Source organism: Oncorhynchus tshawytscha, linkage group LG03, assembly GCF_018296145.1.
Source record: "Oncorhynchus tshawytscha isolate Ot180627B linkage group LG03, Otsh_v2.0, whole genome shotgun sequence".
NCBI lineage: Eukaryota > Metazoa > Chordata > Actinopteri > Salmoniformes > Salmonidae > Oncorhynchus > Oncorhynchus tshawytscha.
Window position 1 is genome coordinate 9,972,429 of NC_056431.1, and position 123,572 is coordinate 10,096,000.

General features: G+C 41.6%; 5 protein-coding genes across 9 annotated transcripts; 2 read left to right on the forward strand and 3 right to left on the reverse strand.

The window, feature by feature from the left end:
- Positions 1 to 7,137: 7,137 nt before the first annotated feature.
- LOC112227117 (phospholemman-like) lies at positions 7,138 to 21,445 on the reverse strand. 4 transcript variants are annotated; one of them, XM_024391989.2, is made up of 8 exons: positions 21,289 to 21,445; positions 13,422 to 13,473; positions 12,970 to 13,005; positions 12,716 to 12,742; positions 12,445 to 12,519; positions 12,282 to 12,318; positions 12,070 to 12,113; positions 7,138 to 8,141 (listed from the first exon to the last, which is right to left on the reverse strand). In XM_024391989.2, exons 2-8 carry the CDS (start codon positions 13,453 to 13,455, stop codon positions 8,122 to 8,124), a joined length of 273 nt encoding a protein of 90 aa, XP_024247757.1. In that variant the 5' UTR covers positions 13,456 to 13,473; positions 21,289 to 21,445; the 3' UTR covers positions 7,138 to 8,121. The 4 variants fall into 4 exon arrangements, with proteins under 4 accessions (XP_024247757.1, XP_024247748.1, XP_024247733.1 ...); XM_024391980.2 differs by having other exon boundaries at positions 12,970 to 13,008; XM_024391965.2 differs by lacking the exon at positions 21,289 to 21,445 and adding an exon at positions 16,852 to 16,999 and having other exon boundaries at positions 12,970 to 13,008.
- Positions 21,446 to 34,609: 13,164 nt separating this feature from the next.
- On the reverse strand, positions 34,610 to 58,159 carry LOC112227142 (serine protease hepsin-like). Its single transcript, XM_024392008.2, has 13 exons — positions 57,771 to 58,159; positions 57,165 to 57,290; positions 41,897 to 41,995; positions 41,398 to 41,439; positions 41,160 to 41,298; positions 40,452 to 40,571; positions 40,265 to 40,305; positions 39,806 to 39,971; positions 39,432 to 39,628; positions 38,616 to 38,711; positions 36,901 to 37,043; positions 36,265 to 36,429; positions 34,610 to 36,069 (listed from the first exon to the last, which is right to left on the reverse strand). The coding sequence occupies exons 2-13, from the start codon at positions 57,181 to 57,183 to the stop codon at positions 36,016 to 36,018; spliced, it is 1,281 nt and encodes a 426-aa protein (XP_024247776.1). The 5' UTR covers positions 57,184 to 57,290; positions 57,771 to 58,159; the 3' UTR covers positions 34,610 to 36,015.
- A 557-nt stretch (positions 58,160 to 58,716) lies between these two features.
- Positions 58,717 to 73,310, forward strand: LOC112227155 (sialoadhesin-like). Of its 2 annotated transcripts, none has more exons than XM_024392030.2 (6): positions 58,717 to 58,857; positions 58,974 to 59,351; positions 67,858 to 68,121; positions 68,302 to 68,571; positions 68,752 to 68,783; positions 73,111 to 73,310. In XM_024392030.2, exons 1-6 carry the CDS (start codon positions 58,800 to 58,802, stop codon positions 73,180 to 73,182), a joined length of 1,074 nt encoding a protein of 357 aa, XP_024247798.1. In that variant the 5' UTR covers positions 58,717 to 58,799; the 3' UTR covers positions 73,183 to 73,310. The 2 variants fall into 2 exon arrangements, with proteins under 2 accessions (XP_024247798.1, XP_024247789.1); XM_024392021.2 differs by lacking the exon at positions 73,111 to 73,310 and adding an exon at positions 69,141 to 70,070 and having other exon boundaries at positions 68,752 to 68,851.
- A 1,178-nt stretch (positions 73,311 to 74,488) lies between these two features.
- LOC112227168 (B-cell receptor CD22-like) lies at positions 74,489 to 82,738 on the reverse strand. The gene is made up of 9 exons (XM_024392042.1): positions 82,726 to 82,738; positions 82,378 to 82,449; positions 81,776 to 82,123; positions 81,457 to 81,687; positions 76,165 to 76,434; positions 75,955 to 76,042; positions 75,804 to 75,849; positions 75,224 to 75,585; positions 74,489 to 75,109 (listed from the first exon to the last, which is right to left on the reverse strand). Exons 2-9 carry the CDS (start codon positions 82,430 to 82,432, stop codon positions 75,043 to 75,045), a joined length of 1,467 nt encoding a protein of 488 aa, XP_024247810.1. The 5' UTR covers positions 82,433 to 82,449; positions 82,726 to 82,738; the 3' UTR covers positions 74,489 to 75,042.
- An 18,922-nt stretch (positions 82,739 to 101,660) lies between these two features.
- Positions 101,661 to 121,550, forward strand: LOC112227178 (annexin A11-like). The gene is made up of 2 exons (XM_042309643.1): positions 101,661 to 102,263; positions 115,693 to 121,550. The coding sequence occupies exons 1-2, from the start codon at positions 101,877 to 101,879 to the stop codon at positions 115,843 to 115,845; spliced, it is 540 nt and encodes a 179-aa protein (XP_042165577.1). The 5' UTR covers positions 101,661 to 101,876; the 3' UTR covers positions 115,846 to 121,550.
- The last annotated feature ends 2,022 nt before the right edge of the window (positions 121,551 to 123,572 follow it).

Below are 123,572 nucleotides of genomic sequence, written 5' to 3' on the forward strand. Positions count from 1 at the left end.
GATTGAATCATGCGTCATATACCAGAAGTCTGTGTGAGCTTTAGGCACATCCTGCTGCCAACAATAAACGATATGAAAAGAGAAAGAATGTGCTTAATGTTCAGAGCACATTGAAACAGGTGCAGATCAAATTGAAGCACTTGGGAGAAGAATGCCATTTGCAGACTTTCATTCCATAATCACTCACATGCCACCTCTCACAAACCAACTCACTCCATCCTTCTGCTATAATAAAGGACCCATGGGCATTGGTGTGCTTGTTCACACCCTACTGTACTGTGGATTGGTGTGGCATTCCAGTCCAGCACATTTTTCATGAGACTGAAGTATACTTGCTCACTTGTTTTTATACCTTATTATAATAAAGATAAATAAAAGGGCATGGTTTAGGCTAGTTGAAGTAGAGGGAGAGGATTAAGATTGTCAGGTGCATCTTCTCATGGAATAGCTCCCAATCAGAACATGGAACAACAAAGTCCTGACATGCTCTAACAGGTAGTTAAAAATAACAACAACAGTGAATTGGATTTATATAGCACCTTTCCACCAGGTGCTTGAAGCATTTTGGTCCTCGTGTTGGTAGAGCATGGCGCTTGCAATGCCAGGATAATGGGGTTGATTCCCAGGACCACCCATACAGTGCATTCGGAAAGTATTCAGACCCCCTGATTTTGTTAAGTTACAGCCTTATTCTAAAATTGATTAAGTCAGACTTAGGAGGCTTGCACATCACCCACCACTTACGAGTATATTACTTGCTAATGTCCAGTCCCTAGATAACAAAGTTGACGAGATCAGGGCAAGGGTTGTTTTCCAGAGAGACATTAGGGATTGTAACATACTCTGTTTCACGGATACATGGCTCTATTGGGATATACTGTCGCAGTCGGTACCGCCATGTGGATTCTCAGTGCATCACACAAACAAGAATAAACATCTCTCCGGGAAGAAGGGTGGGACAACGTCCGGTGAAACTGGAGGGCGCACAATTCAAATAAATAATCATAAATATTATGGATTTTAAACATATAAGCATCTTATATCGGCTGAAAGCTTAAATTCTTGTTAATCTAACTGCACTGTCCGATATACAGTAACTATTACAGCAAAAACATGCAATGCAATTGTTTGAGGACGGTGCCCCACACCAACAGATTTTCCCTCCGGCACAGGTTTCATACATTCACATATAACGATTAAATATTCACTTCATTTTTGAAAATCTTCCTCTGATTTGTCATCCAAAGGGTCCCAGCTATAACATGTAGTGTCGTTTTGTTAGATAAAATCCTAAAGTCAGTTTAGTAGGCGCCATCGATTTGAGTAATCCACTTGTTCAACTTGCAGAGAAAGGAATCCGGAAATCTACCCCTAACTTTGTTTCAACAAGTAAACATACATTTCTATTTACTCCTCAGATACCCTCAAATGTAATCAAGCTATAATATTTCTTTTGGAAAGAAGTATGTTCAATGGGAAACCGATTTTAGCAGGTGCGTAATGTGTTCATGGCGCTCGCAAACACAAATTTGTCCTTCTACTAAAACTAATATTTCTTATTAGTTTTTGAAGTTACAAGCCTGAAACCTTGAACATAGACTGCTGACACCCTGTGGAAGCCATATGAATTGCATCCAGGGAGCTAATTTTCAATATGACCTTTCTCTTGCATTTTTAAGAGGATGGTCGCTCTCAGAAAAAACATTCTGGTTGGTTTTTCTTTGGATTTTCTCCTACCATATCGATTGTGTTATATTTTCCTACATTATTTTAACATTTCTACAAACTTCAAAGTGTTTTCTTTCCAATGATACCAATTATATGCCACCAGTCTTTGGATGTGCCCCGTAGAAGAGTATTCATAGTTACCAACAACCCTTCATGTGTTAAAGGATGAAGAGCAAGAAATTCTTCATATTTCTCTAGATAGATCAAAGGATCTTCATCATCCTCCCGTCCTCCAAAGTTGGGAGACTTGACCTTCACTGGTAGTTTGTATCTGTGAACAGCAACGCCACTCTCTTCCCGGCGTGGGCCTCCAGATCCATTCTCTGTTGCCACAGTAGGCTCCCTTCCAGTCATCGGCCACACCGTGTATCTTCTCTGGACAAACTCAGCATCTCTTCTTGCTGCAGACCTGGCATCTCTCCTTGTCCCAGACACTGAGAAATGGACAGACGTAGCTTCATCACACAATGAGCTGCCACTTTCGTACTAAGGTCCTTGAGTTTTGTCCAACTGTCTGTCTCTCCACGCCAAACAATCAACCATTGACTGCCTGATTTCTGTTATAGCAGCATCAAAGGCATTTTGTGCGTTGGCATTTACGGTCAATATAGTACCGGAGAACATCTTGCCTTACAGCATTGTAATGGAATGCCTGAAAATCTCTTTGCACAGGCTGGGGCGGGGGCGGCAGGGTAGCCTAGTGGTTAGAGCGTTAGACTAGTAACCGGAAGGTAGTAACCAGAAGGTAGTACAAATCTGTCGTTCTGCCCCTGAACAGGCAGTTAACCCACTGTTCCTAGGCCGTCATTGAAAGTAAGAATTTGTTCTTAACTGACTTGTCTAGTTAAATAAAGGTAAAATTTAAGCGTTAAGTCAAACAATTGTATTTATCATCTTCCTCATCATCATTGTGGATCGGTTGCCTCAGGCCCGAGGCTGAGGCTACCTCAGAATGGACATGGCCAAGAGGTGGTTCATCAGTACTCCCTTCTTCATCCTGAGAATCTCCCACATACAGTCACTGTTAGATCGCTTGTTTAGTCACAAAGGCACCAGCCGTGAAATCTAAAAGAAGCCACCCTTCCTGCTCAAGGGGAGAATCCTCCCTCTCATGATGGATATCAACAAGAGTTGTAGAAGAAGCCATGGACAAGCAATCCTAAAACCCCAATTATCCTATCAACTCACAGAAAATTATATCTCTCACTGTCCCTTCGTGGTCGCCATTTTCTGTCACAAACTTGCATAAACCACACAACCTGGTCAGAAATAAAGATTAGGAAACCTATTCAGTGCAATGGTGTATTGATAGGAATAATATGGGTTTCTACATAAACAACACAAGCATAATACAATAATCAGCAATACATGAATAGACCTGTCAGAGCCAACAGTAACCATAAGAAAACCTTAGTCCTACCAGAACCTCCGGTTGATTCTTTCAGTCCTTGAATGGAAGTCCAAATCCAAGTCCATAGAAAGATGTGTAATCCAAAGGAAAGAACTCTAAAAAATGCAACTAAAAGCAAATCCCAACGGAATCTGGATGCAAAGTCACAATCCAGCTGAAAAAGGTAAAGGTCCAAGTGAAAAGAATGTCTCTGAACTATTCAGTGTCTATTATACCAAGAAACAGTTGTTTGGGTGAGAATAGAGGACTAATATCCCTCTGGCACACAGCAAAACAATGCCAGCTCACTCTCAAAATGGGCTTGCAGACAAATGGCACTTGTGGCGTGGCCACGCCTCTGACCTCACCCATACCTGCACCCTTCAATACCTACTGCTTTATAGGCAACTATATTCCCAATACAGTGTGATACTCTAGTCTTGGCCAAGTACATACAGCAATACATTATTTTCATAAATTCAGTTATTTCAAGGGCAGCATATTATGCTTTCATGTTGATAACGCATGTTACAACTGTATGACACCACACATACTGTACCTGTCTATAGCATTAAAATACATACAGTAAGTGTTAGTAGGGACACTTGTAAATTGGGATCGCATAGTCATTCTGGAGGAAATGCATCTCCCTGTAGCCTAACTGTTTGGTGTCTCATAATGACTGTTTTGTTTATCTCATGCTGCTATTTCTTTTGCATTGTGCTGAAATTAGTTGGGATCAGATAAAGTCTTGATTAGATAATGACTTAGCTGTTTGTCTGCGTTATATGTCATAATGACAATAGAATGACTAGATAGGGTAATTTTTCTGAAGAAAAACTGTACTGTTTATCATGATGACCTTTGTTTTTGTCATGATACTGTTTCTACTTTTGCCAGATCATTTACCAGCCATTGACTTATTGATAAATTAAAGCAGGGGTGTCAAACTCATTTTACCCAGGGGCCATAGTTGTTCTTTACCTCGGTTCGGAGGGCCACATCGCAGTTTTGTGAAAAGCTACAGGGGGAAAATTCCTTTGGCCATCGCTTTTTGCAATATCTTTCTAAAACTATGGCTTTTGTTTTGTCATCAAAATAAGTTATATTTCCATCATATTTTATTTGCATTTTCTATGCTCCCCGACAGTCTATCTTTAATTGCAGTGATTGTTAGCAGGCTAAGGTACTATTGTCATCTACACAGTTTATATCTGGTTCTAATAATTCTCTTAGCCTTTTTTCAAGATTGAAAAAATCTAGTCAACATGACAGACCACATTAAATTGACACATTTAGGCCTTGTGTTTAACACGTTAATTACAGCATTAAGATGTTGAAAGCAGTCGTGATCAGATAGTCTGGATCAGATAACGACTTAGGTGGTAAGTCATCTGCTTAATTTGGTGTGTCATGATGACATAAGAAGAACTACAAAGGGTAATTTACCTGAAGATTTACCTGTGTGCTTGATTAAGGTGTCCATCTAGCTTTATTGAAGTGTGACCCTGCTTCACGTTTTAACGTTTGAATGACGTTTCTATTGTAAACAGTTTGAGAAGTAGCGCTCTAACGTATTATAATTAGTCAGAAATACACTACATGACCAAAAAAGTATGTGGACGCCTAATCGTCAAAAATCTCATTCCAAAATCGTGGGCATTAACATAGAATTGGTACCCCCTCTGCTGCTTTAACAGCCTTTGCTTCTGTAACAGGCTGTCCACTAGATGTTGGAACATTGCTGATGTGACTTGCTTCCATTTAGCCATAAGATAATTTCGGCGTTCCAATTCATCCCAAAGGTGTTCGATGGGGTTGAGGTAAGGGCTCTGTGCAGGCCAGTCAAGTTCTTCCAAACTGATCTCGACCTACCATTTCTTTGTGCACAGGGCCATTGTCATGCTGAAACAGGAAAGGGCCTTCCCCAAACTGTTTCCATAAAGTTGGATGCACAGAATCGTCTAGAATGTCATTGTATGCTGTAGCGTTAAGATTTCCCTTCACTGGAACTAAGAGGCCTAGCCCAAATCATTAAAAACAGCCCCAGACCATGATTCCTAATCCACCAAACTTTACAGTTGGCACTATGCGTTGGTGCAGGTAGCGTTTTCCTGGCATCCGCCAAGCCCAGATTTGTCCGTTAGACTGCCAGATGGTGAAGCGTGATTCATCACTCCAGAAAACCCGTTTCCACTGCTCCAGAGTCCAATGGCTCCGAGCTTGACAACACTCCAGCCGATGCTTGGTATTGTACATGGTGATGTTAGGCTTGTGTGTGGCTGCTCGGCCATGGAAACACATTTCATGAAGTTCCCGACGAACAGTTCTTGCACAGACGTTGCTTCCAGAGGCAGTTTGGAACTCGGTACTGAGTTGCAACCAAGGACATTTTCAGCACTCGCCAGACCCGTTCTGTGAGCTCGTGTGGCCTACCACTTCGCAGCTGAGCCATTGTTTCTCCTAGACATTTCCACTTCACAATAACAATACTTACAGTTGACCGGGGCAGCTCTAGCAGGGCCGAAATCTGACAAACTGACTTGTTGGAAAGGTGGAATCCAATGACGGTGCAAGGTTGAAAGTCACTGAGCTCTTCAGTAAGGCCATTCTGCTGGCAATGTTTGTCTATGGAGATTGCATGGCTGTGTGCTTCATTTTACACACCTGTCAGGAACGGGTGTGGCTAAAATAGCCGAATCCACTAATTTAAAGGGGTGTCCATATACTTTTGTATATATAGTGTATGTGACTGTATTGACTCACTCTTGTCACATTGTTGGAAAAATGGAATTGAGCATTGGAAACACAAATAAATTAAGTCTACTTCTGGACTAAACAGCATGGTCAACTGAGTTTCCAAAGTGCGTATTCAGTCCAGGAGTATGCTCAATATGGGTCTGGATGAACTACTTTTGCTCAAAACTTTGTAGGTCTAATGCTCTTCTTCAGCTTGTTTCTTCTTGTCTAACTCACAAACCCTCTGTGACCTTCTGGTTGTATCATACAATGATACACTCTCAACAACTTTGTTTCCACAGCACGTATCATCTGACTCTCATATCTCAGTTACCATGGAAACACATGACCTGCCATGACCACTTTTGAATACACTGTAACCCATGGCCATACTCTATTCAAGGTAGAATGCCTGTGGGTAGAGTTTTGTTTGTTGCACGATGAAAGTGGATTTGGACTGTAGCTCAGAAACTGGCAAGGACATTCTTAATTATGCTAGAGGATATTTTATACCTTGACACACCTTCACTTTTAAAATAATGACATAAGCTGGTGTTCAAACCATAGACCGTATGGCTCATAGTGTAAAGGACTGTTTCCATGTGCAGTCCAGATGATCTTATAGTTTTTCTCAATCGCATACAAGCAATTTTGGGATCTGTGTTGAATCAGCAATGTAGCTACGCTGAGTGTACAAAACATTAAGAATACTTTCCTTATATTGAGTTGCACCCCCCACTCCCCTTTGCCCTCAGAACAGCCTCAATTCGTCATAGCGTGGACTCTAAAAGGTGTAGAAAGCATTCCACAAGAATGCTGGCCAATGTTGACTCCAATGCTTCCCACAGTTGTGTCAAGATGTCTGGGTGACAGCCTAGGAACAGTGTGTTAACTGCCTTATTCAGGGGCAGAATGCCAGCTCGAGGATTTGAATTTGCGACCTTTCAGTAACTAGTCCAACGATCTAACCACTAGGATACCTGCCGGCTGGAAAGAGCGGGTATTCCTAATGTTTTATACAGTCAGTGTAGTTTTGATGAATGTATTCATGTTTTGAGAAGGCAACTACATTTAAAAAATGCATTTACTGTTATTCAAAGGTCACAGAGTTTAGTATCTTGTGAAAAATACTGTTCCAAAAAATGCTTTTATGGGTTTGAGAAACACTGTACCAGAATTTTTGCAGTGTCTCATGCAATCCAGTAGATGGCGATGTATAAGTAGCTTTGAACCACTCAGGACATGGGCCTTACGTCAAAAAGAGAAAAGTATTTGCAGTATTTACATTTGAGGAGCCTATCAGAGACTTATTTTATTTTTGAGATCCAGCATCTATTAATATAATGTAATGTAACATTGGACACAGCCGTAAAAGGTAACTCTTTTCATTTGAATTACAAACATAGACACCATCTACTCATTTGGCAAGAGACATCTCAATTTAGACGTGACTCATTAAAAGCCAATTGGGGAGAAAACCCTCTTCAGGGACTGTAATTGTTTGAGTGGTATCTAGCAAACTAAAATAACATGCATTTTGTTTTGGTGGCAAACACTCTCAAACAAGACTATATCATCCGCTTATTGAAATAATTATAACATTCTGTATTATTAAAAAACATTGCATTTGTCATACAACATATTCTACTGCATAGACCAGTGCACTTTTCTACATTCAACTAAAAAGTTAATATAGGAATAATCAGGATAAAGGTGTGTGAATAGTTATTGACATTATAATAGTTTATGGCTACCGGTACCTATTTTACAGTAAAGTATATGCATGAAAGATTATTAGGAGACAGTATGGCAATTCAAAACGCACACCAACAGTCAAATCTACCACATCATTTCCACATACAGTTGGAGTCACTAAAGGTGAAAAGCATTGCAATGAAATAATGAGTGAATCGACACACAGCATCTTTTGGTTATTTGTTTAAATACAAAGAACATGGGGGAAAAATCGTGTCCTGCTTTGTCTGTCTGTGTGTGCTTGCTGGTGGCGAGTTACAGTGTGAATATTGGGCGGAGCAGAAACAGGAGTAATGGGCGGAAGGGAGAACAGCAACACAGGTAAAAGCAGCACACCTCTGATCTCCAATGGCACAGTACCACCTCCCTCTGGGGAAGACAGCACCACTCTCTAAAAAACAACCTCCATCAGACAAAAAACAGGCCAACTCCACCCATCAATTTTTATCTCTTGATTGATGCAGAACCAGGAAGTCGATTTGACCTGCTGCCAGGTGGGCATTTGGTTCCTAGCACTCACTGGCCCGAGCTGTGGACAGAAAGAAAGATTACTTCATATCTGGAATCATTAAAAGGCATTCATTACCAAGCCATGTGAGATAACACAGATAACACAGCTCTCCGTTGGGCAGCCATAATGATCATGTCCTCCATGTCCCCAGATCACAGGCAAAACAGTGACAGCCATGGCTATAGTTCTGGACTGGACAAGAGTCTTTGGACAGATTGAAAGCTTTTTGATGATAAGCACAATGAATATTAGCAGCACAGATGCGCAGTGCAGTTCTGTTCAGCAGTGGGAAGGATGTGCCCCACCCAGCCTACATCAGCTGGTGAGCTATCAAAGCTGGGACCGAGAGACTGAAAAACAGCTTCTATCTCAAGGCCATCAGACTGTTAAACAGCCACCACTAACATTGAGTGGCTACTGCCAACACACTGTCAATGACACTGACTCTACTCCAGCCACTTTAATCATGGGAATTGATGGGAAATTATGTAAATATATCACTAGCCACTTTAAACAATGCTACCTTATATAATGTTACTTACCCTACATTGTTCATCTCATATGCATACGTTGATACTGTACTCTATATCATCGACTGCATCCTTATGTAATACATGTATCACTAGCCACTTTAACTATGCCACTTGGTTTACATACTTATCTCATATGTATATACTGTACTCGATATCATCTACTGTATCTTGCCTATGCTGCTCTGTACCATCACTCATTCATATATCCTTATGTACATATTCTTTATCCCCTTACACTGTGTATAAGACAGTAGGTTTTTTTTTTGGAATTGTTAGTTAGATTACTTGCTCGTTATTACTGCATTGTCGGAACTAGAAGCACAAGCATTTCGCTACACTCGCATTAACATCTGCTAACCATGTGTATGTGACAAATAAAATTTGATTTGATTTGATTTGATTTACAGGGGAGCAAGCGATGAGTGCGGGCAGATAGGCAGACAAGCTCTGCTCCGGCTCCCCCTATACAAGTTTTTCAATGAATTGTAATATTTGTAGCTAATTTTTAAAGAAAATAGGGAGATAAAGGAGATTGCGTTCTTCATTTCACGTGTCATATTATTTTACATTGTGAAGCTTACCGTAGTCCACCAGAACGGTTGAGCCAGTCACATGTTTGTTTGTAAATAGCACAACAGGAGAAAGCGGGAGCAGGTGAGTCCAGCTGTGTATTTGGTTTAACTTGCTAGTTAGCTAAGTAACTGGCTGAATTTACAAGGAGACAGGGCATCATATAGTCCTAGCTTTCTACTGTGTTTGAGAAGTCAAAGTGCTTAGGATGAGTTATCTATACAGCTGTCACTGCTATCTTGATTTCCTAGCATGTGTTCTCCTCTCTGTTCTCGGCAGCCTCAGTCTGCTCCTCTGCCCTTTTCCCGAGCAGAGCAGGCAGACAGGCCGTGGCCCTAACGACTCCACACACACACACAGTGTGTACACATACTGCTCTAGAGCAAGCGGGAAAACTGAATTCATTTGCACAATTTCTCTCGTTGACATTTTCTTGTAAATGTCCAAACTCACCAAAAAGGACATTCGGTAGCTACTACCTATATAGGTGTAACTTTATGAACTGGATTGCATGTCTTTGCAGCTCTTTTGTTTTTTCTTGCACTCACTAGCATATTTAGCATATCAGCCTCCATGGAAATTACTTTTACTTGTGTATTTTTTGTTGTTGTTGCCTTTTAATGGACCCTTGTTTACTAAACCAGTAATACTGTAAATCCCGGGATGAGAGTAGGAACGGTTTGACGATATGAACATCTGGATACCGCTCAACCCTATAGGCAACTTTCTTGCTTCCCCATAGCTAGCCAGTCACCACGACTTCTAGTTAGCTACCCTTTGCCTGGTAAGAAACACAAGCTGCTTTACAAAATTAAAAACAATAGCAGAATTTAATTTAAGAGTAAAACAACAGTCTAGCTATGTTTTTCTATCCCTTGTGTATAGAAAAGTAGGCTGTCTTTGAATTTGTAGTCTCGCTCAACCCTCCCACTTTCCCCACTGCATTTCATAGCCAGGTTCTGTAACCAACGAAGCCAAATCTCCCTCTTTTCCTTAGAGAAACGGCTTGATTCTAACCCTTATCATTCAAAAGATAAGATATGACCCATAATCCCAGAGCTACGTTTTTTTCTTTCTGTCATGCATTGATGGACAATCTGGTGCGCATTCAGCAGGATGCAACATTTTGGAATGGTCAGATAGAAATATGCTATGTAGAACAAACATGCTTCGGACATGTTGAATAAGGAATAACGTCGACTGTATTCATGGAAGTTCTATCTGCAACGTCCGAGAACATTTTGCAACTGAACGTGGCACTGGTAACATTACAATTAGCCTATATGCAGACATTTGGTGGCACAGACAACAATTTATTGACTAAATTCCTTTTGCCACTACATTATATTTGATTGGGTAAATTACTTAATTTTGAGTTAATGTGGACCCAGGGACTCACTTGAGCACTTGGACTAGGACTCGAGCACTGGGACTAGGACTTCAGCCATAGGGACTTGTGACTCGACCATTGGTGACTTAGACTTGGACTAGGAAGTGAGCACAGGGGACTCGAGGTTTAGTGTCTCGACTACATCACCAGACAAAACAGTCATTAGCTCCCGTTCAAAGTCATTAGCCCCAGTTCTACTTTTGGACACCAATGTAGCTGCGGCATCTGTGGAACACTGATAACAATGGCAATGACGTGACTGAGTGATGAAGGTGCAACCAATACTATTTTGTCAATACCGTGCAGCACCATCTGGTGAATGTGCTACTCTCTCTCTCTCGCTACCTCTCTCTCTCTCTCTCTCTCTCTCTCGCTGAGCTTGTATGTGTCTGTTTGTTTTGTATGTAATGTATAATATCTATGTAGACTGAATTAGGAATTTACATGGCCAAATAATTATTATATATTCTTATATGCAGTACCAGTCAAAAGTTTGGACACACCTACGCATTCAAGGGTTTTCCTTTATTTTTTTACTATTTTCTACATTGTAGAATAATAATGAAGACATCAAAACGATGAAATAACACATATGGAATCATGTAGTAACCAAAAAAGTGTTAAACAAATCCAAATATATTTATATTTGAGATTCTTCAAAGTAGCCACACTATGCCTTGGTGACAGCTTTGCACACTCTTGGCATTCTCTCACCCAGCTTCCAAAATGTTGACTGGTACTGTATGTTTGTAATTTTTCTGCTGTTGGGAAGAGAATAGGATGCTATGCAGAAAGATAGGACAAGCTTGTGCACATGGAAGTCAGTGATTTATGTTTAACATAGGTTAATGAGGCAATATAAATGTGATGTGATGAAAAGGCATTTCGACTCAAATTGGCCACTGTTTTCGTAATTTTGACAATAACTAGACTAAATCCTTATTCAAATGACAAAATTGCGACTTAGTTATATTTTAGGTAAAAGGACTAAGACTAGACTAAATCTACAAAAAAGAGCGCCAAAATTAACACTGAGACAGAGGTGGCATGGAGGGAGTTAGTGAGTCATGGTGGAAAGTGCCAGTGTTTGGGTCTCTGTGCCACCTGTGTGATAGCACAGGTAGCCAGATAGCCAGGACTGGCATACAGCACAGCCAATGCCTGCTGACAGTGTTATCTATGCCAAGGCCTGGCAATAGGCAACTAACACTGAAACAGATGGAGAGCGTAATAACAAGATAACGCCCAAACCCACCCGTTGCTCCAACATGACAGCAGATTTCTAATTCTTTTTTTCTGAAGAGGATATTTTGTAATGATCACTCAAACATGCCAGTCAGTTATATATGTTAATTATATTCCTAGCAAAGACAATGCATCCAGGTGGCTAGGAATCATCCAGTGTACAGTGTGGGCCAATCAGAGAAGAGGTTGAGAGGTCAGGGGAACAGACCTTGGTCGTTGAGTGGCTGGGCAGCGTTGCTTCCTGATCTCCTCCTGCAGAGAGAGAACCAGCATGTCAACTCACACTACATTCCATTATACATTACGACACCTAGCTACATAACACACACACATACACCTACCTGAACATACAGTTTTACACAAAGGGTGTGCCCTGATCTGGACTGAACTGAGCATGCACTGATATGATAGATCATTTACCTTTTGTCCTGGTTGAACTTGCATCTGCAGTGTCCGCCTGTTATAAGAAGAAATGGTCACAAGTCAATCTGTGTCCTATGTTAATGTGAGCATGTGTAAATACATGCTATGACTGTGTCATCATGTGTGAGTATGTGTATGTGTTTATGTGATGGAGTCTTACTGAAGAGGATGGTGATGCCGATCAGACACAGAACTGCTGCCAGGATCAACCCCCCAACACGTAGCCTGTGATAATCTGAACAGAGAGAGAGAGAGCAGGAGAGAGAGCAGGAGAGAGTGCAGGTGAGAGAGTGCAGGAGAGAGAGAGAGAGAGAGAGCAGGAGAGAGAATAATGGGAGAGAGAGAGTGAAAGGAAAAAAGCATTAATCATACACAGTAAGCCAGGAATGTTGAATTGTTGAGTGTTCTAAAAGATGTATCTCTCTGCTCACCAAAGGTAAATGGATCCTCCTCCTCCACTGTAGGGACAAAAATATGACAAAGGTCAGTTTATACAGCATCTAGACACCTTTGAAAATAATACAAACAACTGGAACGCACCCAGCCTCAAATGGGCAAATAGCGAATGGCCTACTTTAATTTGTGAATCAATGATTTATCTGGAGACCATATTATTGCATGTCAAAAGATTTTGAGCAATAAAACTATGGAATGCTATTATGATAAACAATTGTCAGTTACATACTTTCTTTCTGCTCCTCTGCGAACACAAGGGACGCAACTGCTAACAGAAGAGACACAATGGTAAGCACACAGCATAATGCATTGACAACATGGCATCCCAACAATGTCCCAAACAAGTCAGCTTTCCGTCCCTGTGACAAGTGCACTCTCTAGTGGTCTCTCAACTGCTTTCACCTTGAATAGCACTGGAGAAGGTCAATGAATCTATCCTTTCTCTATTTAGTTCTAGATTGGTATACTATTCATAGCCATAACCATATGTATTTCATAAAATTACAAAAACATATTCTCTCTCTCACTCAAAACATACAGTAGTATCTACTGTGCTGAATACTGAGCCAGAGTTGTGAGTGAAGACTGGGCAAAACAAGATGAACAGAGATGGTAGCTTTGAGGAAACCTAAGCAGGAAGTGGTAGCTCTGTATGATTGGTCTTTAAGACCTGCCACTCACATGTCAATAAAAGCAAAGCAGAGATATTCGCCATCTTCAAACTCTCTTTCACCTGGGGAAGACAGAACATAAATAATTGCATAATAATATGATCATATTATAATATTAGACTGACTTTATATGATAAAGTAGCTGAGCATTATGACTGTAGTGCACCCTAGCAAATTGGCACTCATCCCCCCTGCCCTTTTCACACCCACATAAGCAAGAGTTCTGCTGCACAAAATTTTAAAAAATGTGCTCGCTTGATTGTCTGATCAAGGCTCCACTTTTTAGAATTAAATTACCCTTGTTCCATTACCTATTTGATTTGATTAGACCTTTTCAAACCTGGGAAGCTAATGGCAGCTCAAATAGTGCCCAAAACTGGCTCACACCAGTTCCAATGTCAACAGAGACCTGACACAAAGTTTAGCTTTCCCTGGAGTCCCATATCTGATTTAGATTTGTACAAAATGGCTTCTGAGCAGCATAACCCATGTGATCTTGAATGTTGTCCAGAGTGCTTTACTTCATCTCATGCCAAACCTTCAAACCCAATTATGTTTCAGCTTTTCCTTGTTCAATATATATTTTGGGATATAATGTCTTTATAATCATATAACTGTCAAATGCCATAAAGGAGTAGAAAATCCAGATGGTAAAAAATGCTGGATCATTGAGCATGGCTCCAGCGGCAAAACATAAAGTAACTAGACCCCAGTGATTGTCCATCACAACTTATGGATAAAAGACAGAGAGGAAATCACCTCACCAATCAGCAACCACACACTAGCAACAACCCAGCAGAGCAGAGCTCCAGGGGTTTGGCATTCTTCGATCATACTCTGCCTAACATGATGGTTCTGGAAGGGCTGGATACTGATTTGGACAGGAATGGAGTCTCGAGGAGATTTGGTAGCTAAATCCCTTATGTCACAACTGTCTCACGCTCCCCTTTGGTTTCTGCTCATGATAAGGCTACATTTATTTTCCGTCATGTGTTGTACGCCACCAGCCACATACTGGACAAGCACCAGATACAATCTTCAAGGATTCAGACTCCCTTCATTCTTCTCACTATATCCTATCCAGGTTCCAGGGTTTAAGAGGGTACACTACACTACTAGACCATGTGTGTTGTGGTTTTTCACAATGAGCTAAAAAGGGTTTAAGAGTGTAATAGGTCTACACTTTGCCATTGCATAGCGAGTAGATTACTATGTTTTAGGTCACTTGGTATTTTCCTGCCTTGGTAGTATAATGAAAAAACGACTATGGTAGTACTTTTGTCATTGTATTACCATGGTACATTTTTGTAAGGGCAGCTCCTATAACAAAACTACAGGTCCGATAACAACACTACAGCTCCTATAACAACACTACCTATTCTATAACAACACTACAGCTTCTATAACAACACTACAGCTTCTATAACAACACTACAGCTCCGATAACAACACTACAGCTCCTATAACAACACTACAGCTCCTATAACAACACTACAGCTCCTATAACAACACTACAGCTCCTATAACAACACTACAGCTCCTATAACAACACTACAGCTCCTATAACAACACTACAGCTCCTATAACAAACACTACAGCTCCTATAACAACACTACAGCTTCTACAGCTCCTAACAACACTACAGCTCCTATAACAAAACTCCTATAACAGCTCCTATAACAACACTACAGATAACAACACTACAGCTCCTATAACAACAGCTACAACTACAGCTTCTATAACAACACTACAGCTTCTATAACAACACTACAGCTCCTATAACAACACTACAGCTCTGATAACAACACTACAGCTCCTATAACAACACTACAGCTTCTATAACCTATATAACAACACTACAGCTTCTATAACAACACTACAGCTTTTATAACAACAGTACAGATCCTATAACAACACTACAGCTCCTATAACAACACTACAACTTCTATAACAACACTACAGCTTCTATAACAACACTACAGCTCCTATAACAACACTACAGCTCCTATAACAACACTACAGCTTCTATAACAACACTACAGCTCCAATAACAAAACTCCTATAACAGCTCCGATAACAACACTACAGCTTCTATAACAACAACAGATCCTATAACAACACTACAGCTCCTATAACAACACTAACTTCTATACAACACTACAGCTCCAATAACAAAACTACAGCTCCGATAACAACACTACAGCTTCTACAACAACACTACAGCTCCCATAACAACACCCCAGCGTTTACAACAACACTATAGCTTCTATAACAACACTGCAGCTCCTATGACAACACTACAGATCCTATAACAACATTACAGCTCCTAAAACAACACTACAGCTTCTACAACAACACTACAGCTCCCATAACAACACTACAGCTTCTACAACAACACTACATCTCCCATAACAACACCACAGCTTCTACAACAACACTACAGCTCCCATAACAACACCACAGCTTTTACAACAACACACAGTTCCAAAAACACTAGAGCTTCTACCAACATCTTATAGCAGATGTATAACACCACAGCTTCTACAACAACACTACAGCTCCCATAACAACACCACAGCTTTTACAACAACACACAGTTAAAACAGAGAGCCTCCCTCCATCTTATAGCAGTGTATGGCGACTCATACTATTTGGCATTTGGCAGCGACCAGGGGGAAAAAAACCTCCCTGGTTTATTTTAAAGCGCACCCTAACTCTATCCAGCAATGTTGGTGAAGGAGAGGGAACGCAACAAGCGGGAAGCCCTCCAAAAATCGGCCGTGGATGGTTTACGATCCAATTCAGGGAGAGAGAGGTAGACTTTCCTGGGGTTCTTTCTTTCCGCTTATTCAAGTTGGGAATCATATTGCAGAGTAAATGTTAGCAAAAGGTGGAGGTGTGGCCGATCTTGTGACATTCATGTATCAATGTTTAGGATTGTTGGTTGTCTGTTCAAGACAGTGCTAGGCAGCGCTGCGGATCGTGCTAAGCCATCCCCTCAATTCCCCACCAGGCAGATTCACCCTGGAGACCAGGCCTGGTCATAATGGGATTAGTGTTCTAACATGGGTCACGCTGGCCTCCCTGCCACTGAATGCCTGAAGCAAAGGAAGAATCAGCCGTTTGTGTGGTAACAGTACGACTCGGTTCACCCCTCTCTCTTCGCCTTGCCCTGCCCTCCTCCGCGCCTACTCATTAATTTATTAATTCACTCAATACTTTTTTCATAATTTCCACCTTTATGATCAGATCCTACATTTTATCCAACTTCACTCACTAACCTGCTCATTCACAATAGGGTCTTGCCTAAACTTACGATGAGTACACACCCACACCAGTACCATTCACATCTGTGCTTACTCCCTTATTCACATCCACTCCCTTTCTCTTTCCCTCACTCCCTGTCATTCCATCAGCCATCTCAGTCAGTCACGACTCACCCATTCCTTTACAGCGGGTCCAGATCCCTCCATCTGCAGTATCATTAAGAATCCCAGGAGATATATTCCAGAATGCTGGCCAGTCTGTCACATTGGTACAGTGCAGAACCCTGAATTCACAGTTATTTCGGAGGAAGCCCAGAAGCCTAAAAGGTTGGATCTGAGGGCTTCAAAGAGCCTGTGGTCATTTTTCTTCAAAGGGATAAAAGGAGTTAATGATGCAGCTACTCATAGGCTCCTGGCCATGCCTGAAAACCATTCATTTATGAGGTAAACATATTACCATGTTGTAGTTTTCACTGTAATGGTAGATCACTGGAAGCCTTATAATGAGATTCTCCCAATTGTAATGTGTGGTTTAATAACAAATGATTCAGAAGGTCATCCTAGGACTAACTACATTTATTAGGAGTAAGAATAATCACATAAGGGGGAAATTACTTGTGTGAAGTTAATTGTAAAGGTACTTGTGAAATTGATCAAATCTAGAATGGTTTGGTTTTCTTAGTGTTTGTGAAGTCTCTTCTATTACTATGTTCTCCCTCTATTCACTCTGCCTACCAACATGAGGAGGACTGGAGATCAAGTGTCTGCGGCCCCAACTACAGAGAGGCAGAGAGACATAATGCCAGTTGGGTAAAGGTTTGAGTAACAGCAGTGTCCACTGCCATATGACTAATCTAAGAGTTCCATGAGGCCTCGGAACAGGTAAGTGTGTCTTTCCATATCACACAATACGATCTCCCGAGTGGCGCAGCGGTCTAAGATCACTGCATCTCATTGCTAGAGGCATCATTACAGACTCTGGTTCGATTCCAGGCTGTATCACAACCGGCTGTGATTGGGAGTCCCATAGGGTGGCGCACAATTGGCCCAGCGTCGTCTGGTGTAGGGTTTGGCCGGGGTAGGCTGGCATTTTAAATAAGAATTTGTTGTTAACTGACTTGCCTAGTAAAAAAAATAATATTGCCTGCTAACATGAATTTATTTTAACTAGGAAATTGTGTCACTTCTCTTGTGTTCTGTGCAATAGAGTCAGGATATATGCAGCAGTTTGGGCCGCCTGGCTCGTTGCGAACTGTGTTAAGACCATTTCTTCCTAACAAAGACAGCCAACTTCGCCAAATGTGGGATTATTTAACAAAAGCACATTTGCGAAAAAAGCACAATCGTTGCACGAATGTACCTAACCATAAACATCAATGCCTTTCTTAAAATCAATACACAGAAGTATATATTTTTTTAAACCTGCATATTTAGTTAAAATAAATTCATGTTAGCAGGCAATATTAAACTAGGGAAATTGTGTCACTTCTCTTGCATTCATTGCACGCAGAGTCAGGGTATATGCAACAGTTTGGGCCGCTTGGCTCTTGCGAACTAATTTGCCAGAATTTTACGTAATTATGACATAACATTGAAGGTTGTGCAATGTAACAGGAATATTTAGACTGATGGATGCCACCCGTCAGATAAAATAAGGAACGGTTCCGTACTTCACTGAAAGAATAAAAGTTTAGTTTTCGAAATTATAGTTTCCGGATTTTACCATATTAATGACCTAAGACTTGTATTTCTGTGTGTTACTATATTATAATTAAGCCTATGATTTGATAGAGCAGTCTTACTCAGCGGTGGTAGGCAGCAGCAGGCTCGTAAGCATTCATTCAAACAGAACTTTACTGCGTTTGCCAGCAGCTCTTCGCGATTCTTCAAGCACTGCGCTGTTTATGACTTCAAGCCTATCAACTCCCGAGATTAGGCTGGCAATACTAAAGTACCTATTAGAAGGTATATGAAATACAAATGGTATAGAGAGAAACAGTCCTATAATAACTACAACCTAAAACTTCTTACCTGGGAATATTGAAGACTCATGTTAAAAGGAACCACCAGCTTTCATATGTTCTCATGTTCTGAGCAAGGAACTTAAACGTTAGCTGTTTTACATGGCATATATTGCACTTTTACTTTCTTCTCCAACACTTTGTTTTTGCATTATTTAAACCAAATTGAACATGTTTCATTATTTATTTGAGACTAAATTGATTTTATTGATGTATTATATTAAGTTAAAATAAAAGTGTTCATTGTTCATTCAGTATTGCTGTAATTGTCATTATTACAAATATATATATAACAATGGGCCGAATAATCGGTATCGGCTTTTGTTGGTCCTCCAATAATCGGAAAAAAAAATCATAATCGGCCGACCTCTAATTGAAGCCACTTCCTTGTTGCTAGTGTTTGATGAAGGAGTAGCTGCTGGAGCAAAGCAGGGTAATGTGTTCCTCTGGCTGCTCAATGGAGAGAGGGGACGTGGCATACTATAACCATGACTCATCCCTCCTACCCACAGCCACAAAGTTAGCAATAGCAGCAACAGCAGCTTCACTGTTGAAAGTAGTCATACGGCCCTCTCTTCAAGGGAAAGACCTTGCTGTCATTCTGAGGCAGGGAGGCCTTGAAATAAGCTTTTCAGATATCTGAAGTAAGGAGTGATGTTGTTGCTATGGTGAATGTGTGATGAACCCTAATTATCTGAATCTGAGTCAAATGAGCCATAAACTGAGGAAATATAGAACCATGGCTTGCATATCTTCTCTTGTGGTTTGTAATGTCTCACAGAATAAATGAGAGTCAAACTCTGTAATCACACTGAATCTCTCATTTTTAATGAGGCAGTCTCTCAAAGGGCCTCACTTTTGAACACTGCTCGTCCGTATTTAAGGTCTAGACAAACATTGTATATGATTAGAGCCGGCAGTAGGCGACCCACTGAAGGCGGTAGAATACGTTTAGCCTTTGAGTGTGCGATAAGATGTATATGTCAGTTATATGTCCGTCTGTCAGTATCAATCACCTTAGCAACAGCACTGTGCTGGAGAAACCACAGTGAATAAAGATCAGTCCAGGATAACAGCTCTATCAGGCTTCTTATCAGCTGAGCTGTTTGCACTGTACCAGAATCCCAGATCCCTGTTATCACAGATCCATAAGCATAGCCTACAGGAGACTTGGGACATGCAGTTTTTGTATCAGACTTGAAATAGAACAGCAATTTCATCATGACATGTCTGTCTACTGATCAATCATCCATACCATTTCAAAATGTCCATTAGCCTACCCATGTCACACTAGTGAGCAGAACATAACTGAGCCATGCTGTACTGTGTTGGCCTGGTTACGCATCACCATAGTTGCAGGAGCCATGCTGAAAAGGACAATGTGAAAATAAAATATCCAAGCCTGCAAGCCTACGGTTTGGGTTAGCACAATAGCGTGTGAAGGGTACCACCAAGATGTTGAATAGAAATGGTAATTCAAATGTAATTCCCCACACACCACGACATGTGCACTGATGATGCATTTTCCATTACAGAAGGCCAGCACACCAACTAGTCTACCAGTCCCAAATGTATTATCTTGCAACATTAATTTAACAAAATACTAAATATTCTGATCTAGTAAAAAAAAAATCAATAGGCTAATGGGAGAGGATATGTAAACTTATTATCCCATCATTAGGCCTGACCACCCCTCCACCCATCAAAGCACAGCTGGACCACAGCTGGATGATGAGCACAACAGACATTAACAATCTGGCTCTAGAAAAATTTATTGAATACAATAAAGGAAGGACCACATGTTATGTTGTTTTCCATGAGCGTAATGCCAGATAAAATACTGAATCTCAGCGGATTTAACTGGGTCCTCACTCTTTTATAAGACTGCCTGGACACCAGCGCTAAACAGAATAGAAAGGGGAAGAAAAGTTGCCGATGGCCGAAAGTTGCTTTAGGCCTATAGGTTACGGACTTTTTGTTTGGATATTACAAACAACATACAGAACTCTGTTATAGAACAGCGTGAGTAACGAACTGAATTCATAAAAGCAGGTTTTTACAAATACGTCTGCGTGACGAAGAAACAGTATTTATAATACTTGGACATGGCTCTGGCTCATATGCGCTCGTTCTGTCTGTCTCGCATAGGCCTATACTATAGGCTACAAACTGAAAACACATTACATGCAAGTTCGATCTTTGTTCTATAAACACAATTAATAGCCTAATAAAGATTGTACACTTTGGAGTATTTTAGTTAGGCTACTCAACGTTTCCCCAAATCTGAGAAACTCTTGTCAGGAAATATAACGATATGACTATAAAGAAAAGGATATGCCTATAAAGGAATTAAAGTTATTTTTAGGTCTTACTAGAGATAGGCTACTACAACTGGAAAATATAGAGTGATAAGTTTGTCTTGGTCAAAGATGCGCAAAGGAAACATTTTAGAAATTACTTAGACAAGATTAGCCTATTGTTTTCTTTAAGGATGATGTAATGAATATAATAAATAACGGTTAACATACTTTTGATGAAACTACAGCTGAGCATTCACTCGAACTCTAATTGTTAGAAAATGAATACTTACCTCCGACACGCGTTAAACCCAAATGGAGATGTGTGTAGGGGGAAAACCAGGAAATGTCGGGCATGGAGCGACACACAATAGACGAACGTACTCTTAAATCAGACAGACGCCAACACCCTTTTTTCACTGAGGCTCAACAGGTTTGCTCAGCTTGAAAATAGGCTGAGTTTAAATTGAAGTTGCATGCGTTGGATAGGAGGAGGATTTTATTCTTTGTTTGTCATTGGTTGCTTTCAATGACCTGTTGTTGCTATAACAAATCATTAGCCTATATCATTAGCCTATGTAAAATACCAAATCGAACAATATCACATCATTATATTCAAAATAGTTGTGTACAGTACCTGCTTTGGTTACATATTGTATCGTGAGAGCATGCACAGTGCACATCTCTGAACACAAACAGTTTAACATGTTGTTTATTTCTAACAATGGTATTCCATGGTATTTATTTGGCTTTTCATTAATAAGAATTTACACAAACAATTGAAGGCTAATCGTTTTAGCTCAATACAACTCTGTTTGACCATAATGCCTAGAGCCTATAGCTAAATGAAATGTATTTTCAGTTGTTCATTCATACATCTCACTACCAAAACACCTTAAAATAAATTTATTTATTTTTGCCAATAAAGGATCAAAACAGTAAATAGATGCATTGTGGTCCACCCTCCATCCACTTTCACATCCATTCAGGTGTCATTACATTGTCATGGCCAGAACCCTGCCCCATTCCCACCCCCGAATCTTCATCATTAGAACAACAGCAACCAGTTAGTCAGATTCCATCAGAGATGCTTAGAGTTCACTTGTGTCATCTTCAGATTTTCTTGAGTTGTTGGAGAAAGAAAATAAAAAATGGAGATTGGAACAAGATACATTTTTTTACACATACAGTACAACAGTACAATGTAACAATCATATGAAAGGACATTTCTTATACAGTATAAATTAGTTGTGAAGCGTCTATGTAGGCCTAGTAAAGGGTTTATAAACATATGGATAGAACAAAGGCTCTTACTTGTTCTTTCTAGTGCATTTGGGATCTGAAGAGAGAATAATGAGATGTTACTACAAACACTGACAGAGTCTGGGTCTATCCTCTTGAGTTACATTCATAATGTAAGAAAGTATTAGTAATTGGACTATGTGTACTTACTAAGTAGGACGAACAATCCACCTGCTACAAGCAAGCCTGCAATGATCAGGCCTCCAATTCGTAGTCTCTCATAGTCTGGGAAAGTCAACATTCAACAGCTCAGGGTCACACAGGTACAATGATTCATCCAATGACAGAAGCATATTTCTGATGTCATTTCATATCCAATAAGAATATGGTCACTTACATACCACTATGTTCATTTTGTTTGGTGTGGTGATTTATCAGTTCCATTTGAATGAGAGTAGAGGAATGAGCTACTTACTGTAAACAAATGGATCTGCAGAGGGGGGGGGGAGAACAGATAATGAACCTCAAGCAAATAAAACACATGTCGCTCTGACTGTCTGCACAGTGTGTGACTGGTTTAAGTGGCAGTGATCAAATCTGCTGAAAATAGTCAGTTCTCATTTACAGTCACATAAAAACAAAACCTCAAAACCTAACAAAGGGCAAGTTTTGACCAACCCGTCAGAAAACTAGAGAAAACACTAAATCACATTTTTCTTACTTGCTTCAATTTCCACGAAGAATGCACAGAGAACTAGGAGAGAAAAAGAAGAAACATTTTTTAAACATTTGGCATTTGGTGGATGGATCTAAGTTTATATGTAGTTTTGATCATGTTAAGGGTCAAGGTCAACAGTCATTTCTTGGAAGGTCACAAAAGGTCAATGTCAAGTGCATTAAAACAATCCTTCTAAGGCTAAGCAGAACTTGTCTGTTGTTTCACTGATTTGTAGTGCCTACTGTAGCTTTCCATACTAATGTCCATAAAATCTTTAATAATATTGATTTATTTTGAAGAATTCATCTGTTGCATTACCCCATACATCTTTATCGTGAAAATGTCTGATTTACCTGCCAGCATAACCAGAACTGAGAATTGGCTCATCTTGTACACAAGTTGACTGGGAGCAAAAGGAGAAAAGGTATCTGTTATAACAGAATAACATCTCACAAGTCTAGGTCCAAGAGGCTTCTAAACAGCGTCTACCCACAGGCCATAAGACTCCTGAACATCTAATCACATGGCTACCCAAACTGTTTGCATTGCCCCCTTGTTTTACACTGCTGCTCCTCTCTGTTATTATTGGGCCAATAGTCACTTTAATAAAACCGTTTCTTAAAACTGCATTGTTGGTTAGGGACTTGTAAGTAAGCATTTCACTGTTGTATTCGGCTCATTTGACAAATAATATTTGATTTGATTTGACATACCAGTAACCATTGTGGCCATTCCTAGAATTTAACACCATCTTGAATGAACCCTTGTTATTCCTAGTTGAAGAGGGATTATACTGTTTGATTATACTCGTATGATCAATAATGAACTAATATCATTAGAACCATTGTGTCTATGTTGCCCTCCTGCACAGTCCCATCCTTGTTCCCAAACACAGTGAGGATGAAGGGGTAAAATGTCCTTGTGGTGCGAGACAGACACCGAGACGCAGCAGGAGGGCATTGTGGGTGTTTGGAGAGAAAACAGCAGAGGGAGGAAATGTGGGGAGGACGCCACAGGCCTCAGGACACCCTTGGCTTGACCTTGGTCACTCACTGGAGTTTACACTGCAATGTTTTGGAAATATAGAAATAAGACACCCATCTCCTTCACTCTGGTAAAAACGAGTTTGTTTAACAATGGACAATTCCACCATTTGAAGACCGAGTCAAATCTAGTAATCCAACTTCTCCTACCAGAGTTTTTAGAATGAGTTTTCTACTTTTCTAATACCCCAACTCCAACTCACGATGTTGGGAATGAATCCTACATTTAAATACTAGTATGTGTATAGTTCACATCAGATGCACTATGGGTGACATTGTGAACTACAAATAGTTATTTATCAATTTTTTTGAGCATTCATATACTGAAACATAACACATACATTTGAATTTATAGAGGGAAACAGAATATTTCCGATCTTATTCTAATATTATATTCCAATATGCCCAGAATGCCATTTTCCCTGTTGCAGACTAATAGTAGTGAAGGTCACCATGCTGATCAGCATGTCTTCACTCAAGGTCAAGGATACGTATCCATATATTTACTACCTGACAAGTGCCTTTCGTAGGGAACACACCAACCTAGCTCATATAACAACACAGATGGTTGTAAAACAGGGCCTGGGAAAGCCAGTGAAGCCCCTTCTTACCTGAGAACGAGGTCTGTCTTGGCAAGGGGTCTGGGGATGTCTGCTGGGTAGCTCAGGTCGTCCTGCTGACTTCACACACCTAGTCTTTTCTCTTTCCTTTTACCTTGAGGAATAGCCCCTCCTTTTTGTTGTCACCTAAAACACACTATAGGACGATGAGATCCCGTGTGCAGAGCGTGTGTGGTGCGTCCAGGTGCACTGTTGTGACCCAAACACAGGCCTGTGCCCTTCTGTTTAGGGTTAAAAATACTGGGTGGGACGAGGTACTGAGTTGCAATACCAAGACCTACTGAGCTCTCATACTGATCACTCTTTCATTGAATGTCTTTCGGTGGATTCGCTTTATGGTCAGTTATATTAAACTTTGTGCATGTCCTACTGATAAGCAGAATGAATGCTAGAGAAGCATACGGTTTGAGCTGGAGAAAAATGGATTTGGGGCGTTCTTGAAATATTTGAATGCCTTACAATAAATCTCCATGATTACGCCACAGTGAGATTCATTAATCCAGGAAGTTTCCTTCCAGTCCAGTAACCATCCTGTCAGCCAAGAACCTTTTAATGTCATTCTGAGACATTCTAAGAGGACATTCTAAGATGTCATTCTAAGAAGACAATCTAAGAGGACACAGAGAGACATTATGTACAGTACAGAATCTTAGCTTTGATGCTGCCACCTCCATGCTTCACCGTAGGGATGGTATTGGCCAGGGGATGAGCGGTGCCTGGTTTCCTCCAGACGTGGCAGTTAGTATTCAGGCCAAAGTGTTCAATCTTCGTTACATCAGACCAGATAATCTTGTTTCTCATTGTCTGAGAGTCCTTTAGGTGCCTTTTGGCAAACTCCAAGCAGGCTGTCATGTGTATTTTACTGAGGAGTAGCTTCTGTCTGGCCACTCTACCATAAAGGCCTGATTGGTGGAGTGCTTCAGAGATGGCTTTTCCTTCTGGAAGGTTCTCCCATCTCCACAGAGGAACTCTGGAGCTCTGTCAGAATGACCATCGGGTTCTTGGTCACCTCCCTGACCAAGGCCCTTCTTCCTCAATTGCTCAGTTTGGCCAGGCTCCAGGAAGAATCTTGGTGATTCCAAACTTCTTCCATTTAAGAATTATGGAGGCCACTGTGTTTTTGGGGACCTTCAATGCTGCAGAAATGTTTTGGTACCCTTCCCCAGATCTGTGCCTCAACACAATCCTGTCTCGGAGCTCGCTCGACGGACAATTCCTTCCGCCTCATGGCTTGGTTTTTGCTCTGACATGCACGGTCAACTATGGGACCTTTATATAGACAGGTGCCTTTCCAAATCATGTCCAATCAATTGAATTTACCACAGGTGAATTCTAATCAAGTTGTAGAAACATCTCAAGGATGATTAATGGAAACAGGATGTACAGTATCTGAGCTCAATTTTGAGTCTTGTAACAAAGAGTTGGAATACTTATGTAAATAAGGTATTTCTGTATTTTTATTTTTGTATAAACATGTGGTATTGTGTGTAAATTGATGAGGAACATGTTTTATTTAATCCATTTTAGAATTAGGCTGTAATGTAACAACATGTGGAACAAGTGAAGGTGTCTGAATACATTCAGAATGCACTGTAGGCACACTGCTCTCAACATTTAAAATGTTAGGCAACAAGCAGAATTGAAATAGCACCAGAAAGAAATAGATTTTTGTATATAGTTTAGGCTTCCATTTGGACCTACTGTATATGAACCCTCCCTTTTGAAGCACATCTCATGAGTAGCAGACCCATTTCCTTTCTTCCTGTGCCAATCAAATATGCCTAAAATTACTGTCAAGTTAGCAGGTTGATAGCTAACTAGGTAACGTGCCCAACAATGTTGTTTGTTGTCAAACTAATAATTAGCAACCCGGGATTAGTTTGTTAAATTATATTTTTAAAAAGACAAGCTGTTTTCTTTGCTGTAAAGCTGCAAGCATGCCTGTCGCGTGCTCCATTTCCCCTCTCTGACACTTATAGGCTGCATGACAGTGAACTGGTCTGTGCCCTTGGTTATAACAGGCGATTAAATGATACAATGTATTAACATTGCTCGCTTTGTCCGCAGCTCCAATGTAACACATCTAACAGAACACTCATCAGTGTCTGGGTATGCAACCCCGCTGATATGCGCATGAAAATTATATGGATATTATTGGACCTACACATACAAGAGACTTGTGGCTGTTCCTTAAATTCAACTGAATTTATAAACAAAACTGACTTTATAAAAATGTTATAACAGGTGCCAGCAGGTTTTTATAGCGGTAGGTTTAAAAAGTCAGTTGTATCATATGAAACAGTACTACAGTATTCAAAAATGTTAGTATTATCATGACATCATGCTACCATATTATCATGGTACCAGTATATCGTGCAACACTACTTTGCTGTTATAACAGCCTCCACTCTTCTGGGAAGGCTTTCCACTAGATGTTGGAACATTGCTGCGGGTACTTGCTTCCATTCAGCCACAAGAGCATTAGTGAGGTTGGGCACTGATGTTAGGCGACTAGGCCTGGCTCGCAGTCGGCGTTCCAATTCATCCCAAAGGTGTTTGATAGAGTTGAGGTCAGGGCTCTGTGCAGGCCAGTCAAATTCTTCCACATCGATCTCGACAAACCATTACTGTATGGACCTCGCTTTGTGCACAGGGGCATTGTCATGGTGAAACAGGAAAGGGCCTTCCCCAAACTGCCACAAAGTTGGAAGCACAGAATCATCTAGAATGTCATTGTATGCTGTAGTGTTAAGATTTCCATTCACTGCAACAAAGGGGCCTAGCAGGAACCATGAAAAACAGCCCCAGACCGTTATTCCTCCTCCACCAAACTTTAAAGTTGGCACTATGCATTGGGGCAGGTAGCATTCTCCTGGCATCCGCCAAGCCCAGATTCGTCCGTCGGACTGCCAGATGGTGAAGCGTGATTATTCACGAGAACGATTACTCGTGAGAACGTGTTTACACTGCTCCAGAGACCAAAGGCTGCAAGCTTTACACCACTCCAACTGACGCTTGGCGATGCGCATGGTGATTTTAGGCTTGTGTGCGGCTGCTCAGCCATGGAAACTCATTTCAAGAAGCTCCCGAAGAAGTTATTGTGCTGATATTGCTTTGATAGGCAGTTTGGAACTTGGTAATGAGTGTTGCAACCAAGGCCAGACGATTTTTACAAGATTCAGCACTCGGCGGTCATGTTCTGTGAGCTTGTGTGACCTACCACTTCGAGGCTGAGCCGTTGTTGGTCCTAGACGTTTACATTTCGCAATAACAGCACTTATAGTTGACCACGGCAGCTCTAGCAGGGCAGAAATTTGACTAACTGACTTGTGGTAAAGGTGGCATCCTATGACGGTGCCACGCTAAAAGTCACTGACAAACCCAACTTTTATTACTGATGATAAGTGAACAACAAACAGTAAGACCATTCTACTGCCAATGTTTGTGTATGGAGGTTTTATACACCTGTGGCTGAAATAGCCAAATGCACAAATTTGTAGGGGTGTCCACGTACTTTAGTATATACAGGTATAGTGCATCTTGTCCAAATGGCTCTATTGTTATAAATAAACGATAACTGTATGGATAATCACATACAGATCTACAAGTGGAGATAAAAAAACTGTCCCTCCCAAGACAGTTTTGGAGTGAAGAGAAGCATGACAACCGTCAGATTGAGATCATGCTCACCTCACAGAGAGGGAGGGGCCTTGAATACAATATAATCTTTTGGAATATTCCACCTCTATTCCCAACTCACAGAGACAGCTATCTATCATAGCTCAGAGATCCGAACTCATGTCTGTCTGTCTGTCTGTCTGTCTGTCTGTCTGTCTGTCTGTCTGTCTGTCTGTCTGTCTGTCTGTCTGTCTGTCTGTCTGTCTGTCTGTCTGTCTGTCTGTCTGTCTGTCTGTCTGTCTGTCTGTCTGTCTGAAAACAAATACAATTCAAATGTATTTGTCACATGCTTCGTAAAAAACAGGTTTGTCTTCCTGCCTGCCTGTCTGTCTGTGTGATCATGTGCTTCTCATTTGGAGTAGTGTGGAAAGTAAATGAAAACACAAAGCCATGAAAAAGGCTAACACAGTGAATTGAACAACAGAGTCAAGAACCTAAGGCTCACACCATTATGTTGGCTCCTCAGAGGGGACACATGACTGAACCTCTGCACATTATTGGCATGGTGACGTGCTGCTATCTGGGACTATTTATATCCCCGCGGCATCTGTGGAGGAATACGTATCCAGTTCTTCACGAGTGATAATACAATAATGTGAGTGGTTATATACTAGTTTGAGGGACCATCAGTGACATATGAAGACCTGACATGAGAAAGAGGGGGTTACCACCATGAAGGACTGATAAAACTGTGAGATAAAGTCCATTCTGTGGTGTCCAAGTTTGTGTGTGTATTGGGGCCAACATACGTGTGTTCCATTGTTGTACTTAACAAGTACAACTGCATTCCATGAAACCAGAATAGTTTTAAGACATTTATTACTGATGATAAGTAAACAACAAACCCAACTTTTCCACAATGTTCAAAACTGACCATATAGCAGAGAGGAGGAAGGAAAAAGCTTTAGAACACAAACACATCTATCACTAATTGATTAGAAGACTGCATACCTACATACCCAGTGGTGTAAAATACTTTAAAGTACTACCTATATAGTTTTTTTGGGTATCTGTAATTCACTTGACTATTTATGCATATTTTTTTGCAATTTATGCTTTTACTTCACTTACATTCCTAAAGAAAATCATGTACTTTTTACTCCATACATTTTCCCTGACACCCAAAAGTACTCGTTACATTTTGAATGCTTAGCAGGACAGGAAAATGGCCCAAGTCACGCATTTATCAAGAGAGCATCCCTGGTCATCCTACTGCCACTGATCTGGTGGACTGACTAAACACAAATGCTTTGTTTGTAAATTACTATATCTGAGTGTAAGAGGGTGCTGCTGGCTACCCCCCACCCACCCCAAAAAAGGTTTTTGATGCCGTCTGGTTTGCTTTTTAAAATAAATGTGAAATGATTTATACTTTTACTTTTGATACTTAAGTACATTTTAGAGATTACATTGACTTTTGATACTTAAGTACATTTTAGAGATTACATTGACTTTTGATACTTAAGTATATTTAAAACCAAATAATTTTTGTCTTTTCCTCAAGTAGGATTTTACAGGGTGACTCACTTACTTGAGTCCTCTTCTATTATGGTATGTTTACTTTTTCTAAAGTATGACATTTGGGTACTTTTTACATCACTGTGCATACCTCAGCTACAAAGTCTACAGAACCAGTGGCCACAGGGAAAGGATTGTTGTATGCTCACACAAGAGACAGTCAGGGTGGGCTATCCAAAGGTTATAGGGTAAAGTAAACACGCAGGTACAACACAAACATAAGACATTCCCTCCACAAAAACCCTTCTCTCTTCTTAGCACAACAACCCTGAAACAGGTTCAGTCTTTTAAAAAAAGTATTCAGGCAGTGACACATTTTTTGTTGTTTTGGCTCTTTATTCCAGCATGTTGGATTTGAAATTATACTATGACTATGAGGGTGAAGTGCAGCTTTAATTTGAGGGTGAACCGTTTAGAAAAGTGCATAGTTCAATTCATCCCAAAGGTGTTTGATAGAGTTGAGGTCAGGGCTTCCCCATAGTTCCCCATTTTAAGGGACATTAAAGTAGTATTAAAGTTATTTACCATTCATTTCTATTGGGCACAAAATAATCTGAAACACAACCAAAACAAGCAGCAAAAGCATCTAACAAATGTGTAGAGTCACACGCTTGATGTAGTCATTACGTGCTGTGAATATGGGACCAAATACTTAACTTTCTACTACTTTAATACACATATACGTGGATTTGTCCAAATGGGGGGACTATGTACAAAAAGTGTTGTCATTTCTAAAGAGTTCACCTGATATGGATACACTCAAATTAAAGCTGACTTTAACCTCATAGTCATTGTATTGTTTAAAATCCAAAGTGCTGGAGTTCATACCCAAAACAACAACAACAGTTTTCATTGTCCCAATACATTTGGAGCTCACTGTATTCATATATGTCTGCATCATCACTGACACAACTATGGTGCATAGCTTAGACTTAAATAAAAGTGTGATATGTAGGCATTTATGCATGCACTGACACAAGCACGCTAGTGCTGGCACACTCAAAACGTACACTACTCTTACTTGTTAGGAGGCATATTTGTCACTTAACAAACCATCTAAGGGTCGTTGAGCATTTGACCATATCCTCTGACAAGCCATTCTGAAGATGGGGAGTATGCATAAAAATATAAATACATCTCAAAGAATGCATGTAATTCTAAACAAATTAGCAATGCATATTGTGGGATCTGGAGCGATGTGAGTTGTGTCTGTGTCAGAGTCATACCAGAGCATAGCAGGCCAGCTGAGTCAACATCGCACCACCTCTACTGATCCTCCACTGGAACACTTTAGACAGATACTCAGACGTCCTGCTCTCTATTGTTTATGCAGTGAAAACAGATGTTAGCTGGCTGCCAGCATAACGGTAAAACAATTAATGGAGCTATAAAACGCAGTATAAAAAAGGAACATAAACTTCAGTATTCCCGGAGTAGAGGAAAAGTCAGAGACGCACAATTATAGTACATTATTAAAACGCTTTAGTAGTATCCCGGCATCATTGAACTTCAGTTCCTGTACTGTCATGGCTGCTCTCTGCTGGACAAATAGTAGAACTGCGGCTGAACTAACGAAGGCAACAAAAAAAACTAAAATCTTAGGAGAGAGAATATGATATATGGTCTTTGGTAAGAAGTTTTCAAAATGCAACATTTAGTTTAACTTCCTACGTTAACTAAAAACACAGGAATCTGATGCTAGTATCAGATACTGCATACTGCTAGATAAGCAAATAATAAAAACAAAATAGAAATTACAATAACAATGTTGCATATGCTAAAACCCCCCACAAAGTGTCACCTTAAGAAGTTGAATAAGTAAATCCAACATTATTGAAAGGTGTGTGTTTAATCCTTTGTCACCATTGTGGTGATGTCATCCTCACGGTCTTTTCCCCCTGTTGACACAAACACAAGAAAAGAGATGAGAACCATAAGAACATCGCAGGGCATCATTCTCTGGTCCATCCTCTGTTAGGGCTGAAGGAGAGAGGTACTTACTGAAACAGAGCTGGAACCTCTCAGATCTCCTGAGCACAGTGTATGACAGACCAATGACGATGAGGATACCAAAGAAACCACCGATGACGCAGCCAATGAGGGTGGCAAAGTAACTGCCGTCCTCTGAAAATGTATCCGAAGAGGACAGACAGACAGACAAACAGGATAAAGAGACAGACCGACAGGATATGCAGACAGACAGACAGACAGACGGACAAACAGGATAGAGAGACAGACCGACAGGATATGCAGACAGACGGACAAACAGGATAGAGAGACAGACCGACAGGATATGCAGACAGACGGACAAACAGGATAGAGAGACAGACAAACAGGATATGCAGACAGACAGACAGGATATGCAGACAGACAGACAAACAGGATAGAAAGAAAGACAGACAGGATATGCAGACAGACAGACAGACAGACAGACAGGATAGAGAGACAGACAGACAGACAGGATATGCAGACAGACAGACAGACAAAGAAATTAGGGTTAGCTAATGATGACAATGTCCAATACCATGCTCAGGGAAGGTGTATTAGAGAGGTGTATTTACCGTACACCCCGAGGTATCCATCCACTAGTGGGTGCTCTGAGCTCTGACATACCACACGTGTGTTGTTGTCAGAGCGGGACGTCCCACTGATAAGCCATATTGCAAAGAGCTCCTTACCTGTGTTATCACAGTACCCTTTTATTGACTGAGACGGAGAGGGAGAGGGAGAAAGAGAGAGAGAGAGAGAGAGAGAGAGAGAGATTATATCTTATCTCATCTGGTGATGCATAAAGACTTCAATTAGCAAGTAATAAAGAGGCAATGAAAGTAATTGTTTTGCACTCCAACAGGCCTGCTGAATTGAGCTACTGTATGGATTTCTCAGTGATTTCAGCTGTACCAATGGTCATGCTAATTAGGTCACCTGCGTCATCCAGGCCTGTACAGAGCAAATACCTGTAACCTGGATGGTTGGTATAATATAAGCTAAGGCTGTGCCACTCACCTGGGCAGCAAGGTACTCAGTGTGGTCTCCTGGGCAGATAAGGGTTCTGTTTCCATGGCTACCATAGAGGGTGAAGTTGAGTTGTCTAGGAGGAGGGGACACACCACACTGGAAGGCAGCAGGCTTGCCAACAGTCACTGTTATGTTATTTGGTAGCGTAGTGTAGTTTTTCTGGGCTGGAGGATGGATGATGAGGGGGTATGAGGAAGAGATGGGTACAGTGAATGAGAGAAATGGGAGGGGAGAAGTGACAGCAAGGAGAGAAGCGCAACATAATCAGTCATAGCCTGTGACACAGCCTAGTCCTCATTTGCCTAGGAGGCAAAGCGCACTACTTCTCTTGGAAAGGGTTGTTTGACTGTTTGACTATTCCAATGTGAATTGGTCTGAGATTGTATTTTCCTAATATGAGGGACATCAGTGAAACCAAGGCACCACTGCAAATATTGCCGTCTGTCTACATTCTCAACCTGTATTGTAATATCATAACACAATTATCTAGGTCCGGATGGCTGCTCTTGAGCCCAACCAATATTGGCTAAAATAAACACAATATGGTAGTGTTACAGTAGCTACCTTTACATGTATTATTGGCAAGACAGAACCAAAGGTCAACCAAGTCAGTCCTACCTGACCATTGAAGATGAAGCAGAGCCAACAGGAACACAGACAGACCAAGCCCTGGTCCCGTCATCCCACATACAGACATTATTCTTCTCTTCATCAACAAAACAACTTTCTACCAACCCCTCCAAGACATCCGCTTCAGTGGACATTCATGTTCTGATCCTCTAGCTGCTGCCAATGATTCCAGCCTGAAAACGCAGAGAGAGAGAGGACATACAACTCTCCTTGAGCTACGACTAAAACAAATGAGCAAACAACATTATCTATGATGAAGGAACTCCCTGGACTGATTTGCAAGAAAGATTCCTGGGAAAGAAAATAATGTGAACAGGTTGAGCAGGGCTGGGCCGCATTTATCACAGGAAGCGATGAGGTTCTTTCACGTCCTCCTCCAGGTGATCCTGCCAATCCTTTCTCTCTCTCTCTGTGTGTCTCTCTCTCATTCCTTCTCAGAGCACATCCGTGATTTGAGTAAAGACATTTCACTTCCAAAGCAGACACCCAATATTGTCCTTTTTTTCCCAAGGGAAAAAGAGACGGTGTCTCACTATACCACACAGTATAAAGTTCATATACAAGTAATGCTAAAGCCTTTAGGTTGAAAATATGTTATGTACTTTAGGTACCCTTTAGGTTTACTATCAACAGATGTATTTGCATGGCCAGTGGACATAAGTCTATAACACATTTGGGTCTGGGAAAATACACAGGCTAATGGGGTTGCCTGGCAGGGGTCATTCGGGGCAGTCATGAGTTATCCAATGATACGTTAGATCACATTGACTGTAGAACTGATCATATAGTGAGCCATTTATAGTATCACCTTTCAGGATGTCTGAATAGTTCCGTTCCTGTAAACCAGGAATATTTAGATTCCATAAAACCAGTTTCACAAATGTTTCCAGATACAAGGTGTTATGTGTTACGGAAATGAAAGGCTTTTTACTGAGGCTTTAATCTTTAAAAAGGCTTCTGGATGTTTGTAATTTCCACTTGATTTTACATTACGGAAAATGTATCAACCCCTACAAAAATGTACATTAATTATAGTCCACATAATAATTCACATTTCCTGTTGCTGCAGGATTATTTTCCTTCTGTAGCAAACTGGCTCAAATGAAGATCCTACATCTGTAGATGACATTTGACATACTTCATCCAGTTTGTTAAATTAAATCTTTATTTCAATACAATATTCAATAGAACAATTTACATTTACATAAGGAACAGAGTTTAAATCAGTAATAATAACATCCTTACTAAGAATTTCATAATTTCTTCATAGAAAATATATATACATTCACATCTGTTGAAGTCATCTGCATAGAGACTAGACTTCAAACAATATAAAACGAGGAAATGAAAGCATAAAGACCATCAAATAAGCTTGATAAACTACATCACAATAAACTACAGCAAATTGAGTCATGATGATCAACAGACAATACAGAGTTTTTCTCCTGTTGCTGTGTAGCTAATTCTCTACCAATAAGGTAGTTGTGGTTCTCAGCAGGTAATAGGCCCTTAACTGACAACACACAGCTGAGTATGATCTCTGTAGTGTAGTGCATCATCTTGTGATGAATATGTTATATGACTTGGTGTTGCTAACCGTAATTCCTTAGTAACTTATGAAGCAGAAATGGTTAATAAGAACATCATTCTGGTTGTTATTGCACATTTGTGATTGAAATCCATAGATCACTTACAAATAAACATCCATTTTCAAAAAATCTGTTACTAATATTTACAATAAAGCCAAACAAATAAAACTCTGATTTAACTATGAATATCTCATACGTTCTAATGTCTAATCTATACATGTTATAGAAATATCCTTTACATTTCACCTGTTTACTTGTCCCTGAATTCATGTCCCCACCAAAAACCAAACTAAGAAACATGTGTCATTACAGGGCGTAACAGTCACTCTGAACTGCAATCTGGGATACAAACAAAGGATAGAGAGACAACTCAAGAGCTGAATATCTGACACCAATGTTTTATTTGTTACAAACATTTTAGGTATCATGGAATTTCAGCTACATGTTGTCTATGTTAAAATCTCTTCAGTAACTTTGGCATTATTTGTTCAAGGGAATCATATAAAGGAGAAAGTTCAAGGCAAAACTATCCAGAATGTTATTTAACATCTGTTTGAGCGTTACATTTTGATACACAGGCTTGTTGTGTGTCATACGTTTGTTGCACCTGAAAAGAGTCAAACTGTAAGGAAACCCTGAATACAAAAATGAACCCTTTGATGACATACACATAATCCCCATGACAGTACAACCTGCACATTGGCTGGCAGAGTGGTGATGTTCTATGACTTTGTCATGCAAGTCCCATAAGTCTTTTCATTTGACACTTTCTCATTTCACCAAAAACATGTTGATAATTCTTTGGTCAAACTACCACTTCAAGGCTTTCCTCAGGTAATCTAGTTGAATGTACCTATACATCCAATTTCTGCACAAGGTTCCCCTAAAGGATGGGTTTTTTGGACAGGTGAAGTGCAGTAAGTCTGAATGGATAATAATTTGGTCATTTCTGATCCCTTAAAGGTCAGTGCTCCCATGTACGTGCCATTTTGTGCACTCCTGGTGAATTGTGATACGTCTGTGAAGATAAGACAGGAAAAGAAGAAGATTATACTTCCACCTGTGTGCATCTGTGTACGTGTGTGTGTGTGTGTGTGTGTGTGTGTGTGTGTGTGTGTGTGTGTGTGTGTGTGTGTGTGTGTGTGTGTGTGTGTGTGTGTGTGTGCGTGCGTGTGCATGCGTACATGCGGGTATGTCTGTGTACTGTACTCACCCTCATGGCTGAGGAGATCCAGGGTAGGAAGCGGGACACTCTGGTGTAGACGCCAGGCTTCTTGGCCATGGCACAGCCTGTTCCCCAGCTCACCACCCCCAGCAGGCGGTAGCGGCTGGCCTTGGACAGGGAGTCCTCAGCCACAAACGGGCCCCCGCTGTCCCCCTGAGATAAAAAAAAAGTCAACCACTCACATACAGTACATTATGGGGCGGCAGCGTAGCCTAGTGGTTAGAGTGTTGGACTAGTAACCGAAAGGTTGCAAGTTCAAATCCCTGAGCTGACAAGGTACAAATCTGTCTTTCTGACAAGGCAGTTATAACCCACTGTTCCTAGGCTGTCATTGAAAATAAGAATCTGTTCTTAACTGACTTGCCTAGTTAAATAAAAGTAAAATAAAAATTATAAAATCAGTCTCACTTGGGTGAATGGATTATATAAATATTAGCAATCTCTCATGTAGAATCTGGATAGAGAGCAATGGTACAGCCTTAATCATATCTGGCACATTCAGATGTCAATCATTTACATGTTTGTAAGTGGAAGACAGAATATGGATGGAAGGTGTCATTTTTTGTTCAAGTTTATTCATTGACTGCCAGAGCAGGGAAATTAGATGTCACTATAGCTGGTTACCTGACAGGCATCGGTACCACCCTTCTCAAAGCCAGCACAGAACATGCTGGTGGTGATCTGATTGTCATAGTAATCAGGGGCGTTACAGACAGCGTCATTGATGATTGGCACGTTAGCCTCCTGAAGAACGTCAGCAAGAGTCCCTAAGAGAGAAAGAGAGCGAGAGATATAGAGAGAACAAAGAGAGAGGAATAGAAAGAGAGAGAAAGCGCGAGGGACAGAGAGAAAGCGCGAGAGAGAGCTATTAATCACTCCATACACATTAATGATGGCGTGATCCGACAACCATATCTGACCAAAAGATTGTCGATTCCTGGTCAATAGTGCTTGGCACATCTACACACTATGACACTGTCCCTGTTTACATATTCAAAGGTCATGCAGAAAGAGAGAGGAGGGAGAGAAAGAAAGATCTAGGGTGAGGCTGTCTTGTCCAATGACAACAATGATACAGCTACTCTGTCTCTCTATGGTTCCAGATGATGTTTTAAACCCAGCTCCTACAGTATCTGGCTCTGGGACCAGATGATGCTTTAAGTCCATATCCTACAGTATCTGGCTCTGGGACCAGATGATGCTTTAAGTCCATATCCTACAGTATCTGGCTCTGGGACAAGATGATGCTTTAAGTCCATATCCTACAGTATCTGGCTCTGGGACCAGATGATGCTTTAAGTCCATATCCTACAGTATCTGGCTCTGGGACCAGATGATGCTTTAAGTCCATATCCTACAGTATCTGGCTCTGGGACAAGATGATGCTTTAAGTCCACATCCTACAGTATCTGGCTCTGGGACCAGATGATGCTTTAAGTCCACATCCTACAGTATCTGGCTCTGGGACCAGATGATGCTTTAAGTCCATATCCTACAGTATCTGGCTCTGGGAACAGTAGATGCTTTAAGCCCATATGCTACAGTATCTGGCTCTGGGAACAGTAGATGCTTTAAGCCCATATGCTACAGTATCTGGCTCTGGGACCAGATGATGCTTTAAGTCCATATCCTACAGTATCTGGCTCTGGGAACAGATGATGCTTTAAGCCCATATCCTACAGTATCTGGCTCTGGGACCAGATGATGCTTTAAGTCCATATCCTACAGTATCTGGCTCTGGGACCAGATGATGCTTTAAGTCCATATCCTACAGTATCTGGCTCTGGGACCAGATGATGCTTTAAGTCCATATCCTACAGTATCTGCCTCTGGGACCAGAAGATGCTTTAAGCCCCTATCCTACAGTATCTGGCTCTGGGACCAGATGATGCTTTAAGTCCATATCCTACAGTATCTGGCTCTGGGACCAGATGATGCTTTAAGTCCATATCCTACAGTATCTGGCTCTGGGACCAGATGATGCTTTAAGTCCATATCCTACAGTATCTGGCTCTGGGACCAGATGATGCTTTAAGCCCATATCCTACAGTATCTGGCTCTGGGACCAGATGATGCTTTAAGTCCACATCCTACAGTATCTGGCTCTGGGACCAGATGATGCTTTAAGTCCATATCCTACAGTATCTGGCTCTGGGACCAGATGATGCTTTAAGTCCATATCCTACAGTATCTGGCTCTGGGACCAGATGATGCTTTAAGTCCATATCCTACAGTATCTGCCTCTGGGACCAGAAGATGCTTTAAGCCCCTATCCTACAGTATCTGACTCTGGGACCAGATGTACGTTTAAGGATGTAGAAGCTTACACAGTCACTTACCATAGTAACCTACATTTCCCCAGCCTGTCACTGTCCCCATCTGGCCGTCAATCAGGCGCTGGCCGTAGTGGGGTAAGCACACCGGCTGGATGTAGTCTACAGAAAACAGAAAGTGAAGAGGAGGGAGGGAGAGATGAGATTGAATTGAATTTAAATGTATACTTGCACAAAAATGGTTAAGATAGTTTACTTGCTGGCTTGTGTGTTGTAATCACTACAGACAATGTTAATCTTGTCGGCTGATGTGTGTTCTTAATTTCCCCACCAGCGTGATATTTTATCATTAGAATAGCTGCAATTCTGAGTCCAACCACTAGATGTCAGACAGGGCCCAATATATCTGTCCTTGATAAACAACAGGAAGTTCACTGCATTGGGGTCCAGAGGACCGAGTTTGGGAAACGCTGTCCTAGAGAGTTTTCGCTCTCACATTATAACAATGTAATGTTTTTCTATGTACTTACAGCGATTCCAGGAAAGGAAAAATGACAGTGAAACAGAGGGCAAACTATTCTATCCAATTCTGATATCATTGTCTTTTGTCCAGGCGACTGCAGGCAGGCAGTAGAGGGCCTTTGTTTTGTAGTCTGATTGGAAACCTGAACCTTGAGGAAGGGAATTACCATAGTGACTCGTCCCTCATCTCTATTTCACTTTATCACTTCTCTCTCATCCCCTTTTCTCTATCTCTTTCTCTCTCTCTCTCCCTCTTCTACCTCTAAGCACACGGTGGCTTTGTCTGATGTGCCTTAAAAAAGAACAACAAATCATCACAGTATAATAAGAATATAACAAAATGGGCCCGGATGTGTTTACCTGTGAAGTGCAGAGGCTGGGCCAGAGCAAGGACAGCAATGTCTCTGCTGTTGTCGTCTATGTTGGGGTCTACAAAGGGCAGGTAGCTGCTGTGGTACACCACAGTCTTTACCTCAAGAACTCTAACATTCTTATGGGTGAGCTTGTTGTAGATGGAGCCCAGTAACACCCTCCATCGAGACACCTGTCGGTTCCTCCTGAGAGAGGGCAAATAAAATCCATGAGAAGAAGTGTGTGTATGTGTGTGTGTGTGTGTGTGTGTGTGTGTGTGTGTGTGTGTGTGTGTGTGTGTGTGTGTGTGAGAGAGAGAGAGAGAGTGAAAGAGAGTGAAAGAGAGTGAAAGAGAGTGAAGTAGAAAAAGATTCAGGGCTTACTCTGGGAAGCAGTGGGCTGCGCTGACGATCCAGCGGTCTGAGATGATGGAGCCTCCACACTGGTGCACCCCGTCATACTGCAAACTGACCTGCCATGGCCAGCTACCCTGCCTAGCATCTACACCACCCACTATACGGTCCTCTGTCAGACTACGCCTGCCACAGTCTAGACAGACAGAAAGAGAGGGGAGGGAGGGATCGGGAGGAGAAAGAGATATGGATGGGGACGGAGAAGGAGGAGACAGAGAGAGAGATAGGGAGAGAGAAGTAAAGAGATAAATAAGAGAGGGAGAGGTACAGGAGAGAAAGAGAGATAGGGAGGAGTAAAGAGAGAGGTAACAGGGGGGATGCAGGAGAGAGAGAGAGTTAAGCTATTCTGTCCAAATCTCAGGTTGCTTCTCATCACTTTGTGTAAAAAGAGTATCACGGGACCAAACCAAACCTCTCAGCTGAACCTACCTTGACAAAGCAGACTTAGAACCTGGCCAGTGTCACAGTCACTGAAAAACAACAACAACAGTTAGACACAGCAGCCTGGAACCCTACATTCCTGCCCTTCTCTACTTTTCAGCCGGCTGCTGCTTTAATAAACACTGCCTTAAGGTAATCGTCTAGGAGATTTAAGAGTGTTAAAAGAATGTCTTACCATGGATATAGAGACTCTTTGATCTTCTTGCCATAGGTCAGCTCCTTCTCATTGACACAGAAGAACTCCTCACGGTCGTTACTGCCTTCAGGGATACTGGACACGGAGTAATTCACCACGCTGGAGGGGACATAAGGCATGCATCTCTTTATTGCAGAGACTTCTATCACTGACAGATCAGTTGAAAGATCCCTGGCCTAAACCCAATGAAGTTACTTAGAGGCGCATTATGTATAACTTTTTGTACAACCCAACCAAATCCACATAGCAATGTGAGGTAAAGATCTGTCAATCTCATTGAAAGAAAGTCTGAGAAGCGGTAGATCCATTTTGTATCCTATTTTATGCTTCCTGTCCTTAAGTTTAGATTTCGCCTCTTTTTATTTTCAGCTTTGTACACCAGCTGAAAATACAATCTTTTTTGATTTTGAAAATACATTTCACAGCTGTTTAGATCTAAACTATACATTGCTTGCTTGTGGCCATAAACTGAAATTAGGCAAACCATTAGAATTTTAGTAACCAGGCAAGGGTGGAGCAATTTCTGTGCAGCCTTGTTGCATGGCATAGGGACACATTTCAGTTGAATGCATTCAGTTGTACAACTGACTAGGTATCCCCTTTTCCTTTTATCATGCTATAGATAGTGACTCCCACTTTTGTATTTAATCTAAAGCCTTTCATATCACAATCCATCAATCTCCTCACCTGACAAAGCCCATCTCCTCACAGCTGATGTTGGCCAGGAGCTGGTTGGCCTCTGAGGAACAGAGGTGTCTCCACCGTCGCTCGGCCGAGTCAAACACCCGGAGACGTAGGTCCGAGCTTGGATTGGAGTTCACCTGGACTGGGTTGGAGCAATGAAATACTGGATCAAACAAACCGTTCTATCGATACACATGCGATATGAGGTTGGCTTTGGTGGAGTGGTTACCCTCTCACTTACCATCATATAACCCTGTGTCTTCTTCTCTGATACAAAATGTTACTAGGATTTGAAAAACAAACAAACAAAAGTCAACAACATGTAATATAAAACTGTAAAGTGCATACACACTCTGTTGATGAAACAGCAAACCTCACAGAGACTGCAAACAAATCCACTGACTGCAATCAAACAATGTTGGTAATATCTGTACCAAAGATGGGAGGATGAATTAAGATAGTTCACTCAGGCCGTTTACCATTGAAAAAATTGGTCAGTTACTGTCTACATAAGGGGGTGGCTCTCCCATAGACACCAATGTGATAGCAACTGGCTCTGGTGTACTTAGTTCATTGACTTCCATTCAAACAGAAACAAATGAGGGAGTGGGATGTTTCGCTTCCTCTTCCGTCTCTGTCTGTACTATGGAAAAACTAAAACTACATTGCCCATAAAGCACTGCTCATTGCCAAAAGGTACACATCACTACTATGTGAGAGCAGAAGCAGAGATATCTCACCTACAGCCCAGACAGCAGCTCCAATCCCCCCCAGTAGCACCACGGTCAGACACACGCCTGCCACGTGACATGGGGTCAGGAAGGTCACCCCCGCACTTCCTGCAAAAGTCAACACACACAACAAAAACAACACACACCACAAAAACATAACATTATGTTCAACATCACACTGAAGGTAGTCTGGCCCAGGAGTGTGAAGGTGAACAACAAGGCACTGGAATGACAAGCCACCCTTGCTGTCTCTGCAGGGCTCCCCTCTCTTCACTGGGATTCTCTGACCCTATTAAGATTGCTGAGTCATTGGCTTGCTCGCACTTTCTCATTCCGTCCCTGGGAGGGGTGCATTATGTTGTGCCAGGCTTTTTTCGGTGGTCTGTCTGTCCTATCTGGTGTAATTCTCCTGTCTTATCTAGTGTCCTGTGTGATCTTAAGTATGCTTCATCTATTTCTCCAATCTCTCTCTCTCTCCCTGTGCCCTATGACCATGCCTCAGGACTACCGGGCCCGATGACTCCTGGCTTTCCCCGTCCCCAGTCCACCTGGTCGTGCTGCTGATCCAGTTTCTGCTGTTCTGCCTGCAGTTATAGAACCCTGATCTGTTCACCGGTCGTGCTACCTTGTCCCAGACCTGCTGTTTCGACCCTTGCTCTCTCCCCCTTCTCTCTCTACCACACCTGCTGTCTCAACCTCTGAATGCTCAGCTATGAAAAGCCAACTGACCATGCTGGTCATCTATGAACGTTTGAACATCTTGAAGAACGATCTGGCCTTAATGGCCATGTACTCTTATAATCCCCACCAGGCACAGCGAGAAGAGGACAGGCCACTTCTCACAGCCTAGTTCCATTCTAGGTTTCTTCCTACGTTCCTAGCCACCACGCTTCTCCATCTGCATTGCTTGCTCTCTGGGGTTTTAGGCTGGGTTTCTGTATAATCAATATGTGACAACTGCTGATGTAAAAGGGCTTTATAAACAAATGTGATTGATTGATTGACATTTACTCCTGATGTGCTGACTCTTGCACCCTCTATAACCACTGTGATTATTATTTGACCCTGCTGGTCATTTATGAACATTTGAACATCTTGAAGAAGTGAAAGTGTTTTAATCAGACAGGTAAAAAAGAAGAGAGAGTGTCTTAATAACACACTGGCAAATTGGCACATTGAAAAAGTACAAATGAATAGGATCAATAGTCCAAAGTCTGCTCCATTTCCATAGAGCTAAAACAAACTGCAAGCTTGATTTCAGTGCCATCTCAAGCAACAAAAAATTGTCACTGTGTCCCTAGCTAGAACACAAGGTTGTGCAGAATGAGAGGTCATTTCATTCCATTAAATTGCTGATGATGATGAAAGATCCATGAACTGACCAGTCACTAACTGTTACAAGTTTGGTTGAACCAAAACAAAGCCACACTTGATCAAGCACCGTTTACAACTTAAGTCACACGTGTGAGACACACTTATGTGCCGCACACACACACACACACACAGGTGGCATGCGTAAATCTTCTGTGTTTGCAGACAGGAATCTGAGGTGCCGAGAGTGGAGTTCTGGAGTGATCATTAACCAGCTTCAGCCTGTGTGGAGACATGCCACACACCAGACCAAACCAGCAGAGCAGACCAGCAGAGACACTGACTGCAAGGCATGATAAGTTCCTGACTCAGCGCAAACAAACCAACTGTCTGTGTGTGGATCCAACTCAGGTCTAACACACGTCTATAAGAATGCTCTGTAGGTAATACACAGGTCTACAAGTCTGTTCTTACTGTGTAAGTATACACAAGTCTTTATGTATGCTATAGGGCCAAGACGTTTTACTGATCTGGTCGTGTGACCCTAGCTATGTGGGCAACAAACCAGTCTGATGGACACTTAAGAACAATCTCCTAAATACACACATCAATACATGCCCAATAGTGAAGACATCATTCAACCATTCGACACCAACAACACAAACAGTTGCACCATATTTCAAATTTTTACATTTTAGTCATTTAGCAGACGCTCTTATCCAGAGCGACTTACAGGAGCAATTAGGGTTAAATGCCTTGCTCAATGGCACAGATAGATGTTTTACTTAGTCGACTCAGGGATTCGAACTAGCAACCTTTTGGTTACCAAAGCTCTTAACCGCTAGGCTACCTGCCACCCACTACCTGGATCACCAAAGCTGCTTGTACAGATACAGCCTGCTGGATGAGCATGTCTCTTATCAATAACATAACACTCTTTCCCGTTGTATCTTATTCAAGGAAAATGAACATCAACCTGATACTCTGCCAATTAAAAGAGATGGAAAATCAACATCGCAAACAAAGGAGGGAGACTGGAATTCAGTGAGAAAACACTGGGGGTCCTGTAAGGCCATGGGGTCTGCCGTCTATACTCAATACCTCAGGATATGGGCACAGTTTACAGGCAGCTGATGAGTCTTCAGAGTGATGGGGAAATCCTCCACTTTTTTCCCCCTTACTCACCGCTGTCAATCAGTGTGGACCATGCATCAACAATAAGATACATGGGTTCAAATCAAATCAAATCAAATCAAATCAAATCAAATCAAATTTTATTTGTCACATACACATGGTTAGCAGATGTTAATGCGCGTGTCGCGAAATGCTTGTGCTTCTAATTCCGACAATGCAGTGAACAAGTAATCTAACTAACAATAAAAAAACTACTGTCTTATACACAGTGTAAGGGGATAAAGAATATTACATAAGGATATATGAATGAGTGATGGTACAGAGCAGCATAGGCAAGATACGGTAGATGATATCGAGTACAGTATATACATATGAGATGAGTATGTAAACCAAGTGGCATAGTTAAAGTGGCTAGTGATACATGTATTACATAAGGATGCAGTCGATGATATAGTACAGTATCTACGTATGCATATGAGATGAATAATGTAGGATAAGTAACATTATATAAGGTAGCATTGTTTAAAGTGGCTAGTGATATATTTACATCATTTCCCATCAATTCCCATTATTAAAGTGGCTGGAGTAGAGTCAGTGTCATTGACAGTGTGTTGGCAGTAGCCACTCAATGTTAGTGGTGGCTGTTTAACAGTCTGATGGCCTTGAGATAGAAGCTGTTTTTCAGTCTCTCGGTCCCAGCTTTGATGCACCTGTACTGACCTCGCCTTCTGGATGACAGCGGGGTGAACAGGCAGTGGCTCGGGTGGTTGATGTCCTTGATGATCTTTATGGCCTTCCTGTAGCATCGGGTGGTGTAGGTGTCCTGGAGGGCAGGTAGTTTGCCCCCGGTGATGCGTTGTGCAGACCTCACTACCCTCTGGAAGCCTTACGGTTGAGGGCGGTGCAGTTGCCATACCAGGCGGTGATACAGCCCGCCAGGATGCTCTCGATTGTGCATCTGTAGAAGTTTGTGAGTGCTTTTGGTGACAAGCCAAATTTCTTCAGCCTCCTGAGGTTGAAGAGGCGCTGCTGCGCCTTCCTCACGATGCTGTCTGTGTGAGTGGACCAATTCAGTTTGTCTGTGATGTGTATGCCGAGGAACTTAAAACTTGCTACCCTCTCCACTACTGTTCCATCGATGTGGATGGGGGTGTTCCCTCTGCTGTTTCCTGAAGTCCACAATCATCTCCTTATTTTTGTTTACGTTGAGTGTGAGGTTATTTTCCTGACACCACACTCCGAGGGCCCTCACCTCCTCCCTGTAGGCCGTCTCGTCGTTGTTGGTAATCAAGCCTACCACTGTTGTGTCGTCCGCAAACTTGATGATTGAGTTGGAGGCGTGCATGGCCACGCAGTCGTGGGTGAACAGGGAGTACAGGAGAGGGCTCAGAACGCACCCTTGTTGAGGATCAGCGGGGAGGAGATGTTGTTGCCTACCCTCACCACCTGGGGGCGGCACGTCAGGAAGTCCAGAACCCAGTTGCACAGGGCGGGGTCGAGACCCAGGGTCTCGAGCTTGATGACGAGCTTGGAGGGTACTATGGTGTTGAATGCCGAGCTGTAGTCGATGAACAGCATTCTCACATAGGTATTCCTCTTGTCCAGATGGGTTAGGGCAGTGTGCAGTGTGGTTGAGATTGCATCGTCTGTGGACCTATTTGGGCGGTAAGCAAATTGGAGTGGGTCTAGGGTGTCAGGTAGGGTGGAAGTGATATGGTCCTTGACTAGTCTCTCAAAGCACTTCATGATGACGGATGCTCAGTTACCTTAGCTTTCTTGGGAACACCGGCCAGCTGGTCTGCGCATGCTCTGAGGGCGCGGCTGGGGACGCCGTCTGGGCCTGCAGCCTTGCGAGGGTTAACACGTTTAAATGTCTTACTCACTTCGGCTGCAGTGAAGGAGAGACTGCATGTTTTCGTTGCAGGCCGTGTCAGTGGCACTGTATTGTCCTCAAAGCGGGCAAAAAGTTATTTAGTCTGCCTGGGAGCAAGACATCCTGGTCCGTGACTGGGCTGGGTTTCTTCCTGTAGTCCGTGATTGACTGTAGACCCTGCCACATGCCTCTTGTGTCTGAGCCGTTGAATTGAGATTCTACTTTGTCTCTGTACTGGCGCTTAGCTTGTTTGATAGCCTTGCGGAGGGAATAGCTGCACTGTTTGTATTCAGCCATGTTACCAGACACCTTGCCCTGATTAAAAGCAGTGGTTCGTGCCTTCAGTTTCACACGAATGCTGCCATCAATCCAAGGTTTCTGGTTAGGGAATGTTTTAATCGTTGCTATGGGAACGACATATTCAACGTTCTAATGAACTCGCACACCGAATCAGCGTATTCGTCAATGTTGTTGTCTGACGCAATGAAACATCTCCCAGTCCACGTGATGGAAGCAGTCTTGGAGTGTGGAGTCAGCTTGGTCGGACCAGCGTTGGACAGACCTCAGCGTGGGAGCTTCTTGTTTTAGTTTCTGTCTGTAGGCAGGGATCAACAAAATGGAGTCGTGGTCAGCTTTTCCGAAAGGGGGCGGGGCAGGGCCTTATATGCGTCGCGGAAGTTAGAGTAACAATGATCCAAGGTCTTTCCACCCCTGGTTGCGCAATCGATATGCTGATAAAATTTAGGGAGTCTTGTTTTCAGATTAGCCTTGTTAAAATCCCCAGCTACAATGAATCCGGATAAATCGTTTCCAGTTTGCAGAGAGTTAAATAAAGTTCGTTCAGAGCCATCGATGTGTCTGCTTGGGGGGGGATATATACGGCTGTGATTATAATCGAAGAGAATTCTCTTGGTAGATAATGCGGTCTACATTTGATTGTGAGGAATTCTAAATCAGGTGAACAGAAGGATTTGAGTTCCTGTATGTTTCTTTCATCACACCACGTCACGTTGGCCATAAGGCATACGCCCCCGCCCGTCTTCTTACCAGAAAGATGTTTGTTTCTGTCGGCGCGATGCGTGGAGAAACCCGCTGGCTGCACCGCTTTGCAGTCTCTGATGTCCCTCTGGAATGCTACCCTTGCTCGGATTTCATCAACCTTGTTGTCAAGAGACTGGACATTGGCGAGAAGAATGCTAGGGAGAGGTGCACGATGTGCCCGTCTCCGGAGTCTGACCAGAAGACCGCTTCGTTTCCCTCTTTTTCTGAGTCGTTTTTCGGGTCGCTGCATGGGATCCACTCCGTTGTCCTGTTTGTAAAGAACACAGGATAAAAAAACATATTCTTGGTCGTACTGATGGTGAGTTGACGCTGATCTTATATTCAGTAGTTCTTCTCGGCTGTATGTAATGAAACCTAAGATGACCTGGGGTACTAGTGTAAGTAATAACACGTAAAAAAACAAAAAACTGCATAGTTTCCTAGGAACGCGAAGCGAGGCGGCCATCTCTGTCGGCGCCGGAAGTCACTGAGAGAGCGTTAAAATAAAAACATCAAGTACAGTTGCTCTTAAGATGAAAAAATGTATTTGGCTTTTGTATACAGTACGGTTTAAAAAAATATTTTTACCTTTATTTAATTAGACAAGTCAGTTAAGAACAAACTCGTATTTACAATGACGGTTTACCAGAAGGCAAAAGGACACCTGCAGGGCGGGGACTGGGATTAAAAATATAAACCCAGCAAAAAAAGAAACGTCTCTTTATCAGGACCCTGTCTTTCAAAGATAATTCATAGAAACCCGAACAACTTCACAGATCTTCAATGTAAATGGTTTAAACACTGTTTCCCATGCATGTAAAATGAACCATAAACAATTAATGAACATGCACCTGTGGAACACTAACAGACACTGTCATGTTCTGACCTTACCTCTTTTGTTATGTCTTTGTTTTAGTATGGTCAGGGTGTGAGTTGGGTGGGTTGTCTATGTTAGTTTTTCTATAATTTGCTATTTCTGTGTTTGGCCTGGTATGGTTCTCAATCAAGGGCAGCTGTCAATCGTTGTCCCTGATTGAGAACTATATTTAGGTAGCCTGTTTTCTATTGTGTTTCGTGGGTGATTATTTTCTGTTTTCTGTTGTGTCTGCACCAGCCAGAACTGTTTCGGTTGTTTCTCTTTGTTATTTTTGTTATTTCCGTGTTCATTCTAATAAATATGGACACATACCACGCTGCACCTTGGTCCTCACCTTCTTCCACCAACAACGGCCGTTACAGACAGTAACAGCTTACAGACGGTAGGCAATTAAGGTCACAGTTATGAAAACTTAGGACACTAAAGAGGCTTTTCTACTGACTCTGAAAAACACCAAAAGAAAGATGCCCAGGGTCCCTGCTCGAGTGAACGTGCCTTAGGCATGCTGCATGGAGGCATGAGGACTGCAGATGTGGCCAGGGCAATAAATTGCAATGTCTGTACTGTGAGACACCTAAGACAGCGCTACAGGGAGACAGAACGGACAGCTGATCGTCCTCACAGTGGCAGCCCAAGTGTAACAACACCTGCACAGGATCGGTACATCCGAACATCGCACCTGCGGGAAAGGTACAGGATGGCAACAACAACTGACCGAGTTACACCAGGAACGCACAATCCCTCTATCAGTGCTCAGACTGTCCGCAATAGGCTGAGAAAGGCTGGACTGAGGGCTTGCAGGCCTGTTGTAAGGCAGGTCCTCACCAGACATCACCGGTGAGGACAACGTCGCCTATGGGCACAAACCCACCGTCGCTGGCCCAGACAGGACTGGAAAAAAGTGCTCTCCACTGACGAGTCGCGGTTTTGTCTCACCAGGGGTGATGGTCGGATTCACGTTTATCGTCAAAGGAATGGGCGTTACACTAATGCCTGTACTCGGGAGCGGGATTGATTTGGAGGTGGAGAGTCCGTCATGGTCTGGGGCAGTGTGTCACAGCATCATCGTGCTGAGCTTGTTGACATTGCAGGCAATCTTAACGCTGTGTGTTACAGGGAAGACCTCCTCCTCCCTCATGTGGTACCCTTCCTGCAGGCTCATTCTGACATGATCCTCCAGCATGACAATGCCACCAGCCATACTGCTCATTCTGTGCGTGATTTCAAGCAAGACAGAAATGTCAGTGTTCTGCCATGGCCAGCGAAGAGCCTGGATCTCAATCCCATTGATCACGTCTAGGACTTGTTGGATTGGAGGGTGAGGAATGGGGCCATTCCCCACATAAATGTCCGGGAACTTGCAGGTGCCTTGGTGGAAGAGTGGAGGAACATCTCACAGCAAGAACTGGAAAATCTGGTGCAGTCCATGAGGAGGATATGCACTGCAGTACTTAAAACCTCTCTGGGATATGTGGGACGGTAGCGTCCCACATCGTCAACAGCCAGTGAAAGTGCAGGGCGCAAATTCAAAACAACAAAAATCTCATAATTAAAATTCCTCAAGCATACAAGTATTTTACACTAATTTAAAGATAGCATTCTCATTAATCCAGCCACAGTGTCTGATTTCAAAAATGCTTTATGGTGAAAGCAACACATGATTATGTTAGGTCACCACCAACTCACAGAAAAACACAGCCATTTTGTCAGCCAAAGCGAGGAGTCACAAAAAGCACAAATAGAGGTAAAATTAGTCACTAACCTTTGATGATCTTCATCAAATGACACTCATAGGACTTCATGTTACACAATGCATGTATGTTTTGTTCGATAAAGTGCATATTTATATAAAAAAATCTCATTTTACATTGGCGCGTTACGTTCAGTAGTTCTAAAACATGCGGTGATTGTGCAGAGAGCCACATCTATTTACAGAAATACTTGATGAAAATACAACATTACAAATACATGAAATTAGAGATATACTTCTCCTTAAAACCAGTTATGCATTAGGGGGTGCTATTAAAATTTTTGGATGAAAAACGTTCCCGTTTTAAACAAGATATTTTGTCACGAAAAGATGCTCGACTATACATATAATTGACAGCTTTGGAAAGAAGACACTCTGACGTTTCCAAAACTGCAAAGATATTGTCTGTGAGTGCCACAGAACTGATGTTACAGGTGAAACCCAGATAAAAATCCAACCAGGAAGTGCCGCATTTTTTTAAACCGCCTCATGCCAATGACTCCTTATATGGCTGTGAATGAGCTACGAATGAGGTTACGTTTTCCACATATTCCCCAAGGTGTCTACAGCATTGTGACGTCTTTTTACAGATTTCCATTGAAGAATAGCCGTAAGGGAGCATATTTAGCAAGTGGTCACATGGTGTCTCCCGCAGAAAATACTGAGGTAGCCATTTTTCCAATGGCTTCTTATGAGAAACCAATTGCCTCGACGGATATATTATCGAATATATATGTTAAAAACACCTTGAGGATGGATCCTAAACAACGTTTGCCGTGTTTCTGTCAATATTATGGAGTTAATTTTGAAAAAAGTTAGGCGTTGTAATGGTAGCATTTTCCAGTCGATTTCTCAGCCAAGCATGATGAACAAACGGGAGCTATTTCGCCTACAAAATTAATATTTTGGGGAAAAAGGAACATTTGCTTTCTAACTGGGAATCTCCTGAGTGAAAGCATCCGAAGTTCTTCAAAGGTAAATGATTTAATTTGGTTGATTTTCTTATTTTTGTGAAAATGTTGCCTGCTGCCAGCAGAGCCTAGCATAGCATTATGCCATGATAAACTTACACAAATGCTTGTCTAGCGTTGGCTGTAACGCATATTTTGAAAATCTGAGATTACAGTGTTGTTAACAAAAGGCTAAGCTTGTGTTTGAATATATTTATTTTATTTAATTTGCGATTTCATGAATAGGAAAAGTCACTAGGGGTATTTATGTCCGCTGCGTTATGCTAATTAGTTTGAGGCTATGATTACGTTCCCGGATCCGGGATTGCTCATCGCAAGCAACCGCTGTGTCAGATTTCAAAAAAACTTTACGGAAAAAGCAAACCATGCAATAATCTGATTACAGCGTTCAGACAACAAAGCAGCCAAAAAGATATCCGCCATATTGGGTGGTCGACATTAGTCAGAAATAGCATTATAAATATTCACTTACCTTTGATGATCTTCATCAGAATGCACTCCCAGGAATCACAGTTCCACAATAACTGTTTGTTTTGTTCGATAATGTCCATCATTTATGTCCAAATTAGAGGTTGACCGATTAATCGGAATGGCTGATTAATTAGGGCCGATTTCAAGTTTTCATAACAATCGGAAATCGGTATTTTTGGGCGCCGATTTGCAGATTAAAAATAAATAAATATATATATATATATATAGCTTTATTTAACTAGGCAAGTCAGTTAAAACCTCTTAGAACTACCCATCCTGGATCCGGGAGAATTGTCATCAACTACACTAATTAGCATAGCGCAATGGTCAAAAAAATATTTCTAGAAAATATTCATATTCATGAAATCACAAGTGAAATATAGTGAAACACAGCTTAGCCTTTTGTTAATCACCCTGTCATCTCAGATTTTGAAATTATGTTTTCCAGCCAAAGCAAGACAAGTGTTTGTCTAAGTTTATCGATAGCCTAGCATAGCATTATGTCCAGCTAGCAGCAGGAAGCTTGGTCACGAAAATCAGAAAAGCAATCAAATTAAATTGTTTACTTTTGATGAGCTTCGGATGTTTTCACTCTTGAGACTCCCAGTTAGACAGCAAATGTTCCTTTTGTTCCATAAAGATGATTTTTATAGCCAAAATACCTCCGTTTGTTGTCCACGTTTTGTTGAGAAATCCACTGGAAATTGCGGTCACGACAACGCCGAAAAAAAACTCTAAATTAGGTCCATAATATCGACAGAAACATGGCAAACGTTTTTTCTAATCAATCCTCAAGGTGTTTTTCAAATATCTATTCGATAATATATCAACCGGGACTATTGGCTTTTCAGTAGGAGCGAGAGGAACAATGACCATCTTTGTCTATTACGCACAAATCACTCTGAGAGCCACCACCTGACCACTGACGCAATGTTGTCGTTCACGCTCATTTTTCAAAATAAAAGCCTGAAACTATGTCTAGTGGCTGTAGACACATTAGGGAAGCCATAGAAAAAGAAATCTGGATGATATCCCTTTCAATGGGCAATAAGGATGCATAGAAAGACAGTGGTTTCAAAATAAGGGTCACTTCCTGATTGGATTTTTCTCAGGCTTTCGCCTGCAATATCAGTTCTGTTATACTCACAGACAATATTTTTACAGTTTTGGTAACTTTAGAGTGTTTTCTATCCTAAGCTGTCAATTATATGTATATTCTAGCATCTTGTCCTGAGAAATAGCCTGTTTACTTTGGGAACGTTATTTTTCCAAAAATGAAAATAGTGCCCCATAGTTTCAAGAGGTAAGAACACATTCTTATTTTCAATGACGGCCTAGGAACGGTGGGTTAACTGCCTCGTTCAGGGGCAGAACGACAGATTTTCACCTTGTCAGCTCGGGGGATCCAATCTTGCAACCTTACAGTTAACTAGTCCAACGCAGTAACGACCTGCCTCTCTCTCTTTTTGCACTCCACAAGGAGACTGCCTGTTACGCAAATGCAGTAAGCCAAGGTAAGTTGCTAGCTAGCATTAAACTTATCTTATAAAAAAACATCAATCATAATCACTAGTTAACTACACATGGTTGATGATATTACTAGATATTATCTAGTGTGTCCTGCGTTGCATATAATCTGACTGAGCATGCAAGCATACAAGTATCTAAGTATCTGACTGAGCGGTGGTAGGCAGAAGCAGGCGCGTAAACATTCATTCAAACAGCACTTTCGTGCGTTTTGCCAGCAGCTCTTCATTGTGCGTCAAGCATTGCACTGTTTATGACTTCAAGCCTATCAACTCCCGAGATGAGGCTGGTGTAACCGAAGTGAAATGGCTAGCTAGTTAGCGCGCACTAATATCGTTTCAAACGTCACTCACTCTGAGCCTTCTAGTAGTTGTTCCCCTTGCTCTGCATGGGTAACGCTGCTAGGGTGGTGGCTGTTGTCGTTGTGTTGCTGGTTCGAGCCCAGGGAGGAGCGAGGAGAGGGACGGAAGCTGTACTGTTACACTGGCAATACTCATCATAAATCTTCAATAATGTTCCAACCGGAGAATTCCTATGTCTGTAGAAAAGCAATGGAACGAGAGCTAACTCTCTCGTGACTGCGCCTCAGAGCCTGTGGCAATCTGCCAGACACCTGGCTTATTCCTCTCTCATTCGGCCCTACTTCACAGTAGAATCCTCAAACAAAGTCCTAAAGACTCTTGACATCTAGTGGAAGCCTTAGGAAGTGCAACATAACCAATATCCCACTGTATCTACAATAGGGGCTGAGTTTTAAAAAACTACAAGCCTCAGATTCCCCACTTCTTGGTTGGATTTATCTCAGGTTTTCGCCTGCCATATGAGTTCTGTTATACTCACAGACATCATTCAAACAGTTTTAGAAACTTCAGAGTGTTTTCTATCCAATACTACTAATAACATGCATATATTAGCATCTGGGACAGAGTAGCAGGCAGTTTACTTTGGGCACCTTATTCATCCAAGCTACCCAATACTGCCCCCCTGTCACCAAGAAGTGGCCACACGAGATACTGACTGTTACTTTTGATGTTGATCCCCCTTTGTTCAGGGACACATTGTTCCATTTCTGTTAGTCACATGTCTGTGGAACTTGTTCAGTTTATGTCTCATTTGTTGAATCTTGCTAGGTTCATACAAAGATTTACACATGTTAAGTTTGCTGAAAATAAACACAGTTGACAGTGAGAGGACATTCTTTTTTTGCTGAGTATATATAAATATAGGACAAAACACACATCACGGCAAGAGAGACAACAGAACACTACATAAAGAGAGGACTAAGACAACAACATAGCAAGGCAGCAACATATGACAACTCAGCATGGTAGCAACACATGACAACAACATGGTAGCAACACAACATGGTAGCAGCACAAAACATGGTACAAACATTATTGGGCACAGACAACAGCATAAAGGGCAAGAAGGTAGAGACAACAATACATCACGCAAAGCAGCCACAACTGTCAGTAAGAGTGTCCATGATTGAGTCTTTGAAAGAAGAGATTAAGATAAAACTGTCCAGTTTGAGTGTTTGTTGCAGCTCGTTCCAGTCATTGGCTGCCGCAAACTGAAAAGACAAGCAACCCAGGAATGTGTGTGCTTTGGGGACCTTTAACAGAATGTGACTGGCAGAACGGGTGTTGTATGTGGAGTATGTGGGCTGCAGTAGATATCTCAGAAAGGGAGGAGTGAGGCCTATAAATCAGCATCAACCAGTGGGTCTTGCGACGGGTACACAGAGATGACCAGTTTACAGAGGATGATAGAGTGCAGTGGTGTGTCCTATAAGAAGCATTGGTGGCAAATCTGATGGCCGAGTGGTAAAGAACATCTAGCCACTCGAGAGCACCCTTACCTGCCGATCTATAAATAATGTCTCCGTAATCTAGCATGGGTAGGATGGTCATCTGAATCAGGGTTAGTTTGGCAGCTGGGGTGAAAGAGGAGCGATTACGATAGAGGAAACCAAGTCTAGATTTAACTTTAGCCTGCAGCTTTGATATGTGCTGAGGGAAGGACAGTGTACCGTCTAGCCATACTCCCAAGTACTTGTATGAGGTGACTACCTCAAGCTCTAAACCCTCAGAGGTAGTAATCACACCTGTGGGGAGAGTGGCATTCTTCTTACCAAACCACATGACCTTTGTTTTGGAGGTGTTCAGAACAAGGTTAAGGGTAGTTGGAAGGCTTGTTGGAAACTAAGAAAACTTTGTTGTAGAGTATTTAACAGAAAATCCAGGGAGGAGCCAGCTGGGTATAAGATTGTATCATCTGCATATACTGTAAATGGATGAGAGAGCTTTCTACTGCCTGAACTATGTTGTTGATGTAAACTGAGAAGGGTGTGGGGCCTAGGATCGAGCCTTGGGATACTCCCTTGGTGAAAGGCAGTGACTGAGACAGCAGATTTTCTGACTTTATACACTGCACTCTTTGAGAGAGGTAGTTAGCAGACCAGGCCAAAGATTCCTCAGAGACACCAATAAAACACACAGTTGACCTGCATAACATACAGTGAAGCTCTGTTAGTGTGATGACTGTACATTATATAATAAAATGGACTCTTTTGGTGCAGTCACCTATGGCAACCGCAGAGAACCCTGACTCAGCACATGTTATAGGCTGCTGATTCAAGTGCTTTTCCAGATATCAGTCTGGAACCATGATACACTGGCTCATGGGTGTGCTGGCTTTTGTTCCAACCCAGCACTAACGCGCATGAAGACCATGATTAGTTGATTGTTTGAAACAGGTATGGTCTAGAGAGCAGAACCATTCATACCCAGTCGCATTGCAGAACCCTGCACTACATATTTCAATTAGAACATTCCTTCTCTGTACAAAAGCGATTCTCAACCTTGTTGATGTTGAGGAGACATTCTACTGATATCAAACACTTTCCATGACTACAAAACCCATCCCAAACCCATCCACCTATGTCCTGTGAGGCCGTATCAATAGATAAATGTATTATTGTTCCTGCGCATGACTCTCAGTAATGACAGGGGTGAGGAAGGGACCACAGATCCTATTGACATAACTTTATCTCAGGCCAGTCTCCCTTCCAGTATTCCAGCTGCTGGTTCCAATAAAGCCCCACATTTCCTAAACCCACTCCAGTGGATTCTGGAGTCACAGGCCTGGAGCTGGAGAACAAGCCCTGCTATTGTTTTAGCCTCTACCTGAGTACAATCTGTGTGTGGGAAATACACATATCCTTTGCTGAAGGGAGATACATAAGGTGAAAGGCCTAGTTCATTCCCTTGTGTCTCTCTCAGGAAGATGGTATTCTGCCTAATTTCACAATAGAAATGCAATTTCATAAAGTTACATATGTTTCTGAACTGTGACTAAAATGTCTCACACATCAATCAATGAGTCATGGAATGCCACAAATCAGCAACTAAACCACAGATAGAGACCACAGTGTTGTACACCTGAGCCCACACCTCAACCCAGACCAAAACAAAACCAGACAACACAACACTCACCAGTCATGCTGTAACTGTTTCAGCTACACTGTACAGGGTCAACTCAGAAGGAAACTGAGATGTTGTTCATTGGATGGTGACTCGGGTTTGACAATGGCTTTACATTGAACCATAGAATCTGTCAGAGAGTCCTGGTGAGCATCTCTCTGACAGATTCTATGTTTCAATGTAAAGCAATGCTAGAACCCACTGGATTTAGTAAACATTGTTAAATGATTGATAATGGTGAAGGATAATGTTCTCCATTCAGAAATGACTCTAGACTCAACAATTAGATAATAAAAGAGGTTCCTTGTGTTATAGATAATAATAAATATAGAATCAAAGTTGCATGGATAAAGTATCACTCCACTCTTAGAAAAATGGGGTTCTAAAGGGTTCTTTGGCTGTCCCCATTGGAAAACCCTTTTAGGTTCCAGGTAGAACCCTTTTTGTTTCCAGGTAGAACCCTCTGGGGAAAGGTTACTACATAGAACCCATAGGGTTCTGCCTGGAACCAAAAAGTGATCTTCAAAGGGTTCCCCTATGGGGCACAGTAAAATAATCCTTTTAAGTTCTAGATAGCACCTTTTTTCTAAGAGTGTGTGTCCTTTTATAAAAGCGAAATTATTTGAAAGATCTTCGGCAAAAACAGACTGTATGAAAAAAATTATATTTAAAAGGTTCCTAATCTAGATCACAAACTCGACACCACAAAAGGTAGCTTACCCCATCAAACAGCAAGCAGTGGCCAGTTCTATTAATCTTTAACGCTGATGTCTGATGTCAAATGTAGAGGGAAACTATGTGGCAAGCACAATGTCTGGATGTGTGTGGAACACTCACCGTTCTTTTTCTCAGTCATTTTTTCTTGCTCAAAAGTTGAAAATGAAAAGAGTTAGCTGAAGTTCAGAGTGGCCCTGCTTCACAGCTCCTGTGATGGTCAATTTGCCACCCAGTCTTATTCCCAGCCTATATAAATAGATAGCACGGAACATGAACGTTAATACACTTCTTGACTGGAGAGAGGTGGGTTAAACAAGTTAAATAAACCAAAGGGCAAAGTGAGTTGTTTTTAGCAGATTTGACTAATAGTCCAGGCTGAAGGGGAAATGGACATTTTTCTATGGAATAAATGTGTAATAAACATGTCGCTACTGATCAGGGGTAGCTATATTGTAATTTACCACAAAATTTGGATATGCTGTTTCTCCTCAGTATGCATACTAGCTAGCTACCAATAGGCCTACCATCCAGCATAGAATGATTAGGCCTACATACCTTTTATATCGAGAAACTCATAACAATCACCCTTAGACGTGAACACTGGACAGAATCTAACTGTTAATTTTCCATATGTATTTTCATGATCAAAAACAACTCACATACTTTAAAATTACAGAGTAACGTTAGTAGGTTACTCAAAATCCATACCATTCTCAGAGTACTAACCTCTCTTTTGCAACAGGTGTATGACTGCTTGTTAAGTCAAGCGTGAAAAAATGAAGTTACAATCTCGGCGATCACTCTCGAGGCTCGCTGTTCCCTCCGGGGTAGCAGTATGAATAGGTTGTAAACTCCACCATAGATATTCCCAATACTTCGAAAAGTGGTTGTATGCCTACAAAAGAGTACGAAAAGAAAACGTTCCTCACTTTCTCCCCTTCTGCGAAAGAAAACAGTTCTCCGTTCAAAACTGAGAATACAATATAATTTCCGATAGATAAAACGTGTAGCTACCAACGTATTTACACTGTTGTTTTTCCGGTAAAAACAAGACAGCTCAGCAGTTCGACTTGTTCTGCGCTCATTGCCTTTTAGAAACGGTCAAGGTAGCACACAGGTGACGTCATGAGATATCGGTCAAATGGCACCTGCAGAGCAGAGCACAGGCTTAAAGCCCTTTTGTTTTTAATGACCATGGTTAGTCAAGTGTAACCGTTAACAACCCCTTCAATTGATTTACCGTTTCCTAGTTTCACATGTATGTGTTAAGTTTAGCTAATGTTCGAGGCGATAGACCAAAGTGCATTGAAGTTGAGACATGGGTAGGCCAGTCCGAGGCTTACACCATGCCACAGGAGCTTAATGGACAGTGCAGGACAGTGAAACATTAATGTCTAAATAATAGGGTGTAAACATGGGGCTGGGATAAGACTGGAACTAGACAGGTCTGTAGGCATAGATCTGCCTATAATGGATGCTCATTGTGAACAAGGTCTAAATAGACAGGACCAAAAACAAGCTTTGGCTTGTTTAGAGACAGTGACATTATAAGCCAGCAACAGTGCCTTGACTTTTTGTTGCAGGCTTATAATGTCAATGCCTTTCTACACGTCTATTTTTGTTTCTCAATATCCTTGACCAGTTCCTAGTTAGGAAAAAGAGAAGTGAGTGACAGACAGAAAGACAGACACTGTCGAGGTCTTCGCTGCTAATGTAAAGAAGGACAGTGAGTAAGGGAGTGGGGGAGCGTCAGAGATGGCTTTGGGAGTCTTCCAGACTGGCTGGATGAGGCTGCTCTCTCTTATCCTGCAAGGTAAGACTGACATCATATTCATCATTATCATACACAGCACACTTTTAGCATGGTATGTGAATAGACATACCAAGTATTGTATTGTAAACCATATTCATTCATTCCTTGTATCCCAGGCTGCTGTGTGGGTGTCCTCTGTAGTGACTGGGCTGTGCGTGTCCCCTCCACTCCCCTGTGTGCCGTGGCCGGCTCGTCTGTGGTCCTCCCCTGCTCCTACGACTACCCTCAGCCCTACAGGGTGCTGTCTGAGATGTGGTGCCGGGACCAGAGCCGCTGCATCACCCCCAGGTACGTGTACCATAGCCAGGGCATCTTCCCTGAGCCAACCTCCCAGGGCAGAGTGGAGTACCTGGGGAAGGAAGGAACCATGAACTGCTCCCTGAGGATCTCTGATCTGAGGAGGTCTGATAGTGGGACATATGTCTTCTATTTTATCACCAACCACCCAGTGGAGAAGCCTCCTGGACAGCCTGGAGTAACCCTGCTAGTGGCAGGTAAGACCACAGTGCTTATTATATGTTTTTTTTTACACGTATTTTGTGTAAATATGCCTTGTGGTCAATGATTATATGTAGATAGCAACTGACCAGTGGCGAGTTAATAAAGTCGCATTGAGTTAATAAAGCCTCATACAGACATGGTCTCTTTTTTGCTTTCTTGAGTAAGGCAGCTCCAAAATGCAGGTGTTTCAGCCTAGCTCAGTGCCTTCTGTGGTGGTGGGGCAGCTCCAAAATGCAGGTGTTTCAGCCTAGCTCAGTGCTTTCTGTGGTGGTGGGGCAGGCAGTGTAAAATACAGAGCATAGGGGTTAGTAATGTTCTCTTGGCTCAGTGTTCTGTCACTCATGGGGACACTATGTCACAACAAAATCTACAGGGGAGAGCTCGAAAAGTCATGCCCCCTGGGTGCTGCCACAGATTAACATTAGAAGTGCTCATCCAAGAAGGCTCAAGGTCATTGGCCACAGATAGAATTACGTCAAATCACGTTATATCTACCGATGCTTTGATTGGACTGATCATGTCAACATAATACTTTCGAAATCTTAGCTAGCAAGCTAGATAAGCAGTCTTCATCATGAATCAAGTCGACAATCTACTGGCAAATCCTTTTCAATCCTTGTCATATGAAGATAAATTATAGATAAAATGTATCGGTGCTCATTGGCCAATTAAACAATAAGTTGTTTGGAAGCAATCAGTGGCTAACTGCAAGCATTGCAAAGCAATCATTAGCCTGCTATTCAGTGAAGTGGATGTGTGGTCCCAAGTCTAAGATTAAGGGTCTCTTTTCCTAGTTTAAAATAATAAACTTTCAACATTGGCCATGCTGTCAATGAAGCATGATTTTTACCACGCTCAAAACAACTGTTAACTCGGAACTGCAAAATCTGACTTTAGTGAGTTCAAGACAACTCAGAACTTGGGGAAATACAAGCTACGACTGGGAAAATACGTTTGAACTGTCATCCAGGTCGGAATTGTAAATCCGGAACTCGGGCCTCTTTCTTTTTTTTTTTAAATCTTTTTTAAAATCTTTTTTTTATTTTTTTATTTTTTTATTAACAACAAATCAATACATAAAGCACATGAGGGAACACAAGCATACATAGATTACAAACAATGGACAATCGCGCTAGGGGGTACAATATCACATTACAATTACACAAGGACCTTAAAACTTCTTAAGGATTATGCAAAATACTGTTCCCACGAAGGAACAGCACTCAGCGGATTTCAGAGCGCCACCTATAGTTTTTGATAAAACTCATAATTTCATGAAACTTTCATTAAAATACACATTCAAGGTAGTGAATTAAAGCTACACTCGTTGTGAATCTAGCCACCAAGTCAGATTTGTAAAATGCTTTTCGGCGAAAGCATGAGAAGCTATTATCTGATAGCATGTACCCCCAAAATACTGCAACGTCACCTAAACAGACAGATTTTGCGGTAGACGGCGCTACCCAAAACGCATAAATAAAATATAAAACATTCATTACCTTTGACCATCTTCTTTGTTGGCACTCCTTGATGTCCCATAATCAATATTGGGTCTTTTTTTCGATTAAATCGGTCCATATATAGCCTAGATATCGATCTATGAAGACTGTGTGATAAACGGGAAAAAATAGCGTTTCATAACGTAACGTCATTTTTTAAAAGTTAAAAAGTCGACGATAAACTTTCACAAAACACTTCGAAATACCTTTCTAATGCAACTTTAGGTATTACTACACGTTAATAAGCTATAAAAATCATCAGGAGGCGATGTAAATTCGATAGCTGGTCGTGTGGAAAAAATGTCCGGAAAAACACAGATACGATGCATCAAGTTGGTGGTCGGAGGGAATCGGTTCCCTTTGGTCGGATCTACCAAGAATCAAATCAGAATCAAATGAGAAGACTCTATACATCCTGTGGAAGCTGTAGGTACTGCAACCTCGGCCTCATTTAATACGGTTCACCTTTAACAATTCCTGGAAGTGGCGCATGGATATTTATTTCCACTTTCAGTGATCAGATTTTCCTGCGCTTTTCGATGAAACAGACGTTCTGTTATAGTCACAGCCGTAATTTAACCAGTTTTAGAAACGTCTGAGTGTTTTCTATCCACACATACTAATCATATGCATATACTATATTCCTGACATGAGTAGCAGGGCGCTGAAATGTTGCGCGATTTTTAACAAAAAGCTGCGAAAATTCGCAGCCTCCTTAAGATTAAGGGACATGCATATACTTACAATTCTAACAGCTTTTTTGTTAGTAGAGCATTTAACCGTCTTAAAATACAGTTCAATTTCTTTTTGTAGGGTACGAAAATGTGGTTTTCTGTTTATAAATTTACATTTGTGTATATGAAATTTGGCCAAAAGAATAATGAAATTAATTACATAAAAATGATTCCGCTTATTTCTATTGTATGTAAAGAATCCAAACAGTACATCTCTCCACAATAGTGTAAAATCTTCATAAATGTGTTCAATTATAAACCTACTGATGTCTTGCCACAGTTTTCTTACATGCATACAATGCCAAAAAAGATGCACAACTGTTTCTGGGTGGTCATTACAAAAGGAGCAATTTGAGTTGATGTTTTCCTTAAACTTCTTCATATAGTGGTTGGCAGGATAATATTTATGAATAATTTTAAAGGAAACTTCCTTAATTTTGTTAACAAGTAGGTATGTGTGTGGCAACATCCAAACTTTTTTCCAACAGATATTATCAATAAATCCATTCCAATAAGGCATGACATAAGGTATAGATACAACATCCTGCTGAATCAAGGATCGTATCGCTCTGTTGTTGAATGGACCAAAAGAGAAACAAATCTTTCCTACTGATGAGTCAACAGGGTCAACAGAAGGTAGGCTCTGAGGGTCAGGTCTTGACATGTTCCTGAATAACATAGCAACACCTGAGGGAATGGCATCTAAAACAATTGCAAAATCTTTAGGTGTTACAGGGACCTTGTAAAGTGATAAGAATTCTTTATAACTGAGTAAAAGACCCTCTGCATTTACCAGTTGGCTCACCAATAGGATATTATTTCTGAACCAATATTCTAAAAACAGAGAGGTATTTTTATACAATATATCCCGATTATTCCATATATAATAACTGTGTGGAGAAAAATTGTGTTTGTAAATTAAGGACCATGACAAGAAAACCTGCCGATGAAAAGCAGAAAGTTTCACTGGAACTTTGTCAATATTATAATTGCAAAACAACATGAAGTTAAGGCCAACAAAAGTAGAGAAGACATGATGAGGAATAAAATTCCAGATATAAGTGGGTCTTCTTAGGAATTGTTTTATCCAATTGATCTTGAAAGTATTATTTAAAGTAGTAAAATCCAGAAAATTCAGTCCACCATTCTCATAAGTGTTCATTACAACAGTTTTCCTAATGTAATGGGTACGGTTTCTCCAAAGAAAGTTGAAAAGCATCTGGTCTATCTCCTTGCTTATTTTACGGTCAAGATATAAAGATAGAGCACCATATGTTAGTCTAGAGATACCTTCAGCCTTGGTTATTAGGACTCTACCTTTTAAAGATAAGTCCCTCTGTAGCCATTGATTTAGTTTCTTCTGGGTTTTTTTAATAAGAGGGTTAAAATTTAGTAAGCCTCTAGACTTCTGATCCTTTGTAATGGTTATGCCTAAATATGTAAGTTCTTCTTTTACTGGAATACCATAATATGAAGGTGTCACACAATCTTTGACAGCCATGAGTTCACATTTCTTAATGTTAAGATATAGACCAGACGCTTTGGAAAAGGATTGTATATCACATTGATCGATATGGGAATTTGGTTAGCGTCTTTCAGAAAAAGTGTAGTATCGTCAGCCAGCTGGCTTATAATAATTTCTTTACCAGCTATGGAAATACCTTGTACAGGACTATTATTTAAAGAATTTGCAAGAAGTTGGGTGATTAATAAAAACAGGTACGGAGAGATAGGACAACCTTGCCTAATTCCTCTCTTTAACTCAAATCTAGGTGAGGTGCCATATTTCAATTTGATAGAGCTGTTACCATTTGCATAGAGAGTCTTAATAGCCTTACAGAACTCGGGCCTCTTTCTAGAGCTACGACCTGAAGATCACTGACGTCATGATTCAACTTTCTTTTTTTTTCCCCCAGTTGGTATTTTTGGCATTTTATTAGGATCCCCATTAGCTATTGCAAAAGCAGCAGCTACTCTTCCTGGGGTACACACAAAACATGAAACATGACATAATACATTAACATTAATAGACAAGAACAGCTCAAGGACAGAACTACATATGTATATATGTAAAACGGCTAGCTTAGTTAGCGGTGCGCGCTAAATAGCGTTTCAATCGGTGACGTCACTTGCTCTGAGACCTTGAAGTAGTAGTTCCCCTTGCTCTGCAAGGGCCGCGGCTTTTGTGGAGCGATGGGTAGCGATGCTTCGTGGGTGACTGTTGTTGATGGGTCCCTGGTTCGAGCCCGGGTATGGGCGAGGGGACGGTTTAAAGTTCTACTGTTACATTGATGCTGTTGACCCGGATCACTGGTTGCTGCGGAAAAAGGAGGAGGTCAAAAGGGGGGTGAGTGTAACGGATGTGAAACGGCTAGCTTAGTTAGCGGTGCGCACTAAATAGCGTTTCAATCGGTGACGTCACTTGCTCTGAGACCTTGAAGTAGTAGTTCCCCGATGGGTAACGATGCTTCGTGGGTGACTGTTGTTAATGTGTGCAGGGTATGGGCGAGGGGACGGTCTAAAGTTATACATACACAGTTGTCTTGAAAGCACCACAAATCCAGAGAATGGCAGACTTTGATGACAAAGTATGATGACTAGTGAGCACAGAACAACAAGGTGAGTCCAAAAATGTCTTCTATGCTGCTGCATAAATTATGTAATAAGCCAGGGAGATATGTATACTGCCGATGTTCTGAATTCTGTCGCTGTACGTTTCAAAAGTACAGAACAAATAGTTATATTGACTACGTCAGTCCTAGCTTGCTCATTAATGTCTTAATCAAAATTATGGATTGCCTCTTATGCCATAGTTTGTACATCTCAATTGTCAGAAGAAACCACATTTGTTTAAGCAAGTTAGCCATATTAGCTATGTTTTTTAAAAGGCAGTAAATTAGGCTGAATGAACTGTTTCTCTGCCAGACAAGGCTCAGCTGATGGCCGGGTGTAGCAATGGTGCTGGGACTGCTGTTGGGTGTTGTTTAGTGTTGTGTTGTGTAGTGGCTTTGCTGGCATGCAGCCCACAATTATTTATTTTTTGCCCCACCAAGATTTACATGCTAAAATCGCCACTGTATACTGTAGCTAAGAAAGTAATACAACGTGTATGTTTTGTAGTAAGCTGTTAGTAGCCCATGTACCTCACCCTAATAATTTGTTCCCTTTCCCCTCATAACTTAGCCACCTGTTCTGACTTGGTGGTGCACCTATAGGCTGTTTTTAAGAAATGTCATCATTGAATATTGTAAGAGCTTTCATTGTCTACTTATATGCCCCTTTATTTATCCTTCGGTTCTAACTTGGTGTACAGGGAGAATACTGTAAGAACGGCCAATGTTCTGAATTCTGTCTCTGTACATTTCAAAAGTGCTAAACAAAGAGTTATATTGACTACGTCCATCTTAGCTCGCTCATTAATGTCTTAATAGAAATTACGGATGGCCTCTTATCCGCTCATCGTTCCCTTATGCCATAGTTTGTACATCTCAATTGTCAGTAGAAACCACATTTGTTTAAGCAATATCAGCCATATCAGTTGTTTTTTTTAAGGCAATAAATGAGGCTGAATTAATCGTATCGCAGCCTCTGGTAAGGATTCACTCCATGGTGATGAGAAGAAAGCTCTGCTGTTGGGACAGCTTCATGTAGGCCCCAACAGTTTGTGGGCACCGTTTGTCCCCATTCGAGTGCAATTAATGTATTGTTTAGTGTTGTCTTGTGTTTTTAAAAATGTTGCGTTACTGTAATGCAGGGATGCTGTAATGCATCGTTACATGTTCAAAACACAAACATTTAATATCAGCATTCAAGGTTGTTTCCTGTACATACAGTACCAGTCAAAAGTTTGGACACAACTACTCATTCAAGGGTTTTTATTTATTTTTACTATTTTCTACATTGTATAATAATAGTGAAGACATCAAAACTATGAAATAACACATATGGAATCATGTAGTAACAAAAAAAGTGTTTAACAAATCAAAATATATTTTAGATTCTTCAAAGTAGCCACGTTTTGTCTTGATGATGGCTATGTACATGGCATTCTCTTAACCAGCTTCACCTGGAATGCTTTTCCAACAGTCTTGAAGGAGTTCGCACATATGCTGAGCATTTGTTGGCTGCTTTTCCTTCACTCTGCTGTCCAACTCATCCCAAACCATCTCAATTGTGTTGAGGTCGGGTGATTGTGGAGGCCAGGTCATCTGATGCAGAACTCCATCACTCTCCTTGGTCAAATAGTTCTTACACAGCCTGGAAGTGTGTTGGGTCATTGTCCTGTTAAAAAAACAAATGATAGTCCCACTAAGTGCAAACCAGATGTGATGGAGTATTGCTGCAGAATGCTGTGGTAGCTATGCTGGTTAAGTGTGCCTTGAATTCTAAATAAATCACTGACAGTGTCACCAGCAAAGCACCATCACACCTCCTCCTCCATGCTTCAAGGTGGGAACCACACATGCAGAGATCATCCATTCAACTACTCTGCGTCTCACAAAGACACGGTAGTTGGAACCAAAAATCTAAAATGTTGATTCATCAGACCAAAGGACAGATTTCCACCACTCTAATATCCATTGCTCGTGTTTCTTGGCCCAAGCAAGTCTCTTCTTATTATTGGTGTCTTTTAGTAGTGATTTCTTTGCAGAAATTTGACCATGAAGGCCTGATTCACACAGTCTCCTCTGAACAGTTGATGTTGAGATGTGTCTGTTACTTGAACTCTGTGAACCATTTATTTGGGCTGGAATTTCTGAGGTTGGTAACTCTAATTAACTTATCCTCTGCAGAAGAGGTAACTCTGGGTCTTCCTTTCCTGTGGTGGTCCTCATGAGAGCTAGTTTCATCATAGCGCTTGATGGTTTTTGCGACTGCACTTGAATAAACTTTCAAAGTTCTTCAAATGTTCCAGATTGACTGACCTTCATGTCTTAAAGTAATGATGGACTGTCATTTCTCTTTGCTTATTTGAGCTGTTCTTGCCATAATATGGACTTGGTCTTTTACCAAATAGGGCTATCTTCTGTAAACCACCCCTACCTTGTCACAACACAACTGATTGGCTCAAACACATTAAGAAGGAAAGAAATTCCCCAAATGAACTTTTAACAATGCACACCCATTAATGGAAATGCATTCCAGGTGACTACCTTTTGAAGCTGGTTGAGAGAATGCCAAGCGTGTGCAAAGCTATCATCAAGGCTGGTTACTTTGAAGAATCTCAAATCTGAAATATATTTGATTTGTTTAACATGATTCCATATGTATAATTTCATAGATTTGATGTATTCACTATACTTCTACAATGTAGAAAATAGTAAACATAAAAACCCTTGAATGAATCGGTGTGTCCAAACTTTTGACTGGTACTGTACATTTAGTGTGTAACTATTTGACTCATGAGAATAGGAGAGCTGTCTGCACAGAGATCAGGTCTGACCACAAGCCTCAGAGGTTCCAATGAAATGGATGTCACCATAATTTCTGAGTCACTCTGAGGAGAGGAGCCCTTGCTTCCTTGTTTCAGTATGATCACATGATTCAGAGAGACTCTCATAGTGTTCTTACAGTTCCTCAGAAAGTTTGTTAATGTCTTAATATTTACTAATTTTCTCATTAACTTACTGAAAGTCTTTCTGAGTAATAATGACAATGCTATTGATATCTGTATGTACAGTACCAGCTGTTGACAACAACAGTGAGAGCTCTCTTGTAACTAAGAAGTTATTGTACTTTAAAACCTGATGGTATAGTTGCATGCCCTACGACCACAAAGACTGTATGCAAAAATTGCGGAATTGTAGCAGGAAGTCACATGGTCTTGACTGTCGGTATGGAATCGTCCTTTGGGTGACCACCCCGCCACCTCTGACTCATAATAATGCCCAGACAGCCACCACTACAAACACAACAACATATGGATATACATTTCAGTGTATTTCCATTTAAAACAGGAATAGACAAATAATCTGATGTGCCCTGTCCTGTTATCTGTCTGGTATGTCTTATTGGGCTCCCGAGTGGCGCAGCGGTCTAAGGCACTGCATCTTAGTGCAAGAGGCGTCACTACAGTCCCTGGTTTGAATCCAGGCTGAATCACATCCAGCTGTGATTGGGAGTTCCATAGGGTGGTGCACAATTGGCCCAGCGTTGTCCGGGTTTGGCTGGGGTAGGCCGTCATTGTAAATAAGAATTTGTTCATAACTGTCTTGCCTGGTTTAATAACTAAGAAAATTGCTTACACATCTCTTGTCTACTTTCAGATAATTCCAGTGAAGTAGCAGTGTCCCTCAGTCCCGCTGGTGATGTTGTTGAGGGCAGTTCAGTGACGTTATTCTGCTGTAGTACTGCCCACACTCCAGTGGAGGGCTACACCTGGTACCAGACTGGAGGCTCCACGGCTGGTGATAAGAGACAGATGATGACCATCACCAATATCAGCACAACAGACAGTGGAAACTACTACTGTGAGGCCCTGACCACTAATAGACCAATCTACTCCTCAGCTTTGTCTATTAATGTCCAGTGTAAGTACTTTGAAATCACAATCACAGATAATGAATGAATCAGTAACAATGTTTGTCATTAGTTTTTTTGGGACGCTCTTTGACAGGTTAGTATGTGCCAGACATGTCTCATTGTTACCCAAATATAGGAAACTATACTGTAAAATAAAGTTTTTTTTTTTTACCTTTCTCTGCCTTCAGATGCTCCAAAGAACACATCAGTGTCAGTCAATCCTTTTGGGGAGGTAGTGATGGGCAGCTCTGTGACTCTGTCCTGCAGCAGTGATGCCAACCCTGCAGTAGAGCGCTACACCTGGCTTCAGAGGACAGAATCCCAAGCTTCACTGAGAGGGTCAGGGCAGAGTTACAGCATCACTAACATCAGCCTTGAGGACAGTGGGCAGTACTGCTGTGTAGCGATGAACAAGCATGGATCACAGAGCTATACTGTAACCATGACTGTGGGGAAAGGTAGGTACAAGGGGATGCATTGAACATATACATTATTTGTCGTCTAGTCTGTAATAAAACATCACGATTATGCCACCTCTTATTGTACATTTTCCATTGAAACAAATGATGTAGTATGTATGTACACGAGTGTGAAGCTATCCCTGGCCTATAGAGTTTACAGTAGTTTATTCTCTGCAGTAAATGGCCAGTCCTCCATATTGTGGAGCTTGGTGGTGCCAGTGGGGATCCCCATCGCTCTGACACTGATCATCATTATAACAGTGGCTTGCATTAGGAGGTGAGTGATAAAGTTACAAATACAGTGATCTAATCTATAATCTCTGTATGTATTGGTTTGCGCTGTATATAATTCTACAACTCCTGTACCTTTGAGTGTTTTCTTTTCATTTGATATCTACAGTATAACTTTATATTGTCTATTAACTGTATTGTAGTCTTCCATCTGATGCGTTTAGTGGAAACAGAAAACATTATCAACCAAAAGAGAGAATCTCCAGTAGAAAATGAAGACAATATACCAAGTTTATTAAATGATACGTCCGATCCATAACAACTTTCCCCTACAGGAAAACTGTCCCAGCATCAAGTCAACAAGGTTACAGTCTTACAGAGACCACCATCGAGCAGCCATTACCCTAATACTACATAAAGAATGACCATAACAAATGAGACACTTAAGTTAACAGGAACTGAAAGGGAACTGAATTAACTCTGGTGGGAGATGTTGTGCCCAGTTTACTGCCACACAGTGGCACTGTTGTGTCACTGTGTCCAGCTGTATTCTTTAATAACATGTACAGTAATATCTGTAGAATGTACTGTGCACCTCATTTCAGCTCTCTACTGTAGAAAATAAGTAATTTCACTGTAATAGACCTACTGTAATTTACTTATTTTATGATGATGAGTTGTTGAGGACTGGATGACCAAAAGTGAAACGACAACCAGAGATTAGTTTCAATATATGTAAATATATATGTAAATTCAATTACAATTATATAAAAATGGATCATAACATACTGTGTATATATATAACATAACCAATGCCATGCTACACCACCCCAGGCTGAGCTCTGCCTATTTTTATTTTATTTTTAAATGTAACCTTTACTTACCTAGGCAAGTCAGTTAAGAACAAATTCTTATTTATAATGATGGCCTACCCCGGCCAAACCCCAACGACGCTGGGCCAATTGTGCGCCGCCCTATGGGACTCCCAATCACAGACGGATGTGAAACAGCCTATATTTGAACCTGGGACTGTAGTGACACCTTTTGCACTGAGATGCAGTGCCTTAGACCACTGTATTATATACAAGTTCTTCAAGTTTGAGTTGAGTGGCAAAATAAATAAGTCAACAACATGTTGCAAGTTCAAAAATAATACTTCTCCTCCATTAGTGAATAGAAAATGAATTACTGAGACTCTCTCAGCCTGGTCAAAAAGGAGGTCATAACAGTACATAATTAATAAAAGCAACAAACCTGTCAAGTTCTGACCCTAGTTCTTGTGTTATTTCTTTGTTTTTAGTTGGTCAGGACGTGAGTTGGGTGGGTATTCTATGTTTTGTGTTTCTAGGTTGGGTTTCTGTTTCAGCCTAGTATGGTTCTCAATCAGAGGCAGGTGTCGTTAGTTGTCTCTGATTGAGAATCATACTTAGGTAGCCTGGGTTTCACTGTTGGTTTGTTTCCATGTCTGTCACCACATGGTACTGTTTTCGTTCATGTTCACATTTATTGTTTTGTATTTCTTAGTGTTCAGTTTATGTTTTAAAATAAACGATATGGACACTTACCACGCTGCACCTCAAACAAAAAAATGAACTGTCGTCAAATGAAATTTTAGGATCAATCATTCAATTTTAACAAGATAAAAGCATGCACAAACAAAGGATGCTCATCGTCACACCTGAGACACATACTGTACATTACAAGTACAATACAAGACATTTACAGTGCCTTCGGAAAGTATTTAGACCCCTTGTCTTTTTTCACATTTTGTTAGGTTACAGCCTTATTCTAAAATTGATTAAATAGTTTTTTCCCTCATCAATCTACACACAATATACCCTAACGACAAAGAAAAAAATGTTTTTTAGAATTCTTTGCAAATTTATAAAAAATAAGAACTGGAATATTACATTTACGTAAGTATTCAGACCCTTTACTCAGTCCTTTGTTGAAGCACCTTTGGCAGCAATTACAGCCGATTCTTCTTGGGTATTACTCTACAACTTGGCACCTGTATTTGGGGAGTTTCTCCCATTCTCTGTAGATCCTCTCAAGCTCTGTCAGGTTGGATGGGGAGCGTAGTTGCACAGCTATTTTCAGGTCTCTCCAGGGATGTTCCCGAAGCCACTCCTGCGTTGTCTTGACTGTGTGCTTAGGGCCATTGTCCTATTGGAAGGTGAACCTTCACCCCAGTCTGAGGTTCTGAGCGCTCTGGAGCAGGTTTTCATCAAGGATCTCTCTGTACTTTGCTCTGTTCATCTTTACCTCAATCCTGTGTGGTGGTGAATTTCTTTACTATCAAATGAGGAGAGACAAACGTATCATACAAGTCAGAGTTATACTTAAACTAAATCTTTAATCACTTATTAATAAGGGAGCAGGTCAATACAATGCACACATATAAAGTGAATCGATTGAGTGCTCTACGATAATGATGGCTGGTCGACGATTCACGCTGTTAGGGTTCGTTCCTTTCATCCTTGTCAATCATTGGCTCGTTGGTGAAATTTGCAATATGACAATATATTGAATTAAATCATTCTAAAACCTTAATTAATGCAATTGCAGACAGTAGTTGACAATCAGGAACATAGCATGCATGTTTCCGAGTAAGTTCCGCTTCAAACAAAAGGTCTCAAGTTGTTTTGTTAAACTGTAAGTCTAGCCCTGGTGATGTCACTACCCACGTCATTAACTTTTTACTCCTGAGACCAAAACCATGCCTACAAAGCTATATAAACAATGGCTTTGAGTGTTATCTAAAAACTTAGTAGTAAACATCCACTCTCCAAAGTTGATTTATAGTGGAATGTCTGACTAGTCTTATCTCCTTCACTCCCCTGCAGAATTCTGTCTCAGTCACACATTTATTTTTATAATATGCATAAAGAGAGAGAGAGAGAACTAGAAAACAACTGGAACAATTCTAAACCTCTATAAAGAATATACAGTGGGGAGAACAAGTATTTGATACACTGCCAATTTTGCAGGTTTTCCTACTTACAAAGCATGTAGAGGTCTGTAATTCTTTATCATAGGTACACTTCAACTGTGAGAGACGGAATCTAAAACATAAATCCAGAAAATCACATTGATTTTTCATTGTAAATCATTGTATGATTTTTAAGTAATTCATTTGCATTTTATTGCATGACATAAGTATTTGATACATCAGAAAAGCAGAACTTAATATTTGGTACAGAAACATTTGTTTGCAATTACAGAGATCATACGTTTCCTGTAGATCTTGACCAGGTTTGCACACACTGCAGCAGGGATTTTGGCCCACTCCTCCATACAGACCTTCTCCAGATCCTTTAGGTTTCGGGGCTGTCACTGGGCAATACGGACTTTCAGCTCCCTCCAAAGATTTTCTATTGGGTTCAGGTCTGGAGACTGGCTAGGCCACTCCAGGACCTTGAGATGCTTCTTACGGAGCCACTCTTTAGTTGCCCTGGCTTTGTGTTTCGGGTCGTTGCCATGCTGGAAGACCCACCACAACCCATCTTCAATGCTCTTACTGAGGGAAGGAGGTTGTTGGCCAAGATCTCCCGATACATGGCCCCATCCATCCTCCCCTCAATACGGTGCAGTCGTCCTGTCCCCTTTGCAGAAAAGCATCCCCAAAGAATGATGTTTCCACCTCCATGCTTCACGGTTAGGATGGTGTTCTTGGGGTTGTACTCATCCTTCTTCTTCCTCCAAACACGGCGAGTGGAGTTTAGACCAAAAAGCTCTATTTTTGTCTCATCAGACCACATGACCTTCTCCCATTCCTCCTCTGGATCAACCAGATGGTCATTGGCAAACTTCAGACTGGCCTGGACATGCGCTAGCTTTAGCAGGGGAACCTTGCGTGCGCTGCAGGATTTTAATCCATGACGGCGTAGTGTGTTACTAATGGTTTTCTTTGAGACTGTGGTCCCAGCTCTCTTCAGGTCATTGACCAGGTCCTGCCATGTAGTTCTGGGCTGATCCCTCACCTTCCTCATGATCATTGATGCCCCACGAGGTGAGATCTTGCATGGAGCCCCAGACCGAGGGTGATTGACCGTCATCTTGAACTTCTTCCATTTTCTAATAATTGCGCCAACAGTTGTTGCCTTCTCACCAAGCTGCTTGTCTATTGTCCTGTAGACCATCCCAGCCTTGTGCAGGTCTACAATTGTACCCCTGATGTCCTTACACAGCTCTCTAGTCTTGGCCATTGTGGAGAGGTTGGAGTCTGTTTGATTGAGTGTGTGGACAGGTGTCTTTTATACAGGTAATGAGGGGAGAACAGGAGGGCTTCTTAAAGATTGGTTGGTGGTGCCAGTGGGGATCCCCATCGCTCTGACACTGATCATCATTATAACAGTGGCTTGCATTAGGAGGTGAGTGATAAAGTTACAATATGTTTAAGAGTTAAAATTAAAGTGATGTAATCTATAATCTCTGTTTCACGAGTGGCGTAGCTGTCTTAAGTACCGCATAGCAGGTGCAGATAGGTCACAGTTATGAAGACTTAGTACACAAAGGAGGCCTTTCTACTGATTCTGAAAAGCACCAAAAGAAAGATGCCCAGGGTCCCTGCTCATCTGCGTGAATGTGGCTTAGGCATGCTGCAAGGAGGCATTTGGACTGCAGATGTGGCCTGGGCAATCAATTGCAATGTCCGTACTGTGAGACACCTAAAACAGTGCTACAGGGAGACAGGACGGACAGCTGATCATCCTCGCAGTGGAAGACCATGTGTAACAACACCTGCACAGGATCGGTACATCCGAACATCACACCTGCATCACACCTGCGGGACAGGTACGGGATGGCAACAACAACTGTTACACCAGGAACGCACAATTCCTCCATCAGTGCTCAGACTGTCCGCAATAGGCTGAGAGAGCTTGTAGGCCTGTTGTAAGGCAGGTCCTCACCAGACATCACCGGCAACAACGTAGCCTATGGGCACAAACCCATCGTCGCTGGACCAGACAGGGCTGACAAAAAGTGCTCTTCAGTGGCGAGTCATGGGTTTGTCTCACCAGGGGTTATGGTTGGATTCGCGTTACACCGAGGCCTGAGCTTTACACCGAGGCCTGTACTCTGGAGCGGGATCGATTTGGAGGTGGAGGGTCCGTCATGGTCTGGGGCGGTGTGTCACAGCATCATTGGACTGAGCTTGTCATTGCATGCAATCTCAACGCTGTGCGTTACAGGGAAGACATCCTCCTCCCTTATGTGGTACCCTTCCTGCAGGCTCATCCTGACATGACTATCCAGCATGACAACGCCACTAGCCATACTGCTCGTTCTGTGCGTGATTTCCTGCAAGACAGGAATGTCAGTGTTCTGCCATGGCCAGCGAAGAGCCCGGATCTCAATCCCATTGAGCACGTCTGGGACCTGTTGGATCGGCGGGCTGGGGCCATTCCCCATAGAAATGTCCGGGAACTTGCAAGTGCCTTGGTGGAAGAGTGGGGTAACATCTCACAGCAAGAACTGCCAAATCTGGTGCAGTCCATGAGGAGGAGATGTACTGCAGTACTTAATGCAGCTAGTAGCCACACCAGACACTGACGGTTACTTTTGATTTTGAACCCCCCTTTGTTCAGGGACACATTATTCAATTTCTGTTAGTCACATGTCTGTGGAACTTGTTCAGTTTGTGTCTCAGTTGTTGAATCTTGTTATGTTCATACAAATATTTACACGTTTGCTGAAAATAAACGCTGTTGACAGTGAGAGGACGTTTCTTTTTTTGCTGAGTTTATCTGTAGCATGTACTCAGTAGCTCTGCCCATCACATATTATACACAGGTTCTTCAAGTTGGGGTTGAGTGGCAAAATAAAATAATAGTACATATTTAATAAAACAAACTAACTAAACAACCAAAAATGCAAGATCTGATTAGGTCAAGGGAAGATCTTACAAAACTTAAATTCAAGATAAATCAACAATATTTTCTCAAACTTTGTCAGACAGTTACAAACTAAACCAGCCACATGGCCACTTCCCTCTTACCTGTACCTTCCCCTGGGCGGTCACACCTCAAACTAAAAATTAAACAGTCAGCCAATTAAATTTCAGGATCAATCAGTCAATCACAAGCAATGGAAGCTCACCGAGACATATGCATTACAAGTACAGTACAATACATATACATCTATTGCTATAACTACCCATTAACTGCATACTTTACATATCTTAACATGTGTTCCAATGCTGCTTAGTTTATTCAACATTATGAAATGATATGTTCAGGCTTCAGGTTTGGCAACAGTGGAGTAGATAACAGAATGGTCCACCTCTAATCTTTCTTCTGACCTGCAAAAAGCAAATGGAGTTGTTGTATGAGTATATTCACACATTTCAAATAAACAGACTTCCAGAAATAGGTTACATTGAAAAGGACTGAACTGATTGTGAGTGCACTCTTACCTGGCAGTAGGACTGGGGAGGGGGAACTGGATGCTGGCATACTGTAGGTTGTCTGTCACCTTGGCCTGTTTGGTTTTCATCTTGGAGTAAACAACATCATCATCATGGAGTCCTGAGAGTTGGGCCCTGTCGATGGAGCTGCAGAACTGCTGGAAGTCAAAGGTAGCGTAGTGAGGGTCAGGAGGGTTCTGCAGAGCTGGTGGCTCGACCACAGAGTAGAGAGAACTGTCTTGGGGGTGGATGTGAGAGGGAGGCAGTTGAATGTTGGCATAGAGGGCATTTTCCCGTTCCTCCGTTCTAGCTTCCTGTGTTGCTGGGTCATTACTGGTCCTTCTACTGAATAAGACTGGGTTTTGATCATCCTGAAAGATGGAATTAGTCAAAAACAATACAAAATGTTTGATATATTGACTGCTCACTGTAGCTTCATCCATTGGTTAAACTAAGTAACATGTTACCAGGAAAGAATGAAAGTTTGCGCTTGAACATTGTTCAAATACCATGAACCTCCAGATAGCATGTCAGTGCAACAATGTTATTGGTATGTTGAATTGGAGTGTATATGCTGTGTTCCATTGACCTTTTTGTCCACAGCAGTCTTTTGACATAATTTGAATGGGCTCTTCCTGTCAAAGAAAACAAACTTCTTTGGGGAACAAATCGGTATCACAAAGACCATCATACTCTACATTATGTTATTGAATTGAGTAAACAATGTTTCAGAGACATACCACATCCATAGGAACACAAGAAGTATGATCACCATGAAAACTGTGGCCGCGGAACTGATGTAAACTGGCATTTGGACAGTATTTGTATCTGAAAATGACACAGGATACATGAACGCAAAAAATTCAAGTCAAGGGAATTCCCACTTGAAGTGTATTGGTTCAGGACATTTCACTGGACAGTAGAAACGTAACATTTGCTTCCATACTGACCCTGCAGGATCAGAGACAGAACAGTAGAGTTGTGAGCCCCTTCTTTGTTCCTGGCCTCACAGAAGTACTGTCCACTGTCAGAGGAGGTTAGAGAAGTCAATCTCAACACCTCTCCTGACCCTGTCTGTGAGGTGTCTGTTCCATCCTTCTTAAACCAGGTGTAGTTCTCCACTGCTGGGTTGGCATGACTGCTGCAGGTCAGGTTCACAGAGCTTCCCTCTACCACTGGACCAGAGGGACTTACTGACACCAAGGTGTTCCTTGGGGCATCTAAAGCAAGCATAAATATTCAAACGTTGATACAGTTGAAGTCAGAAGTTTACATACACCTTAGCAAAATACATTCAAACTCAGTTTTTCACAATTCTTGACATTAAATCCTAGTAAGAATTCCCTGTCTTAGGTCAGTTAGGATCACCACTTTATTTTAAGAATGTGAAATGTCAGAATAATAGGAGAGAGAATGATTTATTTCAGCTTTTATTTCTTTCATCACATTCCCAGTGGGTCAGAAGTTTACATACTCAATTAGTATTTGGCAGCATTGCCTTTAAATTGATTAACTTGGGTCAAACGTTTCTAGTAGCCCTCCCACAATAAATTGGGTGAATTTTGTCTCATTCCCCCTGACAGAGCTGATGTAACTGAGTCAGATGTGTAGGTCTCCTTGCTCGCACACGCTTTTTCAGTTCTGCCCACGCATTTTCTATGGGATTAAGGTCAGAGCACTGTGATGGCCACTCCCATACATTGACTTTGTTGTCCTTCAGCCATTTTGCCACAGCTGTGGAAGTATGCTTGGGGTCATTGTCCATTTGGAAGACCCATTTGCAACCAACCTTTAACTTCCTGACTGATGTTTTGAGTTGTTGCTTCAATATATCTACATAATTTTCCTTCATCATGATGCCAACTATTTTGTGAAGTGCATCAGTCCCTCCTGCAGCAAGGCAACCCCACAAAATGATGCTGCCAACCCTGTGCTTCCAGTTGGGATGGTGTTATTCAGCTTGCAAGCCTCCCCTTTTTCGTCCAAACATAACGATGGTCATTATGGCCAAACAGCTCTATTTTTGTTTCATCAGACCAGAGGACATTTCTCCAAAAAGTACGATCTTTGTCCCCATGTGCAGTTGCAAACTGTAGTCTGGCTTTTTATGGCAGTTTTGAAGCAGTGGCTTTTTCCTTGCTGAGTGGCCTTTCAGGTTATGTCGATATAGGACCCGTTTTACTGTGGATATAGATACTTTTGTACCTGTTTCCTCCAGCGTCTTCACAAGGTCCTTTGCTGTTGTTCTGGGAATGATTTGTACTTTTCGCACCAAAGTACGTTCATCTCTAGGAGACAGAACGCGTCACCTTCCTGAGTGGTATAACAGCTGCGTGGTCCCATGGTGTTTATACTTGCTTATTATTGTTTGTATAAATGAATGTGGTACCTTCAGGCATTTGTACATTTCTACCAAGGATGTACCAGACTTGTGGAGGTCTACATTATTTTCTGAGGCTGATTTCTTGTGATTTTCCCATGAAGTCAAGCAAAGAGGCACTCAGTTTGAAGGTAGGCCTTGAAATTTGTCCACAGGTACACCTCCAATTGACTCAAATGATGTAAATTAGAATATAAGAAGCTTCCAAAGCCATTACATAATTTTCTGGAATTTTACAAGCTGTTTAAAGGCACAGTCAACTTAGTGTATGTAAACTTCTGACCCACTGGATTTGTGATACAGTGAATTATAAGTGAAATAATCTGTCTGTAAACAATTGTTGGAAATATTACTTGTGTCATGCACAAAGTAGATGTCCTAACTGACTTGCCAAAACTCTAGTATGTTAACAAGTGTCACGACTTCCGCCGGAGTCGGTCCCTCTCCTGGTTCGGGCGGAGTTTGGCAGTCGACGTCACCGGCCTTCTAGCCATCGCCGATCCACCTTTCATTTTCCATTGGGATTGTCTTGTCTTCCCTCACACCTGGTTTCTATTCCATTAATTACATGTTGTGTATTTAACCCTCTGTTTCTCCCATGTCCTTGTCCGGAATTGTTTATTGTAAGTGCTTGTGCATGTTATGTCTGGTGTGTGTCGGGTTATGTACCCATTTATTGATGGTTCTGTTTTCTGGTGGGTTTTTAATATTAAGAATGGTATGAAGAAAATACTGTTACTCGGAAAGTGTAGACATTCTATGAAGTTTACATCCAAATGTTGTATAAAATATACGATTTTAAGAATGATTGTATTTTGTTAACCTTTCTAGCGCAGGCGTTCCGCTAGCGGAACCCCTCGACAACATTCCGCTGAAAAGGCAGTGCGCAAAATTCAAAAATATTTTTGGGAAATATGTAACTTCACATTAACAAGTCCAATAAGCAAACGAAAGATAAACATCTTGTTAATCTACCCATCGTGTCCGATTTCAAAAATGCTTTACAGCGAAAGCACAACATATGATTATGTTAGGTCATAGCCAAGTCAAAAAGCGCAGCCATGTTTCCAGCCAAAGATAGGAGTCACAAAAAGCAGAAATATAGATTAAATTAATCACTAACCTTTGATTATCTTCATCAGATGACACTCATAGGACATCATCTTACACAATACATGTATGTTTTGTTTGATAATGTGCATATTTATATATATATATATTTCTAAGGGACTTGTTTGCAGTTCCTACCGCTTCCACTGGATGTCACCAGTCTTTAGAAATTGAGGTTATTCCTTTGTGTAATGAAGAAGTACGGCCATCTTGAACAAGTGTCACGTCATGTGTACTGTTTGATAGAGGCGCAAGACCAGAAAGCATGATTGAGTTTGTTGTCTTCCTGTATTAAACACAGATCATCCCGTCTTCAATTTGATTGAATTATTTACATTTAAAAATACCTAAAGTTGTATTACAAAAGTAACTTGAAATGTTTTGGCAAAGTTTACAGGTAACCTTTGAGATATTTTGTAGTGACGTTGGTCAAGTTGGAACCAGTGTTTTTCTGGATCAAACGCGCCAAATAAATTGACCTTTTGGATATATATGGGCGGAATTAATCGAACAAAAAGGACCATTTGTGATGTTTATTGGACATATTGGAGTGCCAACAAAAGAAGCTTGTCAAAGGTAAGGCATGATTTATATTTTATTTCTGCGTTTTGTGTTGCACCTGCAGGGTTGAAATATGCTTCTCTCATTGTTTACTGTTGTGCTATCATCAGATAATAGCATCTTATTCTTTTGCCGAAAAGCCTTTTTGAAATCTGACGTGTTGGCTGGTTTCACGAGTGTAGCTTTAATTTGGTATCTTACATGTGTGATTTAATGAAAGTTTGATTTTATAGTATTTTATTTGAATTTGGCGCGCTGCATTTTCCCTGGCTATTGGCCAGGTGGGACGCTACCATTGGATTTGTTTCACATTTTTTGGTTACTACATGATTCCATATGTGTTATTTCATTTTTCTGATGACTTCACTATTATTCTACAATGTAGAAAATTGTAAAAATAAATAAAAACCCTGGAACTTTTGACTGGTACTGTATATATTGTTGTGACATGACTTTCATTCATGTGATGACTGTTATTTATCAAATCAACTAACTATGTTTAATTGTCACGCACTTCTTGGCTGCTTTTCCTTCACTCTGCGTTCCGACTCATCCCAACCATCTAAATTTGGTTGAAGTTGGGGGATTGTGGAGGCCAGGTAATCTGATGCAGCACTCCATCACTCTCCTTCTTGGTCAAATAGCCCTTAAACAGCCTGGAGGAGTGTTGGGACATTGTCCTGTTGAAAAACAAATAATAGTCCCCCACTAAGCCCAATCCAGATGTGATGGTGTATCGATGTAGAATGCTGTGGTAGCCATGATGGTTAAGTGTGCCTTGAATTCTAAATAAATCACAGACAGTGTCACCAGCAAAGCACCCCCACACCCTAACACCTCCTCCTCCATGCTTTACAGTGGGAAATACACATGCAGAGATCATCCGTTCACCCACACCGCATCTCACAACGACACGGCGGTTGGAACCAAAAATCTCAAATTTAGACTCCAGACCAAAGGACACATTTCCACCGGTCTAATGTCCATTGCTCATGTTTCTTGTACAAGCAAGTCACTTCTTCTTATTGGTGTTCTTAAGTAGTGGTATCTTTGCAGCAATTCGACCATGAAGGCCTGATTCACACAGTCTCCTCTGAACAGTTGATGTTGAGATGTGTCTGTTACTTGAACTCTGTGAAGCATTTATTTGGGCTGCAATTTATGAGGCTGGTAACTCTAATGAACTTATCCTCTGCAGCAGAGGTATCTCTGGGTCTTCCTTTCCTGTGGCGGTCCTCATGAGAGCCAGTTTCATCATAGAGCTTGATGGTTTTTGCGACTGCACTTGAAGAAACCTTATAATTCAAATACATTCCAGGTGATTACCTCATGAAGCTGGTTGAGAGAATGCCAAGAGTGCACCGCTGTCATCAAGGCAAAGGGTGGCTATTTGAAGAATCTCAAATATAACATTTATTTTGATTTGTTTAACACTTTTTTCATTACTGCATGATTCCATAAGTGTTATTTCATAGTTGTGATGTCTTCACTATTAGTCTACAATGCAGAAAATAGTACAAATAAAACCCTTGAATGAGTAGGTGTTCTAAACATTTTGACCGGTAGTGTAATTAATTTAATCGGGTAACAATTAAACATAGTTAGGTGATTAGATGAATAACAGTCTTCAGATTAATGAAAGTAAAGTCACGAGACTCTTACCACACATTATTTTGCCTTTATATTTCACAAAACCAAAACACTGAACTTTCATCCATATTAATGGTTCCAGTAAATAAAGTGGATCCGAATATTTTCATTGGTGCTCTCAGAACAGTTTTGAATTAAGTTAGTAGCCTATAGTTCACTGTTATTTCCTCTCACCATGCCCTACCATCATGTAAGTCAACCTCAAACTGCTTAACTTCCCCTAAAAGTTACCACAATCTAAACACACAGCCAGGCTCAGCAAATAGAGACTGCAGTTCATCATGGCAAATTCAAATTTCTTATCTAACACATTCACATTCAGACCAAACTGACAAAGACTGTTATGCAAGAGCACTATTTCCTTAACATCATTCTTTCATAATTCCCTGCTATTATTTTTACACAGTAATGCAATGAGATATGTGCCCTTCCAAGACAGACGCAGCACCTCGCTCGTGCAGACCTTTGAACCCAGATAGCTGCTCCATTATGATAGAATGATATGATCTGCTCACGTTAAGTATATCAGATATTCACTCACATTTGACATCAAGAGACATTGGAGCAGAGTTGAGATTCTCTTGACCTTGAACAGCACATCGGTATCTGCCAGAATCCTCACTGCTGGCCAGGAACTCTGTGTTGGATACTGAGTGTCCATCCCTGGACCAAACAATAGTGGGATGGTCACTTGGTGTACAGGTTGTGACACACGTTAGTGTCACCCTCTCTCCCGCTCTCACAGTTGCAGGCTGTACTTTGGCTGTCAGCCCTGGTTGAGAGGAGAAAGGAACAGAGGGATCACTGAATGTTTTTTGAAGTGTTATCAGAGTCTGATTTTCTTCTAGTATCAAAATTACCTGTCAAACTTAGTGAGACCCATGTCTTGCTGCTCCATGCATTCGTTTCGCCACCTTTATTAACGGTCTCAAATCTGAAGTGGTATTGTGTTGCGTCACTACTAATTAGGTTATTCATTTTCAAAGTGCAGTTGTTGTCTTTGTTTCCAAGGTATTCTACACGTCCTCTGTATTCCTGGGCCAGAAAGAGATCATTGTTCTTCCTTTGACTCGAGAAATACCAGAAGCTATTTGTAATAGTCTGATCTGAGGGGTAGGCATAACTGCATGCAAACACCACTGATGACCCTCTTAAGGCACATGGAGCTGTATCGTTAAAGGTCACCTTCCAATTACTCCCAGAAACACCTTTAAAAAACAACAACAAGAAAGCAAAAAACAGTTAGTTGTCACACATATCTACAACACTAATGCAAACAGTGCCAATTTGCCATTTACAGGTAGTTAAAATAACATGTAATATATTGTCGCTGTCGGATGAAAACTTCGTAACTCCATTTTTGCCAGCTTTCATTTTTGTACATATATTGAAAGCAGTAACTCCCCTCAATGTACTCTGAACATTTCATGACTCTAGGACCAAGAAAATATATTCTACTCACCTAGCAACGTGAGAGTAATCACCAGCATCACACTGATCATTTTCAAGAGCCACATCGCATCAAACTGAAACACTGATACAAAATAGCACAGAATTGAATTACTTAACTTAATACTTAATAAGTCAATCATCAAACCGGCTCAAACAGTGTTTTCACTGAAAGCAGGTGTAACATTTGTCTTTGTCTCTGAAGAGTTCTCTCACAACTTGGATACAGCTCTAAATCATCTAGTCATTCTGTCTTTAAATTCTCACAACAGATAGATTGAACATCACTACGCACCAATGTTGCACCAGTTAAAGGAAATCAAACGCATGAAACTCTACAGAGAGAAACAACACCACTCACCCTCCTGCAGAACGTGTCCAGAGAGAATGACCAGCAAATAACCATGCAAATAAATACCATGGAGAGATGTGATAATAACTATGTCGCAAGCAGAATGTAGACGATTGGGTTGAGAATTAATTGTCTCGTTGTGGCCTTTTAGTGCTATTTTCCTTCCTGTTATCATACACTTTTTATATTGCAGTGTACTTAAGGGGGTACAGTAACATAGAAATATTATAATCATTTCTTCCTCTAACCTGGACAACACTAGGCCAATTGTGCACTGCCATATGGGACTCCCGGACACGGCCGGTTGGGATATGGTCGTGTCCGGGATAGGGTCTGTTGTGATGCCTCTAGCACTAAGATGCAGTGCCTTAGACAGCTGCGCCAATCAAGAGCCACTAAATATACACTGAAGAAAAATAAACGCAACTTGTAATAATTTCAAAGATTTTACTGAGTTATACAGTGAGGGGAAAAAAGTATTTGATCCCCTGCTGATTTTGTACGTTTGCCCACTGACAAAGAAATGCTCTGCCTATAATTTTAATGGTAGGTTTATTTGAACAGTGAGAGACAGAATAACAGAAAAAAAAACTGAAAAAACACGTTATAAATCAATGTTATAAATGGATTTGCATTTTAATGAGGGAAATAAGTATTTGACCCCCTCTCAATCAGAAAGATTTCTGGCTCCCAGGTGTCTTTTATACAGGTAACGAGCTGAGATTAGGAGCACACTGCTGAGATTAGGAGCACACTCTTAAAGGGAGTTCTCCTAATCTCAGTTTGTTACCTGTATAAAAGACACCTGTCCACAGAAGCAATCAATCAGATTCCAAACTCTCCACATGGCCAAGACCAAAGAGCTCTCCAAGGATGTCAGGGACAAGATTGTAGACCTACACAAGGCTGGAATGGGCTACAAGACCATCGCCAAGCAACTTGGTGAGAAGGGGACAACAGTTGGTGCGATTATTCGCAAATGGAAGAAACACAAAAGAACTGTCAATCTTCCTCGGCCTGGGGCTCCATGCAAGATCTCACCTCGTGGAGTTGCAATGATCATGAGAACAGTGAGGAATCAGCGCAGAACTACACGGGAGGATCTTGTCAATGATCTCAAGGCAGCTGGGACCATAGTCACCAAGAAAACAATTGGTAACACACTACACCGCGAAGGACTGAAATCCTGTAGCGCCTGCAAGGTCCCCCTGCTCAAGAACGCACATATACATGCCCGTCTGAAGTTTACCAATGAACATCTGAATGATTCAGAGGACAACTGGGGGAAAGTGTTATGGTCAGATGAGACCAAAATGGAATTATTTGGCATCAACTCAACTCACTGTGTTTGGAGGAGGAGGAATGCTGCCTATGACCCCAAGAGCACCATCTCCACTGTCAAACATGGAGGTGGAAACATGCTTTGGGGGTGTTTTCTGCTAAGGGGACAGGACAACTTCACCGCATCAAAGGGAAGATGGACGGGGCCATGTACCGTCAAATCTTGGGTGAGAACCTCCTTCCCTCAGCCAGTGCATTGAAAATAGGTCATGCATGGGTATTCCAGCATGACAATGACCCAAAACACACGGCCAAGGCAACAAAGGAGTGGCTCAAGAAGAAGCACATTAAGGTCCTGGAGTGGCCTAGCCAGTCTCCAGACCTTAATCCCATAGGAAATCTGTGGAGGGAGCTGAAGGTTTGAGTTGCCAAACGTCAGCCTCGAAACCTTAATGACTTGGAGAATATCTGCAAAGAGGCGTGGGACAAGATCCCTCCTGAGATGTGTGCAAACCTGGTGGCCAACTACAAGAAACTTCTAACCTCTGTGATTGCAAGGGTTTTGCCACCAAGTACTAAGTCATGTTTTGCAGAGGGGTCAAATACTTATTTCCCTCATTAAAATGCAAATCAATTTAGAACATTTTTGACATGTGTTTTTCTGGATTGTTTTGTTGTTATTCTGTCTCTCACTGTTCAAATAAACCTACCATTAATATTATAGACTGATCATTTCTTTGTCAGTGGGCAAACGTACAAAAACAGCAGGGGATTAAATACTTTTTTCCCTCACTGTAGTTCATATAAGGAAATCAGTCAATCTAAATACATTTGTTAGGCCATAATCTATGAATTACACATGACGGAATACAGATGAGATTGTTGAATTATTAGGATCCCCATTAGCCAACACCAATGGCGACAGGGAGTCTTACTTGGGTCTGACATAACAAAAAAAGACATTACAGTCAAAAGACTAGAATTTACATGCATTTAAAAATATTATAATGTAGTGTGTGTGTACTGTATATCTATCAGTTACACTTACATGACAAGTAGGTCACATGGGGAGCGTTGTGCAATGAGGTGTTGCGCTATTTGTTTCCTCTGACACATTGGTGCGGCTGGCTTCTGGGTTGGATGCGCACTGTGTTAAGAAGCAGTGCGGCTTGGTTGGGTTGTGTTTCGGAGGATGCGTGGCTTTCGACCTTCGTCTCTCCCGAGCCCGTATGGGAGTTGTAGCGATGAGACAAGATAGTAACTACAAACAATTAGATACCACGAAATTGGAGAGAAAAGGGGGTAAAAAAAGAATACATAAAAAAAAGAAGAGGAGGCGGAGAAAAAGGTGCCAGAGGGCGGGCTGCCTTCTTAGAATTCGTAGGTAATCGAATAAACTCCCACTTCCTTCCATTCTGCTAGCAAACGTGCAATTTTAGGAGAATAAAATCGTTGAGCTACGTGCAAGATGAAACTACCAACGGGACATTCAAAACTGTAATATCTTTGTAATGGTTTTCTAGTGGTGATGAAGGAGAGTCGGACCAAACTGCAGCGTGTCGATTGAGATTCATGTTTAATCAAACAAAGAAACACGAACACTACACAAAACAATAAACGTAATCGAAACCGAAACAGCCTATCTAGTGCAAACTAACCGAGAGTACACATAGGACACTAAGGACAATCACCCACGACAAACTCAAAGAATATGGCTGCCTAAATATGGTTCCCAATCAGAGACAACGATAAGCACCTGCCTCTGATTGAGAACCACTCCAGACAGCCATAGACTTTGCTAGATAACCCACTAAGCTACAATCCCAATACCACCACCAAAACCCCAAGACAAACACACCACAATTACAAAAACCCCATGCCACACCCTGGCTTGACCAAATACATAAAGATAAACACAAAATACTTTGACCAGGGCGTGACAGAACCCCCCCCCCCTAAGGTGCGGACTCCCGAACGCACCTCAAAACAATAGGGAGGGTCCGGGTGGGCGTCTGTCCATGGTGGCGGCTCCGGCGCGGGACGTGGACCCCACTCAGTTAATGTCTTAGTCCCCTCTCCTTTCGTCCCTGGATAGTCCACCCTTGCCGCCGACCATGGCCTAGTAGTCCTCACCCAGAACCCCACTGGACTGAGGAGAAGATCGGGACTGAAGGACAGCTCGGGACTGAGGCAGCTCGGGACTGAGGGGAAGCTCGGGAGTGAGAGAAAGCTCAGGAGTGAGAGGAAGCTCAGGAGTGAGAGGAAGCTCAGGAGTGAGAGGAAGCTCAGGAGTGAGAGGAAGCTCAGGCAGGTAGATAGATCTACCAGCTCCTGGCTGGCTGGTGGTTTCAGCAGATCCTGGCTGACTGGCAGATCCTGGCTGACTGGCAGATCTGGAAGAGTCTGGTTGACTGGCAGATCTGGAAGAGTCTGGTTGACTGGCAGATCTGGAAGAGTCTGGCTGACTGGCAGATCTGGAAGAGTCTGGCTGACTGGCAGATCTGGAAGAGTCTGGCTGACTGGCAGATCTGGCGGCGCTGGGCAGCCTGGCGGCGCTGGGCAGCCTGGCGGCGCTGGGCAGACTGGCGGCGCTGGGCAGACTGGCGGCGCTGGGCAGACTGGCGACGCTGGGCAGACTGGCGACGCTGGGCAGACTGGCGACGCTGGGCAGACTGGCGACGCTGGGCAGACTGGCGACGCTGGGCAGACTGGCGACGCTGGGCAGACTGGCGACGCTGGGCAGACTGGCGGTGCTGGGCTGACTGGCGATGCTGGGCACGCTGACGGCGCTGGGCAGACTGGCGATGCTGGGCAGACTGACGGCGCTGGGCAGACTGACGGCGCTGGGCAGACTGGCGACGCTGGGCAGACTGGGGGCACTGGCGGCGCTGGGCAGACTGGCGGCACTAGCTGCTCCATATAGGCTGACAGCTCTGGCGGCTTCTTACAGACTGACCGCTCTGGCGGCTCCGTGCTGACTGGCAGCTCCTTGCAGACTGGCAGCTCCTTACAGACTGACAGCTCCTTGCAGACTGACAGCTCCTTGCAGACTGACAGCTCCGTGCAGACTGACAGCTCCGTGCAGACTGACAGCTCCTTGCAGACTGACAGCTCCTTGCAGACTGGCAGCTCCTTGCAGACTGGCAGCTCCATGCAGACTGGCAGCTCCATGCAGACTGGCTGCTCTATGCAGACTGACAGCTCTGGCTGCTTCATGCAGACTGACAGCTCTGGCTGCTCCATGTAGACTGGCTGCTTCATGCAGACTGGCAGCTCGGGCTGCTTCATGTAGACTGACAGCTCTGGCTGCTCCATGTAGACTGGCTGCTTCATGCAGACTGACAGCTCTGGCTGCTTCATGCAGACTGGCAGCTCTGGCTGCGCTGAACAGGCAGGAGACTCCGGCAGCGCTGTAGAGGAGGAAGGCTCTGGCTGCGCTGAACAGGCGGGAGACTCCTGCAGCGCTGTGTCGGAGGAAGGCTCTGGCTGCGTTGAACAGGCGGGAGACTCCGGCAGCGCTGGAGATGAGGAAAGCTCTAACAGCGCTAGATAGGCGGGAGACTCCGGCAGCGCAGGAGAGGAGAAAGGCTAAGACAGCGCTGGAGAGGCGAGGCGCACTGTAGGCCTGATGCGTGGTGCTGGTACTGGTGGTACTGGACCGAGGACACGCACAGGAAGCCTGGTGCGGGGAGCTGCTACCGGAGGGCTGGGGTGTGGAGGTGGTACTGGATAGACCGGACCGTGCAGGCGCACTGGAGCTCTTGAGCACCGAGCCTGCCCAACCTTACCTGGCTCGATGCCCACTCTAGCCCGGCCGATACGAGGAGCTGGAATATACCGCACCGGGCTATGCACCCGCACTGGGGACACCGTGCGCACCACTGCATAACACGGTGCCTGCCCGGTCTCTCTAGCCCCCGGTAACCACAGGAAGTTTGCACAGGTCTCCTACCTGGCATAGCCATACTCCCTGTGAGCCCCCCCCAATAAATTTTGGGGCTGACTCTCGGGCTTCCGTCCGCGCCGCCGTGCTTGCTTCGCCAACCTCATTCTCCGATAACCTTCTGCGCACTGCTCCATCGAATCCCAGGCGGGCTCCGGCACTCTCCCTGGGTCGACCGCCCACCTGTCTATCTCCTCCCAAGAAGTATAGTCCATACTGTAACCCTCTTTGGGCTGCTCCTGTTGCCTCCTCTCCTGCTGCACCTGTTGCCTCTCCTGCTGCTCCTGCCTGTTGACACGCTGCTTGGTCCGTTGGTGGTGGGTGATTCTGTAACGGTTTTCTAGTGGTGATGAAGGAGAGTCGGACCAAACTGCAGCGTGTCGATTGAGATTCATGTTTAATCAAACAAAGAAACACGAACACTACACAAAACAATAAACGTAATCGAAACCGAAACAGCCTATCTAGTGCAAACTAACCGAGAGTACACATAGGACACTAAGGACAATCACCCACGACAAACTCAAAGAATTGGCTGCCTAAATATGGTTCCCAATCAGAGACAACGATAAGCACCTGCCTCTGATTGAGAACCACTCCAGACAGCCATAGACTTTGCTAGATAACCCACTAAGCTACAATCCCAATACCACCACCAAAACCCCAAGACAAACACACCACAATTACAAAAACCCCATGCCACACCCTGGCCTGACCAAATACATAAAGATAAACACAAAATACTTTGACCAGGGCGTGACAATCTTATGCTCCATGAAGTCGTGGCTGAATGACGACACTATCAACCGGAGACTTTAATGCAGGGAAACTTAAATCTGTTTTACCAAATTCCTATCAGCATGTTAAATGTGCAAAACAAACAAAAACAAAAACTCTGGACCACCTTTACTCCACACAGAGAGACACGTACAAAGCTCTCCCTTGCCCTCCTTTTGGCAAATCTGACCATAATTCTATCCTCCTGATTCCTGCTTACAAGCTAAAATTTAAGCAGGAAGCACCAGTGACAAGATCAATAAGAAATGGTCAGAAGAAGCAGAAACTAAACTACAGGACAGTTTTGTTAGCACAGACTGGAATATTTTCCTGGGATTCCTCCCATGGCATTGAGGAGTACACCACATCAGTTATTGACTACATCCATAAGTGCATCGATGATGTCGTCCCTATAGTGACCGTACATATATACCCCAACCAGATGTCATGGATTACAGGCAACATCCGCACTGAACTAAAGGCTAGAGCTGCCGCTTTCATGAGGCGGGACTCTAACCCGGAAGCTTATAAGAAGTCCCGCTATGCCCTCCGACGAACCATCAAACAGGCAAAGCGTCAATACAGGATGAAGATCAAATCGTACTAAACCGGCTCTGATGCTCGTCGGATGTGGCAGGGCTTGCAAACAATTACAGACTACAAAGGGAAGCACAGCCAAGAACTGCCCTGTGACACGAGCCTACCAGACGAGCTAAACTACTTCTATGCTCGCTGTGAGGCAAATAACACTGAAACATGCATGAGAGCACCAGCTGTTCTGGAAGACTGTGTGATCATGCACTCTGCAGCCGATTTGAGTAAGACCTTTAAACAGGTCAACATTCAGACGATTTACCAGGATGTGTACTTCAAGCATGTGCTGACCAACTGGCAAGTGTCTTCACTGACATTTTCAACCTCTCCTTGTCCAAGACTTTAATACCAACATGCTTTAAGCAGACCACCATAGTGCCTGTGCCCAAGAACACTAAGGTAACCTGTCTAAATGTCTGCCAACCCGTAGCACTCACATCTGTAGCCATGAAGTGCTTTGAAAGGCTGGTCATGGCTCACATCAACATCATTATCCCAGAAACCCTAGACCCACTCCAATTTGAATACTGCCCCAACAGATCCACAGATGATGCAACCTCTATTGTACTCCACACTGCCCTTTCCCACCTGGACAAAAGGAACACCTATGTGAGAATGCTATTCATTGATTACAGCTCAGCGTTAAACACCATAATGCCTTCAAAACTCATCAATAAACGAAGGACCCTGGGACTAAACACCTCCCTCTGCAACTGAAAAACCCAACGAGGGTTTTTGCTACACATGCCTGAACCCACACACAACCCACCTATTAATGAATATTTGTTAGTGGTAAATACTCTGTCTGATTTAGAAGTGTGGGGTCTATTTATTTGATTTTGGTGTGTTCTTCATGGATTAGAAAGGATGCTGTACACAAATGAACGTTTCTATTGTCAGAGTTTTGGTTTCACACAAACCCAATGTAAACCTGTTACACAAAATGTTTAAAATGTTTGAAATATCTTTAAATAATGCATGATGTACAGGAAAACAAACACTGGGCTTACTGATCTCTGACCTCTGTTCTGACTTCCTGGTGAGGCCTGATCACCCTCACCAGAAAGACAGCAGACATTGTTTTTTATGGGCTATGTAAAAACAAATAATTAAGAAGACGTTTATAATTCATCAATAGTCCAATGGGTGATTCGTACCATGAGAAGGACAGGGAGAGAGAGAGCTGTCTTTAGTCTATTTTACCATTACCTTATGGGATACAGTTATTTCCTTATGGAGTTATCAAGAGATAATTGGATTTGTTATTCTAATTTGTAATTTTTTTATTTAACACCTGTTTTGAGTGTTGTGCCCTTCAGACACTATCAGAAGGTGGGAACGCCTACACTCAGACTCCTCCTGTCTGGGCTCCACCGTGGTTATCTGAGGTTCTGAGAATACGACTGGTTTTCTGAGAACACAGGCTGTCTGCAGGTCTGATGAAAACAGCCACCTGTCAGAAGATGCTTAGACTCGTTCACCTTGTTATGACCCTAGACTTGTGATGAAAGGTCAAGTTTCGGTCAAACCCACTTCTGAGCTTTTAATTGTTGACAAGATGGTTGCTGCTGTCAGGGGGAGGTTAGATTTATTAACATGTTGTTGCCAGAGACAGTCACGCAAGGAGGACTGGGGAGGCTATATGAGTTACAGGATGTCTTAGACATTTTGCAGAACCTGGGGAGAGCTATCATATACTGTACTCTGTACCAACTTCCGCCTACAATTGTATTACTAAAGGATCATTTTAATACTTAAACAAAGATTCTGTGTTTCCTTTCTACTACCAATATGTACGTTTGCTAATTATATAGACATGATCATCTGTTGAAGATATTGACCAACAACATAATGGACTGTAAGTTGAGGGACATTATCAAAGGCCATCCACTTTGAACGTGTGCCATTAAAAGGACAAGCTGAAATACAATCTGATGAAGAACACTACAAAATTGATAATTATAACAATTGAAATGCTAATCCTTTGCACATGAACACTCACACATTCGGGAATAACTGCAATCAATATATATTTACGCTCAGTGTGTCGTCAGAAATATCTCTCTCTCTCTCTCTCTCTCGTAGAATGGATAGTTCAGAGTAACATTCATTCATGTTGTTATAGAATAGATGTTTCGGCGGTTGTCGGTCCTCGCATTCACGGGTACATAATTCCTAGCTGCAGACTAGTGATTTGTATCAATGATTTGTTCTTATTCTGTCGCCATCTATAGTTTAACCACGTGGTATGGTTAAGAATTCAGAAAGAGAAATGCATTGTCTACAACCTTAGCCCTCTCGTGGTTATCGAGGTAAGCTGGTCTCTACTGTCACTGGAATTTCATAATTCCTATTAATTATACATTAATTAAATCACTCAGTCTATTTTATAAGAATTTGTAAGATTCCGATTGGCATAAAATGGACAGAGAACAGTCTTATCAAAATTAGATAAGAGTATTTATTCTCAGAGCGCGCTATCATGTAACCACGAACAACAGTTTATATACAAAATATGACATCATAGGTTATAAAATGTTCTTCCTCCCAACAGTTTAAACTGTTTAAACGTTTATTCCCACCCCTTTGCTCTCTTACTCCAGACACACAGTTAAATCAAGATAAAACTTCTGAAGTTTTCATCCATCACCATTCAGCAGACAGTTCCAGCTAATGGAAAACCTAAGAAAACACACACTGCCTTATCTAAACATCCCAGAGCTAAGTTGAGTCGGTTCAACCATAGGTTAACGACCCTTTCTGCTTACTTAAAAACCCACAATTCCAGTCCCCTCTAACCTGGCTGGAATGGTGTTTATTTAATTTAATTACCCCCTGTTTCATGCTCCACAATCCCTTCCTTATGAATTAATATTGTTAATCAGATATAATAGAACAGAGTAGAGTTTAATTAGTTATAGTTCTATTTAAAATGTAGATATTGTTTAGTCATTATTCATAAAATTCCTATCACTACTCAAACCTTTGCCCTCTCGTGGTTATTGAGGTAAGCTGGTCTCTACTCAAACCTTAGCCCTCTCATGGTTATCGAGGTAAGCTGGTCTGAAGTGGGAAAACCCAGGTGGGGGTTTTATTCGGAACATAGAAAGGGGCGGTCCCATGATGCTAGCTCTGTACTCATGGGCGGGCGGGCCTCTGATTTAGTTAATCTCCAAAGGGAATTTGAGTTTCCTTCATTAAACAGTCTAAAATCACATTACATCATTTCACCAATAGTTTCATCTTAACTCATTCATTTTATACAACAAAAGGATGTAAGCCCCATAACTGAGACACTTGTGTAAACAGGGTTATGGTAAGGTGGCTGTATTTCTCTCATGAGTTTCACAAAATTGTACCAAACGGACCAGTTCGTAGCTAGCTACTTCACCGATCTTTTATACATTCTCCAGAACATGAATATTGTTCGGCTGTCAAGTTCTGTGAGGTGGAAGAAATTCCTTTGTTCTCTCTATGAAAACTCACTCTCTCTATATACTGTGGCCATGAGGAGAACTCCAGGAATTTACGACATCTCGGTGGTGCCGAGGTAGGGGTATGGTGCTCGCTGTGTCCAAAGAGGGCATCGTCATGACAATGAACAAAAAACTTGGTAGCGGACATTTCATCAGTCCTGGGAGAAAGAAAATAAACAAGTACTTAGTTTGCACTATGCTACATTTTAATCAGTCCTAAAAATTCTTCATCAATAATCGAGTTTACTGCATCTTGGGCAGGAAGTCTCATTAAACCCATGCATATACAGAATTATACTTCAGACACATTTATACTTCAGACACATCAGATGATACAGTGTCCCATATAGCTGAATTGGGTACCTTCTAAAGTAAACAATTCTCTTGTAATCTTAATCTTTTTGACCTGTTGCATTGACATACAATTATGTACTAACTGTCCCAAATTTCCCCACTGTGTCTCTCACAGCGTTTTTGAGTTCAGTGTGTACTTGCAGCTATTGTTCCACAGGAAGGTTATCTCTAAACCAAACAACAGACGAGCATTTCTCAACGGCTGTCCATGCCTTCCTCCTGGCTACTCCAACCTCGGCCAACAGCTCCCCCCTTATCCTTTACCCAAATCCAGATAGCAGATGTTCTGAAAGAGCTGCAAAACCTGGACCCATACAAATCAGCTGGGCTTGACAATCTGGACCCTCTATTTCTGAAACTATCCGCCGCCATTGTCGCAACCCCTATTACCAGCCTGTTCAACCTCTCTTTCATATCGTCTGAGATCCCCAAGGATTGGAAAGCTGCCGCGGTCATCGGCCTCTTCAAAGGGGGAGACACCCTGCACCCAAACTGTTACAGACCTAAATCCATCCTACCCTGCCTATTTAAGGTCTTCGAAAGCCAAGTCAACAAACAGATCACTGACCATCTCGAATCCCACCGTACCTTTTCCGCTGTGCAATCTGGTTTCCGAGCCGGTCACGGGTGCACCTCAGCCACACTCAAGGTACTAAACGATATCATAACCGCCATTGATAAAAGACAGTACTATGCAGCCGTCTTCATCGACCTGGCCAAGGCTTTCGACTTTCAATCACCATATTCTTATCAGCAGACTCAGTAGCCTCGGTTTTTCTAATGACTGCCTTGCCTGGCTCACCAACTACTTTACAGACAGAGTCAGTGTGTCAAATCGGAGGGCATGTTGTCCGGTCCTCTGGCAGTCTCTATGGGGGTGCCACAGGGTTCAATTCTCTGGCCGACTCTTTTCTCTGTATATATCTGTAACGGGTGTCGTCGGTGGAAGAAGGTGAGGACCAAGGTGCAGCGTGGTAAGTGTTCATGGTTTTTAATAATAATCAAAACTGAACACTGAATAACAAAATAACAAAGTATCAACCAAAACAGTTCTGTCTGGTGCAGACACACAAAGACTGAAAATAACCACCCACAAAACACAATTGAAAACAGGCTCCCTAAATATGGTTCTCAATCAGGGACAACGATAGACAGCTGCCTCTGATTGAGAACCACATCAGGACAAACACAGAAATAAAAAATCATAGAAAAAATAACATAGACAACCCACCCAACTCACGCCCTGACCATACTAAGACAAAGACAAAACAAAGGAACTAAGGTCAGAACGTGACAATATCAATGATGTTGCTCTTGCTGCGGACGATTCCCTGATCCACCTCTACGCAGAAGACACCATTCTGTATACTTCTGGCCCTTCCTTGGACACTGTGCTAACTAACCTCCAAATGAGCTTCAATGCCATACAACACTCCTTCCGTGGCCTCCAACTGCTCTTAAACGCTAGTAAAACCAAATGCATGCTTTTCAATCGTTCGCTGCCTGCACCCGCATGCCCGACTAGCATCACCACCCTGGATGGTTCCGACCTAGAATATGTGGACATCTATAAGTACCTAGGTGTCTGGCTAGACTGTAAACTCTCCTTCCAGACTCATATCAAACATCTCCAATCTAAAATCAAATCTAGAGTCGGCTTTCTATTTCGCAACAAAGCCTTCTTCACTCACGCCGCCAAACTTACCCTAGTAAAACTGACTATCCTACCGATCCTCGACTTCGGCGATATCATCTACAAAATAGCTTCCAACACTCTACTCAGCAAACTGGATGCAGTTTATCACAGTGCCATATGTTTTGTTACTAAAGCACCTTATACCACCCACCACTGCGACCTGTATGCTCTAGTCGGCTGGCCCTCGCTACTTATTCGGCGCCAGACCCACTGGCTCCAGGTCATCTACAAGTCCATGCTAGGTAAAGCTCCGCCTTATCTCAGTTCACTGGTCATGATGGCAACACCCACCCGTAGCACGCGCTCCAGCAGGTGTATCTCACTGATCATCCCTAAAGCCATCACCTCATTTGGCCGCCTTTCCTTCCAGTTCTCTGCTGCCTGTGACTGGAACGAATTGCAAAAATCGCTGAAGTTGGAGACTTTTATCTCCCTCACCAACTTTAAACATTTGCTATCTGAGCAGCTAACCGATCGCTGCAGCTGTACATAGTCTATTGGTAAATAGCCCACCCATTTTCACCTACCTCATCCCCATACTGTTTTTATTTATTTACTTTTCTGCTCTTTTGCACACCAATATCTCTACCTGTACATGACCATCTGATCATATATCACTCCAGTGTTAATCTGCAAAATTGTAACTATTCGTCTACCTCCTCATGCCTTTTGCACACATTGTACATTGTATATAGACTCCCCCTTTGTTTTCTACTGTGTTATTGACTTGTTAATTTGTTTATTCCATGTGTAACTCTGTGTTGTCTGCTCACACTGCTATGCTTTATCTTGGCCAGGTCGCAGTTGTAAATGAGAACTTGTTCTCAACTAGCCTACCTGGTTAAATAAAGGTGAAATAAAAAATTTAAAAAAAACTCATTTGGCCGCCTTTCCTTCCAGTTCTCTGCTGCCTGTGACTGGAACGAATTGCAAAAATCGCTGAAGTTGGAGACTTTTATCTCCCTCACCAACTTTAAACATTTGCTATCTGAGCAGCTAACCGATCGGTTAATAGCCCACCCAATTTACCTACCGCATCCCCGTTCTGTTTTTATTTATTTACTTTTCTGCTCTTTTGCACACCAATATCTCTACCTGCACATGACCATCTGATCATTTATCACTCCAGTGTTAATCTGCTAAATTGTAATTATTCGCCTACCTCCTCATGCCTTTTGCACACAATGTATATAGTCTGTTTTTGCTTTTTTGCTTTCCTACTGTGTTATTGACTTGTTTATTGTTTACTCTGTGTGTAAGACTGTGTTGTTGTCTGTTCACACTGCTATGCTTTATCTTGGCCAGGTTGCAGTTGTAAATGAGAACTTGTTCTCAACTAGCCTACCTGGGTAAATAAAGGTGAAATAAAAAATAAAAAAACCTCCTTCAAATTACAAAAATATTGCATTATTGGATTGCTATCTGAGAGCCATTTACCATTCACTTTGTTACTTTCACTAGTCTCCATAACCTGTTTCCTTCAACTTAAACACTTCTTCTCTTTCTGTAAGGGTTGCATACTGGTGGCAGAGAAGTCAGGCGCAGGAGAGCAAAAACTAATTTACAATGGGGTTTTGTAGTTTAATAAATAAAACCACTTTTAACATTACAATAATCAATGGGTAAAACCCGTCACACACCTGTAATGCACAAGCATTACAATAAACAATTCCAGAAAAGGACATGGGTGGAACAGAAGGTTAAATACACAACACGTAATGATGGAATTGAAACCAGGTGTGTGGGAAGACAAGACAAACCAAATGGAAAATGAAAGGTGGATCGGCGATGGCTAGAAGACCGGTGACGTCGACCGCCGAACGTCGGCTGAACAGGGAGAGGGACCGACCTCGGAGGAAGTCGTGACACATTCCAGTAGAAAAATAAACATTCTCAATCACTAATCCTAATACACACGGACCACTCTCAAACAATGTTCTGCTTTTCCCCCTATTGCAAGTGATACAATAAAACAAAACAAACGAGAAAGATAACTTTCTCCATATCAGAAGTATACCTTCGTATACCTTCAAAGAATTTATCTGTATTTGTATTACCAATCTCTGTTGGATATTCACTTTCTGCTTCTATATTTATTAACCTCTCTAGTGAGATTGCAGAGCACCAAATTCAAATACAGAAATACTCATTTTGCCCAGCAGACAAATAATTACTAACAGTAACCAGCCAAGTAGAAGAGTTACACAAGACAGAAATAGAGATAAAATGAATCCCTTACCTTTGATTATCTTCATATGGTTGCTCTCAGAAGACATTCATTTACTCAATAAATGTTCCTTTTGTTCGATAGTCTCTTTATATCCAAAAATCTCAGTTTTGTTCGCGCCTTTTCTTCAGTAATCCACAGGCTCAAACGCAGTCAAAACAGGCAGACAAAAAAATCCAAATTGTATCCGTAAAGTTCATAGAAACATGTCAAACGATGTTTATATTCAATCTTGTTTTTAGCATAAATAACCTATAATATTTCAACTGGACAATAACGTTGTCAATATAAAAGGTAAACAAGAAAGGCACTCTCTCGGGATTGCGCATGAAAAAGCTCTGTGACACTGCAGGGTCCACTCATTTTGACTGCTTTTACTCCCTCATTTTTCAGAATACAAGCCTGAAACCATTTCAAAAGACTGTTGACATCTAGTGGAAGGCATAGGAACTGCAATTGGAGTCCTAAGTCAATGGATACTTGTAATGGCATTGAAATAGAAAACTACAAAACCCACCAAAAAACTACTTCCTAAATGGATTTTTGTCAGGTTTTCACCTGCCAAATCAGTTCTGTTATATCCACAGACACTAGTAGCAGGCGGTTTAATTTGGGCATGCTTTTCATCCAAACTCTATCAGGAGTACAATAAATTGTAGCCTTTTAAGTTTAGATGACAGAAAATCATGTTCAACATTGATTGGTTCTATTTTACAGGGTATGGGCTTATTTCAAAATGCATTACCATGGTGGGGGCAATCTTCTAAGAGCTTAGAGTTTTTATTGGTTAGGGGTAAGTCAAGACCCGTACAATGCTTTAACCTTATCATTTCTCAAATGATCCATAAAGGGACCACTCTAAACATTTCTCAGAATACTTTTTTCACCACTTGCGTGTGGGTGTGCTAGTTGTATATTATTATTTTTGTTCTATTCTTAGTTCATCAGATAATCATAATAACACATTATACAAATATTATGTTACTTTATCTCTAGTAACTTTCATATCTACATACATAATAACGTTATACATTAAACTCCACCTGTAGATCCAACGGCTGTGTTGGACAGACCCATAGTTAACATTACAGATGGAAAACCTCAGCTCACAGAACTGTTGGGGGCATTCATTCATCTCTTTCGCACATGAGCTAGTCCCCTGAAAGCTCTCATTCATTCAATACTTAATAGCTCAATTTCAAACCTCTTACATCCAAATTTCAATCAATCATTTTATTATCCAAATTCCAAAGAGCTTAATAAAACCCACATTTCAATCAATCAGCTTATTATCTAAATTCCACGACGAGCAAACCCGTATCTGAGAGCATAATCATAGCCTCAAAGACATTAGCATAACGCAACTTTTCCTATTCATGAAAATCGCAAATGAAATGAAATAAATATATTCAAACACAAGCTTAGCCTTTTGTAAACAACACTGTCATCTCAGATTTTCAAAATATGCGTTACAGCCAATGCTAGACAAGCATTTGTGTAAGTTTAGCATGGCATAATGCTATGCTAGGCTCTGCTGGCAGCAAGCAACATTTTCACGAAAATAAGAAAAGCAACCAAATTAAATAATTTACCTTTGAATAACTTCAGATGCTTTCACTTAGGAGACTCACAGTTAGATAGCAAATGTTCCTTTTTTCCAAAAATTATATTTTTGTAGGTGAAAAAGCTCCCGTTTGTTCATCATGCTTGGCTGAGAAATCGACCGAAAAATGCTTAAACTATAAGCAATCAGGTTTTTATTATCCAAATTCCAATCAGCTTAACACGTCCTTTCCACACTCACACAACTCTCACACTAGGAAAACACCTGTTCAGTTAATTAGTCAAGCACACAATATATTCATCCACATTCACTTAGTACTATTCCCAAACACACTCAGTATTCTCCTGCATAACTCGGTGTTACCTCCTATGCATACATATGTATCTTCTGCGGTTCCTCTATAGTCTCCATAGTAGCCATAGTCTCTACAGTATCAATGGTACCTGAGCATCAAGCATTACTGGTCCCAATAGCATCCATAGTCCCTATAGGTATAGCAATGGTCCCTACAGCATCTATAGTCTCTCGGCATCTATAGTCTCTCAGCATCTATAGTCCCTCAGCATCATAGTATCAATAATTTATATAATCTTAAATGCTATAGTCTCCATAGACTCTATAGTCTTGCCGCTTCCCATACATATAGAATAGCACCTTGTGCACCTTATGCTATTCTCAGTGGTTCCCCAACCACATAGACACTTCTCATAAATGCCTAAAATAAGACCTTGTGCTATTACCAGTGGTTCTCAGACCACGTAGCCACTTCTCATATAAATGCCTACAGACAATTGTCAGTGGGGCCTCTCCTACCGTACTCTAGCCTTCCTTACATTTCATTATTTACATTTTTTAAAAATGTATATACAGATTCATTTAAATTGATTTACTGAAATCAGTTGCCATCCCTCAATTGTTTGCAGAGGATGTGTCTTCTCCTGGGCATCTCAAAGTAAGGGTCTGGTCTGGATGGGTCCTCATCCTCTTTTGGTCAGACGGGAATTTCTTTCACGCTTTATAAAATTCGCCACCGGTTTCGCTCGCAGACCCCAACTGGAAAGCTCCGCAGGCAGAATCAATCATGTTGTTCGTTGACTGCAAATTGTCATGGAAATTCTTCCACAGGGACACTCAAAGTCAATCTTAAGTTAATCATTGTTTATTTGTCAGCGCACTGAAGAGGTTCCAACCAACTCAAAACATCATAGAACACATGTCAATCAGGAGCTCTGCCTGGGCAGTCCCAATAGTTGTCTTATGTATGGCTATACACAGACAAGTTATTTTTGCATGATTTAGCATAATTCATGAATCATTACTGTTTTATTTAATTCATGTGACAGACCAATACTGGTTCATAACGGGTGACAGACCAATACCTCACAAGGTTTCTTCTGTCTAAGCTGAGACTTTGAAACTGAGATATCTTTCAAAACAAGGTCTGTGCGTACTGCCAAATTGCAGCTACTGATAGTGAGCATTTGTACAGTCAACCACTTGCATGAACACATAAATTGGTTTATAGAACAGCACATGAATAGAACACAGAAATTAGTTATAAGAAAAGCAAAAAAACATTAAAATGTCCATTACAGTTACTTAAGGCAAAAACAAAAGTAGGGTGGTTGTTCGGGGTGGATGGATGGATGGATAAGGTTGCGAGTTTGAAACTCGTCAGCAACAACTTTAGCATTTTAACTAATTAGCAACTTTTGAACTACTTACTACATTTGAACTACGTATTAGCATGTTAGTTAACCCTTCCCCTAACCTTAACTCTTTAACCTAACTCCTAAACTTAACCTTAACCCTAACCCCTAATCCTAACCCCTAGTTTAGCTAATGTTAGCCTGCTAGCTAACATTATCCACCTAGATAGAATTGGTTACATATCATACAATTTGCTAATTTATAACATATAGTACGTTTAGCAAATTCGTAACATATTCTATATTTTGCAAATTCCTAAGATATCATTTAAATTGTAATTCGTAACATATCATATGAAATGGGTGATGGATATTCACAAATATTCACAAAACGTAACGTATCATACTAAATGGAGTGTTTCGGATTTACTTACAGAATAATAGCAAACGCTCTGAGACCAGGTTGGTTCCAAAGGCCTAGACCATAATGACTGAACGCAGCCACACCCCATTTTTTCAAACCTGGCAGACAGACCGGCAGGACCTACATACCTGGCCGGCTGGCCGGACCTACCAACCTGGCCGACCGGACAGACCTACTTACCTGGCCAGCCGGACCTACCTACATGGCAGTCAGGCCGGACCTACCTTAATGGCCGGCTTTACCTATCTTTCTGGACGGCTGACCATACCTACCTACCTGGTCGGCCGACTGGTCTCATCTGGCCGTCCGTGCGGTCCTATCTGTCCAGCAGGCCGACTGGACCTATCTATTTATGTTACATTTTCACCTAGGTGACATTATTTTCTGCATTATCATAATATTACATTGTCTTGTTGCATTGTAATTTATGTTACATTATCTTGTTACATTGTCAATGTTACATTGTCTTGTAGTTTTACTGTTTGTTATTATGTTGTTATATTGTCATTATGATACATTATCTTGTTACATTATCATGTGTGTTACATTATCTTGTTGCATTGTCATTTGTTACATTATCTTTGATACTTTATTATCTTCTTATTCTTCAATCAACAGTCTTTGCTGTTTTTTTCCTGTGTCAGTTCCCTTACCATAAATAAATCCTTTAAGCATCTATTTTGTTGTAGTTTTACCTTATTACAGTATCAAATGTACAGTTTTGCATCATATCAAAGAAAATAAGTACTTGAATTTCTCTGAAAGTTTTGCACTGAAGAGTCATCAATAAGTGCAATAATTCAATGTGACTGTTACTGGTGTAGTTCAAAATATCACCATGGGGTTGCGCCCAACTCCTATCCAGACTATGGACAGCATTTCTGCCTGACTGCTAGACTTATTATTTGACTCTGGTCAGCTACTCAGTCTTTCCCCACCCCTAACCATTCCCTTTCAGCTCACCCACGCAGGCTTCCTCTAAGCATACTGAGCTGCCAGGGACGGACAGGGGAGGGGAATAGAGAGCATAATTGCTTTCTTTACTCAGCTTGTAGACAGGCAGACAGTTTAGGCAGAGAGACACAGAAGAACACTTGGAGAGATTGAGAGGAGGCACAAAATAAAGAAAGAGATAAGTAAGATAAAAGGGAAACAAATCACCAACAGCAAAAAAAATGGATCCCAACAAGATGCCAAACGCCCCACCACCAGGCTGGAACCCAGATGAGAAGTCTGGGATGGGACAACCAGCTCCTCCACCCTACCAGGACCACCCCAACGCAGGATACCCCGCACCAGCAGGCTACCCTCCCAATCCCCAGGGCTACGCACCACCGCCACAGTATGGAGGAGCTCCCGGGGCCCCTTACAGCCAGCCATACCCCCAGGGACAGTACTCCCCGGGACACTACCCCCAGTCCACCGTCACAGTCCAGCCTACGGTGTTTGTGACCCGTGGAGCTCTGCCTTACCCTCTGCCAGACTACCTTGGCTACTCCATTTTCACCATGCTGTGCTGCTGCCTGCCACTTGGCATCGCTGCACTTATCTACTCCATCTCGGTGAGTGGGACTTTTATTGCTGTTTTAAGAGTATTCAAATGTAATGTAGACGAATGTGTTTCTAGTAGAGATGTATCCTAAATAATCCACAGAACATAACTTGTTTCATTTTGTAGAGTAGTCAGTAATGTATTTCTCACTCTAGTCTTTTTTTAGCATTATCCAAGAAACAAAGTTACCGGTATTGTTTAAATAAGGGCCCGTCTCTCTCTATCTCGCTCTTTAGAGTCAGTGATCTGAATTTTGACTTGGTGGTGGGCTGCATAGCTGGGGAGAGGGACATGTTTGTGATAGTTTTGGCCTTACAGTGTTGGTGTCTCACAGTCTTGAGTTCTGTTTTGAATAAGGTCCTGAGGATAGGTTGGTTTGAGGGGATCGGGGGAGGGGAGACGGGGTGCGGAGTAGGAATCAGGGAGAGTGTGTGTAAGAAAGGGAGGGACCCTTCCCGGAATATGGGTGATTAAAAATAGGGAATAGGGACAATGCGGGTGCCTTGACTGTGAGTGACGTAAGAGGGGGAGGTATTCAATATTTAAAAGGTATTCTGAAGACGAAAGGAGAACTCCATCAATCCTCCATCTTGTCCTTTGCCAAACCTCACCATCAAATGGACAGACATAGTGAGAAGAGGGGTAGGAAAGGGCTGGAAACCCTGAAATATCCCTACATGCCCCAAGTCAATTTCAATTTAAGGGGCTTTATTGGCATGGGAAACATATGTTTAAATTGCTAATGCCAGTTGAATAGATAAGAAACAAAAGTTGAATAGACAATAAAAAATGTACAGTAAACATTACACTTACAAAAGTTCAAAAAGAATAAAGACATTTCAAAAGTCATTATGTCTATGTACAGTGTTGTAATGATGTGCAAATAGTTAGTAGTTACAAAAAGTACAAAAAGGAAAATGAATAAAACATAAAACATGGGTTGTATTTACAATGGTGTGTGTTTTTCACTGGTTGCCCTTTTCTTTTGTCTAATCTTGCTGCTGTGATTGCACACTGTAGTATTTTACAGATTGTACACTGTGGATTGTACACCGTGTAATCTGAGGGAAATATGTGTCTCTAATATGGTCATACGATTGGCAGGATGTTAGGAAGTGCATCTCAGTTTCCACCTCGTTTTGTGGCCAGTGTGCACATAGCAAATCTCTTTACTTACTTACTGGGATTACAAACGCATATCAGGTTAGGCAGCTAATTGTTGACCGGGTATGACTCATATAGATCAATGTGGGTAATGGAGGAAACATCCGGGTCAAAGCCTGGTAAAGAGAGAAAGGAGGTAGAAGACCTCTAAGAAGTTATTATGGGCATCTTTATTTCACAATGAGACAGTGGCTTATTATCAAGTATCAAAACCCAGTGGATGATTTCTAACGTAATAACAACATCAACGGAGGTTGAACAATGTGCTGGTGAATTGACTTCATGCACACCCATCATAGACATAGTCGCTCAGTAAAGTTCCTCCTCTCCTGGGTAAGTCAAGAGCTATTATAAACTGTAAAATATTTCATATTTTCATATTTGTATCATATTTGTACTGTGTACTTGAGTTTATGTCCTCAAAAGTGACTACACCTCAGAAACTATATTTGCCAGAAAGGTGAGATGTTAACCTTTCTTTGAGTATGTAGGATTACTAGTTATTGTTGATGGCCCTCTCATGATAAATAATTACTTTTGGGGCTGCATGGAATATTCAATAAATTTGATTTTATATATAAATAAAGACTAAAGCGCAAATGTTCTGTGTTTTGTCCCTCTGTGCATTTTAACCCACTTAATGCCAACATTTCTCACATTTTTCACCATTCTAAATTTCTAATTATTTTGTTACTTTCACAATGTCATTTCTGTAGATTATTATTTATTTTGTGATTAGTGATTCATTTTAAGGAAAAAAACAACAACAACCTGTCCCTCATTTAAAGGTCAAGCCTGTTACTTGAACTGAACTCTCGTTTTAATATGGTGAAACTATTCCTTTTTGAATATTATTTTCAAAAGAAACATTGAACATCTAATAGTCAAATAATAGTGTAAAAGCAGATGAGCCCGTCTACTCTTTTTGACCATGTTCTGGTGTTTCGTGGTGGAAAACTGAGTGTGTTGAGCATAACAGGTCGACCCTGTTACACATAGATAGACAGGCTAGAAATGTTTTCACAATAATAATAAACATTGTGAAGCTTGCATTCAATTGCCCCCCGTTGAACACAACAAACTTCCATTTCCCCTGTAACGAGGGGATTTATGGTTGATCAACAGTGTTACGAGCATACTTGTTGGCACTTAAAGTATATTAATAGGAACTGTTAGCAGTTGATGTTGTTCTTCAATAACACAGACCCCAAAGCAAAAAAGAAGAAAAAAAGAACACATCATAGTTGTTATGCTGGAAAGTAGATGACAGATGTTCCTTCTTCCCTGTCTTCAGCGATTCTCCACAGAACAAAGAGACAGGATGTAATCTATATTCCAACCCTTGTCACGTTCTGACCTTTATTTCCTTTGTTTTGTCTTTATTTAGTATGGTCAGGGTGTGAGTTGGGTTGCAGTCTATGTTTGTTTTCTGTTTCGGCCTAGTATGGTTCTCAATCAAAGGCAGGTGTCATTAGTTGTCTCTGATTGAGAATCATACTTAGGTAGCCTGGGTTTCACTGTCAGTTTGTGGGTGTTTGTTTCCGTGTGAGTGTTTGTCACCACACGGTACTGTTTCGTTTTTTTCTAGATTTCACATTATTGTTTTTGTTTGAGTGTTCATTTGTCTTTATTAAAAACATTATGGACACTTACCACGCTGCAGACGAAGAGGAGATCTGTCATTACAACCCTAGCCTGTGGTTGACCAATTAGAATTCCTTGCAGTAAAATTGGGCCAATGGCCAAATAACAAGTACCTCGTGTATAGGCAATTTTAACCAATTAGAATTTGCCACAAGTAGCTATGAGTCCCAGACTGAAATTCCTCCCATGTCTCTGACCCATTAATCAATGTTTCCCTTGATCATTAATTCCCTCTTCACCTTTAGTCCTCTGCGTTGTTTATTTATCTTAAAATATTCTTACAGCACTTACTCTAGTATTTTTTAAATTTAACCTTGAGATGGAACGACCCACATCACAGACTGAATCATCTTAGCATGCTCTTATAATCTCATATCCATGACTCACTGCCATAAAGTTATGTTTCATTTTCCCCTAAACTGAAGCATCTCATATCCATGACTCACTGCCATAAAGTTATGTTTCATTTTCTCATGAACTGAAGCAACCAGAGCTGATTCTTATCTGTGCAACACCCTAAAGTCATTGGGAAAACACATTCATGCCTCCTTATCTTTCGGGTATCAACACAAACAACAGACTGTTGTTTCTGCAATTCTTTTTCCAGTTTTACACAACTGAAAAGGCTATCTGGGGACAGATAGCCTGAAAGCATCCAGAAGATACTCTGGAATCAATCTGTCAGACCTAGGTTTGATTTGACGCTTAAAACCTCTTAAGGATCTGACCCTTTAAAAAAAAAAAAAAAATCTGAAATGACATACCCAAATCTAACTGCCTGTAGCTCTTGACCTGAAGCAAGGATATGCATATTATGGGTACCATTTTAAAGGAAACACTTAAGTTTGTGGAAATGTGAAATGAATGTAGGAGATTATAACACATTAGATCTGGTAGAAGATAATGCACTAACTAGAATAGAAATTGTGATAAATATAATGGGATAATGGCCTACTTATAGTAAACAGTTGAGCACCTGTCACATATACGCCAGGAGACAGAAAGCAGGTGCAGAAGGTGATTTTAATATTGAAGAATGCAGATAAACAAAACATGAGAAGTGTACAGGCCGTGAATGAAAACAAACCAATACTGCCTGATGACAGAGGCTACAGAGGGCTAAATAAAGGGGAGGTAATCAAGGTACTGATGAAGTCCAGGTTTGCATGACGATAGGAGCGGGAGACCGGGAGTAGGCGTAACCACACCCAGTTCAGACCTGGAGGAGACATAATGGGTGAGTGGTGTATTATCTCTCTAAGAGGCTACATGACGCTCTGCCAGGAAGATTGGGCATGACTATCCCACACCGAGCTCTTCCCACCCTGACTCAGTTGCGGCAAGCTGCAGTTGCCAGTTTTTGGTGGATACTGCGTACAGAAGTGACAAACCGCACTGCAAACACAGTTTTCTCTTCTGTCTCTTCCAGTCGGCAGCACTGTCTGATTGGCACATAGACTTAATGCCCACTCACATAGAGTACACTACCGGCCCATCTTAAAACTATTCCCAGACAGGGAGAGATACAAAGGAGTTATGTATCTAGGAAAATGTATGTTCCAAGAAATGTGTTACTGTACATGTAGAAAGAAAAGGAGATATGGAGATATGTCCTGTATGAGAAAGCTGGTGAAATTATGACTTCCTATTTGCTACCGGCTACTGTTGTGGAAATGATTCCCTTGGATTACATACAGTGCATTCGGAAAGTATTCAGACCCCTTAACTTTTTCCACATTTTGTTACATTACAGAGTTATTCTAAAATGGATTAAATTGTTTTTCCTCCTATCAATCTACACACAATAACCCATATTGACAAAGGAAAAACAGTTTTTTACAATTTTTTTGTAAATTTATAACAAATAAAAACAGAAATATCACATTTATATAACTATTCAGACCCTTTATTCAGTACTTTGTTGAAGCACTTTTGACAGCGAATACAGCCTTGAGTCTTCTTCGGATGATGCTACAAGCTTGACAAACCTGCATTTGTGGAGTTGCCGCTGAAAAAACACCCCCCGCAGCATGATGCTGCCGACAACCACTCCACCCATTCAGGCCAAAGAGTTTCGTCAGACCAGAGAGTCTTGTTTTTCATGGTCTGAGAGTCCTTTAGGTGCCTTTTGGCAAACTCCAAGCGGGCTGTCATGTGCCTTTTACTGAGGAGTGGCCCGATTGGTGGAGTGCTGCAGAAATGATTGCCCTTCTGGAAGGTTCTCCCATCTCCACAGAGGAGCTCTGGAGCTCTGGAGCTCTGTCAGAGTTACCATCGGGTTCTTGGTCGCTTTCCTGATGAAGGCCCTTCTTCCTCAATTGCTCAGTTTGGCCAGGCGGCCAGCTCTAGGGAGAGTCTTCCTAGAGCTGGCCGCCTGGCCGGCCAAACTGAGCAAACTTCTTCCATTTAAAAATGATGGAGGTCACTGTGTTCTCAGGCACCTTCATTGCTGTAGAATTGTTTTGGTACCCTTCCCCAGATCTGTGCTTCGACACAATCCTGTCTCGGAAAAATTCTGCTCTGACATGCACTGTCAACTGTGGGACCTTATATAGACAGGTGTGTGCCTTTCTAAATCATGTCCAATCAATTGAATTTACCACAGGTGGACTCCATTCAGGTTGTAGAAAGATCTCAAGGATGATCAATGGTAACAGGATGCACCTGAGCTCAATTTGGGGTCACATAGCAAAGGGTCTGAATACTTATGTAAAGATATTTCTATTTTTTATTTGTAATAAATTTGCAAACATTTCTAAACCTGTTTTAGCTTTGTCATTATGGGGTATTGTGTGTAGATTGATGAGGAAAATGTTGTATTTCATCCATTTTAGAATAAGGCTGTAATGTAACTAAATGTGGAAAAAGTGAAGGGGTCTGAATACGTTCTGAATGCACTGTAGATAGTTGCATTCCCTATTTTATTGAGTTTGGATTGTTTGAGGTTAGTTCGAGATCTATGCAGGATATTGTTATGTTTTGATTTATAGGATTTTCCACATCTCAGCATGTTTTTCCTGGCCTAACCCACAAGAGGGGGGTTAGGCCAGGAGAGAGTCTGTTGTGTTTGGGATTTGCGCCAGGTTGTCTGGGAAGGGTAGGAGGAGGGGAACAGGCCTGTGGGAGGGTCAACAGAGGTACAGGCCTGGGCAGGGGATTGCAACTGGAATCGGCCTATTGGAAATTCAACGTTCACACAGTGGGGCCTTTCTAACATGGTGGACAAGAGGGCATAATCAGAGAGCAGAAAGAAGCTATTGTGTGTGTGTGTGTGTGTGTGCTCGTGCGTGCGTGCTCATGCTTGTGTGTGTGTGTGTCTGCTCGAGCTTGGTTGCGTGTCTGTGTGCGTGTGTGCTCGTGCTTGTGTGTGTGCTCGTGCTTGTGTGTGGTTACGTGTCTGTGGCTGAAAGTGTTTTTAGATTTGTGTCTGTGTGTCGTAGGCTGTGTGTTTTCCAGTCAGTATGTTGTGAAATGTTTTAGTGTGATTTGCCATGAAATAAGAACAGGACGATGAACAGATCCCTTTTGGAGATTGCACACAATTTCCTGGCAATTGTCTTCGAAAGGAGTAGCGTGTCTGTTGTTTCCCTTGACAAGTTTCAAGTTCATTTAGTAATCCATTAAGCATATTTTCCTGTCTTTGTACATTCTGAAGAAAACAGTTATTATTTTAATACTATTTATACTATACTCTGGCATTATCAGAAAATGGTTACACACACTAACTATTAACACCACTTGCTAGGATACCCCAGCCTCCTTTTATGAAGCGGCCCCTATCTGGGCCCCATGGGTTGTTGGGAATGAATAGGGCCATTACCACAGGTCCAAATAGAATGTTGCTTACGCTGTTGGTATTTGCTCTAAACCCTGAACTTCATTGTGAATGTTATCTTTATTGTGACTGTCATGATATGTTGAGAATGGTACTTCAATATTTGTCAATGTCTGAGATAAAGCTGTTTGCTTTATCTCAGACATCCGTTTATAACATTCTTTTTCATCAGATTTTTTGTGTTTAACGTTACAGAGTGCACTTTGAGGAAACAGAGATGTGTAAAATAAGTTATAGTGGCCATGCCTTAGACGAGAAAAACATAAGCAATCACAATCACAACTAACAAATCTATGAATTTGAAACATTGTCGAACACGGCTCCTTTGTAAGCAGGACCGTTAGTGGCATGAATCCGGCATGTGTTAAGCTGAACCTATAAGCAACATGTGGTGGAAAGGGAAAGTGGCTGAGAATTGGGTAATTTAAGGGAGAATAATTTAAGAGAGAGCACAGGTGCACCAAACCACACAACTTCTGTGTTCCACTCCCAGTAATTCTCCAATTAATACAGTCCACACTCCAAATGTTTGTCATTTTTTAGGTGAAGTGTAGAGACTTAGCTGTCAATGAAAATAGCAACAGCATTGTTTCAGTTAACCCTTCGATAGCCACTTTATCTATCCATCCATTGTTTATACACACTCATCCCTCTCAACCCCATTACTGACAGTACCCTACTGTCACGTCGTGTTTGTCGGTGGCAGGGAAGTCAAGCGCAGGAGAATTGAACTTGGAATAAATGGAGTATTTTCATAACTTAAAACATAAACTCCAAAGTCCATAATAAAACAAATGTGGTTACAAAGACACGTCAAACACCAATCCATAAAACATGAACATAACAATAAACAATCTCTGACAAGGACATGAGGGGAAACAGTGGGTGAAATACACAACACTTTATGAATGGGATTGGAACCAGGTGTGTAAGAAGACCAGACGAAACCAATGGAAAATGAAACATAGATCAATGATGGCTAGAAGACCGGTGACGTCGATCGCCGAGCACCGCCCGAACAAGGAGAGGCATCGACTTCGGTAGAAGTCGTGACACCTACTCTACCCTCATGTACATACTGTATATTAGGTAGAATTTGGTAGAGTTTGTTTTTGGTCTACTCTTGTAAATATTGATTCATTGATTATATCTTAGTGGAATAAGAAAGTATGTAGTTACTAAGCTAACACAATTCTGTACATTGCTCTGTAATGTACAATTGACCTTATTTTAGAACCCCAAAAAGTCATAAATAAAATAAAATGTTATTTGTCACATGCGCCGAATACAACAGGTGTAGTAGACCTGACAGTGAAATGCTGACTTACAAGCCCTTAAACAACAATGCAGTTTTAAGAAAATCCCTAACAAAGTAAGAGATAAGAATAACAAATAATGAAAGAGCAACCGTAAATAACAATAGCAGGGCTATATACATGAGGTAGCGGTACAGAGTCAATGTGTCAATGTGCAGGGGGGCATTGGTGTCGAGGTAATTATGTACATGTAGGTAGAGTTATTAAAGTGACTATGAACTGCAGCCTTAGTCAACAGTATCATCCAGGAAACCAGATTAGACTATTAGCTCTATTCTATGACTTAAGATGACATCTGAGATGACATGTATTACTGGTTGTCATTACACAGAGTGCCAGTGAGGTTACCACTCACAAGAGTAAACATTTTACAACTCAATGTCAAATATTTACTTATTGTTACACAAATGTATCAATTTGCTCAATTCAGTGTTGTGGGCTATCAGTAATGACACAAGAAAGACTCAACTCAACTTATTTTGGTCAACCGTGGTGACTAATGCCTAGATTCAATTTGTAGAGCAGAAGATCTGCTGAAATGTAAAGGTCATTTCCGTTTGAGTCGACATATGCAGCGTTTACCGTGAACGCAGTCTCTCTGCAGTCACAGGAACATTGCCTTCCACGCTACGGATTGAATCTAGCCCTAGAAGTCCAAATAAATTGCAGGGCTGTTCCAGTTTGGCCTTACAGTTGATTCATTTGGTAAAAATGTCCACACTATCAATGTCATTTAGAGTCACATATTGCCAGATTATGTGTAACACTGTATATGTTAGGTATATATTTTATTTGACTATGTATTCAGTGTTGCTAAACTCTTCTATTTACCAAGGGGTTGTACTTTATCCTTCTCTAAGTGTGTAGTTGATGGAAATAGTGTTTACCTTGTATCATGTCTGTATGTTTGTGAAAACACAAAGGAAGAGACCATTATAAGAAACAGATTGAGGCTATGTTAACAACGTCATGTGACTAGGGGGAGGTTGATTCAATTGAGACTTAAATTAAATTGAGTCAGTCACTGTTGAGTGGGAGAGATCTTATAGGGGGGTGTGAGGTCATGTTGTTATTCTTTAAACATAGACTAAGGTGTCAGAAACACTACATTTATTTCACTATGAGAATTTTAGCTTCTGCTGCTTACCCAATAATGCTTTGAGTGGGAATTTTGGTGCCTGTTGTTTGTGTTTTACAGCCACTTCATGTTTGGCACAAGACTCTTCCTGACTTGGTGAAAGAAAGTAATCCAAGACACACATATACTGTTCAACTTTTTCTTACAGCTTTACTGTTGCTTAGTGTGTGACTCATACTGACTCTTGTAGTCAGCTGCTCAGAGATGTCTATAGTGTAAGGAGAGTCACGGACACTGAGACTTCAGTTAGTTGACTCAATGTTTAGCATCGCCTGTCAACTCTTGTTCTTCCCCCAAGAGAAATAATAACAGGTGTCAAAATATGTCTTACAAGTCACCTGACTTCCGGCGCCGACAGAGATGGCCGCCTCGCTTCGCGTTCCTAGGAAACTATGCAGTTTTTTGTTTTTTTTACGTGTTATTTCTTACACTAGTACCCCAGGTCATCTTAGGTTTCATTACATACAGCCGAGAAGAACTACTGAATATAAGATCAGCGTCAACTCACCATCAGTACGACCAAGAATATGTTTTTCGCGACGCAGATCCTGTGTTCTGCCTTACAACCAGGACAACGGAGTGGATTACATGCAGCGACCCAAAAAAACGACTCAGAAAAAGAGGGAAACGAAGCGGTCTTCTGGTCAGACTCCATAGACGGGCACACCGTGCACCACTCCCTAGCATTCTTCTTGCCAATGTCCAGTCTCTTGACAACAAGGTTGATGAAATCCGAGCAAGGGTAGCATTCCAGAGGGACATCAGAGACTATAACGTTCTATGCTTCAAGGAAACATGGCTAACTGGAGAGACGCTATCCGAAGCGGTGCAGCCAGCGGGTTTCTCCACGCATCGCGCCGACAGAAACAAACATCTTTCTGGTAAGAAGAGGGGCGGGGGCGTATGCCTCATGGCCAACGTGACATGGTGTGATGAAAGAAACATACAGGAACTCAAATCCTTCTGTTCACCTGATTTAGAATTCCTCACAATCAAATGTAGACCGCATTATCTACCAAGAGAATTCTCTTCGATTATAATCACAGCCGTATATATCCCCCCCCAAGCAGACACATCGATGGCTCTGAACAAACTTTATTTAACTCTGCAAACTGGAAACGATTTATCCGGAGGCTGCATTCATTGTAGCTGGGGATTTTAACAAGGCTAATCTGAAAACAAGACTCCCTAAATTTTATCAGCATATCGATTGCGCAACCAGGGGTGGAAAGACCCTGGATCATTGTTACTCTAACTTCCGCGACGCATATAAGGCCCTGCCCCGCCCCCCTTTCGGAAAAGCTGACCACGACTCCATTTTGTTGATCCCTGCCTACAGACAGAAACTAAAACAAGAGGCTCCCACGCTGAGGTCTGTCCAATGCTGGTCCGACCAAGCTGACTCCACACTCCAAGACTGCTTCCATCACGTGGACTGGTAGATGTTTCGTATTGCGTCAGACAACAACATTGACGAATACGCTGATTCGGTGTGCGAGTTCATTAGAACGTGCGTTGAAGATGTCGTTCCCATAGCAACGATTAAAACATTCCCTAACCAGAAACCGTGGATTGATGGCAGCATTTGTGTGAAACTGAAGGCGCGAACCACTGCTTTTAATCAGGGCAAGGTGTCTGGTAACATGACTGAATACAAACAGTGCAGCTATTCCCTCCGCAAGGCTATCAAACAAGCTAAGCGCCAGTACAGAGACAAAGTAGAATCTCAATTCAACGGCTCAGACACAAGAGGCATGTGGCAGGGTCTACAGTCAATCACGGACTACAGGAAGAAACCCAGCCCAGTCACGGACCAGGATGTCTTGCTCCCAGGCAGACTAAATAACTTTTTGCCCGCTTTGAGGACAATACAGTGCCACTGACACGGCCTGCAACGAAAACATGCGGTCTCTCCTTCACTGCAGCCGAAGTGAGTAAGACATTTAAACGTGTTAACCCTCGCAAGGCTGCAGGCCCAGACGGCATCCCCAGCCGCGCCCTCAGAGCATGCGCAGACCAGCTGGCCGGTGTGTTTACGGACATATTCAATCAATCCCTATACCAGTCTGCTGTTCCCACATGCTTCAAGAGGGCCACCATTGTTCCTGTTCCCAAGAAAGCTAAGGTAACTGAGCTAAACGACTACCGCCCCGTAGCACTCACATCCGTCATCATGAAGTGCTTTGAGAGACTAGTCAAGGACCATATCACCTCCACCCTACCTGACACCCTAGACCCACTCCAATTTGCTTACCGCCCAAATAGGTCCACAGACGATGCAATCTCAACCACGCTGCACACTGCCCTAACCCATCTGGACAAGAGGAATACCTATGTGAGAATGCTGTTCATCGACTACAGCTCGGCATTCAACACCATAGTACCCTCCAAGCTCGTCATCAAGCTCGAGACCCTGGGTCTCGACCCCGCCCTGTGCAACTGGGTACTGGACTTCCTGACGGGCCGCTCCCAGGTGGTGAGGGTAGGCAACAACATCTCCTCCCCGTTGATCCTCAACACTGGGGCCCCACAAGGGTGCGTTCTGAGCCCTCTCCTGTACTCCCTGTTCACCCACGACTGCGTGGCCACGCACGCCTCCAACTCAATCATCAAGTTTGCAGACGACACAACAGTGGTAGGCTTGATTACCAACAACGACGAGACGGCCTACAGGGAGGAGGTGAGGGCCCTCGGAGTGTGGTGTCAGGAAAATAACCTCACACTCAACGTCAACAAAACTAAGGAGATGATTGTGGACTTCAGGAAACAGCAGAGGGAACACCCCGCCATCCACATCGATGGAACAGTAGTGGAGAGGGTAGCAAGTTTTAAGTTCCTCGGCATACACATCACAGACAAACTGAATTGGTCCACTCACACAGACAGCATCGTGAGGAAGGTGCAGCAGCGCCTCTTCAACCTCAGGAGGCTGAAGAAATTCGGCTTGTCACCAAAAGCACTCACAAACTTCTACAGATGCACAATCGAGAGCATCCTGGCGGGCTGTATTACCGCCTGGTATGGCAACTGCACCGCCCTCAACCGTAAGGCTCTCCAGAGGGTAGTGAGGTCTGCACAACGCATCACCGGGGGCAAACTACCTGCCCTCCAGGACACCTACACCACCCGATGCTACAGGAAGGCCATAAAGATCATCAAGGACATCAACCACCCGAGCCACTGCCTGTTCACCCCGCTGTCATCCAGAAGGCGAGGTCAGTACAGGTGCATCAAAGCTGGGACCGAGAGACTGAAAAACAGCTTCTATCTCAAGGCCATCAGACTGTTAAACAGCCACCACTAACATTGAGTGGCTACTGCCAACACACTGTCAATGACACTGACTCTACTCCAGCCACTTTAATAATGGGAATTGATGGGAAATTATGTAAATATATCACTAGCCACTTTAAACAATGCTACCTTATATAATGTTACTTACCCTACATTATTCATCTCATATGCATACGTAGATACTGTACTCTATATCATCGACTGCATCCTTATGTAATACATGTATCACTAGCCACTTTAACTATGCCACTTGGTTTACATACTCATCTCATATGTATATACTGTACTCGATATCATCTACTGTATCTTGCCTATGCTGCTCTGTACCATCACTCATTCATATATCCTTATGTACATATTCTTTATCCCCTTACACTGTGTATAAGACAGTAGTTTTTTGGAATTGTTAGTTAGATTACTTGTTCGTTATTACTGCATTGTCGGAACTAGAAGCACAAGCATTTCGCTACACTCGCATTAACATCTGCTAACCATGTGTATGTGACAAATAAACTTTTATTTGATTTGATTTACAATATAGCATCATTCTTAAGACTGTAGCTAGGGGAGAGAGCTCCAGGTTTGTGCTCCATCCACAGTTGTTTCAACTTAGTGCTGCTTGGGGTGTGGCCACAGGAAATCAGTATTTTAGTTGTTTTTCATCACTAGTAGGTATTAATATGATATATTATAAATGCTCTGCAGTGAGAGAGAAAAATGTCCCTATTTGTTTTTTATTTTCTGACTTTGTTAGCATGTTGGCTGAGTATTGTGTTTGTGAATTAATACTGCATCTCCTGAAATAACTCCAATCGAATAAGAGCATGGTGGCACTGAATCATCATTGAACTCTCTCCGTTGAAGTCTCTTCCTCTTTTTCCTGAATGACGATTACAACAATTACAACTCTCTCTCACTATCTCCCTCTATCCCTCTGTCCTTCTATCCTTCTGTGCTCCCTCCCTCCCTCCCTCCCTCCCTCCCTCCCTCCCTCCCTCCCTCCCTCCCTCCCTCCCTCCCTCCCTCCCTCCCTGCTCTCTGCTCTCAGACTAGAGACGCCAACAACCAGGGTCATCAGCAGATTGCTGAGAAGAATTCTCGTCTAGCGCGGATACTGAACCACACCGCTCTGGGTATCGGCATCACCGTCATCGTCCTGTACATCGTCTCTGCCATCATCCTGGGCAACCGTATCAACTGATCTGACACCTCAACACCGGCTAGCACCACAGCCACCGCTTCTCTCAACCCCAGCACCCAAAATCATCATAACCTTGACCACATACAATAGGTGACAGGCACTTTCCAAAGAGATACATCCCACTGGGGACAAACTGGTTGAATCAACGTTGTTTCCACGTCATTTCAATGAAATGGCGTTGAACCAACGTGGAATATAAGTTGAATTGATGCCTGTGCCCTGTGGGATATATCATAATGCTGTTTATTCATCAATGTTTATGACATACATTTTGAAAACTACATCTAATGACTTACTTTTTTTAATACCGGCAGACCGGATAGTTTAAATCATTCATTATTTTGCCTGTTTAATTGTATATGTAATATACATAAATAAACACCAAATTATGGACACAAATTGTATTTTGGAATATTTCTAATACATTTCTGAAGGATAGTGTATGTACATTCAGTGTTTATGGATAAGTCATATCAGAGTTTAAAGACCGATTTGACAATGTTATGAGAATGCAGCAGAAAGAGACTATTCTTAAAGTCTGAAATGACATGTATTACTGGTTGTCATTACACAGAGTGCCAGTGAGGTTACCACTCACAAGAGTAAACATTTTACAACTCAATGTCAAATATTTACTTATTGTTACACAAATATATCAATTTGCTCAATTCAGTGTTGTGGGCTATCAGTAATGACACAAGAAAGACTCAACTCAACTTATTTTGGTCAACCGTGGTGACTAATGCCTAGATTCAATTTGTAGAGCAGAAGATCTGCTGAAATGTAAAGGTCATTTCCGTTTGAGTCGACATATGCAGCGTTTACCGTGAACGCAGTCTCTCTGCAGTCACAGGAACATTGCCTTCCACGCTACGGATTGAATCTAGCCCTAGAAGTCCAAATAAATTGCAGGGCTGTTCCAGTTTGGCCTTACAGTTGATTCATTTGGTAAAAATGTCCACACTATCAATGTCATTTAGAGTCACATATTGCCAGATTATGTATAACACTGTATATGTTAGGTATATATTTTATTTGACTATGTATTCAGTGTTGCTAAACTCTTCTATTTACCAAGGGGTTGTACTTTATCCTTCTCTAAGTGTGTAGTTGATGGAAATAGTGTTTACCTTGTATCATGTCTGTATGTTTGTGAAAACACAAAGGAAGAGACCATTATAAGAATGCAGATATTTAAACCAAATTTGTTTTAAAATACGGTTCAGTGTAAATAAAAATCACACACTGACTTCAGAAACTTTTAGATCAAACGGCCTTTTGACTGGTGGCAGGGTACAACTAATAATCCTAGAGCAGGTTTTCATCAAGGATATCTCTGTACTTTGCTCCATTCATCTTTCCCTCGATCCTGGCTAGTCTCTCAGTCCCTGCCGCTGAAAAACATGCCCACAGCATGATGCTTAAGGTCTTAAGGTGCCTTTTGGCAAACTCCAAGCGGGCTAGTTTAAATCATTCATTATTTTGCCTGTTTAATTGTATATGTAATATACATAAATAAACACCAAATTATGGACACAAATTGTATTTTGGAATATTTCTAATACATTTCTGAAGGATAGTGTATGTACATTCAGTGTGTATGGATAAGTCATATCAGAGTTTAAAGACACATTTGACAATGTTATGAGAATGCAGCAGAAAGAGACTATTCTTAAAGTCTGAAATGACATGTATTACTGGTTGTCATTACACAGAGTGCCAGTGAGGTTACCACTCACAAGAGTAAACATTTTACAACTCAATGTCAAATATTTACTTCTTGTTACACGTGTATCAATTTCCTCAATTCAGTGTTCTTTGCTGTCGGCAATGACACAAGCAATATCTAATTCAACTTATTTCTGACAACTGTGGAGACTAAGGCCTACATCCAATCTGTAGCATGGAAGGTCCGTTGTATAGCACAATTGAAATTTAAAGGTCATTTCCAATTGAGTCAACATATGCAACATTTACCGTGAATGCAGTCTCCTCGAACACAGGAACATTTCTTTTTTCCTTTTGGTACGGATTGAATCTAGCTCTTAGTAAGAGATAGATATCTGCTAGCCAACTAGCTCTGTTTAGCTTAGCATTTTAGCTGTCCATAACTGTCCATTTTTTAAATTTCACCTTAACATTTCAACAAAACAAATGTTAGCTGACATACTTGTAGTCTATTAATTGAACTTAAGTAGCTAAGAGGTTGCTAAATGCTCATCAAGCTAGCCTGCTCTGATTAGCTTAGCATGTTGCTGCTAGCTTGTTACAATTTACTCTTTGCTTCAAGTCTAAGAGATGTTGTCACATTTGTCTGACTACTGTATCACAATATTTTTTTCAAAACGTTACAACTTTTAACTCCAAGTTTTATTTACAAGATGCTCAGTTCAAACCTCCGCTATGATTTCAAGTTGTGCATCTGTTAAACTCTGCCCATTGACCTTTTAGAAACCAATCGGATTTGTTCTTCCCTAAACCAATCAGATTCTTTCTGCCCTTAGAACAAAGTTGACTACACGTTGACAACCTTCTCTTCAATCACAGAGAAGAGCAGAAATCTGTTGATAGTGTAAATCAATAGTAGTCCTGTGTGGCTAAATTGGTAGAGCATGGCGCTTGCAATGCCAGGGTTCTGGGTTTCATTCCCACCGGGGACCTGTACGAAGTCACTCTGGATAAGATTGTCTGCTAAATGACCCCAAAAAATATAGAAATGCTCCCTGGGTCACTCAATGGATGGCCCATTCACCAGTATTTCTGTACTGTCACTGAGAAGACCCTTTATGTCGCAGAGTTTAGAAAGACAGACTCCCACAACGATCTGATTATGTTTGTCTTGGAATTTTGTCACATATCACCCATCTCACATCCTGCTCCTCCCTCTCCATGAGGTCACACACCAGTTATATATCCTCCACAAAAAAACTATTCATGAAATGTTCACTTTGTAGTCCGATTGCACTCAACACATTGCTTAGAACATATTGCAGATACAGTATTTTATATTTTATAAAACACTAGAATAACCAGTTAATTGTTCAGAATATTTTATTTAGGTTTTAGTTGGTATTGAATGTAATGTGGTTTTCAAGGAGCCTGACCCGACAGATTATATTATGATGAGTCATATCGACAATATGCTGCAGTGCTGATATAGGCCCATGGGGAAATTAGTATTACGTGGGTAAGTGAGTGGAATCAAGCTTCCAGTAGGTTTCTGGGGCCTCATTTATAAACCGTGCATATATACAAAATATACCCCAAAATGTGCATGTGCAAGTTTTATTTTAAAAAAGTACTTGACGTGAGAATGTACTCACCTCCCTGCAAACTTCAGACCATGCATACTTACATCTGCTAGTGGTTGAAATATTGTATTGCAAGCTTGCAAGTGAGTACTTTGTGCGAATGGGGGATATGATGAAAATAAAACAAATTTAAGAGGAAAACATATTAACAAGAACACAACTATTTGCCATCAGTGAGAAGAGCAAAAATATGTTTTATTTTCAGAATCTAAAATAGTTAGACATTATCTTATAATTAGACAAAGGAATATTTTTCCTATTTATTTTATTTTCATAACCATTGCAGAATATACAGTGTTCCAGAATACACAGTATTCCAGAAAATACAATAATTCTAACCTTTTCTGGCTGTGATGGTTTCATATTCCATACAACAAATTACAAAGCACATCTCTCATGTAATTGTGCATAGTAGCCTAGTAAATGGATAGGCTATATGTATTTCAAGTTTTGCAATATCATGGAAAGCAGAGCATACAGACAGACAGATGGGATGGAGGAAATCTTGTGAACCTCAAGGAAATGGAAGAAAACCATTTGGTGGAGTGCCCAGATAATTATTCAAGACACGCAAATACACAAACCCCCAGAAATACAACAACTGTCCAGTGCTAAGAGAGCCAACAAGCCCTTCTCCTCCAACTAGCCGTGTGGAAACAATTATGATCCAGCTGCCAGTAATCAGGAGGAGGGTTTACAATAGCAGGCAGGCCTTCTCACGCCACACTACCCTAAATTAACACAGAACCTCTCTGCCTAAAGCCTTCTGTCAACCCTCGCCCTGCTGTGGAAGCCAACTCAATAATTTCACCAGAGAACAGAAACAGATTGAGGCTATGTTAACAACGTCATGTGACTAGGGGGAGGTTGATTCAATTGAGACTTAAATTAAATTGAGTCAGTCACTGTTGAGTGGGAGAGATCTTATAGGGGGGTGTGAGGTCATGTTGTTATTCTTTAAACATAGACTAAGGTGTCAGAAACACTACATTTATTTCACTATGAGAATTTTAGCTTCTGCTGCTTACCCAATAATGCTTTGAGTGGGAATTTTGGTGCCTGTTGTTTGTGTTTTACAGCCACTTCACGTTTGGCACAAGACTCTTCCTGACTTGGTGAAAGAAAGTAATCCAAGACACACATATACTGTTCAACTTTTTCTTACAGCTTTACTGTTGCTTAGTGTGTGACTCATACTGACTCTTGTAGTCAGCTGCTCAGAGATGTCTATAGTGTAAGGAGAGTCACGGACACTGAGACTTCAGTTAGTTGACTCAATGTTTAGCATCGCCTGTCAACTCTTGTTCTTCCCCCAAGAGAAATAATAACAGGTGTCAAAATATGTATTACAATATAGCATCATTCTTAAGACTGTAGCTAGGGGAGAGAGCTCCAGGTTTGTGCTCCATCCACAGTTGTTTCAACTTAGTGCTGCTTGGGGTGTGGCCACAGGAAATCAGTATTTTAGTTGTTTTTCATCACTAGTAGGTATTAATATTATATATTATAAATGCTCTGCAGTGAGAGAGAAAAATGTCCCTATTTGTTTTTTATTTTCTGACTTTGTTAGCATGTTGGCTGAGTATTGTGTTTGTGAATTAATACTGCATCTCCTGAAATAACTCCAATCGAATAAGAGCATGGTGGCACTGAATCATCATTGAACTCTCTCCGTTGAAGTCTCTTCCTCTTTTTCCTGAATGACGATTACAACAATTACAACTCTCTCTCACTATCTCCCTCTATCCCTCTGTCCTTCTATCCTTCTGTGCTCCCTCCCTCCTCCCTCCCTCCCTCCCTCCCTCCCTCCCTCCCTCCCTCCCTCCCTCTCTGCTCTCAGACTAGAGACGCCAACAACCAGGGTCATCAGCAGATTGCTGAGAAGAATTCTCGTCTAGCGCGGATACTGAACCACACCGCTCTGGGTATCGGCATCACCGTCATCGTCCTGTACATCGTCTCTGCCATCATCCTGGGCAACCGTATCGACTGATCTGACACCTCAACACCGGCTAGCACCACAGCCACCGCTTCTCTCAACCCCAGCACCCAAAATCATCATAACCTTGACCACATACAATAGGTGACAGGCACTTTCCAAAGAGATACATCCCACTGGGGACACACTGGTTGAATCAACGTTGTTTCCACGTCATTTCAATGAAATGGCGTTGAACCAACGTGGAATATACGTTGAATTGATGCCTGTGCCCTGTGGGATATATCATAATGCTGTTTATTCATCAATGTTTATGACATACATTTTGAAAAACTACATCTAATGACTTACTTTTTTTTAATACCGGCAGACCGGATAGTTTAAATCATTCATTATTTTGCCTGTTTAATTGTATATGTAATATACATAAATAAACACCAAATTATGGACACAAATTGTATTTTGGAATATTTCTAATACATTTCTGAAGGATAGTGTATGTACATTCAGTGTTTATGGATAAGTCATATCAGAGTTTAAAGACCGATTTGACAATGTTATGAGAATGCAGCAGAAAGAGACTATTCTTAAAGTCTGAAATGACATGTATTACTGGTTGTCATTACACAGAGTGCCAGTGAGGTTACCACTCACAAGAGTAAACATTTTACAACTCAATGTCAAATATTTACTTCTTGTTACACGTGTAACAATTTCCTCAATTCAGTGTTCTTTGCTGTCGGCAATGACACAAGCAATATCTAATTCAACTTATTTCTGACAACTGTGGAGACTAAGGCCTACATTCAATCTGTAGCATGGAAGGTCCGTTGTATAGCACGATTGAAATTTAAAGGTAATTTCCGATTGACTCAACATATCCAACATTTACCGTGAATGCAGTCTCCTCGAACGCAGGAACATTTCTTTTTTTCCTTTTGGTACGGATTGAATCTAGCTCTAGAAGTCAAAAGGAATTGCCACACTGTTCCTGTTTGGCCTTTCAGTTGATTCATTTGATAAAAATGTCCCCACTATCAATGTCATTTATAGTCACATATTGTCAGATTATGTATAACGCTGTATAGACATATATTTTATTTTACTATATATTCAGTGATGCTCAACTTTTCTATCTACCTCTTCAATTTTATCCTTCTCTAAAGTATGTAGTTGATGGAAAAAAATGTTTTTTGTTTGTGAAAACACAAAAGAAGAGGCCATTATCAGAATACAGATTTGTAAACCAAAATATTTTTAAATAAAGCTCAAAGTGTAAATAAATCACACACTCTAATTTCAAACACATTTAGATTAAATGCCTTCTGTCTGGCACCAGGGTACAATTAATAGTCCACTAAAAAACATGATTAATCTTAACACTGAATATTTCTCTCTTTACCCTCTGATTTATGTATATTAGCATTTGTAATATCTACACAGTACCAATCAACGGTTTGGACACACCTACTCAATCAAGGGTTTAAGTAGGTGTGTCTGGAAAATTGAGCATGCCTGGAAAATACAAAAGGAAATTCATATCTAAAATTAAAAGTTATATTACAGATACATGGATTATCTCTTGAAAATAACTCACTGCCTGAGCCTTCAGTGCACTATGAACTGAACAAAAAAGGAGAACCTAAACTTAATGGTAGAAAACAAGCACAGATTCAATGCCAGTAAGTCTGCTCACCCACATGGGAGAGTCTATTTACGCACAAAGCCACACAGCGTCAATGCCAGTAAGCCTTGCTCAAGGTGAGAGAGTCCATTGGCCTGCTTTGGATGGGGTGTGTCCTGGTTTATCAGTGTTGCCTTGGCTGCCCTCTGTTGGTTTGTGTAGACAACTGTATAGCTTAGCTTGCCAGGTTTATGTGGAAGACATGGCTAGGATCAATATTCACTGCAATAATACAAACTACAGTAACAAGGAGGAAAAACGCATTTGGGAGTAACAAACATTGCGCCCCCCCACCCTTTCTCTGTAGGAGAAAGGAAGTGCAACTAGAGAAGTGGAACATGACATGACAGACATGAGGTTAAAACAGCTTGTAGAGGTTAACTGAGGCTACTGTGTTTGTGTGCACTCTTTCTCTCTCTCTCTCTCTCTCTCTCTCTCTCTCTCTCTCTCTCCCTCTCTCTCTTTCTCTCTCCCTCTCTCTCTCCCTCTCTCTCTCTCTCTCTCTATCTCTCTCTCTTATACCTCTCTCTCTTTCCCTCTCTCTCTCTCTCTCTCTCTCTCTCTGTCAATTCAATTCAATTCAAGGGTTTTATTGGCATGGGAAACATGTGTTAACATTGCCAAAGCAAGTGAGGTAGATAATATATAAAGTGAATAAAAAAGTGAAATAAACAATAAAAATGAACAGTAAACATTACACATACAGAAGTTTCAAAACAATAAAGACATTACAAATGTCATATTATATATATATATATATATATATATATATATATATATATATATATATATA

Coding starts and splice junctions, on each gene's coding strand:
- LOC112227168 (XM_024392042.1), bottom strand. CDS start 82,432: ATGTGGCTCTTGAAAATGATCAGTGTGATGCTGGTGATTACTCTCACG. Junction 75,586..75,803: donor AGACTGCTGTGGACAAAAAG/GTCAATGGAACA, acceptor TCCATCTTTCAG/GATGATCAAAACCCAGTCTT. Junction 75,110..75,223: donor CTCCCCAGTCCTACTGCCAG/GTAAGAGTGCAC, acceptor TGCTTTTTGCAG/GTCAGAAGAAAGATTAGAGG.
- LOC112227117 (XM_024391965.2), bottom strand. CDS start 16,896: ATGATACTGCAGATGGAGGGATCTGGACCCGCTGTAAAGGAATGG. Junction 13,474..16,851: donor GACCCGCTGTAAAGGAATGG/GTGAGTCGTGAC, acceptor TGTCTTCCCCAG/GTGAAAGAGAGTTTGAAGAT. Junction 12,743..12,969: donor CGCAGAGGAGCAGAAAGAAA/GTATGTAACTGA, acceptor TTGTCCCTACAG/TGGAGGAGGAGGATCCATTT.
- LOC112227155 (XM_024392021.2), top strand. CDS start 58,800: ATGGCTTTGGGAGTCTTCCAGACTGGCTGGATGAGGCTGCTCTCTCTT. Junction 68,122..68,301: donor TTTGTCTATTAATGTCCAGT/GTAAGTACTTTG, acceptor CTCTGCCTTCAG/ATGCTCCAAAGAACACATCA. Junction 68,572..68,751: donor AACCATGACTGTGGGGAAAG/GTAGGTACAAGG, acceptor TATTCTCTGCAG/TAAATGGCCAGTCCTCCATA.
- LOC112227142 (XM_024392008.2), bottom strand. Junction 41,299..41,397: donor AGACACAGGGTTATATGATG/GTAAGTGAGAGG, acceptor GCTCCAACCCAG/TCCAGGTGAACTCCAATCCA. Junction 38,712..39,431: donor CCAGCCTCTGCACTTCACAG/GTAAACACATCC, acceptor TGTTTTCTGTAG/ACTACATCCAGCCGGTGTGC.
- LOC112227178 (XM_042309643.1), top strand. CDS start 101,877: ATGGATCCCAACAAGATGCCAAACGCCCCACCACCAGGCTGGAACCCA. Junction 102,264..115,692: donor CACTTATCTACTCCATCTCG/GTGAGTGGGACT, acceptor CTCTGCTCTCAG/ACTAGAGACGCCAACAACCA.